Here is a 144,179-nt window from a genome sequence, read left to right as displayed (position 1 = left end):
GTGTCACCACCACCAGCAGTGTGTAAGGACTCATTTATCCACTTCTTCACCAGTGCTTATTATTTTCTGTTCTTTTTTTTTTTTTTTCTTTGCAGGGTGTGGAGGATAATAGCTATCCTGATGGGAGTGACAGGGCTCTCATTTGATTTGTGTCTGTCAATGATTTCATGTACATAATATATTATTTCTCTCAAGAAATAACATAAAACCTTATTTCTTTAAGTTTTGTGACAGGGTTTCATTATAGAGCCTACGACCCTTCTTTATAGTACTGGGCTCCCAGCACTGGGCCAATAACCAGTTATTGCTTTCTTCTTCTTTTTTTTTTAATTAGAAAGAAAATTATTTTACTTGTCAATCCCAGGTCCCTCTCCCTCCCCATCTCCCCTGCTGCCCCCCCCCCAACTAATGCCCTACCCATCCCATACCCTTTCTGCTCCCCAGGAAGGGTGAGGCCTCCCATAGGGGGTTTTCAAAGTCTGTTATATCCTTTGGGATATGGCCTAGGCCAACCCCCTTGTGTATAGACTCAGGGAGTATCCCTCCATGTGAGATGGGCTCCTAAAGTCCATTCCTATGGTAGCAATAAGTACTGATCCACTACAAGAGGCCCCATAGATTTCCAAGTTCTCCTATTGCTTTCTTCTTGAGATGCAGTTTTTTTCTTTGTAAAAGTTCAGGCTGCACTCACATGCCTGGGCAGAAGTGATCCTCTCACCTCAGCCTCTACAGTTGCTGAGATAAAAGGCACATGTTGGCACCGTGCCTGGTTTAAAAATGATAAGTATATACTGATATTCAAAAATAATTCCTATTTATATGACACAGATTGGTGCATTTTTCAGCTTTATTAAAGTGTAATTGATAAATGAAATTGGATGTATTTGGGATCTACAAGGTGATGATTTCATCTCTCTCTCTCTCTCTCTCTCTTTTACACACACACACACACACACACACACACACACACACACACACACACACACTCACACAAGTTCATTAGCACAGCCACCATCTCATACAGTTGCTTTTCTTGTGAGAATGCTTAGGAATGCTCCTTGGCAAGTTTCAAGTCTGTCACACAGTGTCATAACTGTAGATGTGGTCTCATGCCTCATGTCTTCAGAACTTACCTGTAAGTGAAAGTCTGTACCCTGACCCTCAGCTCTCCAGCCCCTGATCCTGACACCTGGCAGCCACCCTATGAACTGTAGCAACACTGACTTGAATTCCACTTTGTGGAGAAGGGAGAGTTATAAAGAGTAGAGCCATGTGCTTTTAATGTTGCTGCATTAAAAATATCCCATGTGTAATAAGAAAATAAAATATAATATATAGGCAAGATATTATGCAGTTTGCTTTTATATTAAATATCTCAATAAGGTAATGACAAGGTCTGGTACTAAAATGCCCATGTGGTTAAGCAATTTTTGAAAGGAGAAAATATCTATACGAGTAATGTTTTCAATTTTAAATTAGGTGGTTCTGTTTGATGAGGTTTGGGAGTTCATTTTATAATCTGAATAACGATTCTGTTTTATATTATGCCTTCCATGATTTGGTGTCTTTTTGTGTTAGTGATGGCATTTTTAATGCACAATTAATAATGAGGAACTCATATTTATCTGTTTTTTATTGCCTGTTTTTTTTTTTAGCATCATCTCTGAAGAATCATCACCAATTTTCTTCTAGCCCTTTGCTCTATATACCACAAACATTGCTTTTGAAAATTCTTTTGAAGGAATTCTGCCTTAAAATCCACCTTCCTCTTACTTCACCATGTGTAACACCCTTTCTCTCAGGGGGATTAAGAAAGGTATAAAGAATGTAAGGTCTTAAAAAAAAAAAGGGATTTTGAGAGCCCATCCCATATGAAGGGATGCTGTCTTGACCTGGACACATGGGGAAGGGCCTAGGCCTGGCCCAGGATGATGTGGTAGACTTTGGGGAGCCCCTTTTGAGGGCCTTACCCTGCCTGGGGAGTGGAGGGGGGATGGCTAGGGGCAGGTGGATATTGGGGGGGAGGGGAGGGAGAGGGAGAAGGGATTGACATCTGAAGCAAGCTTGTTCCTAATTTGAACTAATAAAATAAAATAAAAAGAAAAAAAGAAAGGTATAAAGAGGAAAGAGAGTGAGGGACACACTTATTTAGAAGACAACCTTAATCACATAGAATGTGAAGAGAGAGAGGATAGGATTCCAGAAGTCTGAGACACATGGGGGTCCTTCAGCAGTCAGGACAAGCAGGAAGCATAACAATCTGTCTCTCAGTTTCCAGCCCCCAAACAGAAAGAGTTCTTCCATATCAGAATCTTCTCAAAGTGTATAGGCAGGAACTCTTAGAAGTGCAAATTTCTATCTAGATAATGCCACATACTGCTGTTACTTTAAGAGTTGAGAAGATTCTCAAGAAAAGCCTCCCCCTCTTGCCAATTTCTCACACTCCCCCCTTTATTTTTTTGAATTATCAGCATCAATAGCAGCTATGTGCCCAAAACACTGTCCATAGTGTTGTGGTTAGTTAAACAATTAGGGGTTTATAAACGCACAAGTCTCCCCTGGAAGAGCAAATCATGCTGGATGGTTCTAAAAGAATGTATTTAAATAGCATGCATGCTTTTCTCTTTCCTGGTAACTCATTTCATACCAAGAGCTCTGAACTGCTTCTGTTGGCTTTAGTCATGTGTGTCTTTCTCTACCCAGTGTATGCCACACTAGAAGTTGCTTGCTGGGGCTTTTAGTCTGTAGTAGTCTCATCTGATAAGTACATCTCCAGTACTATCCCTGTGATGATACCTGAGTATAAACTTCATCTAGGGCTACAGAGAGTTGTGAACATCTAGATTTCTACACCATTAACAAGGTGAATGACAGCATTCTGTAACAGATGACCCTTTGTGAAGGAACTGCAGTTTACTTAGTAAATCTCCCACTTGTCCACATAACAGGCTTGAAGGAATTGTTGACTAGATTTACTGAGCACAACAAATGGTGGCATTAATTTTGTCTAATTTTGTCAGGAAACATTAATTTTCCAGAATTTTATTTGATTGTTGTTCTTCAGAAATAATCCTCTTTGTTTGAAGATCCTAAGGCATACAGATAACCCAGATTTCTTGACATTTTATGAACATTGTGAAGTCACCATTTCCTAGGGAGCTAGAAAATGCTTTGATGTTTAAAAAATTACACATACTTATTTATTGTGTATATGTGTGGGTGCATATGTCCTATGACATATGTGTGGAGGTCAGAACTCTATTTGAGGGAGTGGGGTCTCTACTTCCACCACGTGAGTTCCTGGAATTGAAGTCAGGTTACTAGGCTTGGTGGCAACCACCTTCATCCACTGAGCTACCTAGCTGGCCCTAGGAAATACTTTTCACTTTCAGCATCCCCCACCCCCAACATTTAACTTAATGCTTCCAAAGATACATTTCACAAATGTACAGCCCAGCCACTCCTGGTCTTTCTCTGCCTCATCTCTTATCCTGTAGCTCTTTATTGTCAGCTTCATGAACCTGTGAGTGAAACTGAAAGAGGGAGACACCAACATAAGCACCCATGCTCAGCTCCCATCTTAGCTGGCACCAGGGGGAGAATGCCTTCAGTTTGCACAGGGGTTTGTGGGCACCAGCAGTGCCTGTTTGCCATGTAAATCCTGGTGGTGACAGAGCCTGATGGTATTCAGACAGGGAGCAGGAAACTGCTGTCATGGGGGAAGGTTTTGGCACAGTGTCTTACATACACTCCAGTCAATCATGGTAAAGTGCCTAATAACAGATGTGGTAATTAAGCCTGAAGAACAGTCTCTATTTTTCCATTTAATTTCAGAGAATAACAAAGTGCCTTATTAGACCTCTAGTTGTACTCCTTTTTGAACTAGTTGTACAATGTTTGGGCAAGAATTTTCTCCCAAAGCCCCTCAAGAAGTCAAGGATGCTGTCGGGGGAAGTCGGAGACCTGGGCTAGGATGCTTTTGCTCTTTCTGGGTTTGCATTGCACTCTGATGCCAAGCCTTGTGTAGGTTCCCAGGTATGGCTGGATTCTTTTAAGAACCTTGGATATAAATGGACAATTCAATTTTTATTTGCCTTATTCTATTAGGTTCAGATTTCACTGCTCATAGCAAGACATTAACATTAGCATTCACTCTTAGAAAGGTTTCAGATAACCTGAAACCATAGCAAATTACCATATTTTAATATGATGAATTACCTTGGAAAAATTAATTACATTTGAAAGGTCTGACTTTGATTGTGGCAGTATCAAAAGGCAAGTATCTTCATTAGGGTTGTTTTGCTGTCTTTTAGAATGATAAACATGACGCTAGTCTGTCTTGTCATTAAAGGAAATTAATTTAGGAATGTAATTATTTGGGACAGGTAGAAAGAGTGTGTGTACTTAATAGTAAGAGTGTTTGGCTGCAAACATTTTCTTGAGCAAGACCTTCTAGAGTCACTGAGAGGCGGTTCTGTGACCTTTCGACTCTTGGGGAAGGCAGTGCTCTTTCTGGCCATTTCTGACTTGTTTCTACTCCCTGGGAGAGGGTAAATTTGGAAGCAATATGTATACCATGAGGATGAGGATGGTTTTATACTTACTTGTAGCCCAGCGTAGCCATGTACCCATTCTGTTGAGTTATTGACTGATTATCCTGTTTCTAAAGGCAAATTTTGCATTTTTAAGATATCTCCAGGATAAATTCTGGCTGGCTAGATTCTGCACTTTCTTTTTTTTCTACTTTATTTCTGTCGAATAGATGACTCAGAGTAGGATTAAGATTTAATTTTAATTTTTTCTCCAAGTTTTTAATTTAAATTAGAAACAAGATTGTTTTACATGTTAATCTCAGTTCTCTCTCCCTCCCCTCCTCCTCTGCCCCCCCCCATTAACACCCTATTTATCCCATACCCTTTCTACTCCCCAGGGAGGGTGAGGCCTTCCATAGGAGGTCTTCAGAGTCTGTCATATCCTTTGGGATAGGGCCTAAGCCCTCCCCCATGTGTCTAGGCTCAGGGAGTTTCCCTCTATGTGGAATGAGCTCCCAAAGTCTAAGGCCTCATAGATTTCTGAGGCCTCTTCACTGAAACCCATGTTCCTGGGGTCTGCATCAGTCCCATGCTGGTTTCCCAGCTATCAGTCTGGGGACCAAGAGCAGCCCTTGTTCAGGTCAGCTGTTTCTGTAAGTTTCACGAGCCTGGTCTGGATCCCTTTGCTCATCACTTGTTCTTCTCTGCAACTGGATTCCTGTTCAGTTCAGTGTTTAGCTGTGGGTGTCTGCTTCTACTTCCATCAGCTGCTGGATGAGGGGTATAGGATGGCATATAAGTTAGTCATCAATCTCATTATCAGGGGAGAGAATATAAGGTAGCCTCTCCTCTGTTGCTTAGATTGTTAGTTGGTGTCATCCTTGTAGATCTCCAGACATTTCCCTAGTGCCTGATTTCTCTTTAAACCTATAATGGCTCCCTCTATTATGGTATCTCTTGTCTTGCTCTCTTCTATTCTTCCCCCAACTCAACCTTCAAGAAGCTAGTTTCCAAAACACCAAATAATCCAATTAAAAGGTGGGAGTATATAGGGAAGGAAGGGAGGGAGAAGGGAACTGGGATTGTCATGTTATTCAATCTTGTTTGTAATTCAAATTAAAAAGTCAAAAAAAGTGGGGGTACAGAACTAAATAGAGAATTCTCACTAGAGAAATCTAAAATGGCTGAAAGACACATAAGAAAGTGCTCAACATCCTTCGCCATCAGGGAAATGAAAATCAAAACAACTCTGAGATACCGTCTTACTCCTGTCAGAATGGCTAAAACCCAAAACACCAATAGCAGCTTATGCTGGAGAGGATGTGGAGAAAGGGGAACACTCCTCCACTGCTGGTGGGAGTGCCAACTCGTACAGCCACTTTGGAAATCAGTATGGTGGTTCCTCAGGAAAATGGGAATCAGTCTAGCACAAGATCTAGTAATTCCACTGTAAGGCATATACCCAAAAGAAACACATTCATACAACAAGGACATCTGTTCAACGATGATCACCGAAGCATTATTTGCAATAGCCAGAATCTAGAAGCAACCTAGATGTCCCTCAACTGAAGAATGAATGGAAAAAATGTGGTACATTTACACAATGGTGTACTACTCAGTGGAAAGAAAAAACAATAGAATTTTGAAATTCGCAGGCAAATGGATGGAACTAGAAGAAACCATTCTGAGCGAGGTAACCCAATCACAAAAAGACAACATGGTATGTAATCACTCATATATGGATTTTAGACATAGAACATGGGATTGCCAGCCTACAATCCACACTGCCAGAGAAGCTAGTAAACAAGGAGGACCCTAAGAGAGACATACATGGTCCTCTGGAGAAGGGGAAAGGGACAAGATCCCCTGAGCAAATTGGGAACATGAGGGGAGGGGGGAGGGAGCAAGGAGAAGGAGAAGGGGAGAAGAGGAGGGGTGAGGAGGACATGAGGGAGCAGGGAGGTTGAGTTGGGGGAAGAATATAGGAGAGCAAGATAAAAGATACCATAATTTTAATTTTTATGTGAATAAAGCATCCAACAACATAAAAGAATTATTCATGTGATTTTATGTTTTCACACATGTATGTGCTCATATATATAAAACAATCATAACATTTTAATAGCACTTCATACTTGCTCTTCCATCTGAAACCTAAGTTTTGTAATTCCTATTTCACTAACTTTATTTGTTTAGACAACATTGTTTTCATTGATGTCCAACTTATTTCTTGTTAAAAATAAAAACAGTCATGGATGCAAAAACATGTTTCCATATTCAGTTTTAAGAAATAATTCTACTCACAGAGATTGAATCTAACAGTGATATCTCTTAGGTACCCTTATGGAAATGCAAAGGTCAGGCAGAAATACTGTCCTCAGTTTTATTGGGTGGTTGTGAAAGCCAAACTTTCCTTTAAATCAGTTTCAGAATGGTATCCTTATGATCTGCCCATGAACAGCAAGATCTGCATTTATGAGGTTATATTATAGCTGAAGGATGAGCTCTTCAGGATTTCAGCTTTCCGCCTGCTTAGTACACCGGCATGTGTTTGGAAATTGTAGGTCACATTTTCAGGGGAGGAGTCCCAGAAAATCGACTGTGTTCTAGACATTTTCCAGCACTACTTTTTTCCTTTAATGAAATTTGAGAAAGTAAACAAAACCAAAACCATACCTGTCTTCTGGGAGGAGTTTTACCCAACACCCCATGTGGTAGTAGGGTACTTCTACTCAAACCCTTTCTTTTCTATAGTTCTTAGTGAGCTTAGAAGATCCAAGGCTTCTTTACTCTTATTGCTAGTCATCCCTCTGTTAATCTCTCCTCTGCTAGGGATTTCCATTTAGTATCTAGTAAAAGACGAAGGAGTATTCTGATTCCTGCACTGAACACATTATTACCTAGATATGGAATACAAAAAAATAAATGATTGCAGTGCGAACACAAAGTTGACAGCAGATTATGTGATGGTTTGAGTTTCATATAACTAAGAAGGTGTTCATGTCAACCTGAGAGAATCTCAGACATGGACCATAGACTTTGCCAAGTTAGCAGGGAAGGAAGACTGGATTCCAAGGAGGCTTTTCAGCCTCCACAGATTTTCTGTTGAGAGAGGCTTTATGTATGGTTTTAATGCATGGTTTTCAAATGATTATGGAATTTAAAGTATTGAACAAATGATGGTCATTTAGTTTATTGGGATGCTTCTTTATAACTTGGGAAGGAACACAGTCACTGTGGGGTGTAGTTTAAGCTACCTGTAGTTTCCAATGTGTGTGAAAGAGTGAGGCTCTGCTATGAGATATTTTTTAAAATTAAATAAATGTGAGAGAGTTTATGATGAAGGCCAAAAGAGAAACAATAGTTGCAGGGTACAGGGACAGAGGAGATTAAGGAAAATGTCAATGGCTGCAAAGCCAGCAATCTGACAAACTCAGAGCTCACAGCTTTAGTTCAGATACCTTTAGCTTACTTAGCTCAAATTTCCTTAGCTATCATTCAAAGTCTACCTAAAAGCAAAAGTGGGTTGTTTTCCCCATGAAAACTGTAATTACTTTGTTATTAACCTAACAGGTTTTTCATAATGAATGTTATATTTGTACATTTATGTCTTGTGCATAATGGAAAACTTTGTCTTATTTGAATACCGTAAAAGTGTTTATATGTTCTTAGGGCCCCATCAAAATATTCTTTTATTTTAGCCACAACGTGACTTTCTTTGGTCTTTGAAGACCAAAGCTTAATTACTTCTCAAAATTAAGACTTACTAGGTTATTGAAAAAAACTGTTTTCTGCCAAGCTTGGCAACCTGAGTTCAATTCCCAGAACCTGCATGATGGAAGGAAAGAATTAATTCCCACAAGGTGTCCTCTGTCTCCTTATCCATGCCATGGCATAACTACAATTCTTTTCTTTCGATTAAATCATATTTATGTTTTTTGTTATTGTTGCATGTACAATATAATAAACACATAAATGTAATTTTAAAAATTAAGACAAGATATACGACTTTCATAAGGTTATGCGTTTGATTCTTAGCAATATAAAATGACATGTCTACTATGCATACATATGTATATGCAGCATCATAAAGCATACATATAAAATTTTCCTTTTCTGTCTATATTTTGTTACTCCATAATCAAATCTTTTCTTTTTATAAAACAACTCCAAACCACTTGATAGAGAAAGGAAACAGGCAGAGTCATCCCCAGCCGCCATAGACTAACAACCTGCTAATTTTTGAAGGGTCCCAGGAAGGTTTTTCCAGACATTGCTTTTTGGGTGAAATTGACTTAAGTGGGGTTCTAAGCCAGCTCAGTCAAGCTGGTGCCAGGAATTATGCTTCTCAGCAAAATATGTGAATTTCATTTTATAAAAAGGCCCTTGTCATAAGGTTTTATTTTTCCTTTTTCTAGTTAAATCATTGGTTCTCAACCCGTGAGCCATGACTCCTCTGAGGGTGGTTGAGTCATTGGGAAAACACAGATATTTACATTACAATTCATAGCAGTAGCAAAACTAAAGTTGTGAAGTAGCAACAAAAATAATTTTATGGTTGGGGGTCACCACAACACAAGGAACTGTATTAAAGTGTGATAACATTAGGAAGGTTGAGAACCACTGAGTTAGATGAATAGGAAGTTTGAAGTCTTGAACAAATGACAGTATTGTCATTTATGGGGACTTCTCTATGAGAAGGAAGTGAACATACTTAGTATGGTGAGGTCATACTTTTGGCTACCAGTAGTTTCCAATATGTGCAGTTGAGTGGACATTCACACACAGAGGCTGCCATCTGGTCCTACTGCTTACCTTTTACGTTTTGTTACTTCCTAGATGCCCCTGTTTCCCCACTGCCAGCTCATCGATACTTACTTATGTGATACCAAATATATGCCTTTGATTACTTCATTTCACCCACAAGATTTGGGACCATAGTCATGATCACAAATGCAGCTACATCTGAACAGGTCCATCTGTTGAGAATAAGGGATACAAAAAGAAGAGGAGTTGGGGCTCTTAAATGATTTTACAGAATGATTGGATAGGAATTAAATCCTTGTAAGTGCCTACAGATTCTCTTCAAAAACTAACTTTTCTCTAATTTAAATATGTATATATTTCTCAGGAAAAATCTTCATCGTTAAAATATAAGTATAATCACTAGCACTATAATCATTTTGTTTCAACTACAGGACTCCCACTGGGGTTGTTAATTTAACAATCAAATAGGGATAACGTTGACCTTTTATTTCTTCCTTTTTGTGTGTGTGTGTAGCTTTAAAGCCTGTCTTGGAAATAGCTCTTGTAGATCAGGCTGGTCTTGAACTCACAGAAATCCACCTGCCTCTGCCTCCCGAGTGCTGGGACTAAAGGCGTGAGCCACCACTGCCTGGACATTTCTTCCTTTTTTGTATTGGGGGCATTTTTGGTCCAGAACAACTTCCTTGCATATTCCAAGTGGCATTTTTTTGTTCTGTTCATTCATTTGGCTGATCAGTGGTTAAGTCATATGGTTGACACGTGCCAAGAAAATGCAGAGATTGGTTGTGTACAGTTCTGACACTAAGAGTTTGCCAGTTAGTGGAGTGATGAGCACATGAGTGGTGAGAAAGGGATGTGGGAGCAGAGCAGCCAGGGACTCTGACAAGCTGATATTTGATCCTTGAAGAATGACTGAAAATTAAACTGAAGCAATAGTTAGGAGCACTCCAAGCAGAAGGAATGGTTTGAGTGAAGACGGGAGAGTAAGGACCTCTACCATGTGGGGAAATTCAAGTGTCTACCAATTGCTCAAGTGACAGATATGGCATCTTGAATACCAAATGCCAGTTTGGAGTTAACTTTACAGGCATGCTCTTCACAGTGTTTATGCAGGGGATGTGATGCTCTGTATATTTCTGGAGTTTGGGAAGCAATATGGATGATGGTGTGGCTTAAGCTGGAAAATTAGTCAAAGTTAGTGTTTCTAGACAGTGTTGTGAAAACTTTGGTATCAGTAAAGGCTCAGTAAGAGCAATTAGGACCCCAGAGAGCTGCATGTCTCCCCCTCACCATGTAAGGACACACACAGAAGGCACCGTCTATGAGCTAGGAAGCAGGCCCTCACTGTACACTGGATTTGTTGACACTTTGATCATAGATTTTCCAGCTCCAAGAACTCGTAAGTAACCAACCAGCCTGCTTGCCTCCCTGCCTCCCTTTCTCCCACTCTTCCTTCCCTCCTTTGTTCCTCCCTCCCTCCCTCCCTCCCTCCCTTTCTTTCCTCCCTCCCTCCAGTTATCAAGGATACTGCTGGGAATGGAAATGGTCTCATCACTTTGAGGAGAGTTGGAAGCAACAGTTCCCCTTTCACAAGTTCCTTCTAGTGATATGAGTAACTCTTCTGCCAGGCCTGTGTTTTATCTTCTACTTTGGTCTTAAGTGGCAAAGAGATAATTCTTTTTGAGCTTGTCAACTCAGAAATAAAAAGGAACATTCATAAGTTGCCTTGTTAAAGATGATTTCAGTGTTAAATTTTTATAAACATCCTAGGGCCTATTATTTCTATATCCATACTCTTTTAAGGGTAGCATTAGCCACACATAACACAATAATCATATCTTTATGATCTTTGTATGTAGCAATTTGTATTGCTAGTTAAAACAAACTGACAGGATCTTGAATTTTGGCTCAGACTCAACTCAAGGAGGAAATATTTAGAAAACAGCTTTGTGGCCTGTGCTTACACTGAACTTCTCTAGACCACAGCATTGCTTCCTGAGGATCAGACTACTGGACCAGCTCTCTTGGTAAAGTCTATGCTCACACAAATGCCCATGAATCTGGGCTGGGCAGATGGCTCAGTGGTTAAGAGCACTTGCTGTTCCTTCAGAGGACCCTTGTTGGGTGCTCAGCACCCCTATAGTGGCTCACCACCTTCTGTAACTCTAGTTCTGTGGGTACCACAACACATAGTATCCATACATACTTACCCATATATACATACATATATAACAAAAATAAATAATGACAAATATTTAAAAGAATGGCAAAGGAAAAATATAACTTTCATAAATTTGATTGCTGTCCAAGATATGTAGCAGGCTGGTGTTTCCGAAAAGAAAACAGAGGGAGCTAGTGGCTTGCCAGGGATGAGCTTGATATTGAGCTGGGCTAGAATGTGGCCTATTACTCTATCCTCCCTCATCTGCCAAACCAGATTCCATATTGTACCACAAATACACAACAGGACAAACTGGGAGTCATAGGGTAATCAGAAGTGAGAATTACAGATAATGTAAATGAAGGAAGTATCCTTGAAAAATGGCTCTTAATTTTCCTGTCAATATGATATTGTTCTCTGACTATCATGCAGGGTCAGACAGGGTCACTTCTTGAATGAAAGGTCTGTCTGGACAACACAGGAAATGGTGTTGATGATTCAGTTTGTGGTACTTTATCTCCCAAGACAAAGCCTTATTTTAAGCGCCATCAAGCTGGGGGTTTGGACTGTGGCTTTTTATATTTGCACGTATATGTATTTGGTGAGGAAGCCGTGGAAAGTAGGCTGCCCAGTGTTTTCTTCTGGAGTCCTAACCAGACACAGCTTTGGCCAATGACCTTCTTCCACCCACTACCCTTCCTCAGCATCTATCCACATTTTGTCTGAAGTCTTCAAAGATTTTGAACATGTGGTTTTTAAAAACCACCAGAGAAAATTACTGACACTCTCTTTTGGTAATGCTTGAAGCAAGAGATGCCTGTGGTCACTCTATATCCTGGACTGGGTTAGTGGCTCAGCACTGTGTCCTTGGGGCAGAATGGCAGTTGAGTCACCAATGTCATTGGTTACTTGAGACACCTGCACAGCATAAATGTGGGAATACTTCGTGTACTTTCTAATTCTCATTCTTAGTTTAGGCTGGTAAGTGGCTTAGTCACTTGGAGAGTCTGACATTTAACAAATTTGTGTTACAGGAAGCATTTTGATGCTTTAGCAACACAAACAGGCTGTTGTTTTAGGATGACTATTTCTCATAATGGGTAGATGACAAAACCGGAAGGCTCTGGGTTGCAGTGTATTTTACACACAAGCTAGCATTGTGATTTTGGTGGATTGTGTTCACTTGGGGCCTCAGTTATTTCATCCAGATATTAATGGGGTCCCATTAAGTCTTTCTACTCTCTACTACTTTGCAGAACCCAGTATGTATGGCATGCTTTAAAACTTTTTGGGAGCCAAATAGATATGAAAAGCCTAAATGATAAGCACTCTTAGAGGGTATGTGTGTGTGTGTGTGTGTGTGTGTGTGTGTGTGTGTGTGTGTGTGTGAGAGAAGAGAGGAAGAAGAGAGAGAGAGAGAGAGAGAGAGAGAGAGAGAGAGAACATTCTTATGTGTTCACATATTCCCATTTGCTTATGCTGAAGGCTTCCCTTGAGTCCCCCACCAAGCCTTAATAACAAGAATCTCAGTACTTAGAGGATAACTTGTGACCAGGAGGGATCTGACTGCAAATCTGTCACTCAATGGGTCTCTGGAGTGAATTCTGCTGATCTGGCTGGCTAAGTGGGTATCCCTTCCTTCCCTCGTGGTTCCATATGTGTTCCCTCTTGAAACTGGATACTCATTTGAAGAGGGTAAACCTTTCTTCAGTTGGGATCTCTTACTAGAAACGCCAAACAAGCTCTCAATACAACTTATTGATCCAGATATAGGAGAGCAGGTAACACACAGTGCCCTTGGTCATGCTGTTGATGGAGGCAGAATGACTGATATCACCCTAGAAGGATGTTCATTGTGCCGGGTCTATTGTTTCAAGTCCACTCCCTAAGTGGGAAGCTTCTCTCTTCACAGTGGGCTGCATTTGGGGTGTGGCGGGGCCAGAAGGTGTATACTTAGCCTTCTCATCACTATCTGTTGCTTTCTTAGCATGTGCAAACACATAAGATGTAGGTGACACTCAAGTATTCTGCTTAACACAAAAGATTCTTATGTCTATTCTTCCTAAAGACACTGACTTTTTCCACCATTCCTTTTTGCCTTTTGAGACAGTTCCATTGAATCTAGTCTAGTCTGGCCTCATGCTGTGTACATAGGATTAATTTGAACTCCTTGACATACTGTCTCCACCCCCTAGTGCTGGGGTTAAAATGCAGGGCATGCTACATGGAGTTGGTACTGACACTACAAGCTAAACCACATTCCCCAATGCCCGTATCATTCTGCTGTGATTAAGTGTTTCATGTTTAAATTGTGTCAGAGAATCAATCAAACTTGAAACATTTTAGCTTCTCCAATCTACACTTTTTAGGTGATTGATAAAAATAGCTTTTTTTCAATGTAGGTTAAGTTCTATGTTTGTGTTAATTATTTTTTAAATATCCTTTCACTCTCGTATCATTGAGGTTTCATGTTTGGTGTTTTCCTCTAGAAAAACTTAAAGCAACATCTTTGGTGCCTTCTCTGAGAATTAGATTTCACATTTCCTCTCCCACTCTCTTCTCTACCCAGTGTTCCAAACAACCTTGCTTTCCTCTAAGCAATATTAAACAGGGTACATAAAAATTGGTCATATTCTGATTATTTGGTTCTCCTCACTGTTGAGATTTTAGAGTTCCTTATGAGTTTTGGAGAGCAAACACTTTTCAGGTGGAAAGTTTGCTGACATTGTCACTGTTCTATGACACCCGGTTGGTTATTCACTACCTTTCAGTTTGCTGAGACTTCATTGGTCTATTTTAATTTTTTCTTTCCTGTAACCTTTAGGGGCTTGTCCAAAAAACAAAACAAAACAAAAAGGCACTTGTTGATTCCAATGTTCTGAATGAAACATTTCCCTAGTGTTTTCTTCTAGTTGCTTTGCAGTTTTGGTCTTATATCTTTTTTTCCCCCAGGCCTTCGCTCTAACTCATTTTTGTTGTTTTCTGTTAACTGGTGAGACACGGGGTCTGGTTCCCTTTTCTGCACACAAGTATGCCACTTTCCCAACTCCTTTATTAGCAAAACAACCTTTTCTCCAGGTCAGGTCTTAGCATTTTATTGAAATCAGTTAGTTGTAGGTGTTTCTAGACTCTCTGCTCTATTCCATTGGTCTACCCATTTCAGTATGGTATTAAATATGAGCTTGCAACATATGGCCTTTGTTATTTTGAAGTGTATATGTATTAAGCTATATACCTAATTTGTTCACAGATTTTACTATAAAGAGATGCTAAGTTTAACAAAATGTTACTTCTACATCTTTTAAGATGACCACACATTTTTAATCCATTCAGCAGATGTATAGTTCTGTGATGAAGTACATCTTGTCTGAGTTGCATGATGAAACAGCCTGGACTCTCTGGGCACAGTTAAATCTTTGCCAGATGCATCTCTTTAGGAACCTCTTATTTATCCTAGGCCAGGAAATTTGTTATCACATGACTATCCACACTCATCTCTAGTGACCCTCTGATTTCTGTGGTGTCAGCTATAATTATTCTTAAAAAAGAAAAAAAAAACCTCTTTGCTTTTTAGATGTCTTTTTCTTGGTCAAGCTTTTTAGAGGCATTTTCCACTGAACTCTAGATCTTTTTAAAGAACCAGACCTTTGTTTTATTTATTTTTCTGTTGTTTTTAATATCTCATTACTTTCAGGTCTGATTTTTATCATTTCCTCTTCCACCATTTCCCCCTTTCCTAGTTTTGTTCTTTCTTAATGATTATCATTAATATTGTTATTTTTATGTCCCAATCGCAGTTCCCCTCCCTCCTCTCCTCCCAGTTCCTTCCCATACCCTGTCTATTCCTCCTTTCTTTTCAGAAAAGGGCAAGCCTCCCATGGATGTCAACCAAACATGGCATATCAAGTTGCAGTAAGACTAGGCACCTTCCCTCAAGGATGAACCAGGCAACCAAGTAGGAGAAAAGAGGTCTCCTGTTGTTAGGAGACCCACAAGAACTGTAACATACATGCAGACTCCTTGTGGTTGGTTCAGTCTACGTGAGCCCCCTATGAGCCCAGTTAGTTGATTCTGTGGATTTTCTTATGGTTTCCTCAACTCCTCTGGCTCCTCTCATCCTTCTTCCCCATTTTCTGTAGTATTCTCTGAGTTTTCTCACATGTTTGGCTGTGGGTCTCTGCATCTCTTTCCATCAGCTGCTGAATGAAGCCTCTCTGATGACAATTGGGAGGAGAGCAGAATATCATTAGGTGTTATCACGTTGACATTTTTGTTGTTGTTGGCCAGTTGTATTTGGTTCTGTTCTAGATCTTTGACTATCTACCCTTTGGGTCCTGATACTTCAGGCAGTGTCATGGATGGCCTTTCTCTGGTAGTATGGATCTCAGTCTGGACCAATCATTGGTTGACCACTCACACAGTTTCTGTAGCACGTCTTACAGGCCTTTTCCTAGTTTCTTAAGGTATAATGATAACTTGTTTATCTGCAATCTTTCTTTTTGTTTTTGTTTTTTTCAAGACATGGTTTCACTATGTAGCTCTGGCTGTCCTGGAACTCACTATGTAGACCAGTCTGGCCTTTAACTTACAGAGATCTGCCTGCCTCTATCTCTCAAGTGCCAGGATTAAAGCTGTATGCTCCTATGAACTGCTACTTTTTTGATGTTGGTATGAGTTTCCTTTTTAGTTTTTCTGTGTCTCATATATTTTAGTATGTCATGTTCCTGTTGTATTTATTTCTTAAAACTCTAATTTCCATACACATTTCTTCCTCGATCCATTGATTCTTCAAGAATGGGTTGAATACTTTTAAATAGTTTTACTTCTAATTATTATTATTATTTTTGCCAGAGAAGTACTGGAATCAAGCTTAAGGCTTCATGCATGTCCGGCAAGCACTTTACCATTGAGCTATATCTCTAGTCAATGATCTCAGATTTTAGAAATTTTTGAAACTTGTTTTGTGGTCTAGCCTTTGTTCTATGAAGAGAATGTTCTATGTACTGCTGCTGCTGAGAAGAACACATGTTCTGCAATGCTGGTGGATGCGGTATGGATATGGATAAAGTTCATTTGGTTTAGGATACAATGTAACTCTACAATTATTTTTCTTTGTGTGTGGATGATTTATTCATTGCTAAGTGGGGTGTTAAAAATCCTCTGCTATTCAAAGTTTTATATATGCTCAATCAAGGAATATTAATACAACTACTACTAATAATAGTAGATGATTACTTCAAACTCAGGAAAATAAAGGCAGCATTATTTTATAGATCAAAAATAAGAACTTGGAATCCTTTATTCAGTATTCTATAAATAATCCATAGTACAGAAAATATGATGGACTCTCCAAGGTATTGTAAGCTGGCTTTTTTTTTTTGTATCAACACATATTAAATGGTTACTGTTAAATGGTTGGGTAATCTGGGACAGTGCTTTGTGTGAAAAAACAGCAGATGTGCCTCAAAACACAGTAATTGGTGAGGTCATTCCTGTGGGCACAAAAATAACAGATCATAATTAGAAGATGATGGGCCTTTGCTAGGAGTTAGAATGTTGGGAAAACTTTCTAGAACCACTCGGGTTAGTTTTTCTGTTCACTACTGCTTCTAAAGTTGTTGACAACATGGTAGGCATTATTGGTAAGTAATTTGGACACAAGACAAAGCAATTTTAGTATAGAAATACTTTAAAAAATCATCATATTAGTTAACTCTTACAATATATCATTACCTCAAACTCAATAGCTTGAAATAACAAACATTAGTGACCTCTGAGCTTCTAAAGGCCAGGAATTTAGAGGCAGTTGAGCTGGTAGTTTTGGTTCAGGGTCTCATGATGTTATAGTCAGTGTGTAGGCAGGGGCTAGAGTCATGTGAGGGCCCAATGGGGGTTCCACATCCTGGGTGAATATGCAAATTGCTATTTGCAGGAGGCCTCCATTCTCTTGTGGGGTAGCCACCAGAGAAGACTGCTTGAACATGCATTTAAGCCAATGGAAGGTCTTTATGAGCTGAGTGGTGACTATACTGGGTATTCAGGATCCCAGCAAAGCACTGAACCTTTCTCAAAGTGAGTTTTTAAAGCACAAAATCCATGTTTTGGGTTGACATACTTCATTTTACAAGAACAGTCAGCCAGCAATAGAACTGCAAAAGCCATAAAGCAATGTTAGTATGTACAGTTAGAAACTTTCTCAGGACTGTGGACTCTGATGTATTAGGTCTTTGTTTTCATTTTGGCAGGTGGTACTGGGTACATGCTGAGTTTTATGGCCTGAATGGTACTTCCATCATGGAGTCGGTTATGCTAAGGTCTGGGGGTTTGTTACACATTCCTTACCATGTCAGTGTTTCTCCTGCCTGATTGAGTGTCCTAAAGATGAGACTGCTGATTTCCTAAAGGAACTGAGATCTAGGAAGCAAGATGAAAGGGCAGTGTCTTTATGCCATACATTTCAAAGGTTTAGCTGTTCTTTTCAATCACCTGTTGATGGTACAAATCTACTCATGAGTGTGTGTGTGTGTGTGTGTGTGTGTGTGTGTGTGTGTGTGTGTGTGTGTTTGTGTGTGTATGTGTGTTGTGGGGGTTATTCAAAGCAATAAGGAACACCATGGAGGCAAGGCAAGTATAATAACAAGTTATGATTACAGTTAGCAGAGCACAGTTGAAAGAAAAAAGAATCACATTTACAAAGCAATAAAAGAGATTTTTCTTTTTTTTTTAAGTATATAAAAGTAATGACTCTAGTTGAGAAGAATGGGTAGGAATGTCACTGAGGTATATTAGATTATGAGAAGTTTGAGAAAATAAGTTTGATGTTGTTTACTGGATTCTAGAATGAGAGATAATATTTGAAATTGCCTTTTCTAATAAAGAAGAGATGTATTCTGTGAATCCTGGAAAATACAGCCAGGATTCAGAATGGTTTAAACTTCAAAATACCTCTCTGTAATATTTACTATAATTTAATTATTTCCCCTGGCCATGTGATGGGGAATGTACTGTGTATGTTTATCTTATTGACTGTTAAATAAAATACTGTTTGGCCAATGAGACAGCAAGTAGACGGGACTGAGTCAAAGAGGATTCTGGGAAATGTAGTAGAGAAGTGCTGATCCAGGCAGGAAGTGACAAAGCAAGGAGAATCATATTTAAGTGAAGGAGAAACAGGAAGGGTCCTCTTTTCCCCTCCGCTCCTGCTCCAGTGGCATGATGTGATCCACCAACCGGGAGGGATGCCAACAAGGCGTCCGATAAGATAAGTCTTATAAAATATATAGGTTTATGATAGTTAAGACTGAGCTAACAGATGAGAATCCTAGTCATTGGCCAAGCAGCTTTGAACCTAATACAAGTTTCTGTGTATTCCTTTGGGCCTAACTCGGGCAGGAGGCTGGCATAAAGCTCACACATGGCAGTGGGGCTTGGCGGCCTTTGTCGGAAAGATTTATCGTAACAGCCATGCTTTCTTTCTTTCACTATTTTCTCACTTTCTTTCCTGGAGGCTTACCCTAAGAGGGTCATTTCACTTCACACTGACTTGTAGTAACATCCATCCATTCCTCACCTCCAGAGGTGAGGAATGCTCCCTTGGTTAGGTCTACCAGTACTCTATTTACTCCCCTAACACCTCCATATTTGACTGCTCCTGCTCAAAGACTTCAAGTGAGTTATCCAAAACAGAATGACAGGAACTTACTGACCTGGTTAATAGCTCAAGATCGTTCCCCACTCAGTACTGCCCCCTTTCCAGCTCTCTACAAATCCCTCACAAAACCTTCTCCTTTCTACCCCAAGGATTGGCTCACACCTTTCTCTTTGCCCTGTGACCCCTCCTGGGCTTTTCATTTATCCAAAAGCTCCTTTTATCAAGTGTGATGCTGAGGACTGGTCATAGGTGTTGCAGTCATCTCTGCTCTGTCTTAATTATCTGGCTTCCATGGGAGACATTTAATCTCAGTACTCTCCTTATAGATGTAACAGACCCACTCCAGAGCCAGTGAGACTGTGTGTGAGGTACCACCCAAGGATGGCTAATTTCTTTTCCTTCTAAAGCCAATGTTCAGTTTGACCTCTCTCATGAACCTTCACAGCTTACATTGATTTCCATTCCCTTTTTAAGTCCTGGGAAGCCAGTTCGAACTTGATTTGTTTGGCAAATAGCCGTATATTTCTTATCACTTTCCTCTTTAATGAATCTGAGGTCCCAAGGGCAGAGACCTTGACTTCCTTAACAGGTCACAAAAGTTGCCATACTTTGCTGAATATGGGCCTGAAATGATTATTCTTTATGAATTTCTCCCACTTATTGTGACTGAGGAACACTGTAGAAGGCTTCCTAAGGTTGATGATTGGTGGGCCACTGGGATCTTCTCCAAAATGTTCCTCAATTGTGGGGTTGGCTGGTTAAGTAGATGGAAATGTAGCCCGCAGTTCCCCTAACAGCCTATTTCTGTCCTAACCATAGCATGCATCGGGCTGTGTTGCTCAATTTGTGGCATTTTCTGTGTGGGTTGTGAGCTGCATCATAACCTATGTCATCAACACCTTGGATTGTTTTGCTCAAAATCCCTAAGAAATACTGAAACCACTGTTAAATACTTTTGTACTAATACGTAGGGGCTCAAGGGTACTTGTTAATTATGTTTATAAAATAGGGTTTGATAATGATGGTTTCCTTTTACTAATGTTAGTTGCTATAAACATTTAGCTGCCTTTCTCACCAGCATTCTAGGTATACCTCGTGACTACTGTAGAGCTCCCTAATCTTATTTAGAATATCTGTATTATGTCACAGGACTGGATTTCAGCAAGCTAATACAAATAGTAACCCCTTCCCCACCAAAAAAGAAAACAAAAATATTACATAGAAAATATAGAACTTAAAAGAGTGATTATGCTTGGGCAACAGAATATACTGTTAGCAAAACTAGCTTTGTGCTATAGTTTAGATCTTAAATGTTCCCCAAGGGCCAATGTCTTAAAGGCTTATTCTTAAATGGAACACCATGAAGAAGCAGCAGAGCCTTTGAGAGATGAGACCTTGTTATTGGGCGGGGGGGGGGGTCCTTGAGACAGATGTGGGACCCTGACATCTCTCCCTTTCATGCCATGCTGTGAGCTGGGTAACCTCGTCATATCCTCCAGCCATGAGGTACTCTTCTGCCAAAGGCCTAAGAGGCTAATAATCAGTTATTAACTGAAGCCTTGAAAACTGTGAGCCAAAGCCATCCTTACCTTTGCTTGTTGATCAACCTTGATGGTGAAAATAGAACCCAGGACAGTGACTTCCATATTCTTTTTTGCCTGGCCAGTTGTGTTTCCATGGAGGTCCTCATCTGTGCTTGTTCTCAGGACAACCAGCAGACATTACTGGTTTAGTATCAACACACTGAGGCTGGTCCATGGATACTCGGTCCACTGTCGTGGGCCATCTCCAGCTGAGTCATGTAAGAACTAACCGCAGATAATTGGTAAAGAAAATGATTGAAAGACCAAGAGAAATGAGTGGCTCATTGAAGGGGATGGGGGGGGCAACTGATGGTGGGAAAATGGACATAATCAAGATTAGTTTAGGATGAGAAAATTGGTGCGAGAGCACCCAAGTTATCTCTATGTGCAAACTTAATGATTCTAGGATGATGATAGATTTTAGAGCCATAAGGGTTATCTAGAATCATTTATTCCTCTGTTGTTACAAACATAAATTAGTAAGTCAACACCCCATTATTTGTTTCTCCTTGATGCACTGACAAAGAAATAGCCTATTATTAGAAACCACACTCCTTCAGTGTATGGTTTTTATTCGCCCTGATTATTTATGATGGCTTCTGTGTTTGAGCAAGCAAAGCTCCAAGGCAGCAAGAGTTAATTCTGCAGACGGTTTCTTCACCCTAATAGCAGCGTTTTAGCAAGGCTAATCAGCTGTACTGATTTTCTGTTTTGATTTTTCCAGAATAATTAAGTGAATGATCTGAGATGCAATCAAGTTTGGCACTAGGGGGTTCATGCAAATGACTTATTTTTTCTCTACATTTAAAATTTTGTTAAATTGAATCGTAAAGAAAGTTATTTGAAAATGAAGACAAAGTGGGTGAGGTAACTTAACACCCAATTTAGAGTTTTAAATATATTCAAAATATCTATTCTGATGAATTAACTCGACACTTTGTTACCCTTATCAATGAAAATAATGCTTTTTATAAAATGTGTTTTTTCAATTTTGAAAGAAAAAATAGTGGAAAGTTTTAATATAACATGATGGCCAAAATTGGAAAAATAAGGAGAGAATATATTGAACTTTTTCCTCCTTCAAACTAGGCAGAAAGGGAAGAGGTGCTCACAGCCATTCCCAAATCCATAGAATAAAATGAATATAATATAGAAAATATATGAAATGCTCTATTATCATTTTATTCAGAGTGCAGATTGGTACTTTCAGTAAATAAGTCAGAATAAAGGGACAACCCAGGTTTCTGACTATAGTGAAATCTCATGTTTCTATGGTAATCTATAGTTTATTAGCATGTTTATGAGATCTCTTCTCTCCTCACTGCACACAAAACATTTGAATGATTTTCCCAAGCAGTTTTAACCAGCTAGGTGCGTTTGTACAATTACTGCATCTTGATCCAACAATTGTTCTGCCTTTAGATCTTTTATTCTAAGACATATTATCCTGGAAGTCAGTGGTGTTCTAATGTTAATTAGGAAAATGCTTTGGGATGAGGAGACCATGTTTTTACATTCACAAATACACAGATACAAACAAACCTTTCTAAAAATGATACTTTAATTTTATATATTTTTGTTTAAATAAACTCACATGTAATGCTTTTTGCGATACCATTCTTAAATATTTATTTTGTTTTTAATTCTTTTAGATAATTTTTTAATTCAGCCACATGATATGTGTGTGTGTGTGCCCATGTCTGCATACAAACCTCTTAATGTATTGATATTTTACCTTGCACAAATGCCACCTGCAGCCTGCCTTTCATAATCTGGATGCTGAATTTTAAAAGCAAGGAGCAACTGAGACAACAGCTTGATTGGTTGAAGTAGTTACTGTTTAGACATGAAGACTCTAGTTAACCATCCTAGCATCCAGACCTGACTGCTGCCGAGGACCATGTCTGGGTCCATGGTACTACAGTGGTTGGAGTCTGTGTTGAAGTCCAAAGCCATGTTGCCTACAAAGGTCACAAGAAGTCCAAGGTTGGGGTTACAACCTGTGGTGGTGTCTGGGGGCCATGCTGCTGCCATAGCCTTCCTGATCTGAGTGGCCAATGCTCCTACCCAGAGGCCAAGATGTCATCTGGCCCAAGCTGCTGCCAAGGGTCATGTTTGGGTCCATGGTCTAGCTGCAGCTGGAGTCTATATAGATATCTGTGGCCTGTGTCACCTCACGGGGGCATAGGAATAATGTCTGATGAAATCAGAAGGCCGTGCTGAGCCACTCCTGCCTTTCATTGGCCCTAAGAAAACTGGCTATACCTCTTGCTGGACAATGTAGCAAGACAGTTGGCCCAGACCCTCACTCAGGAGAGATGACCCCACCCTTCATCATGGTGTGGGAGAACTGACCCTGATGGCATGGGCATAGAGGAGCTGGCTTTGTCCTCTCATCTGAAGTAGGTGAACCCAGTGTTCAGTAATGACAAGCTCAGCTAACACCCAGGCCCGCTGCCAGACCTTGGGTTGACCCACCCTAACAGCTGCCCCATCTAGGACCTGCTGGAGCAGGGACTGGTCCTGTGGAACAATACTCACAGGATCACCATGACTTTGGGTGACCGTGGGATATCCCAGAGAAGTTTCTGTGAGGATCCAGTGATGATGGTGTACCAGAAACCAGAGGCCTTGAACTAGACCAGTGACTTACTGCAATGATCATTTGCTAGAAAAGCTGATTGGACAAAAGGGTTTACTATGTGACATACCACTCTCAATGCCACCAGACAAATGAAGAGGTGTTGGAGAGGCGGGATGGATGGAGAAGCAACAAAGCTTTTTTGGTTTGTTTTGTTCTTGTTTGCTTGCTTTGTTTTGTTTTTTGTTTGATTGTTTTTTAATTTTCTTTTGTGGGGTCATTGGAGGAGTAAGGGGATATAGGGGGACTGGGAGATGAGTGGAATTAGGGGTCATGATGTGAAATTCCTAAAGAATCAATAAAGAAATTATGTTAAAACAAAACAAAAACAATCCTAGCATCAAGGTAAAACTCTGAGATGGTGCTTGCTTGTAATCCCACCTTCAGGAGGCAGAGACAGGTGAATGGCTAGGATTCACTGACCAGCCAGCCAGCCTAGCCGAATCCTAGTAAGAGACCCTATCTATAAAAACAACGCAGAAGTCTGCTAAGGAAAGACACTTGAGATTGACCTATAGACACACACACACACACACACACACACACACACACACACACACACACACTCCTACCCACAAACAAGTAAACAACAACAAAATAACTTAAACAAAGAGACCAAAGCAAGGAGGCGGTGACTACAGTCTGTCTTGTTGCCCAGCCTCTCCCAGGGAATATTTGCCTCAGGTGCAAAAGACAGAAACTGGACAATTCAGGACACATGTTACACACTGAAAGAGAACACACAGAGGCTTGCTTTTTCTTGGCAGTTCGCTTAGCACACAGCAATCTCTAACTTTACAGACTAAACAGTTCTAATTGGTAAATAGATGGTTTGATTTGAGATGGTGGCTCTGGAGATAAACGTCTCAATTTGGGGTAATTGTTTATGAGTCATTGGCAGATTACTGTTAACCAGCCTTCATTTTGTCTTTGAGGGGAAAAAATGAAATTGAGTGTGCATGTTTTACACTTCATTGAAGGGAAATGCTTATAGTGACAAAGAGAGACTATGGAGCAGAGGAAGATTCTTTCTGCTTATTTGTTACAACCAACTAGGTTTTCTTCTTCTGGTGGGTGAGGGAAACACTGACTCACATAGTACGTGTCTTCAGCTGTAAAATGGGGACTGCCAGAGTTCCTGTATCCTGGGAAAGTTGCTGTGAAGATGCAGTCATTGGCATACAGGCCCCAGTGCTATGTATAGCCTACAGTAGCTGAGAGGAAATGGTCAGTTGCTGTCATGCTCAGCATGAGTTATTTTTCCATTCTCCATAGAAGAGCTTCTTACATTATATGACAACCAGCTGCAAGGTCCACAGCTTCATAATGGTAGACTGTGAGAAGTATCATTAGTTTGTACTGGCTCATAAATCATAGTTCAGCTACCTAATTAGGCTTCAAATATTGGAATTATTTAGTGACTACCCTTTTAAAACATTTCACAGCCTCTCTTGATGGCTTACACCATGTTTAACTATCCTGCAAATTCATGGTGTTTTCCTTCATCCTTAAATACTTCCCTCTTGATTTCTCTCTTGTGGAGTCAGAGATGGGTAACTTGTCAGAACAGGATGTTCTTAAAGCGTTTGACTTTGTGGCCCATTTTGATCTTGAAGAATTTAATGTTTCCTCATTCCATCTGTCCTCCTGAATCTGAAGGCTCTATTTTAGCTTATCTTTTAGGGTTTTCTTCTATGCTTATTACTGTTGTTATTTATTTATTTAAAGTAATATTATCAACCATGATGACTCAAGTCAGCAATTTTAGCTATTTGGGAGGCTAAGGCTGGAAGGTTGTAGGTTCAAAGCCTGCCTTGGCTTCAGAGACATGTCAAGGCCAGTCTAGGCAATTTATCAAGAGATTTTTTCAGATTTTTTAAAAGTTAAAACATGCTTGGGAGTGTAGCTTGAGGGCAGAGCACTTACCTTGCATGTATGAAATGCTGGCTACAACCCCAGAATCATAAAACAAACTAAAGATAATCAACAGCAACAAAATTATGTAGTCTTTTCAAGCCACCAAGTTATTGGTGAGTACATTTGGTTCCCCATATGAAAACTTTTTGTGGTGAGAAAAGTTAGCATAACTTCTCAAGATGCCAGCTCTCATCCAGAAAACAACTGCTTCGATCAGACAATCTGGCCCATTGTTACTAGTTTTTCACAGGCAAGACAATGCTTATTTTTCTTGTAATCTGTAACATTTTCTATGACATGTTGATGACATTGTGAGCGCCTAGGAAGCCTTTTGAATTGAGTACTAGCAAGTGAAGGAGTGCATGTAACTTCTTATTGCATATCGTTACAGCGCTGAAACACTCATGCCTGGGATAGTCTCTGCACAGAGCGAGAGGTTGATAAATGCTCATTGGTGGCTTTGCTTGAATACCTAGCAGAGCCTCAGTCTTAAGATATCCCAGCTGAAACCAGTGGTAGACTGACCGGTTCCCCTAGGAGGGCCAAGTCTCAAGTCTTTCTCCTTGATTATTTCTACATACAGTTTCCAAAGACATGTTGATCCCATCTGCTAAACAGTTTCCAGAGTCACTCATGTCCCCAGTAATCAATGTTGCTTTCTAGTTCACTCCTGGTGGTCTGTCTGCCCTCTCCTTGCCAGATGTGGATAAAGTCACTCTTTCTGCACACTTTAGTAGTGTATAAAGTGAGGACATGACCTCTCTGAGGTATAGTAGAGGGGAAGGTTTTTGTTGTAGAAACGAGGGAGAATACAACCAGAGACATCTGGAAGAGTTCAGAGCAGGGAGAGAAAGCAGTAGACTAAACACGGCCAGTAGGCTGGACCACGCCATGAGAGAGGGGTGGGGCAAAGGAGAGCGGAAGATCAGAGAGTGTATGTAGACAAAGGAGACCTAGACTGAGGGCCAAGAGAAAGTCGAAAGGGAAGACCAAGAAAGAACATGGCCAAAATGACAGGGTTATGTGGGAATGAAAAGCTGGGGGAAATGAAGCCTATGAGCTGGAGACGTTTAGGTGGGGATGAGTTGAGAAGAGCCAGGATGCCAGCATGGACTCTGAAACAGGTATTTGTGATCTGAGAGAGCCTGGAGGTCAGATTGAATTTTGGTATGCTAATATGTAGCTCCTTGTGCTCGGACAAAGCCTCATACTTTACAATGGCTTACAAAACCACTGGAATATGCCCACACCTCTCTCGCTCCACCTGTTGTCTTTCTCCTTCATGAATTAATTGAGTTCCCTAAATGCACCCAGCCCTCCCTCACCTCTTCACCAGTTTCTTGGAACTTCTATCTTTTTCTGCCTCCCGCCAGCACCTCTGTTTTCCAGGCCTCCAAATACATTGCTATCATATGCTTGGACTTCATTTTCTTCAACACCCTGTCTAAACAGATTTACACTTTTCCCAGGTATCTGGATTTTTAGAAACTGCTGTAAGATAGTAGATTTGGTTTTTATTCAAAAGGTAGAAAAACTGAATCACTATGTGAAGAAACTTGTGCCATGTCACCAAGCATCTTCATGGGCAGGAAAGGGTACGAGTTGTGAAATTTTGGATACCCACATTTTTGTTGTGCCTAGGATTGAGTGGCACTCCTTGCACGTGGAATGAATTGCTTTATTAATCTCAGCCTGAGGCTGAGGTGCCTTTCTCTAGATGCAAACCTTTCTCCACACTCAAAGGAGCCTCTGTTTCATCATGCATTCTTGGGACAAAGGAGGCCAGATTCCTCTGTAAGTCAGCTTCTTCCAGAAGGAAATAAGCCTTGCAAGAGAAGCTGTGTTGCTCTGGTGGGCTTCTGTAACGTCAGCTGGCATGGATCAGAAGGGCTTTTGTCACAGTGGCAATTAGTGATGATCTACACATTTTAGTCACTTGCAAAATGGCTGGCACCCTGCACAACATGAGGAACGCCTCTCTCTCCCGGCATGAGAAATTTGGTGACCCAGCTATTTCAATAGGTGACTTGTGTGTGCTTCAGCCCTAGTGACAACTGGTGCCGAGTCCCCTGCTCTTCTGGAATTGATTCTGTTTGGTGGTTTTAATGAAGCGCCTTCATTGTTTTTCTTCCTGCAGATTGCTCTTCAGAGAAAATGGCCATTTCTTCAAACTCATGCCTGGGCCTCATCTGCTCATTGTTATGTTATTGGATGAGGACAGCATCCTCTCTGAATCTGGAAGACCCCAATGTATGCAGCCACTGGGAAAGGTAACTGTTCCGAAAGCAGTCAGAGTCATCTATTCTGTTATCACCACAGGCCTGATGCATAGACTGGAAATTTGAGAAAACACTTTGAAATCACTTTCCTGTGAAAAATCAATTTAATAAATTGAGTCATGTTTCTGCCCTTGGAATGAATATATATATATATATATATATATATATATATTGTGTGTGTGTGTGTGTGAACATCTGGTTCTACCGCAGCCACAGTTGTAAGATGGAGGGAAACACTAGTACCTTAACTAGAGTTTGTAAGCACTTATGCAAATGTGGTGCTTGGAGGAGCTTCACCCATGCTTGAGAATGTTGAGTGAGCAGTGGGGAGCAGCATGGGGTGATGTGCTACACTAACACACTGAACCTTATGGGATTAAAATTGTTGTGCCATGGGTAGCCTGGTGGTCTGAGCCAGGCCTGGTCCAGTCCTGGTGTGGCACAGTATTGCTACCCTAGCTCCTCAGGAGGCTGAAGAAGGAAGATCACAAGTTCAAGCATGGTCTACCATCACTACAGAATCAGTTAAAGTCAGAGTTGGTAATTTAACAAGACCTTGTTGAAAAATGGGAGTGCAGTTACTGTCGGGCAGGACTGCAACTCATAGAGCATTTGCCTTGGGTTAAATCCCAACCATTAAAACAACTGAGGCCTGATTTTTGGATGAACAGAGAAGACTGAATGGAGGCATGGAGCTTTTACCCCAGAGGGGCTCTGGGAGATGTGAGTGGATAGCAGTTGGAGGGGCCAGTTCTTCTACAGATGGAAGACAGCTTGAAGTTGGTGGGGCATTGGAGAAGGTAGACTCAGGTAGATTTGTGAAGACAGAAGATGGAGTAACCAGGTGGGCAATTCACAGTAGGAAATATGCAAAACACACAAAATAAGAGGCCCCCCTCAGGGATCCCCTAGTTCCTGCTGAAGCAGAAAATGCCAGGCCAAGCATGCCCTGGGCTGGTGTAGTGTTGGCAGTTGCAGGCTTCACTGCTCTGAGGAGCTGCCTGGGGCCTCAGGGATGGTCTCAATCATTACCCCAAAGTAGCAGTTCATCAAAAGGTTTAACCAAACAGACAGTGTTCAGTTCTTAGACATGGATGTGCATTTCTATTGGCTGAAGCACAAGCACACCAATGCTTGGTGGTGTTTCCGTGTCACCCTCAGCACCATGATTAACAGAGGTCACAGTGTTAGGGACATACAGGTGTCTTCCACCTCAAATTACATTTTAGAACCAGAGCTTGCTGCCATCTCTGTTGGTAGCATAAAATCTGGGTAACAAAACACGATTACTTTATCAATTAATGAAGTTACAGATCATGAAACTGTATGCTGTAGAGAAAATAGGTAATATAAGGTTGCATGAATTTATGGTAGTAACAGTGTTATATAGAATGAAAGAAAGCAACAGGCACTTACTAATTACCTTTATCATCTTAATAGCACCTTCCTTTAGAACTGGAAGGTACCTACTGGCAGTTAAACATCTTAGTGGTTGGTAGCTTTAGACATGAGGAACAGTTAAACTTGTGAAGTGCTGAGAGGTACAAATCAAAGGATCTTGAATTTTTCTTGGCTGTGATGTGAAGGTGGTCCACCAGAACTTAGAGCCTGCAATGTGTATCATTGCCCATGTGGATAAACAGCAGAAGGGAGTTGAGTGAAGAGCACATGTGTTCATATGGTTCAACAGCATGGGCTTAGGAATCAGGCAGAAACACGTGCCTGGGAGTGCCTGGGAATTTAGCATTGGGATGTTTAACATGATGCGATATGAAGCTGCTGATGAGATGACCAAAGGGAATGTGGGATCTTCCAGCCAGAACCTTTTGGAAGACCAGATTCGACTTGATTTCTTCCCCACATTTAAGCAACAGTGTTAACACGCCATTGCCTTGTCTTGTTGACTGGGGATAATTCCCACTGTATGAGACCATGCATGTGGCATCTACTCAGTAGACAATTATCAGAAAGTCGACACACCTTATGGTAGTGATTGAGATAGCCAAATATGGATATGGGCTTGCACAGTGAGAGATACAGGCCACTGTCACCTCTATGCCTAGTAGAATCTGGAGTCACCATGAAATAATCATTAAGAGGGAAGGAGACAATGGGAACACCTGGGGACATGGGTTTTCTACATGCTACTACAAAGAAGGAACAACAGTCACAACCTCCTTGTAGATAAATGTTTTCTTTTAAGCTGATGATTACTAGAAAATGTATTTTTAAAAAAGTGCGTTGATAATAATAAAAAAGGTTAGGTCAATTAAAACGACCAAATGAAGGGCCTTTGGGATGGCTTAGTGGCTAAAGGCACCTGTGCCAAGCCTGAGTCCCAGGGCCAATCCGCAGAATCCATATGGTGGAAGGAGAAAACCAATCCCTACAGTCTGTCCTCCAAACTCCATATTATCATGTGCATGTGCATGTGCATGTGCGTGCGTGCGCGCGCGCACACACACACACACACACACACACACACACACACACACACACACATACTCACACACACTCACTCACACACATTCATACACACTCATTCTGCATACACATATACTTGTAAAAATTGTGAAGGCACAGGTAGTACACATACTTTCAAAAAAATGAAATGAGAACACTAGTTCCAAGGACATGTTCTTGGGAGCAGGGTTTGAGTGGGTCTCAAGGTAGACAGACTGTTTTGCAATGAAAACCACCTGTACCCTGAGATTTAGAGCCAGGAAATGGAGCCTGATTTCCTATGTCTTTGTGGAAGATGTGCTCTCAGGTTCCACCAGCCCTACAGGGTCAAAATCTGCATCTTAACAAGATCCCCTGGTGTCTGTGTAGACTTTCACCCTGGAGAAAAGCACAAACACAAATCCTTCGTGAGGCCCTGCTAGCTGCATCCTCATTGATCTCTGAACATTTACTTTCAGGCAGCGCCATGCCTTGTTTTGCTACGGTGACTATGGTTTTAGGGCGTTGCACGTAAAACAAAGGAGAGAAAATTAAATTCTGCAAACTGTGCAAAGGGAGCCTGTGAGTGAAGGAATCCTGCATAGCATCCCCCTGGAAATCAAGTAACTCTGAAACCCTCGTCTCCCTCCCACCCTTGTGCTTCAGTTCTAGCTTTTTCATCTTGGTTCTTATCAAGATGGCATGAAGGAGGAGCAATGGCTCCTTTCCCAAAGCCCCAATTAGTAATACAGAAGTGGTAGTAATTGAATCAGCAGTCCTGAAGCGAGCTGAGAGAAGAAATGAGGATTATTACCATATCTGATTAAAGTAACAAGATAATTCAGGCAGATAAAATGTAATTAACCACTTTGGAATGTGCCCAAGTGATGATGGCTTGCCCCCTCCTGTTCTGTGACCTTAAGTTAATTCCTGCTGGGGTTTCTTCCTTGTGATGCCTAATAGGTTAAAATCATGATGATATGTTTCTGTGTGTTTGAGGAGGTTAAACAAACAAGCCACAGAAAGCAGAGGGATGGGTTCCTTCAGCAAAGGGGCTTCTGCTCACCACTTGGGTTTGAAGCCTGGATTGCTCTGAGGTGGCATCTGGGAAGGGACAATGGGAGAGGGGCAGGGTTTGTCAATGCCTGATGTCAGTTGTTAGGGCTGACTCCTGACTGTCTCACCAGTGTCCGGAGCTCCTGTTCCCTGTCATGGGAAGTAGACCTGATGGAAGTGTACTGGACAATGCAGACTCGGCCTTCCTCACCTTTCAGGCCTTTTCAGAGCAGCTCCTGGTCAGTGGGGTGGTCTGGACTGCTAGCAGAGGAGATGGCATGGTTCAAACAGTAGCCAGACATTGACCAAGGCACAGTGATGAAGGGGGTGTTGGGAGACGTTGGCCACTTTGCAGACATTCTACTTCCTGATGTCAACACACAGCTTCCAGCCCGTGTGCTCATTGAGAAGTGGCAGCCTAATTGTCCAATGACAGATACTAAGCAAATCAAGTGTAGTCATTGACAAAGTCTATTTGTGACCATGGGAAAAAGCTTACAATGTGAGTTCAGGTTTCAAATGTGTATGCATTGTATGATTATAATGTAAGAAAATCCATAATCCTCAAACTAACCCCCAAAGACCACAGAGGGCAGCAACATGCTTTCCATGGGTACATGCTGTCCACGGGTATGCTTGTTACAGAAGTCGCTCATTCTCATTTTAAAAGTTTGTTTTCCAAATTTCATAGTGTGCTCTAGAATTCCTTTAAAACTGGGAGAGGAAGGGGTAGAGAGACAGCCCAGTCAGTAGAGGGCTTGCTGCACATGCCTGAGCTAGACATGAGTCCATGCCAGCACCCATGTAAAAAGCACAGCATGGTGGTCATACTTGTGTCCACATATAAACACAGCTTTTACCTCAAAGGGAGTAAAAGTTCATTTTGAGTGATCATGGCCCAGGAACACACATTTAGGTTCCCAAATTTCATCGTTCCAAGGTGGAAGCAGTTTCATGAAGTTTTTACTGCAAAATAAGTCACAAATCATGACATTTAAAAATGCATATACCTAGATACTACATTGCAGTATGCTAAAATGAAATATATATACATATGTATATCAGACATTACAATTATCTCATGTATCTGCCATTGACATGCAGGTATAAAACAATCACTGAGACCAGTTTCAGACCTGTTTGTGAGGTGGCATTACACAGCCTTTCCAACCAGCTCTCCCCTATGTCTAACCTGAATTCTTTGTGTAGAACTTTGTTAGAATTTAGGACTTCTTCCTCCTGTCCATTTTCCTGTTGATGGTTCTTGTTAATGAATTCAGACTATGGATTACCCTGCAAGTAAGTCATTGATGCTGTCCCGTTTTGTTTTTGTGTAGATTTAATGGAGACTTAAAGCAAGTGAGGCAAACCTTCCAAAAAAGAAAATTCTCCTGTAGACATACTTTATACACCAGAGTATGCAAAAGATTTCAAATGAATAAGTATAGAATTGAGTGTCCAGTGATCTTTATATTCCCTTCCTAGCACATAGGATCCCATGTTTCCATACTCCCAAGAAGGCATTAGTGGAGTGTAAAGGAGAAGAGAGTGTTTAGAAGGTAGCAAGCTGCTGGCACGACTGTTTCAGGCTGACTGCCTGTTTATATATTTAGAACTGAATGTAAAGGACTCATGGTAGTCTTCGTTTCTATGTCCTGTACAGTCTACTGCTGCCTGGGAAGCTGGGCCAGCATGTGAAAGCCAAGTGCTCCAATTGTTCTGATTTTTTTCAAAAATAATCAGTGAGATGTAGTCGGTTCTGAATACCGGGATTGTATCTCTGCTTATTAACCTTGTTGTTTGTCTGCCGACTTACGGTGAGAACTTTTTATGAAAGGCCTTTGTTGTGCATGGAATCCTGGGATGAGAGCAGTGAATTAAGTACAGAAAGACACAGTGATATGTTTTGAAGTTTGGGAACTTTATCCTAGCGTGGACAGGAAAAGGATTTCCATTGCAATGTGTAATATGGACACATTGTCTTTTTCTCTATTGCTAATATTTGTCTTTGGGTTGTGCTGGTTCGATCAAAACCCTATGTAAACATGAATATTCTCTGTTAAAAGCCAGTGTGAGAGCTGGCCAAGTAGGTTCAAGGCATGAATTCAATCTTTAGTACTGCCAAAGGAAAAATCCGTGTGGGGCTGTAAACAATGATAGTTTAGCCTCTGTTTGTTTGCTTTGGTTTTTGGCTTTTTAAAAAAAATGTGGGGATCATATCATTAATATAAAAGTAGAGGAATGCTGATTCCTGGTTTTTTCTTTTCTTTTCAGCTACTCAGTGACCATACAGGAGTCGTACCCACATCCCTTTGATCAGATTTACTACACGAGCTGTACTGACATCCTGAACTGGTTTAAATGCACAAGGCACAGGTAATGGAAGCTTGGATTTGTGTATGAGCTTGACCGTGTGGAAATGGAATCAGATACAAACATAGATACCACCTACTTGAGAAAGTGTGCCCATGCTTCCAGAGAGCAGTTGTTGAGGGCTTTAATTCCAAGCCTAGGGGACAGCGAAAGGCTGACATAGTCCAAGACCTTTGTGGACTTACAGATTAAATACAGGTGATACTGACCTTCCTGTGATTAGAAAAACCTCATCCAGCTTCTTTATAGAGGATGACTGTGGAAGACACTCCCATTTGTTCTTTTTATTCATTTTTTGAAAATTTTATACAGCATTTTTTCATATTTTCCCATCCCGTTTCCCCTCAGATTTCACCTGCCCAACTTCATGTTATTTCTCTGTCTTAAAAAACAAATCAGTCAAAAAAAAAGAAGGAAAAAAGAGATCCACTAAGAAATTATGGAGTCCCACAGACATGCAGAAGACCTGCACAGGTTCAAGCCAGAAGAATTCCCAGCAAAGGGGAGGGGATGGGCACAACATCCCACCCCAAAGAAGAAGCTGTTTGCAAATAGCTGCTGAGAGAGGGGAAATCAGTTGTCTTAAATGGGTTGACAATGGGTGTGTCAGCTCTCCTCCAGGGCAGGTCCATGCTCTGGAAAAGTCTGCTAGCACAGATTGGAGACATTTTTCCCTTGAAACATTTTTCCCAAGAAACACATGCCTCACTGTCTGTTTCTAGTTGGGCATTTGACTCAGTTTATGTTGAAATTTAATCTTTAAATAAGATAGGCTATCTATGATCCATGAGAACACAGAGCCCAAAACATTAGTACTTGTAATAAAGGAAGCTCTGATACCTTAATTCTCTTAAGTCTTTATAGTATCATCAATTATGGATTGAGTGTGGTACCTGTCATTTTATGATCTATTATTTGCTTAATATGTTTCTTTATTAAACAAATTTTACCAGCTCTACTTCCACTGGAAGTATAAGTTCTAGTGAGAGAAATGTAAAGAAAGTCTTTATACTATTTTGCTTGGTGCAATTCATTCCTTGGTTCCTAAAGTAGTGCCTGCAATATTCTAAATGATTAAGAAATGCTTGTGTTTTTTGAATCAGTGAATGAATGGTGCTTCAGTGAAATCAGATGGTAAAATTATTTTTTTCTTTTATAGCAGGATGACACTACATTGAATTTTAAAAGAAAGTCTGTGAATACTTCCTTTGGAATATAAGTGAATGGTGCCTAGATATCTATGTATTAAATTAGTTGATACTTTGCACATTATTTCCATGTAGTCAAAGTATGAAAATCACAACACTTCTGATGCCTTAAATAAAGTTCAGAATGGCTGGAGTGGAGAATCCTGTTTAGCACTGTAATAACTTGATCAAACCTATATTCTGTGTTCCTTCTTGTTTTGACACATTTTGCTTTTTGTACCTTTATTATGGATGGTAGCTATTTTTATTAAAGTAATTCCTTGTTAGTTTGTCAACAAGAGAGAATGGCACTATCTTTTTCCTTCATACAGAATCAGTTACCGGACAGCCTACCGCCACGGGGAGAAAACCATGTATAGGCGCAAATCGCAGTGTTGCCCTGGATTTTATGAAAGCCGGGACATGTGTGTCCGTAAGTAAGGTGTCCATGCTGTTCTTGTATGTTCAGTGCTGCCTCAGGTAGTGACAACTGAGCTGGGGACCTTGGAAATGGCGCAGTTGGAATGCTCCCCTTTGCTCCTGGCTGTTGGGCTCTTGGCATATGTCCTGCAAAAAGCATTAACTTTGTCCCCAGGTCCTGTCAAAACTCTCCAGATGAGTATTACTTGAGGAGAAAACAGCTGTACAGAAGATGATGCAAGGCCAGATGTGGCCTTGTCAAATTGTAATTCCAGATGGAAATTGGTTAGGAGTGACTGGGCTGAGGTTACAGAAGAGAGCAGGCTTTCCTACTGCAGCTAGCTTCTGAGGGGCCAGTGTGCCTTTTTTATGGTCACAGAAAGATGAATGGATGGGTCCAGGGCACAAAGCACAAGTGCATTTTCGCTGGCATCTTCCTTCCCTGCAGTATATCTCTCACTTGGTTCAAGGCATCTTGGGAGATGCTTTGAGCTTCTAACATATTCAGAAGGCTCTAGCTCTCATGGGATGCTGTTACAGTGGAGGTTTTGTCTTATTATTTTGCTTAAGTCACTTAAAAGAGAAATCATGAAAAATTATTTGATTCAAGTATTGTGGCTCAACACACAGCTGTATGGCAACCCCCACTTCTGAGCTGAGGCACTGATACTGGGGAGGCTAGAAACCAGGTTCTACTACAATCTAGAAGCAATGGAGATGCCTGATGGGTCTGAATTGACAGTACTATCCCCACCAACCACTCAGCTGCGTGGCCTCAGATTCATTATCTCTACCTCTAGGAGGCTCCTCCTTGCCTCAGAGGTTGGGGTTGCGGAGTTAAATCCGTGCCTGCCAATCTTCATGCAGACATCAGCAGCTCTCCAACTTTGGTTCAGGACTACCACTATATCTACTGACAGATGCTTGTAGAAAACAAAAGTACAATATGGAATTAACACAAAGGAAACAAAAGTACATAGTGGCTTGTGCAGCCAGTAAATGTCCTCTGAGACCAACGGTACATTGTTGTACTGTAGATATTTCTCAATTAAACTCTTGTGAATATGTACATGGTCTCTATTTGTCTCTGTTATGAACTGTGCCACAAGCTGTCCTTTTGCTTAAATAATTATTCACTTCCTAAGTCAGTTAAATCTAAATTCCTAGAAATAGAATTGCTAGGCCAGAGGTGTGCACATCTGGAGGGTTTCCAGTGTATAGACACTCTCAGGAAGTGAGAATGTCTGTGAGCCTATGCTCCGTGACAAGTTTTGTCCTTAATTTGCATGCCTTTGACTAATGAGCATGGTGGATAAGAAAAGTTACATGTTTGTAATCAAACAGAATAATCAGCAACTGATGACATCGGCCTGAACTGATGAGAAGCTGTCAGAAGAAATAAAGAATGCAGTGTTGTTGTGGAGGCCTCACTGACTGGGCTGGCCATCCTCCAGGGATGTGGGTGATAGGATTTTGATGCCCTTTGCTAGGGTTCAGCCTAACAAGCACAATTGCCAACCCATAGTGAGAGAGCACTTCTGTCCTCAGATCATAGTACTCATGAATGCGGCCACAATACTATTATTCTGCACATGGCTTGGGGTTGCTTAGGCCTTGTCTGGCCCTAACTTCCCTCCTGGAATACATGCACGGAGGAAATGAGGTCCAATAGGCCAGCTAGTGTGGGAAGTATGGACCCAAAAGGAGCAGTTAGAGAGTGCAACTCAGTGTTCCATGACTGAAACTGCAAATCTACCAGTTCATCTTGCCTGGAATTATGTTGGTAAAATATCAACGCTTTTCTCCCACTAGACTCATATAATGTGTTCCCCAGGCTATGGGAATGACACCTTTAGCAATTGCTTCTAAAATTCTTTTTCTAGGTCTTCTTGGCTTACCTGCTGTCCCTATAGGCAGAAAAAGATTTTTTTCCTTTTAGATATGTTAACATATTTAATCAGCTCACTGTCTGCTCTCATCAGCCTGGGAGCTATTTAGCTTTTTTAGGGCAGTTTGCATTTATCAGCTGTGATGTCTTACTTCATTGCTGAATGCCCTGAGAAGAGTTGACTTCTCTCTTGGTTGTGATGGGGGATGCCTTTCAGGAACCTGTCTGCATCTAAAACCCTGGGATAGCTAGGTATCACTGTGGAGAGATCAGGGAGACAGAGGATAGTGTTCTTGGTACTGCTTTTGTGATCTCTTCCCAACAGGTTTTGCTGCCAAGCAGGCAGCTTAGTCATCATGTTCAACTGTTTCCAGAAAGGAGCAAAATAGGGATAGGTCCTTAGTTCAAGTTAATCATTGAGTACAAGCTTTCCTGGAAGTCAGAAAAGGATGTTTTCTTCTGCATTTGCAATCAAGTTTCTTTCAGGTAGTTGAAAAATCTCCTCCTGGAGAAATGGTCTCATGTATCCCAGGCTGGTCTTGATCTTGCCATGAAGCCTAGGATGTCCACAGTTTCTGCAGGTCTCTTCAGCCCCGTATTGGCTCCTTTGCTCATCCCTCCTCCCTCTCCACAACTGAATTCCAGTAGTGTGGTTCAGTGCTTAGCTGTGGGTGTCTGTTTCTGCTTTGGAATAGCAACAGGATGAAGGCTCTCCTTCCTCTCCCTGCCCCGGGGATCCCACTTTGGTCAGGGGTTCTTGTTCCCATCCCCTTCATCCAGGGACTATGCAATCTTCCCTTGGGGTCCTTCTAAGTAGTTTTTAATGTCTTCAAAACAACAACAGATTAGTAGCTATCTCCACCAAGGGTTTATTCTATGGCAGGCATATATATCATCACACTAATTCCCCCAAACTCACTGTGAGACAGATATGATCATATATATGCATTTTGTAGATGAGGAAATTGATCTGGCGGTTATGGGTGGTGAGGAATGATGCTGTATATATTCTGAATGTGGAATGAGATACTTCATCCAAGCAGAAGAAAGTGGCAGAACAGCTGATGGAGGAGAGTTACCAGCTCCTAGCATACTGTATTTCCCAAAAGTGGCTCAGTGGCATTATGATTACATGACCTTGGAGATATCAAAGGAGCTCATAGACCCATTTTGCTTTTGAAAACAAAATTGCTTCATTCAATTCACAAATTTGATTCTGTTTTTGTGTTCACCTCTCTTTAAGGTGACTAAAATAGGCAAATATTTTCCTTTTGAAGTTGGCCTTTGAAAAGGTTTCTGAAAACAAAGAACTCCTATAGAAATTGTTTAGACAGCAAATGTCTGTATAAGTCAGGCATCTGCTTCAGGATACAGAGGTGTGACAGGGTTGGGGGTGGACTTTTCAGCTACCGAGGGAGCCTTGGATGCTGCTCTTCCCATTTAATACTTTGAGGGTCTTGAGGATAAAAACAGAGTTCAGAAGGCCCAGAAACCATTAAATTTCATATTCAAAGCAGGGGAGGTCTGGAGCTCAGGCTTTGTGGGGATTCTCACCAAAGGTCTCTCAAGATGTGCTCCTCCTTCCATGTTTAACACCAATGGAGGCAGCAGAGGATTCTGAAATACACTTTTTATTCTGCGCTAAAGGGATCCCTGGAGAACACCATGCTCTTCTTGCATTTGGAGCACAGTGGGGAGATGGTGGTGAATGAGGGCAGAGCCTCTGGGGAGGTGGTAAAATGCAGACCCTCAGCTCAGTGGTCTGCGCTGGGCACAGACCTATGTGTTTCTACTGGATTCAAGGCTGTGAAGTCCACAGAGCACACTTTGAGCCTCTAAGCTTCACTGGGAGACAGATGAATGTTATTGGGCAGGAAGAGGAGGGGAGACTCTAAGTAGAAGCCTTTTCTGAGAGTCTGGTTGGAAGAAAGGGAGAGATAGGAAACATTTTCACAAAGAAAGTGTCACTAGGACGTGAAGATATTTGTGACACTGAGATATTATTGTGTTCATAAGTCATGATGAACTTTAAGTTCATCCATTCTTGGATTGGGTTTGCCTGATCTGTAGTTATTTTTGATATGGAAAAATCTTCATCTTGGTGAAGAAATGCCCAGGGGATGAAAATAGTTTTAATGTGTGTATGTAGAAATGTGTGTGAGTGAGAGAGAGAGAGAGAGAGAGAGAGTGTGTGTGTGTGTGTGTGTGTGTGTGTGTGTGTGTGTGTGTGTCTGTTTGCAAATGTGTATATCTATCTATCTATCTATCTATCTATCTATCTATCTATCTATATGTAAATACATGTTTTTTAAAGTCACATAATTGATCTCTTTAAAAATGCTATTGATTAAAGTGTCAGGTTCTTGTACCTAACTACATGCTCACTCAAACATATGCCAATATATTTTTACTAACACACCAATATTCATGTTGGAATTACTGTTGTATCCTGTAGTTCTTTATTGTGGGTTGGTTAATACACTGTTTTTATGCACTGGTGTTAATGAATAGGTGAGCTTTATAGTTATGAACCCCAAAGTTCATCCATGTTGCAGCACATGTCAGGATTCCATTATTCTCCATAAGGTCACATGTTTATTTGTCATTGTTTGCTGAAGTTTTTAAACTCCAGAGAGCATGGTCCATGTTGCTACCTTGATGGAGCATGCCGAGTCCATTGTCTTTACTGTGGTCTATCTCAGATGCCTTAGAATGTAATACATTACTTCCTATTATGCTTCAAATTATATAGCTTGGTTATCTCAGTTCTTTGAATTTTGTAATTTCTTCTTTAGAGACAGAATTTTTTTTATCTAATGACCATGATAAATGACTCACTCATGGATTCTTCTCATTTATTTCTTGTTTTCTGTGGCCACACATGCCTTGTGAATGTTAAAATGATGTTAGTTTTGTTTTGAAAAATCAACTTTTGAGTTGTTCTGTTAGAGATTGAAGAAACAGCAAACCACTGTTGATGTCCTTCAGGACTTCGTCTATGTTAAAGGTAGCAGTGTGGTACAGACTGGAGAAAGGACAAACAGACCATTAGGTCCTCCCTTCTCAATGGGACCATCTCATTTACTAGAAATAAAAGACCCAAACTATTTCACAGACAATAATTTGTTGTGTCTTTAAATTTTTTTCTGAAATTATATTTCTGTCTTTCTGAAATACTAGAGAGAAAAGAAGCAGTCATTCATATGTTGCCATTTTTAGTGTAGAACACTATAGATATTTTGCCTGTTATTCTAAATCCAAAACAAATTTATAGATTTATGCCATGTAAACAATTTTTTGTGAATAGTTTTACTCATTTGAATTATATCATGTATATATTTCCTATAAGTAAATCAAATCTAGTAATTAGTAACCAATTTACATAACTAATAGGTTAATCATTTTATGTCTGGATAATGTTATATTGATATGTACCAGTGTTAGCTGCTAGAATAATAAGCATCATTTCATAAATCTTTCTGCAGATGTGAGTGATTCTTAACACAAATTATATTGAGTAGAATTTCTAGGACAAAGAGCATATGAGTCTATTTTGTGTTATTATGAAATACCCAAGTCAGGCTGCTTTATAAAGAAAAGAGGATTATTTAGCTCATGGTTCTGCAGACTCAATAGTATGGCATTGTTTCTGTCTTGGTAAGTAGTCTTTTGGCTGTGTTGCACAATGTGGACCAGATGTCAGAGATACTAAGCATTTATAACAATAGGGATTACACACACACACACACACACACACACACACACACACACCACACTACATCTAGGAGAACTAACCCAGGGTCCCATGAGAAATAATCTTCCTTGAGGCACACTCTGACCGTCACAAGGTCCTCCTATTAAGCCCTATATATAGCTTAAAGATCTACATCATCACCATCCAGAACAGACATCTTTAGAATCAAGCTTCCATCATGAAGCCTTTTTGGGGGAAATATACGAAGATCATAATCCAAAGGACAGCAAAAGGTATGCATATTGCATGATTTGGGATTTTTGGTACCCAAAGGTGGCCAAACCAATAGGCAACAAAACAATTTCTACCTTTCCATTTCCCATCTACCATCTCTGGAGCGGTCTTAATTTTCATATACCACAAGGAATCCTGAAGCTCAGGAAAGAATCCTGAGCTTCACATACCAATCTGGTTCTCAAAGAGCCAATGGAAGAGACATGGGAAGAAAATCACATGGCAATGCAGCTACCATCTAAGGTCATGCTGGAAGTGATCACGAACCATTTCTTCTTACATACTCATGATCAGATCTTTGTAATATGCGTTCATCAAGCTGCAAGGACATCTGGGGGGGGATAATGGGTTTTGAAAGACAAAGGCAACAATGAGCTTACCCACACATTAAATACTAATGTGTTTTCATATACACTGTCAAATTGTTGTCTGGATGAGTTCTATGGTTTACTTGCCTCCTCACCCCAAAAATTCATGAGGGTGCCCACCTTCCCATAACACTAAGTATTATTGGCTTTCTTTTTCTTTTTCATTCTGTTGGGCAAAAAAATTAGGACCTTTCTTTATTTTGCATTTCCAAATTACCAGTGATGCTGATCTCTTAAAAATTGTTTTTACTATCTATTTGTTTTCTGACTTAAAGGACGAGAGCAGAGTGGGATATAAAGAGACTTTGTCTTTCAGAGAACCACAGAAAGAGAAATTAGTACAATTGGGGATGGTGCAAAAGGAAGGAGGACTAGGATGGTTTGGGGACTGGAGAAAGTGACAGCTTGAGACTAAGAATTGACAAGCACAAGCCCAGAGCTGAAGCCAGCAGAAGTACTACTGGGGCCCTCCAAAGTCCTTTAATCACATTAGCTTAACATATGCACATTTTCTCTGCACTTCAGCCTTCTACAGGGCCTCTCTTCCCAAAAGGACTGTTTGCTGTTCCTCTAGCGATGGGTACTCAGGGCAGTCTCCTGTCTCCTCCCCATGCTCTCTCCCCTGGGGGAAGGGATGATCTATGATCCCATGGCAGTGAGGGGGAGGGGAGCTCTTGGTCCAGCAGAAACACAATGTGTAACTCATGCGAAGGAATCCAGAGCTGTGATCCCCAGAGTACTGTAGCTCTTTCAGGAACATTTTGGAGTAAAGAAACCTTTGGAGCTATACTAAGGACCTAGCCATTATCTACATTATAGTTCTATGAAAATGTGTTGTTGCTACACACAACTGATCTCCAAACACTTCTTTGGGATCTGGCATTTTGTAAGCTGGTGGCTGTGTATGGATTTGGTACACGGGACTTGGAGAAGCTCACGAGTGGGTTGTTGGCAGCGACCCACAGTGGGAGGGAAATGGTAATACCAGGCATACATCCTTTAGATGTTGTCTTGGCTTTATTTTGGCTGATGACAGAAAGCAGATCATTGTAATCCCAGCAGCCTGGAGCAGCAGGCTCACAAGGAAATGCCCAGGACTCTCTTCCCAGTTCACTTACCATTCTCTGTGTTCCAATGCCTTGCATTCCCCTGCTGCAAAGGAAGGGACCCTTTCAGGATGGTTTCCTCTTGGGGAAACTTAAAGGCAGCTATCCTATCCTGGAAGTCCAATGTTAACTTGAGTTAAAGCTCTACTGGGGAGCTCTCAGGCTTGCAGGGAATTCAGAAGGGAAAGGCCTGAGGTCTGGCTTCTCCCCCACTTTAGCTTGCAGGCCAACTCTGGAGGATCAGTTCCCATGGATGTGCCCTCTTGTCTTTGGCACTTGTTAAGAGAACCTGGGAACCGTAAATAAAAAGCCCCAACTCCCACACACTGATCTCTATATGATTTCCTGTTCTTAGCAGAGACGAGTGTGACAATTGATTACCAGAGCAGTGAATAAACATTCACAGCTGATTTTAACTTGGCCAACTTTATGTAAAACTGAACCGGCTGTGAGCAAACAGGGAGCTAGAGCTGTTGCTGGTGTTTGTATGAGAAAATTACTCTCAAGATGAGAGAACTCTGCTCTAGTTTAAATGCCATGCTTTAAAAAAAAAGAAAACAAAAAATAAATCAAAACATGTATTTTAAATTGTCCAGTATTTTCTACATGTATGTTTTTTTTTATGATGAACCAGTTTTCTTTACAGAACCTAAGTAAAAAAAAATATGTTTAGAGACTGCTAAGGTAAAAGACAGTTCATACTTTGAGTGGGAAAATAAAACCATATTTCATGTGAAGTAAAAATAAAATAGGCAATGGACTTTAAACTGAAATACCAGGGCAAGGGCTACAAAAGTCTGTAGCTTACTTAGTCAGGACTCATTTCCTTCCAACAGACAGATGTACTGTACTTTGTAAGGCCATATGAATCTATTTTTCATGTGACACACAATTCTCTCTCTGACACCCCAGCCTCTTTTCTTGTCTTTGGAGATTATGTTATATTAGACTGAAATTAACAAAAATGCTCCTCCTTGGGAGAATAGGTACATCTTTTGGAAGCAGCTGTCCAGAACATGTTATTTAGAAAGAGTCTGAGGCTAAGTCTGGGGTGAGAGGAAGCATTGGTAGTCAGTGGGTGATCCAGGGTGGCAGTGGGTGGCCTGTGTGCTCCATATTTTCTGTTCCTGAAATTGTCCGGCATCCTAAGGTTTTTTTTGTTTTGTTTTGTTTTGTTTGTTTGTTTGTTTGTTTGTTTTTATCTCTTGGAGTGATGTCCTAAAGACATCAGTTGTCCCAATTAATCATCATGGTCCCCAAATCACCCGTTACAGGTCCCAGTTAGACCCATCTCTGCTGCTTAACTGATGGTCATGTCATGTACTATACCAGCTCTTGTCTCCAGGACAAACTGGCTGTGTCTAAGAAAGCCAGAATATTTGCCAGCCTAACTCAGGAGAAAACTGTCTGTAATTTTGTCAAGTGGATGAAGATATCTGCATTCTGTCTCAGTGTCAACCTAAAGAGGATTGCACTGGGAGAGAGACAGCAAGCATGAGTATGTTTGTTGACCAACTGGGTAAGGTTGGAGAAAAAGCTGGCTGAGATACTGTTTACCTTCCACCCCTTTGGCAACAGTGAATGACACCTATCACCTTTTACCCAGGTTTTCTGTGACGCAAGTCTTTTTTTTTTTTTTTTTTTTTTGCTGACGAGTTTTGAAACCAGATTTTTTAGACCATGAGTTGCTGATGAGACCTCTCATTTAGGACTGTGAAGTCTCTGTGTTTGGCAGAGAGCTGTGTATGGGAGAGAAGAGCTTTCCTGGCTGGTAGGCAAGAGCTGAGGGAAAGTGGGAAGGCCTCTCTTTGAAGATCAAGGCAGCCAGAGCTTCCTACTCTGAGTTTGTCTGAGTCCCACAGGCTTGTTTAATTGGCACTTACGATCTTGTCAAACATTTCCAAAAAATCTGTTGTCTGTTAGACTCTTGAACACACCCTTTTGAGTGGAGATAAAAGTGAGACAATCCCGTTAGACTGGCCAGAGACAACAATGAGATAGTATGTCTCTCAGTGTAACTACCCAATCGTGCCCCTCTTGCACAGGCGGTGGATTTTTTCATGTTTCCATAGGGACCCTGTTCTCCGTTGCTATGGAGTCCTACTTGTTTCAGAGGCACCTACCAGAAAATGCAAGGAGAAGCCTTTTGTCCATACGCTGCACCAGCAGAAATTCCAATTTTCCCACACACCCTCTGGAACCTACTCTTGGGTTTTCTAGTTGGGGATGTTGGGCTCTGCTAGGAGTGAAGATCTAATAAATAATGCAGTGAGCCTTTGTTGTCTTCCTAGTTGTCGGTGCTTCCCTGTTATTTAGAATGTTATAAATAGAAACTATGAATTTAATCTTTAAGAATTCCACCATGAATTTAAGAAAGACTCAATGCAATTCTGATGGAAATCTTGCCTGCCGCTCTTTCTGCCAAAGCAGGCCAGGTTTTAGAACCCCAGGGAGACAAGGCTAACAGAAACAATGGAAATTTGCCTCACCTCCAGAAAGTGAGTTTCTGAAATTACAATCTTTTTGGGATAGTTAGAATGTTCACAGGCTTAATAATTTATGCAGTGTCCTTGTAGGTACAGATAATCACTAATGTAAAAGCCTGGAACTGTGAAGCAATTTTAGCTGGACTACTGTTCAAGTCTTTTTAGGAAAAAGTAATTTAAAATAATAGAAATAAAAACCACATTTTTATCTAAGTGAACAACATTGACATGACCAGGTGACAGGCTTGCATTCCCCTCTCCCTCCCCAGTCTAGCATAGTGACTGCCAGCGTTTTCTACAGATAATCCAGTGATAAACCTAAGGCATCCATCTGAGCCACACGCTGCACAAATGGTTTTATTTTCTTCAGCTGTAGCATTAAGAGTATCTGAAGTTCTAGACTTGCTCTGTTTTCAAGATAAATGAGTCTACAAAAGGCTGGAGAGAACTTAGTGCACCCAGAGAATTTTTACTCAATAAAAGAAACTTCTCTACCAGGTCCCGGAGGACCGCTTATCCTGAGATGGGTCTCCCTAACCTGGTGGGCTACAGGACAATTGAATGAGGATGACAGAGGTCCAGTAGATGCTTATCCTTCAAAACAGCCACTGAGTTTGTTTGGTATACTTGTGTGGAACCATGGGCATAAAAGAGGGAAGGCACCAGAGATGAAACCGTCCCAAGGGAGACTGACTTCCCAAAATTGTGTCTTGGGTACCATCCATAGTTGCATGGCCCTAATGTGAATGATGGGACTCCTGTGGAGTCCATTGTTACAATATGAAGGTATTTTGGGAAATGCCATTGGCTCAATACCCTTTCTCTCCCACCATTTGGTGTAACTTTTATTAAATGTGTTCTTTGATAGTTTCACACATGTATATAGATTATTCTGATCTCTGTCACCCTGCCTTATCTGCCTTTGCCCTTTTTCAGGTTCTCCCCCTTCCTCAAACCCCATTTCTACATTCATGCCTTTTGTTTTGTGACCTGTTCTGTTTGACAAGAACCATTTGTGATTTCGTGCTATCCACTGGAGCCTTGTGGGTTCATCAGTAGGTATACAACTAAGGACAGCAGCTGTTTCTCCCCTAGAACTCATCAGGATCCAATAGTTTGGTAGGCAGTGGTAGATTTCCATGAACCCTTCCCCGGTCCATGATTGACTGTTGACAAGCTCAGTTTGGGACCATGTCAGTTTAGCCAAACATCCACAGTAAAATCTCTCCTAGACCACTAGTCCTCCTTGGTCATGGGTTTTTAACTAGCTTTACACTACCAGATATGAATTCCCTCTTGGGGAGTGGGCTGAAAACCCAATCAGAGGGCAGCTTATTAGTCCTACAGCTGTCATGCCATGATTGTACCAGTGTGTACATTTTTTCTGGTGGGTTAGTAGATGATTTCTTAGGGAATACTTTTGCTTATTAAATGCTCTGGGAATGCTTGGAGTAAAAGTCATGTCTCAAATTTATTTTCCAGGGACCTCCCTCCCCCATCAAACAATAAGAAAGGGAAGGTTTTAGCTGACTTCACAAGTATAGCAGATATATTCATCCTACAGTATGGAGGAGGGGGTCTATTATACTGGCTTCACTGGTGGAAACAGTGTCGTCTAGGTTTTTCTTTCAAATTTTTAACCGTTATCACTGGAGGTAAGTTATGGTCAATCATTATTTACCAAGAAGATGTCAACACACATGCATATAAAATGTAAAAATCTGAACAGCCATATAAATGTCAGATCTGTCAGGGTTAAATCTAAAATTAAGGGGAAAGTATCAGTTAAGTTTAAAAATGTGACTTTCAAAGAACCTAAAATTCCCTTTAATTGCTCTTTTTGGACCTTTCCTAATGTTCTGTAAAATTATCTGAGTAACAAGTCAAGATGGTCTAACATATATTCAAGTTTTAGACTTTTTCATATTATTTTTATATTTGGTGTGTGTGTGTGTGTGTGTGTGTGTGTGTGTGTGTGTTGGGGTTGCCCCAGTGGGCATGTGACTCCTATGTGGAGGTCAGAGGACAACTTTTGGAAGTTGGTTCTTTCCTTCCTACATGGGTTCTGGTATCAAACTTAGGTCTCCAGGTTTGTATAGCAAGCACCTTTATTTCCCTACTGGCTGGTCCCTGTTTTATTTTTTTTTAAATATAGGGTCTTGATGTGTTTCCTAGTCTGGCTTTGAACTCACACTCTCAGTAAACCTCCTCCTTCAGCCTCTTGAGTTGTTGGGATTGCAAGGGTAGACCACCATACTTAGCTTGTGATATACAATCAAGTCTGGTTAAGTCCATACTTGGTCTCTGATTATAACACATTTTAGTACCAGCTTGGAAAAACCAGGGGATTAGTAACACTGGCTTGATGTTCCTAAGTGACAAAGGATACTGAAGACTACTGCAGCTGCCGAGTTCCCTGAATACTACTGACTTGTATTCCTCTAGTATATCTGGGCCCCATCTATCTGGTCTCCAAAGGCATTTTAGTTGGTGTTCTATGAACTTACTTTTTGGGGGGGGGGCATTCTAGTAGCCAAAGCCCTACAACTTGCTTGCTTTCTCCCTTTTGAATCAATTAAGTTGCCCAATCCATATATTTTTCTTAAGGTGTCCATACTGTGAAGCAAAGGATCCAGACAAGGAAAGAAACTAGGTGTCACTATTGGTCCTTGACTCCTGGGAATGAGGAATTGACTTGTCCTTAAGCAGGTATAGATGTAAAGGCAGAGTCAAAAGAGTGCATGGGTCTCGGAGTCCAAAGGGAAGTGTCCGCAGATCACCACCAAGGTGGGAAGAGGGCAAGGGCATAGAGCGGAAGAGTGTAAACCTAATTATGGCCCCACTGCCCTCTTAGCTTTCCTCAGGACTGGCTTTAATTATAAATATATGATTTTGATATAGAGGCTAGAAGCAAGTCTCAGTCAGGTAAATGAGGGCAAATGCCATGTGTTGAAAAACAGTTCTAAAATGACCCCATGGTCCCATGGTAAGGGATCAGGCCAGGAGAGACACCTTTCTAAGAACAAGAGAGGCTGGCATGCCCTTCCTGTGGCATCGTCACACTTTTCTCAGAGACATAGACGAGACCAGGCCAGCAGAGACTAATCCATCTCGAGTGAACAGTAGCTTCCTTCTGGATCCTTCTCTAAATTGTCAGTGAATAAATTTTAAATCCTGTTCAGAGTGAGTCAGCACGGGGTTGTGCATCAGACATGCCAGAGGCTGAGTTGTTAGGCATTTCAATGTAGGAAGCTAGAGTTTATTCTGGCGCCTTTGTCATCCTGAATCAGTGGCTCATTAGGATCATATTACTGGAGTTTCTTAAATCTGATTGAACCTAAAGAGACCAATGTAAGAGCTGGAGCCAAAATCCATAATGCCTGTGTAAGTTCAGAATTAGACGAAAACTCCACTTTCAAGGAATGAATAGGATTATGTGCTCCCCGGATGGCATTTCTATTCCTTATATGGGCTCCATTGCAACTGTCTATTTCCACACAGATTTTTGGTTTTGTTTTTCCAATTTATTTGCTCCACTGAGGAGAAGCTCAGGAAAGCATCACATTATGAATTTTTAAATGGATTGACACTTCTGCAAATACATTTCTTGAGAGGAGTCAAAGCCAATACCTTCAAAAGTGTTTACAGAGTCCACAGACTCCTACTGAAATTATAGGCTTGTGAAGGTAGCTCAGTGTCACAGCACTTGCCTAGCATGTGTAAGGTCCCGAGTTCAATCCTTGCCATCACAGAAAAAGAAAACTTAAAGAATCTCGTTAAGAATGTACAGTATTTTAATGGCAGTTCAGATGTTTTATTCCTCCCCAACCCCTTGGTATATAAATTTATTTGATCTTTAGAAGGTTACATTCATATTGTATTTTTTTAAGAACAGCTCAGTTTACATAAAATGAACTGCACATATTTTAAGCATACATATTGGTAAGAATTAACATATGCATAAAGACCCATTTCAATTAAAAAAAATATGCACAAAGCCGTGAAACCCTCACCCCATTCATGATAGTGAGCCTACTCATAACTTCCTCCATTCACTCTTTCCCTTTCCATTCTTCCTCAGGCAAACATTACTCTGATTCTGTGGCTCTAGGTTATGGTGCATTTTTTAGAGAACTGTGTTCTCTGGTGTCCCATCTCATGAAGCATAATGAATCTGAGATTCATTCATGTTGTTGTATACATCATTAGTTCATATCTATTTATTTCTGAGTTGTATTTTTAAATGTATAGTCCACAATTTATTTACACTTTTACATATTTATGGACATGATATGTCTCATCTTACCATTATAAAAAAAATGGCTGCCTGGAAAATAGATGTGAGTGTTTGTACGGTTTTCACTTCTTTTAGGTAGTATCTGGAATGGAATGGAAGATTGTTTGACATTTGGACACAGGTGTTCAAATCTTCTTTCTTTGTGACAGTGCAAAACTGGAAACATCACTATGTCCATTAGCATTTTCAGACAGTTCTGTCATATTTTGATGCACACATTATCATTATTAAATGACCTTCCTTACCTCTGAAATAGTCTTTCCTCTGAAATCATCATAGTATAATTACTGCAAGTTTTTGATTGCTGTTAGTATCTTGACTAGTTTTTGATGCAAGCTATAGTTATTTGGGAAGAAGAAACTAAATCAAGAAAATGTCTTCATTAGATTGCTTATAGGCAAATCTGTAGGGCATTTTCTTGATTAATAACTGGTGTGGCAGAGCCAAGCCCACAATGAATTGTGCCACCAATGGCAAATGGTCCTTACTTGTACAAGAAAGTAGAATGGGGAAGCCATGGAGAGCAAGCTAATACTCAGCACCCCTCCATGTATTCTACCTCAATTCCTGTTTCTAGGTTCCTGCTTTGATGCCACTCACTGATGGGGTGTGGCCTGAGAATTGTAAGCTGAAATACAACCATTCCTCCCCAAGTTGCTTGTGGTCATGGTATTTTATCATAGCAGTAGAAACATAACTAAGAAAGCTAGTGTGTCTTTTAAAACTGTTATATATTTAATGCATCTTATTATTACATTTCACATGTAACTTTTATAAACATAATAGTTTCTTGCTGTTTTAAAACCTTCAGCCTGTGAAGTGAGATGTTTAGGCCATTTCACTTAATTTAGTTACTGACATTATTAGGCTTGCTTTCTGTGTTCTCTTCCACATCTTCTTTTTTATTGGATGCTCTCCACTATTCTATCCTTTTTTTTTGGTTTATTAACTACAGCAGTTTTGCTGTTTTGTTTGTTTAAGGCTAACAAAATTTTTAATGTTTAACTATTCTTACACTCTGAATTAAAGTTATGCTTCAGAGAGAGGGCAGGGCAATGCCCCATGGCATTGTTTTTAATTTTCCTCACATCATTTGATCATCCTGCATAGGCTTGTGTGATCCATTTGCTTCAAACTCTAGTAGAAACTCCAAGCTCTTGTGTATCTAACAGAAATGGGCCTTCATTCTGCTAATGTAGATACTTTATAACACTCACCTGGAAGATCTCTCAAAGGGCCAATGCACTAGTTTGGAATCACGTTGAGAAGAGAACAGATACAGAACAGAAACCCAAACAAGTAGGGTTTATAAGTGTCTTGCAGGTGGCTGATGGCATTCATTCATCTGCAGGAAGAATTCAGAGTAAAGAGTTCCATGGTCCACTTGTTTCTTTTCCTAGCGTTGTCAATGGCATACTGAAAATTCTGCTGTTTGTCTCTCAGGGTATCAGGGAGGAAGGGAAGATAGACTGCCCACTGGGTCTGTTTGTGTTGTTGCCCACATGGACACATCATTCTAGAAAGAAAGCCAAAAAATGCAGTTGATTGCTGGTTACTCTAGTTTCCCTGGCATGAATGGGACTCTGCTAATAAAACAGAAGGGAGGATTCATTTTCAATGTCTGCCAAACATACTGTTAGTAACAACTGTATCTGCCTTTAAGAGACACGAATCCCCTTTAAGAATGGAAAGAGAGGAATTTTGCATATGAAGGTTTTCCCATTACATTTACTGCATCCAGAGTTCTACTTGCCTTGTGTGCTCTTGCTCACCATGATGGCTATCCATTCAGGGTCACTATGTGTAAAGTCTTTTGGTGACTATGGAGGAAGTGTTCCTGAATCCTAGAAATAAGTTTTGTGGCTGTGGGGTGGGGTACTAGGAGGATGGAGTAGAAAACAGCTACTTCAGGCTGCTTTCACATGTAACTGTTCTAAAAGTGTCCACTTCATTAGCTCAGATGGTTTCCCTGTCATGAGATCTTCCTTGATAGCATGCCAATTGGAATGAATAATATCTTCCTTCAATTCTACAGTATTTTTTATGATAGCCTTTGGAGATGTAATTCACATACTATGTAAGTTACAGCTAAATTATGACAGTCTAGTTTTCATATAATCAGAGTTGTGCAAAATCACAGGGCCAAACTTTAAATATTTTCTTCATCTCAAAAAATATTCACTGTCCTACATTTACATCACCCATTAATATATTTTTGTATGGAGTGTCCTCTTTGGACATTTCATATGAATAAATGGTCCAATGTCCCCTCACAGTCTCCTACTCATAACTTTGTTGCTCCTTCCTCTCCAGACTGAGTTCCTAGTTTGACAGATCCATTCTGTTTGTAGGATTGCAAACATTAGAGTGTCCTGCTCTTCTGTGTTTCTTTATAGAAAGAAAAGGGACATGGAGATGGTTAGTTATTAAGCAGTTATTTTTAAGACATACATTTTCTTAGTTTAAATGAATTGATTGCATCATCGCCTTTAGAACAATGGGTGCATTGTCCATACAGACATATTTGGGTTATGTAGGCATCTTTAGTCTGCCAACTCTTTCTTTCACCTTTTCTCTATCCCTAAGAGTCAATAGGAAATGTATGTGGCAGAAGAGAAAACACTTGATTACAGCTAATGTCCCTCAGCATTTACAAGCGAAAGGAATGAGGCCCATGACATTAGTAATGGGATTTAAATGGATTTAAGAACTGAGGCTGAAACAGGAGCCTAATTAGCAGATTCCAGGGTCATCATGTCAGTCTTCACCTGTCCACCACCAGACAGGCTGTCCACAGCTCTCACTTCAAAGACTCGGCCTGTTTGTCTCATCTGTATTTCTTGTCCCTCCATTCTGGAGGGAAAAGTTGCCTTGGCTATGCCTTGTAGCTTAATGTACTTCCAGCTGGATACAGATTGTGGGTAAAGGTTCAGCTTTATCTGGCCTCAGAGAAAGGCTACTAAAAATATAGAAAAATATAGTACATGCATTTAATTATTTCCATTTGAAAGGATGAGGGAAAAAATCGCATTGGATATAAAGTTTGTGCTAGGGTTCTCTCTCTCTCTCTCTCTCTCTCTCTCTCTCTCTCTCTCTCTCTCTCTCTGTGTGTGTGTGTGTGTGTGTGTGTACATGTGAATCTAGAGACTACAGGACAATTTTAGGTGTCATTCCTCAGAAGCCATCCACCTTGTTTTTTGAGGCATGGTCTTTATTGGCCTGAAACACACTGATTCAGCTAGACTGGCCAGCAAGCCCTAGGGATCTGCCTTTTCCTATCTCCTCATTGCCAGGATTACAAGTGAGTGCCACCACATCCTCTCCTCCTCCTCCTCTTCCTTCTCCTCCTCCTCTTCCATCTTCACTTCGTCATCATTGGTCATTGTCTTTGTTGTATCATCATTGTCTTCATCATCTAACTTGGATTCTGTAGGTTGAACTCAGGTCCTCATGCTTACAAACACTTTACTCACTGAGCTATCCTACCAGCTCCTTGTTATCATAGTTTCAACTGCCCCTTGAAAAGTAAGAAGGAAGAGTGTGGATAAGTAACAAAAAGACTTCCTGTTCCTATGGGTAAGACCTTATGATGACTCTTTTCTGCCTATGCTTGGGACTCAAGTTGTTGATACTTGCTAAGCTGAAAGCTCTCCTCTTTCTTCCCAGCTAGTCCTCTTTGGCAGGATATGAATGACTAATTCCCATCTTTAACTTACTTGGTTTCCCATGTGGGGCTAGTCCTGTGCACTTAGCACCTAGAGTGGTGACGTCAAAGCTGTCTGGGGAAACTGAGGACAGGTTAGGATTCAGTTGATCACCCAGAGTCAGTTGCTGTCACTGCATCCCAAGCCAGCACATTTAGTATCTCTGTAGGCTGTGGCATCCCAGGTCACAGAGTGCTTTGTAGCAGCCCCACTGCTTCCCTTTGTCCTTGACCATCTGTGGGCATGTGTGCAGAGCTATTACTAGATTCAAAGAGTCAGGGATGAGGGGAAAGAACACAGAGAAGAGATGGAATTTGGATGACAATAGTCAAATGCTGTGTGAGGCTTCTATACCTGGAATTGGAGTTGTGTGTTTTTTGTGGATGCTAGACCATTGTTTTCATCACTTGGATCATTATTTGGGAGGCAATACTCAAAGGTGATTTCATTATATTGAGTTTTAATTAAGATTCACCACCCCTACCTAACTACTCTGAATTAGCTTTCAGATGAATTTGTTTTTATGTCAGTAACTCATCCACATTTGTTTCAGACTTTGGTGTAATGTTAGCTCAAGAAATTTCTTTAAATAATCCAGATTTTAAAATTGCCACCACAGGATCCCTTTTTCTTCATTTGTAACAAAGAATCCCCATTTCACCTCAAAGGTAAATTGCATCTAATTTCTAAAATGCACCAATATATGAAAACATGATTTTAAATAGCTTTAGTACCCTGAAGGAGGAAAAATTGCTAAGCAACCATGTGCTTCAAACCTAAATGCCATCAGTCCATGAGGCAGGTAAGACAATGCCTTCTGGTGGTGGCATGCTTATGATAGGTACCAGTGCTCTGAGAAGGTGAGAGTCCTCTGGACATGCTACCCTGTGACACAGCCTGTGCAGTATAGAGTTCGAGCTGCACTGTCACCCCACCTTCCATTGAGTATGGCAAGTTGTTGGCTTCATGCCTAAATTTAAACAGATAACAGGAGAGAGCTATGTGGCCTTTAAAATGAACAACATCTGCGAGGTCATACACGTGCATAGAAACAGAAGGAGATTGAATTCTGGGGTCAGCACACATTGACTTAACATGACAGTATATGTGACATATTATAGGGATAGTGTATTCATAAGCTAGGGTGATTGCTGCTCTTAATTACAATTAAAGGTGTAATATTCTGAGTCAAATATTACAAGGTTACCAAGTGCTTCCTTGGAATTCTCATATCAGGAAACTGTATTGTAGGCAGAATCTCATGCTCAACAGGCCTGGCTTTCCAGCCACTGAGTTGCTACCATGTAAAAACTTACTCTGGTGGTAGCAAGTCCTTCTGTGGTCCTCTGTCTACAGGTTTGAACTTCACTTGGACTTTTCCTTGCTAATTCTCAGAGTGAGAGGCTGACATATCAGCTTGGTTCAAGGTCTGTCTATATCTGTCCTGTTGCCCCAATCCTGCAACAAACAAAACTCATTTCCATTGGATTTTGTTTTGATCACTGGTGTTTCCTTTCTCTTCATTCCAAATCCCTGTGCCTCTTCATGTCGAAGGTCAAGAGTTTCTGAGTGACCATCCTTGTGAATCTTATATATTCATAACGGTCATCTATTACAGATTTATAATTACATATACATATACTATAGATACATTATACCAATAATGGTGAATAAAGTGCATAAAAGAGTATTTAATGACATGCTTTTCATTATTTTGTGTTGAAAAGCAATTTAAAAATTACTATGGTTCTATTTTTATGAAGAAACAAAAACCATAGTACAAAAAATAAAAAATAAACGCTGAAAACAACCACAAAAATGCTACTAGTGTGTGCTACTGGAGGTGAGGCTTACTTATTTACTAGCTTTTTATGAACTTGGGCAATTAATGTATTTCATTTTATTAATAAGCAGAGATCAATAAAACACATCTAAGTCAGGCTATTTTACTCCAGTCTTAAGTGAAATGCTGGAACTCCAAGCTCTTTCAGTTAGCTTTCACAATAACTTACATATTTAGATATTTTAGAAAGCATGTAACGTGTGTGTGAGGTTTGTGGTCCAGCACGATGTATTTTTGGCTCTGCTGTGTATGAACATGAATGTATTCTCAAAAAAAGGTGGCCATTGTTCCTGGAGATTATATCATGTACAGGAAATGACCTCTTGGTCTATGCTGTCACTATGGAATCCTCATAGCCTGCTTTGTGGTTTGTTTCTCCATATGTACTCTTCTCAGCACAAAGGGGATGTATTTGGGACCCACTGAAACCATTTTAAAGTGTGGATTAGACTATTGTCTTTGACACTGCTTCCCTAATTTAGTGTGAAGTGGAATTAAACAGTAGAAATGGAGGAATTTACTTGGAAATATTGAAATAAGAGGGGAATTGTTTGGTTATACAGTAGATTCTAAAAGGGCTGAAGGAGAGGATTAAAGACAATTAGGAAGCATGCATGTTGTTTTTAAGTGATATATGAGCCTAGGGAGTTCAACAGCTGTGTTGTTGTTGTTTTTTTTTCTCGTGCCAACTTTCTTGGTTTGATTGATTTTTTTTCTCTCTGACAGCGCACTGTGCTGATAAATGTGTCCATGGTCGCTGCATTGCTCCAAACACCTGTCAGTGTGAGCCTGGCTGGGGTGGGACCAACTGCTCCAGTGGTAAGTTCCCATCTGCTATTGTCTGTCTCTGGGTGTTGTTGTAAGGGCCCCTTGTCTGTGGGTGACTCTAAGCCAAAGTTTCTGTCTCCAACCCAAGCAGAGGGTGGTGTGGATGGCACATCTAACTCATTCATACTGTTCCTCCTAGCTCTATGCACGTATCAGGGAGAGCACTGCTGTTAAATGAATAGAGAAAAAAGTTCTTGGAAAGGAGAGTTGGGCAATTCAATACCCACACCTCTGCCAGAATCAGAGTAAGAACCAGAGTTTAGTATCTTCACTGAAGGAAGGCCATTGTGGTAACATGGTTAGGGGGTCTTAACTTCTGCTTTTAAGTTGATTTAAGTAAGCTACTTTCTTGTGTCACATGTTGAATTTAATTCAGAAGTAGAATGGTGTGATGCTTACATGTCTTTTTGCCTCTGAACTCGGAGATGAAAAGGATGAGTACATGCTCAATAACTTCAGGGAGATAAATCTGCAATAAAAATTCATGAACATTTTGATGCTTGTTTAACAAAACTACAACTGTATGACTCTCTTCATTATGAGAGAGTTACAATTCTAAAATGATGTTTTCTAGATTCTAACAAGGCTGCACTCAAGACCCCCATTTTCAGGACCCTGAAGCTGGAATGATGACTGTCATAGAACCCAGTTACTTCATGCATTTTGCAGCTCAAATTTCAGTGTTCTGGCAACTTGTTGCTGCATGCAAAATTGTGACTTTTTCTTTATGACCTTAAAAGCATGAGAGGAAATGGAAATATAATACTATATTTTAATGAATAAATCATCAAGCTCATACAAGGGAAAACGTTGTTTTCCAAAATTAAGCCATCCCAAAGAGTGTCTACTGATACCAATTGCATTTTTTGGGACTAGTCTGAGAGAATTTTAAATCGCTCAGATAAGCTGGCTTCTAAGGCTTCTATTTGCTTTCTTTGGAATTGGGAAGATTCTTTCTTATTTTGCTAAGAACACCTTTAGATTTAGGATTTCTTAACTGCCCCTGAAGCTGCATCTCCCTGGGGGAATCCTTTGTGCACAGAACATTCAGTGTCAAGCGCCTACTTATTGTGACTGTGAGGTGTGTGAGAGAGAGCATATATGAATGTGTGTGTGTGTACATATGTCAATATGTGTAAGTCTCTGCCAGTTATTCACCTTTATTCCAGTAGGTAACTGTGTTTGAGAGTTTTGTTTCACTTCTGTTGGAGAGCAGGGTTGGGGGGTGGGCATTTTGTTCACATGCTATCAAGGCAGAATGTTTGGGATGTGGGATTTGGCTTGTGTCCATTTTCCTGACTGACTGACCACAAATACAGCAATGCTTTCATTAACTTCTCTAACTTTAAAACCAATTGTACCTAGGCATTTGAAGAAAAATATTATTGTAAAGTGGGAAAGAGGGAAATGGATGTATTCTTTATTTGAAATTGGGTTTCTTACTTATTTTGGAGCAAGAGGCTGTGGAATAATTTCAGCTGCAGTCATACATTGTCTCCTAAAAATTTGAGACTACCTCAAGTTAAAGCCTCAGACTAGAGGGCATTTGTGAACAAAACAAAAGCCTACAAGGACTTTAGACCCTTTAAAGCTGATTCGAACCTTTGAGAAAGTAAAGGGTTGCTCCCTGTGTTAGAGTTTTCTGACTTCTATGAAGACTCCAATATTCTGAGATTATATGTTCTAACCACAATGGAATATGATAATTTAGCAACTTTTAATTTATTCTCTACAATTCATGTTTGGGCTTTGTAACAAATAAAAGTATAAATAAGCATGAATAGATTTCTGAAGTCTTTAAAGATGTTCCAACAATGACATTCCTGACACATTTTAAACACACACCATAAAGAGGCAAGACCATGTGCTGCTCTGCTGGAAGGCAGCAGTTTGGTTCCCAGAACCCATCTCAAAACTACCAATAACTACAGCTCTAGGGGATCTGATGTCCTCTTGTGGCCTCTATGGACACCTGCACTCAAATGCACAACCTCCCCTCCCCCCCACACACACACACACACACACACACACACACACACACACACACACACACACACACACACTCGTGCTGATGTGAGAAGAGCATGCTGACTCTGAAGTCTATGTTTGACAAAACACTGGGACATAGACTGGGTCCTGGATAGCCCCACAATCCTCTATTCTTAACTCTTTAAATACCCGCTGAGTTCGGCAGGACTGAGAAACTGACATTAGCACTTTGGTCTCAAGTAAATCCAAGATGTCACTCTCCTTGTTTTCCATGTGTCTTAAGAAAAATAAAAAAAGATAGTGGTGTGTGACAGTGATGCATTTTTGTCCTCTTTCTGCTCTAGATTCTCTTAGGGTCACATTGCACTTTGTTGTCGAATCTCCCCACTCTCTTCTGTCTGTGTGGATTTTTGGTCTTTCCTTGTTTGTGTAGAAGAGGATAGCAAGACTCCCATAGGATATCCAGTCCCTATCCTATGTCCCTGGAGTTTTGTCACATATCACTCTAGTACACTCAAACCTGTGCATTGAGCAGTGTCTTATCACCATTCTGTTGCAAAAGGGAAGTTGTCGGCTGCTGGCTGTTACCAGTCAGTGTCCCTCAGGCTCTCAATGCCAGGAAAGCTGCTCATGCTATAAGAGCTTATTGTTGCTGAAGCCCCCATGACTCTGAAGGAGCTGCAGGTGCTAGAGAAGTCACTGAGGGGGTCAGCTGAGCTAACACCCTGGGGCCAAGAGCTAAAACCACCTTCCCTTCTGCGGTGTCTCTCCAGTGCCCTCTACTGCAAATGCTTAATATTCAACCACGGGGCAGAGGAGAAGTAGTTAAAAGACTCATGTAGCGATATATTTGCCTGCCATGCCTTGAGACTCACACATGTTTTTTGTGGAATAGACAGTGAGGGATTCATTTTAAATAAGATGCATTGGTAGCTCCTTGGTTTATTTGGTTACTGTATTCACTGTTCTTCACACTTGAATTCCTCTATAGCAACACAATGGTTCTGTCCTCCCTCCTAATTTGACAGACCCCCATTTTACAAACAAGAATGTCTCCACTTCTTCTCCAAAAAAGGAGAGTCTTGTGTGCATTGCTACTTCCTCTGTACCTTTCCAAAGTTAGTCACAGCTCTGCCGAGTGTCCCCTAAATACTACAGTTAACTTGGAGCACTTTGTATCTAAAATAATGGATAGCTTGAAAATAGACATGTAGACAGGGATATGGCAAACAGAAAAATACCGAAAGCTGCTACACGTCTTTTCTTGGCAATTGGCCACATAGCCCCAGCCACGGTGTCCTCCTCTCCTTTCTTTGTTTCCATCTCTCTCAACCACAACCTCAGCTGCTTGTGGTTCCTTACCTGGATAAACAGCTCAAGGCTTCATGGCTGACAGGGTTGTGTTCCCTTTTGTCCTCTACTCCTCATTTGGTTGCTGTCATTTTCTATTACTCTTTACTACTAGGCATGGGTGCTTGAGAAATGCTCTACCCATTCAAAGAAACTACCCACAGACTCTATGTCTAACAAAAATCCAGTTTCCCCTTTGATGGTTAGGATCAGGTGACAATAAATTAGTAACTATCACACACAGCTATCTTTTTTTCTTCCCAAAAGACATAGGAAACTAAGAGATTGACATATTCAAATGTGAGGTTTTCAATTTTTTGCTTGAGATTTAATGGGGCTGCTTTCCATGTCAGCAGAAGGTGAGCTTCATCTCTGAGACGTAGTTGGTGTGTGTCCAGCTCCCAATACAGGCAAGTCAGAGGACTGTACAAATTTGGTTTCCTCTGAATGAAACCATGATTTATTTGACTAGATTCTGACATACCACTTCTTTTGAGACTTGATTAAAATAATTTTTTTGAAAAAACCCATACATATTTCTTTTTTATTGGCATCCAAATGTGAACCCCTTGCCTATATACCTGAATGATACTAATCCATTTTACCTGTCTTCACCTTCCCTATCCTCTTTCATTCCTCCATTAATCTCTCCATCCTAGGATCAATCCTTTGTTCCACTCTCCCTCCCACTGGGTGGTAACTTCTGGAGGGAGGGTCCAGGTGTTATTAATATGTTAATCTCCATTATACTTGGCATGTGGCTGAAACTGTGAGATGGAATGAATTGTGTGATTCTGAGAAGTTCATTCATGTCTTCATTCTGAATGATTACAGTGAGCAGAACATTGTACTGGGTGCTGGAGATAAAGGAAAGTGATGCTTTATGATTACTGATCTCACAGACATCATAGCTTGGGAGAACAATAAAATAATAGACCAAAGATGATTGGGGTTGGATAAGATAGGAAGATTCTGAAAGGACAAGGGCAGGAAGGATTAAAAGCATTGCCAATAGAGAGCAGATTGTCATAGGACATGAGAAGATGACTGGATATAAACTAATCTTCTAGAAACTTTCCCAGGAAGCAATAGAGAAGGTGCAAATGAACGAAGAAGTAATTTTAATTTCAAGAAGAGGCTTTGTTGACTTTCTCAAAGACTTGGAGGTTGGGGACTCGTTGAGAAAGGAAATCAAGTAGTTGGGGGAAGATAACTCCAGATGGCAGTTAGGACTGAGATGGGATCCCATCTCTGTGTGTGTGTGTGTGTGTGTGTGTGTGTGTGTGTGTGTGTGTGTGTGTGTGTGTGTGTGTGTGCCCCTGTGACCACATGTGCCAGCAGAGGGCACTGTCTCATCTGTGGCTGGAGTTACAGGTAGCTGTGAGCCACCTGTCATGGGTGCTGAGAACTCAACTTAAGACCTTGCCAAGGGTCCTGCTTTTAATTACCCAACTCTCTCTCCAAGCCCAGAGTATTCTATGCAGTTCCCGAAGCCTTTCTTTGTATTGTCAACCCTTTAGCTTTACTACTAGGAATAACCACACTTTTGTTTTCTGAACCTATGGAATCCTCTTTATAAGTTTTAAACAACTATTGAGAAATTTGTTTCTCCTTTGGCCACAAGGTACAAATGAAAGTCCCAGATGAGCCAGCAGTCAGCAAATAGATACAAAAGCTCACCCCTCAAGCTCTTTAATTTCAAGATTAGGGCCAAACAGAGGCAAAACTAGAAATTAATTTTGGTCCTGAAAACCCACAAAGGGGTTTTGTTTAGTCACTGATGGCATTTCTGGTACTTGTAAATAGCAAAAATGTGCCTCAGAGGCAAGGCTGGCACCAACATTTCCAGGTGCAATTCGAGGAACACTAAGGACCTTTTGAATTAGGTAGGTGTGCTGTGCAGCAGGGAGCAGTAAGATGCTGCCTCAGGGTATTTGAATGGAGGAATCTGTCTGAAAGATATTACAAGGCAGAATTTGTAAAGTACACAAAGCTGACATGTTCCCCAGCAAAGTATGTGGTATAGATCTATTACCCAGACACAATGGTGGGTCCGTGTTGTCTGAGGAGAGGAGGCCCTGGGAGCCCAGTCCCCATAGCCAGTAGTTAACATGTCCATTAGCACAGTCAGAACCACTTTAACAATCAGTTTGATGGAGCAGCCAGAGCATGAGATCATTGGGTTCACTGAAGTGAGGGGGCAGGTGCCAATGAGAGGTGGGAAGAGAAGAATGGTCCATCAGAACCACCTGCAGGCGGCTCACTGATGGACCATCTGAGTCACACACAGAAACTGCTGATTTTGTCTTTCTAAAGGAGCCACTACCTGAACTGAGAATCCCCACCAAGCTCTCCCAGGCCCATCCTAGGTCTTATCCTTTCTTTGTTTCTGGGTGTTGCTTCCTTACACTTAATCTAAGAATAAGGTTACCTACTCCATAGTCATGTGAGGATTAAGCAATGAAAAGTGCACCATCTTCAGCACTGTGCCCAGCATCGTCATACAGGCAGGTCAAGGATGGGTGTGATGCTTTCAAGACAGTCATCACTTTCATAGATGCTGTGCCTGGCATCATAAAGGCAAGCCAGGGATTCGAGTGATGCTTTCTTGACAGTCATCACTTTCATTCTTTCTTGGTCTTAGGACCATCAACAGGTGGATCAGCCTCTCTGACAGCTCATCTTGCTCTGTAGGCCATGCCTTCCTTTAGCAGCAGTATTCTCCTGTTGATATGGCTTGCCAGGACATCCCCAATACAAAAGCCCCAGAGCAGTGTTTTTTTTTTAACTTACTGTTTTGTTTGTTTGCATTATTTCCAACCTCTGATAAAGGTCAACTGTATGAGATATGTGCACATCTGGTTTGTTCATTTGGGACACAGGACTATTACAGATGCTCATATTGCTTGTGCTAGCTGAGCTCATATGCAATGGCTACAAGATAAGGCTGGGCTGTCATGCTGTTTAACTCAGCTCCACATGATTTATTAATTAAAAAAAAACTGTGCAATATCTATTTACCAGCAATTCTTGTTGGCTTAGCTACAAAAACTTGATGTTTGTTCTCTGTTTTTATTGCTGTCACCCCCTTTCAAGGCATCATCCTCTCTTCATGGGTAACTGTAGTTGTGTCCTTGCTGACCTCAGGCCTATTAAGAATCAATTCTCTTTCTTGAGACCTCATCGACCTTGTGAAAACACACTTAAGAGCAGGCTGATATCATCCTTAAGCTCCATGCTTTTCAGTATAATTCAAATAAACTCTGTGATCCACCAAGCCTGCATTGTCTGCCCTATTCCCCAATTTCTCATCCATGGTCTCAACACTGCTCAGTATTTGCCTTCCAGTTCTGGAACATCCTGGTTTCATGTCTGCTTTTACATTTTCTGTTTGCATACTCAAAGCATGTCTCGTATTGCTATCACATTTCCTTTTCAACCTTTAAAAAAATGGTGATCCCTGAGAATGTCTGTATTGTTTACTTGTTGGTTGTTGTTTGGTCTGTCTCTCCCTCTATGATGTAAGCCTCATTAAAAAATTACAGGCTTAGAAAAACCCCAAAATACAGGTATTTGCCTGTTTAACTCTCTGTTGTCTAGTTTAATTCTGGACATGCTGTAATGTTCAATAAATATTTGTAGATGGAGGGAATAAAGACATAAGTGTGCCAGAGCAATAATGGATAAATCCAATTATTGGAATTGACACTCTGTGTCTTTCAAGGCGCTTTCAACTTGGTAGAAGAACTGAAGGTCATGAACAGACAAGGCATCTTCAGGAGTCTAGAAAAAACTCATTCTGCTGCCTTAGGGGGTACAGACTTCCGTGGCTTCAAGATTCCTTGTTGGTTGTGTGCAGTGTAGACTGTTCCTCAGAGACAACAGGGGATTCCTCCTGTAAACTGAAAGCTGAAATAAAACTGTAGAAGTCAGATGAGGTATATCAGATATATGGATCTGGGAGTGCTCCCTTCACCAGAGAGAGAGATGACTACACCTTGATGAACTGTAAGCACCCTCTGGTGTAAGCACCAGAGGGTGCTTACAGTTCATCCCCATTCCTAATATGGGGATGTGACTTCTGAATGATGGGTCTATGACTAAGAAAACTGGCTAAGTCAGACTTTGTGTGAATGAAGAATGTCTACTAATTTCCCTTCCTAAATTTTTGCCATTTCTTCCTCAAAGGGAATATTCTGTAAGGTGATAGAATTTAGCTGTTAATTTGTATTCAATTGGAGTATAAATAGCAAGAAATTAGGCAAAGACATTCAGACTAAAAATTATTCCAAAGCACATAGCAATGAATAGAATTTCATTAACCTCTTTGGACTCTCCTCTTATCAAATAAATAGCAGAGAATAGCTTAGTCCATTTAAAAAATAGTCAGATAGGGATAAGTATTAATTCACCACAGATCTTTGTAATTTCCTTCTTTTAAACCTATAAGAAGCATAATATGTTAGTGTTATGTGTTGTATGCAGTAATGTGTTAACTGCCTGCTCTGCTTTGGGTGAAGTGATGATATATACCACATGGTTCTATGGGTTCTATTGTTGCCTCCTGCTATTATCTAGGCCACTTCTGATTCAGGCAGATCCAAATATATTCACATATGTATTGTAAGTTGACTGAAATCATATGTGTTCTTGGTTATTTTACAACACAGTGGATTTTTCTGACTGAAACCAGTATCTTGCTTGTGATTGTGTCAAATAATTCTTGTTTAAATACTCAATGTCTAAAAGCAAACTTTAAAAATAATCACATTTTTCTTTTCTGTTAGAAAAAATCTTTTGATTTGTGGAAAACCTAGTTGATTTCAGAGTCTGAACATTTGTGACTATGCCTAGAACAAATTAAGGACACTTGAGGTACATAAAACTAATGGAAGTAGGACATAACAAATTGAGAATATTTATCTTACTTACAAAGACTAGTCCAGTGGGCTGTGTAACAGATATTATAGGAATATAGTTCTTGGCTGATGAGCAAATCATTTTAGCTTAGGATCCTGTAAAAACTGGATGGTTTCACCATTCATTACTGATGCATAAAACTAATGAAGGCAACATCAAAGAAAGTTATATTTTAATGTACTAACAATTTCTCTAGTAGTCAAAAACTGAGTTTTCTTGAGAAAACAGTATTAAAACTTTCAAGTCATTCAGTCAGTAAGGACAGTGTGGGCCTAGTTTCTTACTGTCGAATTTCAGACCAATCATTTAAGGCCTCTACCGCTTAGCCTCATATCTAAAACAACGATGGTATTTGCACAATGGTGAGCCTACATATTTAATCCTTCAATCTCTTCTCAAGGTCCACCTCCTCCATGTAACCCTTTCTTTCCTTCCTTTCTCTCTTTGACCAAGGAGGCCATGAAAAGAAGTGCAGATGGAAGCAGGCCTGTGCTCTTTATCATCAAGCATATGTATTCTTATGTGATAAATCTCATTGTGGTCTAGCCTCTTCTAATATATGATGAATTTTAGCTATAGGCTTTGTCTTAGTCAAGAGTAAGTAGCATGGGCTCAATAACAAGAACTTGGTAGCTAAAATGATGCCTAACAGCATATATATATATATATATATATATATATATATATATAATGAGTTTATAGCACAAGCTCCCATGTAATAACTTCCATGGTTATTACCTTTTGACATCAAGGAATGTGTATAATCCCCTCCAATCTTTACATCCCCTCACTTTATATCCTTGAGCTTTGCTTGCACTGTGGATATAGTCATCAAGATGTTCTCACATAGACACCAACATTTGTATTTATATGCATTAAGGTATGAGCATTTCACACCCTTTCTTTCTGGTTTGTGATGTGAGATAACCCTACAAATGAACTTATAAAATCACAGTCTAACCTTTAACAAACATCTTTAAGAAGAATAAAGATTCTTTCTCAGCCAGTGAGTAGAATTAGTCTGAGATGCAGTGGGTGACTGTTCATGCTGATGCATTCTGTCAGCCCTTGCAGAGTCCTTTTGCAGTGTGAAGGGCACAGGGTTTAACACTTTCAGGGGACCTGGAAAATGCCCTTCTATTGTTCTTTCTCATGGATGGAGACTCTTTACAAAGTTGATTTATTTTCAAAGCCGCTTGATGTTTTGAATGAGGGTCTTTTCTTCTCCACTAACAAAGAGAATGATGCACCAGTCATGTTAGCCTGGAGCACAAGGAAGGAAATCACAGGACGATGAAAGCCTGGGACGGAGGAGGCATAAGAAGAAAGGGTGTGTGTTTCTGCAAGAGCTCTGATTTTCTATCATTTGAGACAGAGGGAAACTATTTTGGTCTGTTCTGAAAAATATTCCACAATGATAGTTCCTTGAAAGTGACTTATTTGTACTTTACCTCCACGTTAGATGTGCGTGTGGGTGGATGGGGGGCTTGGTGAATTTTCTTCCCTTTTAACTTCTCTTTTGGCCACACATTTTCTCATGTTTAAATGCATCCTCAGCCAATCCTCATGCAAAACCATTCAAGACATGGTGCTACTGTCTATGCTTTAATAGACACTTGACATTTCCATTTTAAGGGTTCTTAGAGCCTCCTTGCTTTTAGCAGTAATCCTGATGTGGCTGCTTAAATAGAACAAGATGACATCTTTCAGTGTGGTGAGCTGGAGCACTAAGTGCCAATATGTTGTTACACACACACACACACACACACACACACACACACACACGCGCACATATGCGTGCTCACCGTTAAGTGTGTGATAGAAACTTGTCTCCAAGGCAGTTGATCTCATGCAATCCCACAATTACACTTAGATCCCAGAGGCATTAAAATAAGATTAAAAGAAAATAATCCTGGTCCAGGGCTGAGGAGATAGTACAGTTGTTAAAATGTTTACCTTGCCAGTATGCAGAATTGAGTTCAGTCCCCAAAATCTGCATAAAAGGAGCCAAGCATTAAGGGGTATGCTTGGAATTCCATGATTGGGGATATGGAGACGGCTAGACCCAAGTTCACTAGTATCCAGCTAGCCCACTTAATAAGTTCTAGGTCAATAAGAAACCCTGACTCCAAAGAAAAATGTACAGGACACCTGAGATGACAACTACAGTTGACCCTGGCCTCCACACACATGTGCACAATCACACTCACAAATTAAAGTTGTTTCAGTTCATTTAGGGTTGCTGGATGTAACACAAGCTCACAGATCTGGATGCTACTGCCAGGGTACAATTCTGAACCAACTCCCCAAGGGAAGGCCCTTATAGACCAAGATGTGTTTCAAAGTCTCTTCTGCAGTCTTAGTTGGTGAACTGGAGTCAGAGATAAAGAGGTTAAATCAAGTCAGTGAACTTGTCTGGTACCTGTCAATTTGATGAGTTTGTCTAGGTTTTATTTGTGCTGATTTGTTTCTTTGTGCTGGGATGGAGATGACAGTGGAATTTGCCTCTTTCTCTTCTTGTATTTATGGAACCCCTATAGGAATCTACACTGGTGAACATACAATCACCAAGTAAGAAGTATCTAAATTTAGGGATTTTTGTTTGTTTTGGTGTGTGGTGTTTATTTTTCATTATCTTTGTCATTTTCACTCATGTATATAATGAGTTTCAGTCACTTCTTCCCTATTGGTCTGTCTCATTCTGGCCTCACATTGAAAGTCCTCTTCTCAGCAAGTCCCCTTTCTTTCATGTCTTCTTTTTGCACATGACCCACCTAGTGTAATTAGAATTGCTTGTTGGTGTGTGTGTGTGTGTGTGTGTGTGTGTGAAGTCACTGGAGAGAGAGCAACTTATTAGCGGCTGCGCCACTGAAGAAAATGCATCCCTTGCCCAACCATTAACTGCCCATAGTCTGTCTATGAGGATATGTTTACAACACAGGTGCTACATAGGCAGAAACAGCTATAGTGAGTTCATCATGGTGTAACAAGTATGTCATGTCCAGAAAAATGTCTTTTTTTGTTGCATATCTCCCCTTTCTCTGACCATTACATTCTTCCACCCCCTCTTCTGTGATGTTCTCTGAACCTTCATGAAGGTGAAAAGATGTCCCATGTAAGGACAGCTGTCCCATTAGTCATGGGCATCTGCATTCATTTCTGCTCACTTCAGTAAGACACTTCCCTGACGAAGGTGGAGGACAGAATTAACCTATGGATATAAACACATGTTTAGAAGGAAGTTTGACATAATGACCATTTAGCAAAATGATACTAGTAAGTCCCTTGCCTATGACTTTTGAACACCCCAGTCATGGGCTCTTGATTAGGTTTACAGTACCAGGTATGAGTTTCCTCTTGTGGAGTGGTAAACCCAGTTTTTAATTAGCAGTTATAAATAAGATATAAGGCAGTACTTGGTTTCCTTATAGGTCTGAACGCATTTCAGGCTTGCTTTTCGAGTTACTGGGTACTTTATGTTTGAAGTTTACATTATGAGAGTCAAATTGGCCTTTGGGGTGTGCATGATTCCTGTAAACCAATACAAACCAGGGCAGGGGGCATGCTATTCTAGCTTCATAGACAGCAGGGGATGCTGTCCTAGGGCACTCACATTCCCAGAGTCAGGTATTCCAATGTGTGGAACCACATAGCTGCTACTAGAATCTGGGCTGTGTCACACATAACAGAAAGTACTTCTTGTGTCATTAATATGTTCTGCTGTCTTCATTCTGTGAAAAGAAAACTAGATAAAACAAAATCTGAAGACTTGCCCAAGATCCTGTAGCTATAAGTAGATGTGAGCCCCAGGCATACTGATATAAAGTGGTTATAACCACTCCATGTGCCAGTCAGTGATTGAAGACTTCTGTAATAAGATGAACTTGATGGTAAACATCACCTAAGGACAAAATGATTTTGTCCTACCCTCCCTGTCCCCAGTAGAAGAAATCCTGAGATTGGACAATGCTTATTGTATTATTATTTCTGCAGAGAGCCTCTCAGTTTGGGATTTCCATTTGTCCCTAATGGTATTCTTTCATTGTCTTTTATCTACATGAAGACAAGAGATGCAGTATAGCATCTCCGTTTGCTAAAAGACTTTTTTAAATACATGTGAGACTGTGTACCTGGTGGGTAGTTCTTATAAAAACCAATCGATGAACCTGCTGCTGTAGGTCTGAAGTCTGAGAACTGTCATTCTAGGCAAAACCAAGTGTTACTTCTCAGGTAAAGAGCTGTGAGATCTTTGTCCTGAGATACTGGTTTCACAGTAGGTGCCCTCTGCTTGTGTGGGATGGTGTGAAGGGAGACCTCAGCTTTCAAAGCATTGGGTTGAGTTGAGCCCTTGCTTGCAGTTCAGTGCCAATGACTTTGGGCAAATTTCTGTCTGAGTCCATGTTACAGATGGAAACACTGGGATAATTCTACCTATTAATTGAGTTATTGCAAGGTTTAAATAGAATGCCTTCATAATGCCCCTAGTAATTTAGCCTGGCACCTGTTAAGAACTTAGAAATCCCCTTCCTCCCTAACACCGTCTCCATGTCTTGTGCATGAAGACTGGGTTGACAGCTCAAGGAGAATAAAGCTTGGGGAAGAATAAAGCACGTAATTTTTTATAATGGTTTAAGAGCTGTCTCATCTTGGAAGCTCTTTATATTCACAACCATTTTCATTCATTTCCCAACTAGTTTTTGAGTGTGGTCCATGTTAGCCATTATGCAGACCTAGTTTCCAGGTTTGTGTGTTCCTAAATATGAACACCAAAAGTGTTTTCCTTTTGTTTAAAAATACTCACTAATTAGTATCAGTTAGTAGGTGTACAAAATAATGGCTTTCCTTATGACATTTTCATGCACATATAATTGTACTTTGCTCTTGTTTTGTGTCCTCAATATCTTCTTCCATTTCTTCCCATAGTTCACTTCCTTCCTCCCTGATAACAGTGGCTTCTTTATTTTCATAGCACACATGTCAATACTCTTTCACAGTGAGTTTTCTAATTTCTTATTTGTGTAAAATGACTATCATCTTATAGGTTATACTCAAATGGTGTTTTATTTCCTTTGATAAATGTTCTACATTCTCACTGTTTAGGCAGTCACCTAGCATCACTGCTCCTAAACACCAGCTGTTGATTAACCCCCAAGAATTTCTTAGTGGCTATCAGTGATCTGCCTTACTGCAATGGATCATATTAAATAAAACATAATTGCAGAGTATTCTGTGTACCTGAAAAACACCATTTTAACTTCACAGGCAACATGGCCTCATGAAAGGTGCTTGTAGCTTATGTACAGAAATTCCTGGTTGGGTCTGAAAACTGATGTTGCATACTATTAGGATGTTTTTAGACATTTTATTTGAGGGCACTAATCCTTGGTGTGCTAAATGCAAAAAGGGTACTAAGCTTACTGTGATGGTAAAGTGTACAACAAATAAAATGATCCTTAAATTATGGCATATTGTTGCTTGCTTTTCTCTTACTGCCAAGATTATGTGTGTTAGAAAATGTAGGCTACTTAGCTAAATCGGAATGAAAAAAAAACACGAAACATCTCAGGCCATAAGAGTGCCCACTGGTGACTGGTTACTGTGGAGTCCACAGTGTTCTCTGGTTCTTCTGCTCTCCCCTGGCCCTCCATCTCCCAGATATTAAATTCAGCCACTGCTTCCACTGATACTTTGCATTTTAAACTTAAATTAATGGCAGTTTCATCTAGTTCACTGCTAAAATTGAATCACATGATTTATACTGTTTTTAATTTACTTTTTATAATTATGATATTGCCAAGATTCTAGTTCATTAACTATTCTCTATATCATTTTTAATTGTGCACAGTGTTCTGAAGTATAATTATAGCCTTATTTTTAACCAGTCTCCTGTTCCTGAATAATTAGATTATTTTCAATTTTTTTTATTATTGAGAGTGCTGAGATAAACATCATTATAATTTGGGAAGAGTAAAATGTAATGATTTAGGGCACAGGTTCTGGAGATAAGCACTCTGTGCTCAATGCCTCATCGCCTGTAACCTTGAATGAGCCAACTTGGTCATCTATGAAACAGGAACAGGAGTGGTACTTATTCTTTGGAGGCTCTAAGCTAATCCATCTCGAGTCTATAAAGACTGTGGACACACTTAGGTATATTTTTGTTTAGACCTTCCCAAAATGCTGTGATCAAACACAGTTCTTGAACTGAAGATAACTGGTCAAATTCTGTATCAATGTAAGGGACAGCTTTGTTTCTTTTTAGGCAACATCAACTTAATCTAGATGGCGTAGGACTCAGAGAAGAAAGCTGGCTTTTGTGTTATAAACTGCCTGACTGACTGGGACACATACAAGAGTAGATTTGCTGACAGAAACAGTATAGCAAAAATTAGAAAGGAAATCAAACCCTGTTTAAGCTGCTGTGCCCTGTTCATCCTATTCCTCTGCCTTCAGACTGCAGTATGTAGGCTCTGCCCTCATCCACAGCTCATGTTGACACATTGCTCACACTGTGGGATCTGTGTATCAGTGGCTTTGTAGGAAAATACAGCCCAAAGTGGGGAAGCTATCGCTTCAAAGCATGCCACAGTGCTTAGACATAGCCAGGAAATTAACCATGTCGGCATGGTAACATTTCTTTGAAAGCCTGCAACTCTTTCCCTCTGGTGATATTATCAATTTCTATTATAAACTCATTTCTATCATAAGGGACTATCTTAAGGGCTCCTCTACTTTTTTTCTGTTTTTGGTCAAATCCAGAGAAATTAGAACTGGTTTCTTTCTGTCTGCTATTCTGGAGAAATGTTCAGTGGATTGTGGGAAGGCTCACAGAGAGATGGGATGGGTCCTGTTTCCTCAGCATCTCTTTTTCACTTTGCCACCATTGTGCTTTTATAAAATACACTCTGTGATGCACGTGGGCTTATCCCTACTCTTCTCACAGTGTCACAGTGGGGAAGGCCCTACAATAATTTATCATAGGTTTTTAAATGTTTTTAAATGCAACCTTTGTGTCTTTATCAACATAATATTATAAGCTAAAATTGCCTTTTGTGTCTGCCAGCTTGTTTTCCTTTGAGCATGAGAGGGGGCAGGTATTTAGTTTCTCAGGTATCTGAGGATCCCACAATGTATTAAGCTATGGAAACTTTATAGAGGGTTTAGCAAAGAAAAAAATACAAAGTTCTGAAGAATTGCTATGAGTATCTGAGATACAGCATGTAGTTCACTAAAGAACTGGGTCAAGAGGTGAGGAGATAACTCAGCCAGGAAAGTGCTTGCTGTGCTAGTGTGAGGACCTGAGTTTGGATCCCCAGTCCCATGTAAGAAGTCAGATATTGTAGCAAATGTCTGTATTCCCAAGGCTGGGGTCACATGGAGAGAGGATCTGGGGACTCACTGGTCAGTCTGTCTAGTCAATCCCTGAGCTCCGGGTTCAGTGAAAGATCCTGTCTCAGAAACTTAGGTAGCACAATAGAGAGTGACTCCAATGTACAAACATGTGTGCCTTACTCCACAGAACCAAGAACAAGGTGACCTTCATGAGCCAGGAGTAAGATCACTTGTGACAGGATAGGGATCAACTAGACTGACTGTCCTGGGATTAAGGCAGAGGAAATGGATTAGAAAAAGGGGTGGTGGATTTGTCTTGGGTAGAATGATGACTTCTCTCTCTACCGATGATTGATGAGACAAGGAACGAGTTACACAGAACCACATATCTTACTTTGGATGACTTTAAAGACAGGGTACTCTTGTCTCCACCTAAGATAGCTAAGAAGGGAAAGCATGTGTGTACAGTTTTAAAACAGTATGGTTTTCTTTTAAGACTGAAAGTTGCAATTTTAAAAATGCATGGTCCTAAACTACAGGCAGCAGAAGAAAGAACTGATATGAATAATAATTAGGTTTGGATCTCATTTTAGAGTTACCACCTAATCTTATTTTGAGAAAGAAGATTGTGAGCTCGTAGGTAATTGCTTCCCTCATCTGCTTTAAGTTCAATAATTCTCGCTCATTGTTTTTAATTCTGTTAAAGAGTGTTTATTAAAATACTAATGAGACCAAAACCGTGCTGATTAAAAATGGAATTATTCGCTTAAACCTTTTGCTATTATGAAATCCACGGTAGGTTATACCATTAGAAGATGGAGCCCACACTTCTGGCGAGTTGCTTGCCATGCGTTTAGGGTTATTGTTTTCTTCCCAGTATTACTTCAGGTCTGGTGAACTTACAGTTTTTATACACAAACGCAGTTTACCCTAAGAGTTCTCTCTGGGGTGCATACTCCTGGTGATGGTTGTGGTAGCTAATAAACAAGTGAACACGAATGTGTACCAAGCAAGGTGTGTTTGTGTCCCTCATGGGTTTCAGGATGGTTGGGGTTGGGATTGTTTCCTTCCACTGACAGCCCACTCCCCGCCTCCGACTTCTGTCTAACAGCCATTCTTCTAATTATTCAGAGCCTCAATTTGAAGACATATTTCAATTTCTATTTTTCCCTTTTGTTTTCTATGGTTTCCTGTGCCTACTACCTTTTTGTCTGTTTTCAGTCTTAGGTTGGATGTGCTTTTTAAATAGGCCGCTATTTTTATTCTGTTTTTTGTGTGTGAGGTTCATGGGCTTACACATTGACATACATTTTGATTGGTATCTTGCAAACCCAGGCTGCTAAAAGGCAAGGTTTTATCTATCTATCTATCTATCTATCTATCTATCTATCTATCTATCTATCTATCTATTATGTATACAGTGGTCTGCCTGCACACCTGAAGAGGGCACCAGATCTCATTACAGATAGTTGTGAGCCACCATGTGGTTGCTGGGAATTGAACTCAAGGACCTCCTGAAAGAGCAGCCAGTGTTCTTAACCTCTGAGCCATCTCTCCAACCCCCTGCTAGTCAGATCAACCCAGTCCCTGGTACCCTCCTCCTTTCGTTGTCACTGCCTGGGTTCAGGCGCCTCCTAATGATCTGAGCAGTTAGTCTTCTTCCTGCTCTGTCTCTTTGCTGTCTTTTTCTCACACCAAGGATGACTCCATGTTTCCCTGCTTAAAATCCTCCAGCTGAGGTTCCTTGTACAAAAGACGTGGTGCGTGCAAGTTTTACCAAGCATACAAACCTTTGTAGGAACTGCTCATTCCCAGCTTCCCTCCCAGCCTCCTTTCCAGTCTGTTCCCTTCGCAGCTTTCACTAGCCCATTCACTACTGTGGCCACATCAAACTCCATATTTGAGGGTTAGGGAACAGGAAGAGCGAAGCCCTGGAGCTGGAAAACAATATGGTGATGCTTAAGCAGTGGAGTGATGCCATGAAGGGTGCCTGGTTGGTGCCAGGTACCCTGAGCAGCCCCTGGTGCAATGCAGCTGTTAGTGCTGGATCTGGGAAGCTCAGCTTAGGAATGGCGATCAGGAAGGAGATGTAGCATAGTAGGCAGAGTAGTAGAAGCTCCGAGTTCAGTCTCCAGCATGGCATAAATCTGGTGTCATGGCTCACACCTGAAGTCTCAGCACTCAGGAGATAGAATCAGAAGTTCAGGGACATCGTTTTACTACATAGCTGGTTTGAGACCACCCTGGGATACAACGAACCTTATCTAAAAAATAAAAAAGGCTGATATCATTCTGAAGGCTTGCCTTTCTCACAAAGGAGAGCATAGTGAAGAACTGCAAGACCCACCCTCACACTCTGATGCCTCCTCTTTTTCTCATCCTAGCTTGTGACGGTGATCACTGGGGGCCTCACTGCAGTAGCCGGTGTCAGTGCAAAAACAGAGCTTTGTGCAACCCCATCACTGGGGCTTGCCACTGTGCTGCAGGCTACCGGGGGTGGCGCTGCGAGGACCGTTGTGAACAGGGCACCTACGGTAATGACTGTCACCAAAGATGTCAGTGCCAGAATGGAGCAACATGCGACCACATCACTGGGGAATGCCGATGTTCACCGGGATACACTGGAGCCTTGTAAGTTGATGAGCCATGGAGCAGAACCACAGATACGGTGTGCCTCGGTTTCTATTGCTCCCTCAATAGCTACTGCTGGGTCCAGGGTCCAGGCACCACTGTGATGGCCACTAGGGCCTGCTGCTGCTTGACTTTCAAATGCTGGAGCTCAGCCAAGATATAAGGACTAGCCTCCAGACTCACTGGATGGTGTATGAATGAGTATATTTTGGGATTACCATGGCAGGTGTGAGTTTCTATTGCAAATCTCCCACAATTCCATTCACCGTCTAGGAATAGTTGATAGTCAGGTGGTTCTGCTCTTGTGGCAATTAATTGGATCTATCCAGGTGGATCCAGAGCCTGTGAAAGAGATTGAAATGTTTGCGCACAATGAAAGACAAGAATATGAAAGATCATTTGAGTCATGTGGTGCTCATGGTTGCACGTGTTTCTTTATGAAATAAAAGTACACATATCACATCTATTAGGATGCAATTTGTCACATCTATTAGAATGCATTGCACACAAAGAGTTTAATTTTTTTTTTGAGGACACTGAAATAAGTCTTCATCTCCATGACTTTGTTTTGAGAATGACATTCTTTGGTTTGTTTCTGTTAACAGAGTAAAAGGCAGAATTTGAGAGAGAGAGAGAGAGAGAGAGAGAGAGAGAGAGAGAGAGAGAGAGAGAGAGAGAGAGAGAGATCTGTTCCTTTACTTGGAAAATTACACACATAAATCACAGAACTAATAGTTGGAGAAATGTAGCTGATTAGGTGAATATGTCCTGCTGACAGTGCTGATGTCTGTAGAATTAAAGAAAAAAAAAAAAAGCACACTAGCCTAGAAAGCCCTGATTTTCAGAATAGATGTTTGTTCCCAACTGTTTAATTGTTAATATCACTTTTATGTGTTTTCATCAAGGCCAACATTAAATAGGGCTGTGGGAAACTTAAGAGGCATTTTATCAGAGCAGAAATGAGGGTACCTCAGTGGGGAGGTCAGAGGACAGTAGGGTTAAAGGAACAGGGGCTTGCCATTCAGGAGACGAGAATGCTGAAAACTGTGACTAGCACACAGAAGGAGTATGTGAACATACAGATCTTCTTTCATGTTAGAACAAACTTCCAGAGAAAAGTAGATTTCACTGCAGCACAAGAGCTTAGAAAGACTTCCCTGGACTGCTTCTGACACCAGCGTGTGGTCACTTTTCTTCCTGGAGCTCTCGAATAGGAGAGATTTTCCCCAAACCAGAGTCAGGTGGATGACTTGGTAGGAGTTCATGCTGTGCCTAAGGATCTGAGTTTGGGTCCCGAGTGCTCACATAAAAATCCAGGTGTGGTCTTTGGTGCCTGTAACTCCAGTGCTGGGAATCAGGAAGGGAAAAGACAGGGGATCCCTGGGGCTTGCTGGGCACCAGCTGAGCTACAGTCTGTTAGCTCTGAGTTCAGTGAATGACCCTGTGTAAGGGAGTAAGTAGAGACTGATAGAGGACATCCTGCACCCTCCTCTGGCCTCTGTATACATACATATGGGCAAGCACACCTGCACACAGATACATACACAGAGATCACACTCTCACACACACATACATGCAGAGGTCATGCGCGCGCGCGCGCGCGCGCGCACACACACACACACACACACACACACACACACACACACACACACACACAAAGAGCACACTGATGCACACATATACATACACATGAGAGAGAGAAATGGATGCAGGTCTCAAACCAAAAGAAGGACTGAAAGAAGGACCTAATGTCTCATGAAGATACTTCCATCCAATGTGCTTAATGTCTAAAAGCCAATTAAATTAATAATTATCGAGTGAGGAAAGACTGTATATTTTAGGCTTCTGGGTGATGTTGTGTCTGGGAATCTGAGGATCATGCACTTGGATAAATAAGTGTCTTATATTTCACTTAAATCCCTCAGTTGTGAAGATCTTTGTCCCCCTGGCAAACATGGCCCACAGTGTGAGCAGAGATGTCCCTGCCAAAATGGAGGTGTGTGCCATCATGTCACCGGAGAGTGCTCTTGTCCTTCTGGCTGGATGGTAAGTGTCCCTTCAACTCCCAATAATCACACATTCCAGGACACACAAGAGAATATCGTAAGAAGACTTTAGCACAAAAGATATTAACAATGGTGGCTATGATTCCTGCACTCAAATACACAGTCATTTAAAAACAAATCCTTCAGATCACAGAAGCCAGAGGTAACTTTGTCCTGCATTTTTCCATAAAGTATATTAAAAAGTCTCATGGAAATAATAATGACCATGGGTCTGCATGTTCCCCAAAGAGAAAAAGAAGCAGATTATCTGATCTCACACATAACATCAGCAACTGATAAATGCTGAAACTATTTAATAACTGCCTACACAATTGTATTCATGATGGTGTGTTGTGAATATATGTTTCTCTTATTGGTTGATAAATAAAGCTGTTCTGGCCAATGGACAGGCAGGATTTAGCCAGGCAGGAAATCAAAGCAGGAATAGAGAAAGATAGGAGGCAGAGTCAAGGAGACACCATGTAGCTACCAGGAAGGTAGGATGCCTGGATATTTCTCCGGTAAGGTAAGGGCATGTGGAGACACATTAATAGTTATGGGTTAATAACTAAGAGAGATCTGGCCAGTGAAAAGCCTGACCCATTGGCCAAACAGTTTATAATTAGAATAAGCCTCTGTGTGTTTATTTGGGACTAAACAGAGGCTGGACCTGGATGGACAGAAAATTCCTTCAACGAATCCATGTCATTGCTACTGTCTATGATAACATCCTTCTTAACAGGATAATGTCACATGAAAGTATTAGGTTGTTATAAAAATCTGAAGAAACATGGAAGTAAATCAAGCAGACCAGAAATTGTAGAACTTTACTGAGAATGTGAGAAAAAATCAGACTTACAAAGCTTCTATTACGTTGACTATAATGCTTTTATTTATGTGGTAATTCTGTATGCTTACTGCTATGTGGGATACAGTATAAAGCTTTACTAATTATGCATTCAATGTGACACAACTACCCTGTTAGTTACTCCAACCTTGGTAGCCTGCAGTCATAATGCCACTAACTATCTGATCTCCACTTAAGCTATACTTTCTACAACTAGATGTGGGGGTAGAATTGATCTGGAATTATTCTTTATTTTAGGCAAGGAGCATAGGCATGGGCCTTATGACATAAGGGAGAGGTTTTTCTTTTTTTTTCTTTTTTCCAAGACCACTTTGACAAGTGTGCAACAAATTGATCAGACCCATGGTGAAGTGACAGAAACTGGCCAGACAAAGTCTGATTCCTGAAGCAAAGTCTGGGAGCTAGATAAGGAATGGAGTTAGGGGTTGCAGCCTTTTGTTGAGGGCCTGGAGGAGGAATGAAGCTGTGTAAAGATCACTGGGGTGGTTCTAGTAAGCCCAGCAAGGCAAACATTAGGAAACCAAACCCGCCATATGCCTCAGCCCTTTGGATCCGAGTGCAAGCCAATGTTTCTTAGAAGCCTGAGTAAAAGTGTGATTATCTTTGACTCCTTCTTGTCTCTCAGCTCCTGCCTCTTCTGCCAACACTGGCCCTTGGTGACTTCATGGCAAGGGAAGAGTCTTATTGTAGAGCAGTGTCCAGGGAACCCCAAGTTCTGAGTGAAGGACTGTGGACGTTTCACTTTGAGGTTGCCTCATCTTGAGGTTGAAATGTTCCCTTGTCATCACCTGGAGGTCATGATGTGGGAAGGTGGTGGTCACAGCCTGGGACTATGAGTCCAGGAGGCAGACAGATGGATCCACTCTGTCAGTACCCTGGAACCTGCCCTCAACCACTTCCTCTAGGCCACAACAGATGTTTCTTAATAGAAGCTCCCAGACACTTTTTCCTCTGAGGGTAGCTGAACTCCCTACTTAAATTTCTCCTTTGCAACAACTTATTTATATCGTTATTTTAGATGTTTCCAAAGGTGAACTGGCATTCCTGTTACACTCACATATACACACACACAAACCCCTGTAGAGGAACCTGTAGCCACACCTGCTTAGGGGCTGGCTACAGGTCAGCCGACCTGAGTTTGAGTTGGCTGAGTTTCGCTTTCAGTTTGGACCCCCCTTTTCGGCTTGTGTACAGACTGAGGCCATGCCGGCTGGCTAGGTCGCTCTGTAAGTAAGGCTTTTCCCTATTAAATACCCTTATATTTCTACTTGGCTCCGTATTGGTAATTTCCCACTATACACCCCTCAGCCAATAGCAACATTGTCATCTTTCCATTGTTTGCTTACAGTAGGCTTTATCCATAGTCAACATTTCAGCAGCATGCTTGGAAATTATGAGGGACCATGATGGGTCATTAGAATCAAACCCTGAGAAAATGAGCATTTGCAGCAGATCCCACCACCCACTGAACCTAGGTCAGCTGTTAGCTGGCCCTCGGTCCATCATTCCTTCAGTAATGTTATAATATTCCACTAAGTGCACTAAGATTTCCTAGCACCGAGTGATTAGAGTTATTTTTGTATCTGCTCTCCTCATCACCCATGAACAGGACAGGCAAAGGCAGCTTATCATTGAATCTCATTGCTTAACAAAATGCCTGGCATGTGGACCATTCTCTATTAAGCACTAATCTCAATTGTCTCTCAAAGGTTTTTATGGTTCCAAGAGCCTGTGGGAGAATCTTTCCTGTTGGTGAATAGCTTGAAACCACCAGAGGAGACTTAATTAGCTCACCAACTGCCTTTGAGGGTAGCCAGTAGTTAGAGAAAATGTATTTCTTATGCTATCCAGAATAAACATTTAGAAAACCATCTGGTGTTCTAGCTAGGCTCCAATTTCAGAATACTCACAGTCTGTCTCTTTGGAGAGAGAGGACAATGAAAAACATTAGGGAAATCCCATTATGTGGGGTATGCTGTTTGTACTAAATACGGCTCCAATAAATATTCTAATGATTATAACCCCAATAAATCAGAGACCATAAGCCCAAGTTACATAGCTATATGAAGTAGAAAACAGTGGGGTATTTCACTGACATATTGAGATCTTAAGACCATGTCTTCACTTTCACATACCCAGGATTGGAATATACGTAACTACACTTGCTAAGGACAGTTCCTAGGGTGAGGAGAAATGTCCTAGCAACTTACTTGGGTTCTCCTAGGGAAATAAGTTTGCCTCAGAATGTTTATTTAACCTGCTTGAAAATATGTCTTTTCTTCTGAAACAAAGATAAATTCCTGTGGAAATCTTTCTTAGGTCATTTATTGTTAATTCAGCACACAAAGTTTCAACTTCTGCATTGTTATGTCTTTCTGTTATTTATTTATTAATTTTTTATTTATTTTACATACCAACCTCAGTTTCCTCTCCCTCCTCTGTTATATGTTAAGAATAGAAGCTAGAGATCGTGCCCAGCACCTGGGAAACCATTTGGTATTCTGTGTGCATGGGTTGCTACTTATGTAGCAAATGTTCAGTGAGCTTTCTTTATTTCCAGTGGGAGGAAGGCTCAGGGAAGAACACGTAGGAGTACTCATAGATTCCTTAGGTTGCCATAATAATTTTATATAACTTTATCTTAGGGTTCAGTTTTTACTATGAAAATTTCCTAAGATCACTATTCTGCTGTCTTTAAATGTATCTTGAGATTTGGGCTTATCAAGTCAATAATTCAGTCTGAAATTCTTCATATTTTAATGATGAGCATTTTGTGTTCTAAAATGACCTTAATCTAACTTTCTCACAGCTCTGTCACCCAAATCTCTCCCTCCCTTTCTGTTGTCCCTGTTTTCTTCCTCTGCCTTTCATGGTTCTGGCTGGTGGCCCATCTAATTTTCTAAGTCTCTTTGAATTCAGGGCACAGTGTGTGGTCAGCCCTGCCCTGAGGGTCGATTTGGAAAGAACTGTTCTCAAGAATGCCAGTGCCACAACGGAGGAACGTGTGATGCTGCCACAGGCCAATGTCACTGCAGCCCAGGATACACAGGGGAACGGTAAGGACACACTTGTGTTTCTCTTACTATACATAATGAATTAGGAGGACAGTTTGGAGAGTCCAGGGAGCATGCTCAGTATTCTGCATCTATAACTACTATATAATATTCCAGAGGCATCTAGAAAGTCTAGAGGTGTTCCAAAAACTCTATCCTCATTGAATGTATAGAAGCAGAATCACACAGAACACCAACACTGAATTGGAGGAAATGAGAGAAAACACTAGAAAAAGGACAATAGAACATGAACAATTCAGAACCCGTGATGAATGTGCCATTCTGAAATGTTGAATAGTTAGGACAGCCACTTTACAATTTCAGTACCTTTAGATAGATTTGAGGTATTACAGAATAATGAGGAAAGGGATGAGGCAGTGACAGATTGGTTTTCAAATGTGACATGTACTTAGAAACTTATGTGAAGTACAATTTCCTTCTCATTACCCAGAATATCTTAAGAATGCTTTTCATTTCCAAAATTCTGCTCTAATTTTATCACTTTTGATTAGATACTATGAGCTTCTCCATCTCTACAGGCAGTATCTGTATTTTTTTATTAAATGCATATTCTAAGTATTTTGTACATTAAAATAATCTCTTTGAGCTTCTAACTGGGTATTTTCTAGATAAAGAAAAACTTGCTTTTACATTTTTACTTATTTACTCCTCACCTTACCAATTTTAAAATTAAATATTGTAAGCAAATACTGGGATTGTTGAGTTTTTCTGTGATAGTATCCACCACTAAAGATGAGTTGGTTGGTTTAAAAATATTTCTGATGATTGCTCATTTTCTTACTGGAGCAATTTAAAGCTCTGAATTGATTCTCATGAATAGGAAGTCAGTGTGGAAGTCCAGGTGTATTCTGCTTTATGGGAGATGGCTTCAAATAATTTTCTGTCTACAATTTCTGGTCACTACAATAGCTCCTTCCCAGTCCTTCCTTTTGTTAAGGTCTTTTGTTCGAAGTGTCCACTAAATTTAATTAAAAACAATTTTGTTGTTTACTTAGTGTTTTGATGTAGGGATTATAGATATGGCAATTATTTGCTCTACAATATAGAACTGGGCGAGTTCATGTGACTTTGTGATCCATAGCCTAGTTCTAAGCTATGCTTTGGATAGATGAAGTCATTAGATGACTGATTGACAGGGTCAGGGAAAGAGAAGAGGCATAAAACCAAACAGGATTCTAAGTGATTATTTCTGTAATGTTTTAAGCTCTAGAGACATCTCAGTGCAAAATTGCACTTACAGATTTAAGTTTAAAAGCAACACAAAAACATCACACCTACCAGGTCAGCAAGCTTGTGCTCAGCTGCCTTGGAACACAGGGGTAAAGAATAATAGCTAATTTTCAAGTCAACTTTTGAAACTCAAAGGCAAGGGAATAAAAATGAAGTGGGGTGGGGGCGATTGCTTTTCTACCCATGCATTCGTGATCAGTGGTGACCAGTAGTTACTGTTTTCTGTCACTATCCTGTTTCAAGTTATTAACATACACAATCCACAGGATGAGAGAAAGCACTTTTTTCCTCTATGAAAGAACACAGTGAGTGGCTGTGAGGCAGTTTGTGGCAGGAGGTGAGGAGGAGACCCAAGGGTGGGGAACATAAGTGTCCTTTCACTTGTCTTGAGACGTCAGTGTGCCCAGAACACTGTGATTAGGAGGGCTGCTCCACAGTGGTTGCCACCACAGGCAGCTGCCAGCAAATATACCCAGGATGTGGGGACGCCAGTCACCCCACCACAGGGAAACAACTGGTGTACCCTGCAGGCTTGCAGAACTACACAAAGGATGATAAATAAGAGGTTTTGAGGTTTGTGGGAAGACCCAAAGGGTACTGTGGTTAGAAGATTCAGTACAGTTAAGTTGGCAAGAAATGAAGAGAAGACAATGCTGGGATCCTCACAGACCTCTGCTTGAAGATGCCTTAACAGGTGATAATGGTGTGTTGCAGAATTACTTAGTGGCCCTTTGATGATAGGGAATGGGCCCATGCCTACAAACAATACTCGGTGAGTGTTTATGACTCAGTAATGGAGTCTGTTATGGTGAACCCCAAGACATCCCTGCCAGACCTGTGTTCTATACAACTCTGAAAGTGAAGAAAGACAAGGATAATGGCACAAAGTTGGGAACTGCAGCTCGGCACTGGATGAATGCAGCACTGGTCTTCTAGGAAGGGGCATTCTCCTGTTTCCATGACTGTGGAAAAATTGTCTCCTCAGTGCCTTTGACTTTCCCCCAGGACAGCAGCTCCAGATGTTACAAGGCAGGCTGCTGACTGCTGATGAAGAGTGGGAGTCTTTCACACCCAATCACAATTTGACTCAGCTATCCTGGTCACTATGGGAGCTGACATGCTCCAAAGGACAAGGAGCCACCACCCCCGATTATTTCCTCTTTCTTAAATTTACAGTCTGTTGCAAAGTAGTGATCAGAGTGACATCATTGTAAGGATGGGCCCCATTAGTTAGTGTTTTTTCAGTTTATGTCTACTTAATGAATGTCCTTTCTCCTAACTCCAGAACACTATTAGAAATTTTGTTCTTCTTTTATTTTTAATAGAAATCCACAATTTCTACATTTCTTCTCTGGCCAATGTTTATTTCTCTACCATCTTTCTTAAGAAAGTGTATTACCGATTCCTGAGATAGACTTTCTTATTTCTTGTGGGATCATAAAAGCAACTCTAAGGATATGAAAGGGAAATACACCACTCCATGATGTTTATTTAAGATAGAAAATGTTCTGTATTCATACATTGAATTATCACAATGTACCTTATACATCTCTACACACTTAAAACAGTGATTTAAAAAAAAAGTGGGAAAAGTCTCTACTAGAAAGCCGTTTGGGTTTGGAGGTAGAAATGCACAGCTATTACTGAAGGGAAGATGCGGCACTGACAGAAGAACCAGTTCCCACAGTGATGGCCTGGACAGCAAATCCAAGTGTATTTGTCTGAGTTGACACTAGAAACGACTAGATGTTTAATTAGAGGCTAGAAAGGTGAATACAGGCTGAGACCAGCCATTATACATTTTGCTTTCCAAGAGAAAGAAAACACTGTGCAACTACACAATGAACCCTCCTCACACGCTAATTCCATGTGATGGGGCAACATAACTTTCCCAGACATACGACTTCCAGCAGCCTTTATATACTTCTTAAATAAGTCACATTAAAATCATGCAGATAACTCAAGGTCCAACATTTTCCTAATTAATATTTATGTATTTACTGTATGTGTTGGTGGTGGGGTGGTGCATGGAACCTGTGTCGGGGTCAGACAGCAACTCTCGGAACACTCAGTTATGTGGCTTCCGGGATCCAACTGAGGCCATTAGGTGTCTTTATCCCTGAGTCACCCCACTAACCCAGAATTTACCATTTTATTTTGTTTACCAATTTCTAGATGAGGGTGAGGAAGTGTTTTTTAACCTATTTTGTTCATTGGCATTGAGTTGCAAGGACATCCTGTCAGACATATTGAGAAGCTCTCTTGTCAGCCTTTAGCAAAAGCTTAGATTAGCTGTATCACTGTACCTTACAGAGTCTTTCTTTAAAGTGCTCACTTTCAAGGAACAAATCAGATGACTTGGTTTGTTAAAGCATCTTGAAGGTTAAAAATATTGAGGACCTTTATAAAAATACTCTGGTGTTATGATAAATCTTTCCGCCAAAAGCCCCCGAGCCCCACGGCCACGTGTGTGCTTTATGCCAGCAGCCCACCCAAGTTAGGGCCCCAATTAATGCACAGAGAGACTTATATTAGGTTCAAAGCTGATTGGCCAATGACTAGGATTCTCATCTGTTAGCCCAGTCTTAATTATCATAAATCTATATATTTTATAAGACTTATCTTATAGAGGATGCCTTTCGCTGGCGCCCTCTCTTGCCGGTGGCTCACATCCCGCCACTGGTGGAGGCGAAGGGGAAAAGGGACACTTCCTGTTTCTCCTTTCTTAAATATGAGTCTCCTTGCTATGTCACTTCCTACCTGGAACACCACTTCTCTACTACATTTCCCAGAATCCTCTTTGACTCCTAGTCCTGCCTAACTTGCTGCCTCATTGGCCAAACAGTATTTTATTTATCATCAGGTAAGACAAACACACAGAAGCACTTCCCCCATCACTCTGGTCTAAAAATAGATATATACATTATGTAACTCTAAAGTCCACATTTAAATTTATTTGAAGTCATTTTCACTCAACTGCTCCAGAAGTTCTTTTGCGGTTAAGCAATTAGTGATGGCCTGATGGATGTCAAAGTGCACTTGGAGAGATCTAGAAGCAGTGAAACCTTCTACTAGGAGGCCCTTTCTCTTTTCTCCTTCATATTTAATGCATGCTAGAGCCAGGGTCAACCAGCAAAATGTCAGAAGACTCCCGAGGTTTTCCCTCTATACTTAGACTCCCAATATTGACACTCACCACACCCTGTCATTAAAATTACGCCAAGCCTGGTAGAAAGGCTGTTTCTTTTGGAAATGCTTCTCTGTCGTTGCTCTTGAGCATGTCTTACTGCTTGCATTGTTCAAATCTGGAAAATGCAATACTGACCTACACATTTTTTTTTTCTGAGTCTGGCATCACTGGAAAGTCACATGGGAAGTGGCTGCTGAGGCAGTGCCTCCTACTGTGATGAGCACTCCACTAGGTGTGACTTCATCCCTGTCTTCTTGGCTGGATGCTCAACATCACCTCGCCTCACCAAAGAGAGATTTGGCTAGCCTCAATAACCACTCATGCTTTCCACAGAGCTGTGATGACTCCTTCCATTCCCCCATCATCAGCATCAGCTTCCCTTCCATGCCATTTCTTTTTGTTAAAAAGAAAATATGGTGAAAATTAAATTTGGGTTGTCTTTTTTTCCCCCTGCCATTTGGCTATCCTTCCCAACAGAGGGCAATATCACACTTGCCAAAAAAAGTTGTTAGAAAACTCCAAGCCTTCTTATAAACTACAAACTGGGGTGGAGGACACCAGATGTCCGAAGCTCCTAATACCTCGAGTCTTTCTATTTAGTTCTCCCTTGTACATGTTTACGGCTGTTAATCTAGAGTGATCCATCTTATTACTTTTCTGCCTATAATGGAACAAACATGAAATACTATGGGTTCAAAAAGCATTTCAACTTGTACATGGTTAGGGCCTTTTGAACGGACTGTTGGCCTCTTGTTTGAATAGGTGTCAGGACGAATGTCCTGTTGGGACCTATGGAGTTCGCTGTGCGGAGACCTGCAGGTGTGTTAACGGAGGGAAGTGTTATCACGTGAGTGGGGCATGCCTATGCGAAGCAGGCTTCGCAGGTGAACTTTGTGAGGCTCGCCTATGTCCCGAGGGGCTATACGGCATCAAATGTGACAAGCGGTGCCCCTGCCACCTGGACAACACTCATAGGTGAGTGCCAGCTACCCTGGAAAAATATATTCTATTAAAGTTGTAACTTTAGTGTCCAGGGGTTGACAAGAATGGCCTCTCATTGACAGAAATCATCAAGTTGAAGGGCATTTTTTTTCCACTTAGTGACTGAAAGCCCCTGCTCAATGGGCTAAGATTATTGGTTATTGATGGGTTTTAAGTTATTTTATCTATTGATGGGGACTGGCAAAAATGACTTTACTGAAATGTACAGAACTTTTTCCCTAACAGAAGGATTGTGTGACACTCCCTTAGAAGCAAAGATACCATGGAGAGACAGGGTTAAGCAAAGTTCAGGATGTGAAAACATCATGCTCACTGCAGCATCTTTTACTTGAGAACACAGCTGTGGGAGAAAAGGAAGGCTACAGAGAGGAAGTAGGTAGGGTTTGTGAAAGTGCTTCACATGTGGAATAGCTTTCAGAACTGATTGTGCTGAAAAAAAAAAAAAAAAACCTCACAGGGGTCTTTCAGCTCAAAAATCTCTCCAAAATTTTAGGAACAGGAAACCACAATCCTGCCCACCCTACTGGGCCTTGTCTGTCCCTGAAAAATATCTCCCCCCTTATTCCTTTCTTTCCCCCTTCTCCATGGACCAGATACATATAACTTAGAATCCCCAGATGTTTGCAGATGTCTGGAAAAGATAAATTGGACAAAAATGTAGTGTAGTACATGACAGTTCAGACGTTAGTAGAAAGATTTTTATTTGCATTCAGTGCAGATGGTCCTTCATTTATACTTAGCCATATCAAATCCCAAACTCATAAGCATTATGGGGAATCAGAGATGTGTAGTTAGCTTATTTTTTAAGCCATTATTCCAAACAGAAGAAAAATGAACTTTTTATTGTAGTGTGTGTGTGTGTGTGTGTGTGTGTGTGTGTGTGTATGTGTGTAGGAAGTGTACTCTCCAAGTGATTCAAGCAACTTTATTATGGTCAACTTTGAGTTCCCTTCATTGGAACATATTGCTATCTCTTACATGAAATACTGGATAAATATGCAGGTAATAAATGATCTGCAAAGGTTTATTTTCAACTTTCTGATATGTAAGGGAATGGCACAGTTAAACCCAAATCATGAGTTTGGCTTCCTCTACAGTAAGGCAAGCTTCATGTAGCACCATCACCAGTGGGTTGCTTTCTTGTGTGTGGACACAACTGAAACCCAATAAAGCAGAAAATCACTTAAGAGTAGACCCCTGTTCTGAGAGGAACTGGAGAAGCATGGAGACTTGGTTTTGGTAGAACTGGGTTTCTAGATGCAGGTGGAGGGTGGTTTTATTTTTTCCTTGATCAAAGGACTGTGGTGCATAGCAATGTGTGCTCAAAAATAGGGGGTGAGGGATGACTCAACAGTTAAGATCACTTGCTGTTCTTCCAAAGGACTTGGGTTCAATTCCCAGCACCTATATGGTGGCTAATACCCATCTGTAATTCAAGTCCAGAGGATCCAAAGCCCTCTTCTAGCCTATATAGGTACCAGGCAAGCATGTGGTATGGGATGTTCCTGCAGGCAAAACACTTATCATAATAGGAAAACACTGTGCAAAAATGGATGAACCTTAAACTTGCTGCTAAAGTGAACAGGGAGGGCAGACTCAAAAGATATATATATATATATATATATATATATATATATATATATATATATATATATATCATGAGCCCCAGGCTAACTGGGCTAAAGAGTTGGACTTGTCTAAAAAAATGAAGAGATGCCAAGTGGTGGTGGTGTAGCCTTTAATCTCAGCACAAGGGAGGCAGAGACAGGTGGATCTGTCAATTCAAAGCCTGCTTGGTCCACAGAGCAAGTTCCAGGACAGCCTATAAGAAACCGTCTGTTTCAACAAAGGGAGGAGGGAGAAAAATGGTGAATTTTAGTGTATGTAAATATCTTAGTAAATGGGCTAAGGAGGTGGGAGTGAAACCTCTTGCATAGTTTACTCTTTTGTTTATATGTAGGAGAGAATTCAACATTGGATTTTTAAATTGAATGTTCCTTTTTGTCATGTCTGTAGAGATCACAAACTGAACTCAACCTTAATTCTTCATAGGCCTTTTGGAGGTATCCACTAGATAAGAGGTCAACACTATTTAGTCCCCAGCCATACAGCTATTTTGCAAAAATAATTTTTCTTCAAAATTGGTACTGAGAAAACAAAATGTACTTGAGTTACTATTCTAGGTTGTCATGGAAGTTCCCAGAGACTTGCAAATGATGGGAGTGACTTTGGTGCCACATAAGCAATACTGGGTAAGGAAGCACCCCAGAATTTGCAAGTAAAATAACCTAAATAGCATGAACCAGGTTAGGAAAAGTGAATTCTTAGGGGAAACAAGATGGGGATGTCTCAATTCCCAAGTGACTGTGTCATGATCTAAAACACATGTAAGGCCATTTTGACACATTAGTTTCCACACTTGTTCTCATAAACTGGACTTCTCCAGTCAAATAAACTTGCTTTGCCAAAAAAAAAAAATAGGACTGTGGTGCACTTGACATAGGCCCCTTTGGAGTAAATATATATACTCCAATAAAGAAGTAGATGAGATTGTTTGACAATTACATAGATCAAAACAATACTGAAGTGATGTCTATCAACTATTCTGAAGATTTAGAAACAATTTAAATGCCCTTACTCATGAAAACTATTTTAAAAGATTAGCTTTTACAAATTCCTATTAAAGCTGCTTAAATGTGGATTACATGAGTCTATCACACTGGCTACACAGCTGGAGTCATTTATTAATTCTTATATCTTGAACATCCCTGTAAAATGCAGGGCGCATTAGAGATAAAAAGGGCTTAGAATCATTGCTTTAATTGAAATCGTAATTTGTTCTCTTATCATCTAATAAAGCAAGTAGAAATTTGCTATTATATATAATTCATGCAATAAATTTACCCAAGCCTTTCTGTGTACTTAATATATATAATATATATATATATATATATATATATATATATATATATATATTGCAATGTAAATTACTAGTTTACATTGCATTTAGCTTCTGTGCATGTAAACATTGACATATGAAAGCCACACATTTGAGAAGGGGTTAGTATAGGCTAGCATTAGTTACATCACAACAAATAAACACATGATGACTTTATACTGCGTGAGTTAGGCTCAGCCTCAGTCTGGGGGTCCCTTTTGCTCTTTTTGTAGGTCCACATGACAGATCCATTGGAAACTGGCTGGTCCTGGAAATTCTCACTCCATGTCTGGCATTTGGCTGGATGATAAGAGTGACTAGACACATGGAGTACACTGGAAGGGTAGCCTGGGCTCATTTTAGCTAACTGGCTTCTAAAGGCAACAGCAAGCAAGGCAGGCTCTCACATCTAAATAAATTTAAGCATTTGGCTATGATGTATTGCCCAATATTTGTTTATGAAATGAAGAACCCTCACAAGCAGACCTATATTCAATAGGCTCTCTTTTATTTTATCTTATTTTATTTTATTTTGAGGCAAGGTCTCCTTGTATATCCCTGGTTGACTTGGAACTTGCTATGTAGACTAGACTGTCCTTGAACTTGGCCTCCACTTCTTTAGGGGAGGCATCACCCCAAAACTGTATCCATTTTATTTTGTAATCCATTATTTAGTTGAAGTTAATTTAAATATATTTACAAGTAATATCAATACTTTAAATATTAATGAACCCAAAGACATTTTTACTGACCTAGACTTTCAGGTGGAAAATTAACGCTCATAGTGGAAATGATAGAGCAAGAATATAAAACGAGTTTAGTTAGATGGCACACATCATATGTATACTAGTCCTTGATAATAAGGACATCCAGTAGCTGTTTGAAATCAGTATGAGCCTTACTCTGCAAATGTCACCTGTTCTAATTTGCTTTCCTGTTGTGATAAATACCATGACTAAAAGCAATTTGGGGAGGAAGAGATTTGTTTTAGCTTCCACTTCCAGGTAAAAGTCTGTCACTGAGGAATGTCAAGTTAGAAATCCAAACAGGAAACTGGAGCAGAAGTGATGAAGAAAGGGTGCTTACCAGCTCCATCTCTTCATGCTTACCTAACTCTCTTATATAGTTTATACCTATTTGCCTAAGAGTTGTGCCACCCACAGTGGGCTCGTCCCTCTCATCAGTCATCAATCAAGAAAATCCTTCACAGACATAGCCATAGGCCAGTCTGATTCAGTCAACACTTCCAAGTGGTATTCCCTCTTTCCAGGTGACTCTAGGTTGTATCAAGCTCAATCAAAACCAACCAGGAGACCACCCAATAGTCATTGCATTTCAGTGAAGACCTCATATAAGGAAATGAATAAAAGGAAGCTTGATGACTTATTATGTTTTAGTAAATATGTCTTTTGGGGGGGGTCAAACCCAGGACTGCACACATGCTAGGCAAGTACTTTATTACTAGTACAGTCCCAGCTCTTTTCATTTTTTTTTTTTTTTTAATCTTGAGACAGAGTCTCATTAAGTGCCCAGGTGACCTTGAATTTACAGTATGGACCAAACAGTTCTTGAACCTGCAATCCTCCTGCTTTAGCCTCCTAGTGGCTGGGATCACAGGCCCATGCCACTATTGTGTACAACTGGATTCCTGTTACAAGTTAGCTATTAAACTGAAGAACTACTTTTTTAACATAGAAGTAATTATATGCATGTATAAAATGACAAATATTTTCATATGTGCCTAATTATATTTTCATGTGTAAAGTAATTTGTTCTTTAGATAGAAAACAGATAGGAGGTATAATACCTTTCCACCTCCAATCTTCCACATGTAGGTCTCATTGCCCATTAACTACCTGAGTGAGAGCCCACTGAGTACCTCCAAGCCACTCTGATGTCTTAAACTTAATTACAAATTGGAGACCGCTAATCCTGGTGTCAGTCATTCTGAGAATCGTACATTGTGTTACCACTCATGAGGGCCCTTGAATATCATTTTCTCTGTCTGCCCCTCAGTTCACATTCATATAGTAATATCTATTTTGCTCAACATTAGTGGCTATATTATGAATAATATTTCTGATTTTTTTACTGTAAGCTATTTTCTACCAAAGATTGCCCTTTCCTTTGCAGCAGGTTAAGATAAAGTAAAGCATTTTGTTTCCTTTTGCTTTTCTCAAATATAAGGTTTTACTTGTCTAAATTTGTCTTGTTTTCACCATCTTGCTGACTTTGTATCACAGTGTTAAATCCTAAATTTTAGCAATTCCTTTTCTTATTGAGTCTCTCGAGAAGGCTGCTAGCAAACTTTCTTTTCTTTCAGTTTCAAAACTGATATTACATATTTCTCTGGGGTTGGAGGCAATTCCCTTTAATTTAAGACTAACGCTTTTGAAACAAAATTTCAGGGAAGCCCTGCTTTTGGACTCAGGTACCTATGTCATGCCTCCGAGATGTGAGAGAGAAGCAAGGATTAGATGAAAACCAGATTTGGAATGGGCTATGTCTTTATTATCATTCACTCTGCAGTCTTTGCTGTGAGCCTACTGTCTGCTGGGGACGGGCAGTAAAAGTGACTTAACTCCTGGCCTCACAGATCTTGTGGTGTGGCTGTGTTGGGGAAGAAAGATGTCGAGGTAAAGTAAGTTGACACTGCAGACTGAGAGGTGAGTGGAGGAAGGGTAGGATGCAGGGAAGGGGAACTAGAGAGGCCTAGTTAAGTCTTGGTGGTTGGAGAAGGCTTCTAGGAAGAGAAGCTGTTTCAGCTGAAACTGAGGGCAAGGAGGAGAGAGACAGGTGAAGAGTAGGGGAAGTGCCCTGTAAGACATTGGAGTAGCCGCCCATGGAAGCTCTTGGAGAATTCTGGATGCTTTTGCCAGCTGAAAGAAATGGAGTGTGGTGAGCATAGTGATAAAGTGAGAACAGAGTGCGGTTGGAGCAGACACAGAAATGGCAGTGGCCAATGCCGAGGCTGTTTTAGGGTGACTATGTCTGGCTTCACAAGGACAAGGTAGCTAAGCTTATTGTCCTAGGATAAGTTTTATTCTCTCCCTTTCCACTCTTAAGAGCTTCTGGTTTAGGTAGAAAATAGTATAATCATGTCAGCATATTAAACAGTATGAGTTTTATCCCAGTGTTGCTTAGTGGGGAATCTTTGACAAGCTTTAATGAGGAGCTATGGCATGATTGATACTTTAGGTGACAAGGCAGGTGTAGATACAGGGAGGAAGGCTTTTTAGTTCAGTTGGCGAGTTACAGAATAATATAGAGGAGATATGAAGAGAGTCAAGATATAGTTTTGAGTTGGAATGGGTAAGTCCTAGTAGCAATTAGAGATGGGAGATGAGGCTGAAGGAGAGATTGAGAACAATTCTCTGCCCTCATCCGAGAAGTTTCTTCTTGCAGTAGATGGGAAGTAACACAGAGTGTTACACACATACCACTGGACAGTGTGCAGAGTGAGAGACTTTGGAGCACTTGGTCCTAAATGGGATGTTTCATCAAATTCCTACCTCAAGGCTCAAGGAGCTGTTTGGAACAGGAGAAGGGAAAGAGTGTAAGAGACAGAGGTGATGGGTGACTTCCAGGAAACTGTGTCTTCCAGACACAACAAGACTGGTACACATATGAACTCACAGAGACTGTGACAGCACACACAAGATCTGGTTCAAACCAGACAGGGTCCCAGCACTGAGAGAGAAGTGTGGACATGGAGTGTTGTTATCCTTAACCAAGAAAATATCTGCAATTGATACCTACTGGCAAAGGAAAAATACAATCAGTTTCACTGGGTCTGCTAACCACATTCTGGGGCAGGCCCCATGCTCAGTAGTAACTGACTAACAAAAAAATGAACTCAATTGTATTTTTGTAAATGTTTTGTCTCATTTTGTTTTGTTTGGGCATTGTTTTTGTCATGATGGTCTTTTGCCTGTTTATTTTGATTTCTATTTGTGTGTGTGTTTCTTTTTTTGTTGTTTTAAAAAGAGGAAAAAACCCACAGGGTTAGGTGGGTAGGGAGGTGAGGAGGATTTGAGAGGAATTGGAAGAGGGGAAAACATGATCAAAGTGTATTATATGAAAAAATTAATAAAATTTAAAAATATAAATAAATAACAAAAATAATTTTGTAAAAGAAGAAAAGAGAACAAGTCTTAGCTGTGCCCAGTAGTCCATGCTTGTAATCCTAGCAAAGGCAGAAAATCTTGATTATAAAGTCAGCTTGGGCTATGTGGCAAGGTTCCTGTATCAATCAGCAATCAAGGGAACAAATATAGACAAACACAGCAATCCTCAGGCAGATGGATGGTGGGTACCACATACAGAAATATAGAAGACTAGGGTAGATACTGGCTGTAAAAGAAGGAAAGAAGGGCTCAGTCTTAGGTGCCACAAATATGCCAGCTATTTGCCCAAGGATGGTATCAGGGGAATATATCTATTCGTACATATGCAGATCTAACTGTGCCTAAGACTCAAATCCCTGTCTTCTGCATCCAAACCTTCTCTATGCAGGACATATCAATCATATACAGGTATTTAGTTTTTTCTTCATGTTTTCAGAGGATGGTTGTGATGAATATCTAGGTTTTTCCTGTGGATAGTTAATTGTAGTAGGAGTCTGAAAGCATATTAAAAAAACAAACAAATAAAAAAACCCAGCTACAACAAATAACCCAAAACGAAAAGCTTCAGAAAATGAAGATCAAACTATCCAGCCTCTCAGCTTTTTCTGAAGGAGAGAAGAAAGGAAGAAAGAGAAATACGGACAGAACATAAGTTTATGGGATGTGGGGCTGAGAGATGGCTTGGAAGTTGAGTGTACTTGTTCTTGGAGTGGCTCACAACTGCCTTGGCTCACAACCACCTGTAACTCCAGTTCTAGGGTATCCGAAGCATTCTACTGACCTCTGTGGGCAGAAGGCATGCATATGGTGCTCATATATACATGCAGGCAAAACACTCATCTACTTAAAAAAAAATAAGGTTACGGGGTGTAGCTGAACCTCACTCAGTAGGGGATTTCAGGTAGGAGGCTTTGTACCTTCCCTAAGGTCTCTCAGGTAGATAGAGAACTAGAATTACATTCTGGCTTCACCCCTACAATTCCCCTCTCCCCATAGAGTACAAATTCTGCAACTAGCTTCTTTAGAATTAGCAAGCATCTAGACGGAATTTAGATTTTTTTGTTTTTCCTATTTAAGTAGAAGGTTTGGGCTTCACAGGAGGAGGGTTATCTCTACACAGTTTTTTTTTTTTTAAGATTTCTTTTATTTATTATATATACAATGTTATGCCAGCCTGTATGCCTACAGGCTGGAAGAGGGCACTGGATCTCATTAGAGATGGTTGTGAGCCACCATGTGATTGCTGGGAATTGAACTCAGGACCTCTAGAAGAGCAGTCAATGCTCTTAACCTCTGAGCCATCTCTCCAGCCCCCCACAGTTTTTTTTTTTTTTATTGTCAGCAGACTTTGATTGTTAAGGTTTTCCTGTGTCAAGAAGCACACATGTTTTAAGCCAGCATGCCACAGAGTGCCTTATTGTGTCCACCTATTTGCATGAACATCAGCACAGCTGATGTGTCCATTTGCTGTGGGGCAACAGCTGGCTGACTGGCCTGTCAATGTGGCTACTGTTCCAGGTGACAGCTGCTGCTGTACCACCAGGTAGATGGATTGAAAGAACAGGCTTGTTGGCAAAGTCCCTGCTTTTGGAATTCCTTGGATATCACACAGTTGACTTGGCATTGCATGGAGCTTGTCAGTCTGTCTTGTAGTCTGCCTTCTTATTGAGTTATTCTTTCAATTTAAAACAAAAAAAATTAGACAAAAGGGTATGGTTGTTGTAGTCACTTGACTAGGGTATGGTTATTGTAATCACTTGACTAGGGTGTGTCAGCCATTATTTAAATACACCACCACAGGAATTAAATTTAAATTATGTTCATGGAATTACCTGCACATTTAGTGGTTATTGATAAAGCAACATTTGCACATAGCTGAAGTGTCAGGTTTACCCCAGAATGACTTGTTCCTTTCATCTGTTTCTCTCAGCTGTCATCCCATGTCTGGAGAGTGTGGCTGCAAGCCAGGCTGGTCTGGACTCTACTGTAATGAAACATGCTCTCCTGGATTCTATGGGGAAGCATGCCAACAGATCTGCAGCTGCCAAAATGGGGCTGACTGTGACAGTGTGACAGGAAGGTGTGCCTGTGCCCCTGGATTCAAAGTGAGTAACTTGGGCTCTGGTGGCAGGAGAGGGATACACAGTGTGGAACAGATCAACAGCACAATTTATGTGAGCCACCATGAAGCACAGCAAACGTGATTAAACCATTCATATCATTCATGAGAGAACAGCTATCTGACAAAGTAACTCTAACTTTCCATTGATAATGGAGAACACTAATAAAATTATTAAGGTACCATTAATGTTTAATATTAGAACTCACCAGGAAGTCTGACCCATTATAATTATTACTTATGTAGTTGTTTTATTGTTATGTATAGGCAACAAAGAAATAGTTTTTCCATATGGTTATTATTAGTCATTTTTTTCCTCTGTGTAATAGCCCAGGCTTCTGGAACTGGCTTTGTAAACCAGGTTGGCCTAGAACTCTCAGGGATCTGCCTGCCTCTACCTTCCAGGTGCTGGGATTAAAGGCATGTACCACCACTACCTGGGCTTGTTATTATTTTCAACAGTTTCTGTTTTAATTCCACAAAATTTAAAAACACAGCATGCATCAGTTAATATTTACAGTATATTTGCACTCTACAGTCAGTTGCACAAAGTTTTGAAGTCCCTTCGAGAGTGTAGATTCTGCAAATGTACCTGTCTGTACAAGAGAGCAGAACTGTGCGTCAGGTCCCTAGGACCTTCTTAGCTATTGAAAAGGGGACGTGGTGGCTGTGCTTTTTTCCTACCATTGTAAAGATAGAATTGCCAAATGTTGACAGTTATCCCAGGGCACATAATGTAGAAAGAGTGGGTGGTGAAGTCTTAGGGCCCAGAGGACTTTCTCAGAGTTTTCTGATCAGTCACAATCTTTTGGCTGATCCCCCAAATTAACCTCCTCTTAAGAGTCTTTTGTGTTTCTGAAAAGAGATGTCTCTCAGTCAGCTTTGGTAGCTCAGTTCTGTGTTCAATGCTGACTGCTAGAAAATTGAATCACACCACTGGCTGAGTATTGCTTTGATTCAACCATTAACAACATTACATAGTATACAGGGAGGTCCATGGAGCTCTTAGAAATGATGTACAGCTTGTGCTTATATTTTTGTTGATAATAATTTTACAGTTGTTATAATTTGTTTTTATATACCTACTTGCATAACCAAGGGAGAAAGGTTTGTTTTGTTGTTCTGTTATGAAGACAAATCTAAAGAAGTCAGCAGGCTTATGGCATGTCCTATTTAATAATTTTAGCACAACCATGGACTAGCCAGTGTTGCACTTGAGTATGTTCAATTTATATAAGGAATAGGATCATAGCAACTTTCAAAAGTGTAGAGTGTTAAAATTAGAGAGAAAGTACAATTAGCATTGCCATGTATATTTTTGTTTGTGCTGGCATGGTGTCAGTCGGAAAAAAAATAGCTGCGTTTTGCTGTTTGTGCTCATCTAGGGAATTGACTGCTCTACTCCATGTCCTCTGGGAAGCTATGGGATAAACTGTTCCTCTCACTGTGGCTGTAAAAATGATGCAGTCTGTTCTCCTGTGGATGGGTCTTGCATCTGTAAGGCAGGTAAGAGTATGTATGTCTGAATTTTTATTAGCCCCTCGTCCTGTCACCTCCTAGAGTCACTGGAAGGACACATGGATGAGGGCTCTAGCTTTAAACCCAATAAAATCAGTGTGACCTCATCATCTCTCATTCTTCCTGAGTCCAGGAAAGAAACTCATATTTGGTCATATCTGAAGTTTCTGCCAGCTTTCGAAGTCTGAGTCCATGATTTTGGGAAGGGTAAACAAGCAGACGTGTCTATGCCCCAAAATGGCCTTGACTTGAGGCATGACAAGAAATGTAGCCAGCACAGATTTTATGTGTGGCCCAGAGTGTGTCCTCCATAGATGCAGCCAGGATCTTGGAAACACATTCTTCATGGTTAATGGTTATTGCTTCAAAGATGGGGTTATTTTTCCAAGAACAAACCTTCTACTTCCTCCCATAGAAATAAACAAAGCTTATCTTTCTACCCGAGCATCGCAGCACATTGAAGGTGACCTCACTCCACATCTCTTCCCAGTAGCCCAGGGGTGCTTCTCAGCCTTGGCACCCCTGACCGATCACACGGCACAGTTGGCTGCTCAGTTCCTCGGGGGTTCCTTTTCATTTCTGGTGGATGCCTTTTGTGGCAGAGCCAAGTCTGTCTGCCACTGCTGTGACTGGGGCTGGGCAGCACTGTTATGCATCTCCAAGATGTCTCTAAAGAGAGATGTGGCTTGGAAGGGCTCAGCAAAGCTCCCAGTCGCCTTTGTTCCTCACATGCTCTTTTGTTCTTGTCATGCAGGCTGGCACGGGGTAGACTGTTCCATCCGCTGCCCCAGTGGCACTTGGGGCTTTGGCTGTAACCTAACATGTCAATGCCTCAATGGGGGTGCCTGCAACACCCTGGATGGGACCTGCACCTGTGCACCTGGATGGCGAGGAAAGAAATGTGAACTTCCCTGCCAGGTATGTGCGCTCCGGGTGGCCATGCCTGGAAGACTATGCAAGAGGGTTGGCTTCTTTGTTTGTTTGTTTTTTCTTGCTGAAGGTGAAGGAGTGTGACCCAGTCTTTGCTAACTATTACAAGAGTGAAAGTGGGCAGAGGCTCGGAAAGGGATAGAGTGGAGATCAGTTAGACAGGCTTTATCCCTTTATCCCTAGGCTGCTTTCCCAGTCCCCCACTAGAGCATTTTCCATTTCTTACACACTCATCCCTTGGGTGCAGCCAGGCAGCAGCATTGGTCAAACACCCAGTGTGTGCCTGTCAACTCTCCACATATTTTGTTTCCATTATCATGGAAATCTGCAGGCTTTGGGGTGGGAAGTGACAGGGGTCTGAAAAGGGGGCGGTGGCTGGTGTCACAGAAATGTGCATTGAAGTGCTGAAAGAAGGTTTGGAAACAGCCTCTGTTGATGTAAATATTTCTGGAGGCAGAGAAGTCTCCTCAGCACTCACTCCGTTCCCCTGACCTAATTTGGAGACATACATCATGGAAAATCCTCCTCTGTAGATGCTGCAGACTAGCTGAGGGTTAAATGGGAAGGGAATTCTATAGTGACCTGTTGAGCACTTGCTTCCCAAGGCACTTTTCCTGTTTGCATCGTGCTTTCTTCTTGACCCATCAAGCATTCCATAAGCAGTGGCAGGTTCTCTACCCCCAGGACATTATCAAATAACAGTGTGATCCCCTGAATTGGGCCACTCCAGAGACAGGGCTTCCATGGGGCCTCTTTTCTCCTCTGGGCATCCTTCCTGTTAAGTACAACCCATTTCCCACTGGACAAAGGATTGGTGCCCTGCATTATTCTGTGCTCCCCAAGGCCCTAGGAGCTAAGCTATCTTTGCTGTCTTCAGACCAATGGGCAGATTAACAAAGCTCCACTGGGCTATTATGTTAGGTGGTCTTTTACCTCCTCCTTGTAGACAAAGTGGAAACCCCAGTGCAGGCTGTCCATTGCTTTGTATTAGATGTATTAATAAAGCAGACTAAGCTGATTTACTTCTGTTATAGCAGAGCTATATGCTGTGCAATCCTTCCAAACATTACTGGGGCCTAAGAAGTGGGCTAGTTGGTTTCTTTGCTTAATAAACTCTAGACAAACAATTATGTCATCTAACACCCGCTGCCTGATAGTGCTGTTTCTACGTCCACACCTTCAGTCACTGGGCTCTTTTCATCAGTGTTTGAGCAACACAGAAAGGATTGTAGTACCCTATACCATTTCCTAGGATCTAGGGTCAAAAATAAGTTTTCCCTACAAATAAAAACATTTCCATTCTTCTTCATGAAGAATTGATCATGCCCATTCACCAAGAGTCTCCTCTTTATTGGACCACTCAACAGTAGCATGTACATATAGGAGCAGATGAGGAGGCTGCCATTGTAATGTTTATGTACAGTCTTGAATCACAATGTTGCGCACAGTTCAGACATTTTCTTGGAAAGGAAGATACTTTTTAGAGAAAGTAACAATAGATTTTCAGTTTAATTTTCTATGTCATGTATTCCACTGACAAAAGCTTATGGAAATGAGCTTAATTTAATTGTTTATATAATTATATATGGAATACAATGTCCATAATATAATTGTGTATATATAACATATACTGTACATGATATAATTATGTATATATAATTATATACACAATTAAGTTCATTTCATATGTATACATACCTAACATCTATATACCCATATCTATGTATCTATATATTCATCATCTATTCATCTCTCCATCTGTCTATCTACTGTGTATCTTTTTTGTGTGGACAAAAATTCTCTTCTTCTAAGGAAGAGAATTATAGGAAACACTGAACTATATTATAAAAATAATTAAAGAAAAATGAACATATTTTTATGAGTATGGTAATAAGAAAAGGCTCTTTTAGTCAATTGGCATGCTAATATTGTTGTCTGTATAGATCTATATACATGCTGGCATAATTGGTTCCACTATGCACATCTTCCAACTATTGTATCAAATGTAAGTTAGAGTTGAGGTGATTTTAAAATGCTACCTGTCAAGCTTACGTTTTGCATCATGGGAGAGGTCATATGATGCATGTTCCTAGGAAGCATTTCAGGACCCTTGTTGTTTGTTGTCGTGGAAATACTTAGATTTGTCATCATTGGCTGTGATGTTCTCTTCCTTGCAGGATGGCACATATGGGCTAAACTGTGCTGAGCGCTGTGACTGCAGCCATGCAGACGGCTGCCACCCCACCACAGGCCACTGCCGCTGCCTTCCTGGATGGTCAGGTACAAGCTTTGGGCCAATGTTTGAAAGAAATAACCAATGCTTTAGTATCTAGTGGTGTTGCTTGTTCCTTCAAAGAAACACACACACACAGGTCATTTGTTTTTTCAGAAAAAATAAAATAAAATGCAGTAAAGTTCCCAGCCAGTGAACACATTTTTGTCCTTGAAATGTTTTGTGGTAGGTGTGATTAATCCGTCTCCAAGGTTAGTCAGTTTCATTTATCTTAATGCAAGATCCCATTGATAGAATATAGGCCAGCAAGATTTCTGTGGTATATTTTGAATATTGAGAAATAGAAAAAATTGAAATAATTCCCAAGACTATAATTAGAATCATCATAGAGATAAAACTATTAACTACTGCTAATATGGTTCATATACAAATACTAAATCTCTTTCCCAGAAATAAGAGTTTAAAAACCTTAAAAGTTTGAGTCATGGCAAATTCATTATTGAGCACAAAATTTCTAGCCATGGGGTAGAAACTCCTCCTTATTTATGTGGCTTCATGAGTTCAGCCAGGAAGTTTATCAGGTGAGTTGTGGTCCCGGAAGAAGAAAAATGTCTTTACTCATGATGTACAGGTTTGCTTGGGCATTTAGTGCTGTCTTCAAAGTCTATAAATCATGAGCAAGACCATCACTCTTCTTACAGGACCACTTTACATCTCCACCAGCAGCATCTGAGCTCTTCTTTATCTCCATCATACATCTGTCTTTCTGGTGACATCTGTCTCTGTGGCTGTGAAGTGGTACCTCTTTGAGGTTTTGCTTTGTGGTCCTCCGGTGGCTGATGATGCTGAGGACCCCTCTTCTGTGCATTTACTGGCCACCTGTGAATCTTCTTGGTAGAAATATCTATTTAAATCCTTCATTAATTTTTAACTGGGTTGTTTTTCTTTATATCATTGCACTGTAAGACCACATCTTATAAATTTTCTTTACCAGACATGATTTGCAAGCATTCCTTCCTATGTTCTGTTTTTCCCCCTGCTATTCTCATAGCACTTCTTTGCAGCAGAAGTTTTTATTTTGATAAAGTCTCTACCTTGTCTAATTTTAAAATGTTGTTCTCTTGTGCTTTTTGTATCAATTTTGAGAAATCATTGCTTAATACAAGATTGCAGAGATTTATTCCTATGTTGCCTTCTAAAGTTTTTAAAACTTTTATACTTAGGCTTTTGATTCACTTTGAGTTAAACAGGAATGGATTGTCACTTATTAGTGTCTGTCTTAGAGTCGAGTCACCTTGTTGTATAGGCCAAGTTGGTTCGATGACTTCATTTATCTCAATGGGAGTGACCCATGAATGGATTCAAGGCCCATATCCCTGTAGTTCCCTCTTGACTTGTGAACTTGGCTGAATAGCACAAAAGTTCATCTTTCTATGTCTCCTGTCACCTCTCAATCACTGTTGTTGATTCTGGATCATGTCAGACATTAAATCACATCTGTGATTTCATCAGGGTTCCAGAGTTTTGCAAATGGATGGGCTGCTACTAAATTCTCAGTGACCTCAGTGAGGTAAAGAGCATTTTTACTCTGGTAAATTCAGATTGATATGAACAGAGAGGCCACATTATATAACTTGGGCCCTACTCTACCAATCCTACTTTTGTCTTATAAATCCATAGAGAGTTGGGGGTGTCCCTGGACATACCAGTCACAGCTCAAGTGTCATCCTACTCTGATAATTTAGAACCAGCCTGTGAAAATGACACCCTAGGACACATGAGAAAAGCAAGAGATGACTTGGCTTAAAGCCAGTCAGAAAATGTGTTCCTGGCATTCCACAGTCTGGGTCATGGGGTAAGACAAATTATCCCATCTGAACTTAGACCTACCAGGCTCCTGCGGGAACATACTGGCTTTGCCACACAATGTGATCTTGTAATCCCCTGCCCATCTGTGACCAGCCTGCTTCCTGCCTCATGGCTCTTGGTTTCTCATTCTCTCTCTCTCTCTCTCTCTCTCTCTCTCTCCTCTCTCTCTCTCTCTCTCTCTCTCTGTTTCTCTCCTCTGTCTCTTTGCTTAGTAGACCATACTTATGTCTCTATTGCTCTCAGACCAGCCCAGGGCCCCAAATGCTTCATTTCTCCAGGTCTTCCATGGGTCTGTTCCTTCATACTCTTAGAACACATCTGAGACAAGCAAACATATGGGGGGTGGGGGAAGACAGTTCCAGAAAATTTAAAAAGAGATCACAGTTGAAATGAGAGCTGGATTACTCTTTTTCTAAACAGAAAGAACAGATTCTGGGTAGTATTTATACAGGGTGTCATTTCATTGTCAGCCATGAACAGGCTCATACTTTTTTTTCACTGATAAATTTGTTTTGATTAAGTTCCTTGTTAAGGCTTTTCACAACAGGAAGAAGGCTTTGTCAAAGAGCCTGAGGAGCCACCTTTCAGCCAAACATTACCATAAGCATGAGAATCAGGCCCCTTTCTCTCTGTTGCTGAAACTTCCCTAGGTGACATGTTAGGGATCACTTGCTGGAGAGGGTACGATCTGATATTATAATAGGGGCATGTCCTCAGTGAACTGCAACCCTGGGCCTAGGCTTTTCCCCTGGCCACAGTAACAAAAATGACAGAAAGTGTTCAGCCAATGAGGACATGAGCAGAGGTGACAGTGAGAGGAGGCCATCAGCATACTTAGACTGAGCAGCCATCATCTCATCTTTGAAGGAAGTCTGATTTCTTAACCTGGAATCATCACCACTCAAAACTTCACAGTGTTTTCTAGATTTGTATCTTCCCAAAGGAGCTGAGGTTTCTAAAATAAGGCTATAGTCCATGGTCCTTGGCCAGGGCATACAAGGAGGGCATTGTCAGTGAAGCTAAGTGGCATGACTTCATTCAAGTTACATATGCATGTGTATACACATAATAACAATTAAATAAAAAGAGGCTGTGAATTTGAGAGGAAGCAAGCAGGGATGGACATAAAGAGGGTTTAGGGAGGGAAGGGAGGGAGATAAATGATATAATTGTCTATAATTTCAAAAATAATTTAAATTGAAGAAAATAGGTCTACAAATGTTAGCATGTTTTACCTAGGTAGAAATGTAACAGTGTGGCCAAATGGTGGTGACACATGCTTGTAATCCCTGGACTCTGGAGGCAGAGGCAGGTGGATCTCTGAATTCTAGGCTAGCCTGGTCTACAGCGTGAGTTCCAATATAGCCAGAAGTGTTACACAGAGGAAACCCTGCCTTGACAAAACAAAAACAGAAAACAGATTATTGTGAAAATCAATCAAAGCTCGAAGTGCATTCAGTATTCCAACTTTACTTTCTGAAGATAATGTACCATTTTCTCAAAGAAAGGACATGCACATTTACCATATGCATATATTTAAAGCCTTGGTTTATTGACATTTTCTGCCAATAGACTGTTTTATCTGAAAGAAATAGAAAACTGGGGGAAATAAATGTCATTGTACCTGGAATACATATTTTAATTCTTTAGGATCTCTGGGGCCCATGTTACTCTGTCACACCATCAAGGATATCTAGGCTGTGTCTTGGGCTTTGTACACAGGAGGACACACTACACGCATTCATATGTGCTCACACAGCATATATGGTGTATGCGCAAACACACCCCACACAGTTATGAACTGAAACTGGCTTTTCAGAAATGATTGAGAAATTCCAGATGAAATATAATTGGTTTTACACAGAAAGATATGTCGTGTATATGCAGTTGTCCAGAGTAGGAGTGGAGTGATGGGCTCTGTAAAGTATTTCCTCAAAACGGTAGAAACCAGTTGCTGTTTCTCCCTCTCTGCTCTGGCCTCCATCAGTGAGAAACACCTATTCACTGAAATTACAGCTAATCACCGTTTCATTCCAGCGGTCTGATAATGTGTGCGCTTTGTGGCCTGGTTACCAGCTCTGGCCAAGATCACTGTCACCTAGGAACTCTTCCCATTTGCATGCTCCCAGTCACCATCTACCCTTGCTGAATTGGAATTGGGAGAATGGAAGGGGTGGGGTGAAGATGAGGAAACCCTCATCAGTCCATGAAGCATTTTTTTGGACAAATTTTGCAAAGATTTGGAAATTTCTCAGCATGCTCTACTTAGCATGAGGGTGAGCTGCAAGTTTGTCAAGGGCACTTGTCTAGTATACTACCTGCATATCATTATTTGATGCTCCTTTTTGTCATTAAAAAAATAAATAAACAAAAAGTTATCCTAGGAGCCCAGATGGTGGCACTCTCCAGTCTGTTTAATGGAATCTGGTACATCTTATCATCCTAATTACTGATGATAATCAGGCCCAGGGACCATTTCTTAACAAAATCTTCATGCCAGTAACCAAAGAAAAGAGAATGCCCAAAGATATCTTTATACTAGAACAAGAAAATTAACTGTCTTAGTTAGGGCTTCTGTGAAGAGACACCATGACCTCACAGACAGCTCTTGAAAAAGGAAAACATTTCATGGAGGTGGTTTACAGTTCACAGGCTTAATCCATTATCATCATGGCAGGAAGTATGGCAGTGTGCAGGCAGACATAATGCTGGAGAAGGAGCTGAGAGTCCTACATCTTGATCACAGGCAACAGAAAGAGAGAGAGAGAGAGACTAGGTTTGTCTTGAGCATCTGAAACCTCAAAGCCCACCCCCAGTGACACACATCCTCCAACAAAGCCATGCCTCATAATAGTGCTACTCCCTATGGGGGTCTTTTTCTTTCAAACCACCACAAATACTTAACTAGTGGAAATGGGGTTAGGATATCACATCAGCCCTTGAGCCCCTTAGGAAAATAAGTGGTACGAACAAGACATGGTTTAAGAAGGAGACGGGAACAACAGAATGGAATCAGAGTTAGGGTACTCACCTGAGCCCAGACAGGAATGGGAACATGGAAGGAGAGTCCCATGGCCTCTTGATGACAAGAGGCCAGCTTCTCCATAGCCCCCAGGAAGCATAACATGGCAGCCTTTCTGTCCCAAACCCCCACTCTGACCAGTGGCACAGAGGAAAACTACCTTCAGGGACTCATTTATCCTAACATAGCAGCTCTCTGATACCTTAGCACCTCAGTGATGCCTAAATGGTTACCATGAGGGCCTTGGAAGGGTGGCATCCCAGAGCCACCTAAGTGGGAATCCAATTTCAAGTCAATAACTACGTGAAAGTGTTTAATCAACATGAAAGTGTCCAGATTACCACAATGTACACGACCCACTTCTGGGACCTTCTGGGACAGGGCATTGTGTGTGTGTGTGTGTGTGTGTGTGTGTGTGTGTGTGTGTGTGTGTGTGAGTGTGTGTGTATTTGTGCGCAGGTATTTGTCTGTCTGTCCCTTCTTTTATGGACAGAAGGCTGAGTCTATGAAGTGAGAATGGCTACAGAAAAGTCTCCTGCTTTCCCCTCTGCCCTGTGGCCTGCTGTTGGCTTTCACCCAGGGCTGTACTCAGGCAGGCAGTACTTGCAGCTTGTTGGTCTTGCAGCTACAGATATGAACCTCCCTAGTTTCTATGGCCAAGAGAGACTTTTTTTTTTTTTTTTTGTCAACAACCAAAAAAAGTTGTGATTTAAGAACCAGAAGTTGATTGTCTCCATGGTTTCTGCTGGCATTGTGGTTGGGTACTGGGAGTGAGTGAAGAGATAACAGTGCCAACTCCTCTGTTATGTCAGGGCAGTTAAAGTACGAGCAGAGGGGGCACACTGGTGAATAATTTGCCTTTACTATCTGTACCATCGATTTGAGGATGATGTTAGAGATAAGGAAACCAGCAAATTTATGACTAGACACCATGGTTCTTCTCCTACAATCACCTACCCCAATTATCATTAACCAATATCTTTTTTACTCTAACATGTATTTAACAGATTACTGCCCAAGGTCAAGACATTGAATCAAAATCATTTTCTTTATTTTCCAACATCCCAGATATTGCAATATCGGCATGCTAAGTATAAATGAAATGAGGTTTTGGAGCTACATCTTTGAGAGGGGAAATAATGACATCCCAGATGATTTATTTTCTACATTCATGCAATCAAAATGCCCACTGAATGGCAGTTTCACATTGAGGCCCCTGGCTTAATGCATCAGGCATTAAATGCACGAACATTTCTTTAGTGCTGCTTAGCTGAAGTTTATCACGGTCATTCAGCCATTGCCTAGCAACTTGAGAAGGCTATCAATGGGCTCTTTGTCCCCAGTCCTGGCAAAAACAGTCTCTCGCAGATCTCCTTATCAGCATTGGAAAATTTATCGGGAAGAAGTGCTTCCATTGAGCAAAACTGCCTGCAAAGAGAAACCCGTCCTCTTATCATTTGAAGTTTTGATCTGTTCCTTGCTGGATATCACAAAGACATTGTCTCAGAAATTATTTCATTATTGTTCTATTTCTCCTTAGTTGGGGGTGGCAGTTCTCAGCCCCCACACATGTGGCCCTGTGTGTTGGCTTCTTCTGCTATAGCTTCTAACTCTCTGGACTCTCTCATTCAGGACAAGTATTCTTCCACTACTCACTGTCTTCTCTGCAAACACCCCCACAGACACACTGGAGCATCACATCTCTTGACACACTGAAGTGTCTCCTCTTTTTGTCTAGGCACATTGGCACTCAGGGTCAACTGGTGTCATTACACTCAATGTGTGTCAGTTGCCAGCCAGGCTCTATTGCTCTCCCAGCTGACAGAATATGTTGTTTGGGGTAGGATAATGGACAGAGGAACTTTTCACCTTATGTTCTCCACTGGTCTCTAGAATTCTTCTTCCCCTTGATTGTCTCAACTTGTCATCTGACTTTGTGTCTTCAAGATTCATCTCTTCACACCTCCATCCACTATCCTATAAAGCATGAATTCATCTATGCTACCCCTCACTGAGGCTCTGCTAAGATGACATGGTGTGCAGGGAGGGTCTCCTCCTCCACAGCATGGTGCTCTTAGCTCTTAGTCCATGGCTGTCCACATGCTTCACTTGGTACTTCTAGTTTCTAAGTCCCAGGTGTTCCTAACTCTGGTAATTCCTGGGGGACTTCTGCATGCTTCTTGGGACTCTGAGTCTTGTAGCACTGCTCCCTCAGCCTAGAACTATTTTCTCTCCTTCATTGGTCACTGGGCAGAGCTGGGGGTATGTCCTGGGGCTTTATCACCTGGAGCTTTGGAGAATGTCTTTCTTGGAGAATGTCTTATCAACAAGCTTGCACTGGTTAGACTCCTAGAAGGTATATTGACTTTATTTTTCATATTTGGCAGAAGAGAAAACAGAGATAAGTTTTGTTGGATTCTTTCAGAGCAGGAAAATATGGGATCCATAGAATAATGAGATGAGAGGGAATTAAAGCAAGCTACCACTCTTTCAACACCTCCTCATCCTGGAGCATGCCTCCCTGCAGGGCTGCCCTCATTCAGCTCACATCCCCAACCTGATACCAGGATGTGACTCAAAGAAACACTTAGCTACAGACACCCACAACTAATCACCCAACTGAACTGGAACCCAGATGCCGAGAAGGAGAACTGATGAGCCAAGGGTCCAGACCAGGCTGGTGAAACCCACAGAAACAGCTGAACTGAACATCAGGGAACTCTTGCTCCCCAGACTGATAGCTGGAATACCAGCATGGGACTGATCCAGACCCCAGGAACATGGGTTTCTGTGAGGAAACCTCAGAAATCTATGGACCTCCTGTTGTAGTTCAGTACTTATCCCTAGCATAGGTGTGGACTTTGGGAGCCCATTCCATATAGAGGAATACTCCCTGGGGTGGGCCTAGGCCCTATCCCAAAGGATATGATAGACTCTGATGACCCCTTCTGGAAGGCCTCACCCTCCCTGGGGAGCAGAAAGGATATGTGATAGGTAGGGTTTTAGTTGGGGGGGGTAGTAGGGGAGGACAGGAGGGAGAAGGGAACTGGGATTGTCATGTAAAACAATCCTGTTTGAATTCTAATTCAAATAAAAAAATCTGAAGAAAAAAGGAAACACTTAGCTAGGACATAATTGTGATCCTCATGGCCTGAAATTTTACAGTTAGGTATTTATTTTTTAGACTCTCATGTGTGCCTCTTCGCAATATTAATAATCCCTAGAGAAAGATCCCAGGATGTTAGATTTGTCATGCCATTCCCTGAATGTATGATGAATGAAGATATGGCAAGAGACACAGAGGGTCTGAGGAGAGGCAGAACTGCGGGATATAGGATGCCACAGAGGGGAGATAGCATCCTCCTTTTCTATGGACTTGTCTCATCTCTGATACTTGTCCTGAAATAGATTAGACATTAATATATGCAAAATGATAACTCCTTTACTGTATACAATAAGAGAGCTTGATTTTCAAAGAAAGAATAGGAAATGGAATGTTTATAATTTACATTCAAAGGAAAGATGCCTTCATGATACTAAAACTAAAGAAACCTAAGTTATTTAAAAAGCAAGTTTTGTTCTGCTAGAATATGTTTATATCACCAGAGGCAGGCAGTCTCTGGAACAAAATGATGGGTAAATCATGTGAAACATAGAGTTTGTTTGTTTGTTTGTTTGTTTGTTTTCTTTTTCAATGAATTATCTGGCTTCCATGGTACTTTTTACTTACTGGAAAATCACCTTGATCATGACAGATGGGTCTGGGGGCCAGCTGGACAAATCTCTCTCCAGGGAAGAGAAATCAAATACCAAGCATAGGATCACTTAATTTAGATAGCTAACCTGGCCTTCAGTCATTTTTCATAACTAGCTTTGTGTGCTTATCCACTAATCATGATAACCTATAATATCCAAAGCCAATGTAATAGCTATTCTTGGTTGTCAACTTTACTACATCTGGAATCAATTTAAATTCCAAACGGCTGGGTACACCTGTGAGGGATTTTTTTTTTTTTTTAGTTAAATAATTTGAAGTGACAAGACCCATCTTTAGTCTGGGCCCCACATTCTGGTAGCTGTCTATATAAAGGAAATGGAAGAAAGAAGGGCTATCTCTTTGTTTGCTCTCACTCTCACCAGCAAGTTCATTTCTTCACTGGTATTAGAGCCCATTTCTTTGAGAGTCAGGTGTATACTGAGATATTCACCTTTGTGGACTGAACAACTGAATGTGTTGGTATATAGTCATTGTTAGACTAGCTGGACTACAGCCTGTAAGCCACTCTAACAAACCCCATATATGTGCATACATATATGTATTTATACACACACACACACACACACACACACACACACACACACACACACACGGATTCATTCTATTAGTTATATTCCCCTAGAGAACCATGACTAATACAGCCAGTATATGGTTTTGACCTGAAGAGTATTCCATTCCATTATGGCTGAATTTAAGTGTAATGTGATTTGGCCAATAGCTGATAAATTAAGTCACCTTAAATGACCAAGTCTCATGTTTCAAGCCCCACTCCACATTAAAAAAATGTATTAAGAAATCAGAACTAATTTTCAGGATGATTATAAGGTTAGCTGAGTAATTATTCCAGCTCGGCTTCCTCAGGCTTCTTGTTGAGATTAACCTGAATGGATCTGGGTCAAAATGCCCAGGGATATCTGCATCTATGAAGCAGGTGGTCCCTTACCACCTTGGCTGTCAAACAGGAGCCTTGGCTTACCGTGAGGATGGAAAACCTGAAATCCAATTGGGAGGGAAGCCCCAGGCCCTGTTACCCTTGATAGCGCTCTCTTTAGACACAAAGCAAAGCTTACATTTACAGAGTGCCCCCAAGTTCACTGCTGCTCTGAATGCCTTAGCTTCTGTGTGGTATAGGTATTGCCTTAAAGAAAATCACTGGAGACTCTGGCGGGTGCTCCATACTCAGAGAGTATCGGATTTGCAGGTGTGTCGCAGCTTTCCAAACGGCCTTGCGAGGTCAGATGTGTGTGAACCAGAGGAAAGAACAGCAGGCCCACGTTTTACTTTCTTTTTCTGTGGGGAATGTTTAGCCCTCCCACCAGTTTTATATACAGAACTGGTTTCCCCGGGTATAAAAGTCTATTGGACACAGTGGGGCTGTGCCTCATTGGCCATCCTTGGCCAAGCTAAGGACTTTCTAGAGGATAGACATGGGGACGGGCAAAAGTAGAGATTTATTATCTTACAGAAATGGTTTTATACCAGCTGGTGACATACTTATGCTCATCTACAATTCCTTCCATGTAAGGTTCAGGGCACAGTAACTTTTCTCCAACAAGCAGGCAAAATATGGGGTGGTCTACCCAGCATCATCCAGGCAGAGTCGCTGTGAACTTTCTGGAATACCAGATTGAGCATGTCCTCACTGTGTTCTTACTTATTCAGAGGCCAGCAGTCACCAGTGCAGCCCTAGTTGGAGCTCTTTCCTTTGCAGGTGAAGGGCTCTGAGAGGTCCAGTGTAACAAAGAGATCCCTGTTGTATTTCAAAGACATTTGTACATTTTTACAAAACCCCCCTTCGCCTCCAGTAATGCCTGCCTTTATTTTCATTCTTGCAGAGTCAGCTTCCTGTAGGCATTCATTTATTGGGTCATGACTGATTTAAGGTTTATTTCCCAAATAAAAATTAAATAGTACCACACAGTTTCATAACAGTGACTTAGACAAGAGCATATCCACGCTATTGGCTGGAATAGTCTGCCTCTATCTGTCCAATGTGAAATGAAAATTTTAAAGAGGAAGTTGGTGACATGTATGAGCACATCAGCGTATCTGGCACAATAGATCATTGAAATACTTTAGGATTGTGTTTTCTTGTTTTCTCCCCAATAGGGCTTCCTTCATGTAAAAGAATTTAATCATTTTGTGCTCTGCCTGATCATGGTGCACTTTGTTCATGCACCATGGGGGGGGGGTAAACAGGAAATCAATAGTCTTTTTTTTTTTTGATAAACTCTGATTTCAATAGACAGAGACCTTGGGCTTCCTGTTGCTCCCTTGTGTTAAAGAAGAAAAATCAATGTAATGAAAGTGTTCTCTCCTTGACAGCATAGAAGGGAATTCTGGGTATTCGTTAATGTTAGGATGATTCTGTGGATTGATGTATACAGGTGGTGAGAAGTAAATTTTAAGCCTGGTATCATCTCTCTTCAGTGTTGTCTGCAACACTTGCTTTTGCACCATCCTTGAGCCTCATGATTGTATTAGCAACCTCAGAAGCCCACACTGCATCCCCCTCAGCCCTGACCCGTGTGTGTTGTTCCAGGTGTGCACTGTGACAGTGTGTGTGCTGAGGGACGCTGGGGTCCTAACTGCTCACTGCCCTGCTACTGTAAAAATGGGGCTTCTTGTTCTCCTGATGATGGCATCTGTGAATGTGCACCCGGATTCCGAGGCACCTCATGTCAAAGAAGTAAGTGTCTCCTAGGTGATGGTTGGTCTCTGTCCCCCTCTTCCTGGGAATTCTGTGTAGAACAATCTAGGCTCTGCCCTTAGTTTCTATTGATGTTTTGTGGCAGTCAAGGGCAGAGCAGTACTTGAAGAACTATCCTCAAATGACACTTCCCCAAGAACTTTATTCTTTTCAACCAACTTACCAGATGGGGCATTAACCCTTTCTTCTCATTGATGATTTCATTACCTCACCGGCACCATCATCAGGACGTGATTCTCATTTCTTCCCTAGAGTGTGCAAATGGTGTTCTAGAAATCCACTGACCTGTAAATATTTTATTTAGCAATTTGGCATCAGCCTCACCTCAATTACCAGAAGTTAACATCAGCCAAACCTCCAGGCAATCACACATCTCACTAGTAAGCTGAAAGTCAGTGCTGTGGGCAAAACACAACTGAAAGTTAAAAATGGGGACTGTTGACAATGTGCCTTAGAAGCCTTGAACTAAGAAATGATCTGTGAGACTTTACTAAATCTTTTGGTAAACATAATAAATAAGAAAAGTTATTACATACACTGTTGCAATATCTCAGATCAATTTCCTTTTCCATTAAGAGTTCAATGCAATCATTTCTATATTTAAATCCAAATAAAATATTGGAAATGTCAAAATATATAGTTTTGTTTATTTGCTCTCTCTAGTCACAACCATCAACCTGTACTTTTTTTGAAGGAGAAGGATCTTCGAATTTTGAGCGTTCACCATTTTTTTTTTCCAATCATGGTTCTTGAAGAATAAAGGACCAATAAATTAAGTAATACTTAATTGAGACACTGATATTTAGAATTTTATTTTCCCCATTTCCTTATTTGTTCAACAAAAGTCTTTGAGCCTCTGCTCTAGGCCTGGCCTTGAGTCAACCACAGGAGGACAGTGAAATCTGAGACATTCCCTCATGCCAGGGAAATCCAGAGTTTAGTGGCTTCTTTCCTTGTTAAAAGTTGTCCTTGTTTAGTGCCTGAAAAATTCTCACTATCATTTTTTTTTAAGTCTTCTTATTCCTCCACTTTAACTAGACCTGAGTGGAACAGGAGATAAACCCAACTCAAAAAGGTAACTATGAGTTTCCATTCTATTTGCAGTCTGCTCCCCAGGTTTTTACGGGCATCGCTGTAGCCAGACATGTCCACAGTGTGTGCACAGCAGCGGCCCCTGCCACCACATCACAGGCCTGTGTGACTGCTTGCCTGGCTTCACTGGAGCACTGTGCAATGAAGGTAAGCACCCAAGCACTCTGGGGAGCCTTGGGGAGGATCACACTTCCTGAAGTCTGCTCTCAGACTTCCCCAAGGCCACATGTCCCACCATCAGCTCAAGGTAGTTCTGAAAGTGACACAAGCATTGGAAACACCACATTGTCACATTGTTCCCTTGTCTGTGTCTTACGGTTTCATCGGAACCATCCTCTCCTGAAAAGTCAACGTGAGGAATGATTTTGACTCACTGGGGGAGAAACCACATCAGATTTCTTCAGACACCCACAGTGACTTTTTGAGGTGTCAGAATAAGACCTTTGGTTTCCTGTGTTTGTAAAAACTAGCCCACCTGGGATTTGGGTATGTGCTGTCTTAAGTGGAGGCAGGTAGGCATCAGGCAGCCAGGTGTGACCCTGGAATTTTTTTCCCATTCCCAGGGTTCTGTGAGATGGTTCCAACTCTAACAGACTGAACTTCCATTTATTCACAGTGTGTCCCAGTGGCAGATTTGGGAAAAATTGTGCAGGCGTTTGCACCTGCACCAACAATGGCACCTGCAACCCAATCGACAGGTCTTGTCAGTGCTACCCAGGCTGGATTGGCAGTGACTGCTCTCAGCGTAAGTCTTGTTGGAGAACAACCAATTGGTTTCCTATGTCTTAGGATTGAACGATGAGAGTTTATATGATTAAGAGAGACTATATGACCATGACCATCTATCAAAAGTATTATAGCTTTAAAATTAAGAACTCTGTACAATGACCTATCAACATCTACCAATAAATTGATGTGACTCTTTGGGAAAAACCCAAATTCATAATTTTTTTTTCTTATTCACTGCTCAGTGACTCTCTATCCATTGATTTTTTTTTTTTTTTTGCTACAAGGCTCCCTATAGCCAAGGCTGACATCAAATGCACTATGTAGTCTAAACTGACCTTGATCTTTTGCTTTTTTTATTTTTATTTTTGCCTCCACATCCTGAATGCTGGGATTACAGGTGTGCACAGCCATATTTGGTTTTGGGAAGTGCTAGGAACTGAACCCAGGGCTTCAGGGATGCTAGGCAAGCACTCTACCAACTGAACTACATCTCTCTCCCTAGTGTCCATCAACCTAAAACAAAGGTAGATGCATTCAGAGATCAGACTTTTTGCTGTGCATTCATCAGAAGATATAATTAAGGATTCACGAAGAAGTAGAATCAAGATGATATGGATCTTAGCTTTCTGAGCTCCTGGGCAGACTATCTACCTTACAGCCCCTCACATCTTGTCCTCTACCTTGGTTTCCCAGGTGTCTTTCATTCAACTCTTCAGATGGGTATAGTATGACCCTGAGAGGAATTATGTTGATGACTTTAGACTATTCCTGACGTGAAAAGAGGACAGTGACCATAAGCCAGACTTTGAAAGGCTCAGTTAGTGCATGTTCACAAAGTATTCACCTTTGGACCAAGGATAGCACATGTCTGCCCTGCTGCTCTTCATTGCAGCTTATATGAGCCATGGTTAGTTCATATCGAATCCAACATGGTGCACATAAGATATCTGCGGGCCATTGAATTCAGACTATAGGGTTATCAATCTGTAAATATTAATTGGTCAAGAATATATTTTTGTCTGAAAGATAGTTTTGTTTTTAGTCATTCAGGTTGTTATCCATTTCCAAGATAAGAAGAAAGCCTTTGGTGAAAGGAATGCTTCTTGTTATAGATAATTTCATAGTATGTGCCTTAATCTTTTGGTGGGGGGTGGAACTTCAAAAGTAATTGCCGTCTATACAAACCTGTTCATGGCAAGGCTCTGACTGATTCAGACTGGCACAGGAGCAGGTTGTGGAACAGATACTCAAAATGAACGGCAGGGCTTAGGAACGAAAACAAAGATGAGATGTCATTGCTGGAACATGATTGGTATAATTTGCTCCTTTAACACGTATTCTTTATTTTGGAAGTTGGTCACTTCCTCATTTGGAGGAAGAATGTGCTGGAAGGAACAAAAATGGGGACAGCACTGTGAATGGAGACAATAGCATGGCCTGTCCCCATAATCACTCCAGAAGAAACTGATTTATTTGGCAAGCCTGGCTTCTCCTGGGGACCATTGGTTTCATTGATTCCCTATGGGCCATCTTAATATTTCTTCTTGGCTGATTATCAGCTAGTTTCAAAAGAGGAAAGTCCTTCACCATGCAGAGACTTTGAAAACTAATGGAGTGCATTTAAAGGGGCAAGTGTCCTTGGCAAAATGACTATCAGAAGCCTTGTCTCTGTATTTACCTTTGGGAATGGAAAACTTGAATGATCTTTATTTCCAGTCTCTGATCGTAACTGAAACGGGGAGTAAAGCCTGTTGCAAGTTGCCAACTTAGAAACATATGCTCTGGGCAGAAGACAGTTCATGAAAGTTTATTAACTATCATTAGAAGGAACCTGTGTGGGGCTCTCGAGATTACTCTGTGGTTTATAGCTCTCAGTGATGAATTGTGAGGACCAGGGTTTGGATCCCAGCACCCTCAAAACAAGCTGGGGGGATGTCCCATTGACACTTGTAACTCCACTCTCAGTGTCCTCTTCTGATATCCATGTACACACAGATGTGCATGCCTAAAGACATATTACACACATGCTCACACAGACACATAAACCCAGCTAAAGTAAGTAAATATAAAATACAAGAAATGATATTAAGGGGATTGGGTGAAAGAGAACAAAGCCGGGTTTTTCTTTTTTTTAGAAATGGGTAGAGAGTGCTATATGCCGCATAGAGGGGTTGGACATTTTAGTTGTCTTCACCTGAGCTTTACTGTGGCCTTTAGAATGAAGGTATGCTTCTGTGCCAATTATCAAGTATCACTGGGAATCTGTGTGACCTTGGACAAGATCTCTTTACCAACAACTGAACCAAAGTTCCTCATCTGTAAAGCAAGCCTTCTTAGAAAACCCATTGGCACACTCCTATGGATCATGATTGTCTGCTATTATTTTTCTCTTGTTCTTGGGTAAAAATGGAACATATGTTTATGGAAAATACTTTTCATTAAAACTACTTCAGGTTCATTAATTTTCTGTATTGTTCCATATTCTCAGTTAGATAATAAGATAGAAATTATAAGTAGCCACCCTTTAAGTATTTTCTTGAAACTGTAGTATAAATAAAACTGTTTGGGGGAGAGAGGAATGGAATTATTTTGCCCGTACTTGATATGGCATTCTAACAGCTCTTCTACTGAAAGTGGCCACTAATGATTTAGTTGTGTTATCTTCTGCATCTTCCAATCAAAATTTCCTATGAAAAGCTGATTCTTCTAGCTGGTAACTTTGGTGCACAAAGTGAGATTCTAATAGCAACTTTGGAGCCTATAGACCAGGACAGAATTGGAAGAATGAAGCCCAAGCCCATGATCTAGGATCCCTAAGGAAAATCAGAGCCCTAAGCCCATGACCTAGGAGTCATAAGACCAACCCCTCCCAATCTGATCCTTACTCAGTGTACCCTCTTAGGGAGACTGGGTTTTAGGAGAAACCCTCATCATTCTTATCCCCCATTGCATCTTACTTTCTCACAGCTCTTCCCACCATTGCTTTTTAATTGACTGGTAGTTTTGCTACCTTGCAAAACAGAAGTGTTCAGACTCCCATTTTTGTCCTTTGCTCTTCCTTGGACCTAGACAATGCTAGGTATACAGTCAGTATCAAGTGTGATGTGTCTAACCATTGAATCTTTTTTCTCCATTTTTTATTTTAATTAGAAACAAGATTGTTTTACATGTCAATTCCAGTTCCCTCTCCCTCCCCTCCTCCCCTGCCCCCCACTAACACCCTACCCATCCCATACCATTTCTGCTCCCCAGGGATGATGAAGTCTTCTATGGAGGGGATCTTTAGAGTCTGTCATAGTCTTTGGGATAAGGCCTAGGCCCACCCCCGTGTGTCTAGGCTCAGGGAGTATCCCTTTATGTGGAATGGGCTCCCAAAGTCTATTCGTATGCTAGGGATAAATACTGATCTACTACATGAGGCCCCATAGATTTCTGAGGTCTCCTTACTAACATCCACATTCATGAGGTCTGGATCAGTCCCATGTTGGTTTCCCAGCTATTAGTCTGGAGACCAAGAGCTCCCCCTTGTTCAAGTCAGCTGTTTCTGTGGGTTTCACCAGCCTGGTCTTGACCCCTTTGCTCATCACTCCTCCTTCTCTGCAACTGGATTCCATTTTAGTTCAGTGTTTAGCTGTGGGTGTCTGCTTCTACTTCCATCAGCTGCTGGATGAAGGCTATAGGATGTCATATAAGTCAGTCATCAATCTCATTATCAAGGGAGGGCATTTAAAGGTAGCCTCTCCTCTGTTGCTTAGATTGTTAGTTGGTGACATCTTTGCAGATCTCCACACATTTCCCTAGTGCCTGATTTCTCTTTAAATCTATAATGGCTCCCTCTATTATGGTATCTCTTTTTCTTGCTCTCTTCCATTCTTCTCCCAACTCAGCCATTGAATCTTTAAAGTAATCCTTGCTCCCTCAAGTCCTTCAGCAATGTTGGTAGTTATTTCAACCAGCAGTATCTTGTGGATTTAGCACAGAATTCAGCCTATCAACTAAATTGTGAGTATATTGTCCATATTAGTGGTATTAACCTAGTGCATGGAAGGAGACTGGGAGATAGAGGATGGAGTATTCATTTTGGTGCTGACCTGGAGACTCCAACTCATCTCTCCACACTTGCTGTTGTTTTCAGCCTGTCCGCCTGCCCACTGGGGTCCGAACTGCATCCACACTTGCAACTGCCACAATGGAGCCTTTTGCAGTGCCTATGATGGGGAATGTAAATGCACTCCTGGCTGGACGGGGCTCTACTGTACTCAGAGTAAGTAAGGAGCCTTGTGAAGGTCACCAAGGGAGGCCACACCCATAAATGAAATATCCTTCCTGTTTGTGTGTATCATGTTAGGTCAGTGAGGGCTCCTCCCAAGTGTATGTCACCTACTCAGTGACCACTAAATAGCTCCCTTTCTCTGAGCATCTCAGAACCCCACATACCAGCGAGCCCTCAGCTAGCTTATATGATGACACTGAGGTGAAGTAAGGGTGTGTGTAATTCATTTCTAATGTGTAACTGATTTCTCTTTCTTTTTTACCAGACTATATTTCTGTGCATAAATGCCTTTATTTCCTCTGACTGTACAAATGTGAGAATAAATGATAGGAAATAGGAAGTATGTGGAGACCCACGCCTTGCAGCTTAAGTTATTGTGTGCCCACAGAGAAAATGAGGTATACCTACAGGAACCAACCAATTCCAAATGCTTGACCTGCCTCCCATGGTTTTGATTCAGTGTGGCTGGGCCAGGACCTGTGAATCTGCATTTGTGTGCATTGGTGATAATGTCAGCCCAGGATCATGTTTTTAAAAAACATTCCTCTAGTTCTTACTCCTAGACCGTATCTCCTACTTTAGTTTTCCGCGTGTGGTTTTTAGTGTCATAAGATGCAATGTGCAAATATCCCCCAGAAGAACACATTGTGAAGAAATGCCCTACAGCTTTTAGCTTAGTGAAGTGACAAGCCAGGAGGGCATTTATTATGGCTAGTATCAATAATAACATGACTTTAAAGGATAGCTATGTTGAAGGAAGAAGATGAATTAGAAAGTAGGTAATTCCTATTAAATACTAATTTGTAAATATAATAGAGAATAGCTGGAGAAGACTTCTAGAAGTTTCTAGGAGGAGAGACAGTTATTGACCCAAGATTTGAAAGATAGAATTGGCAAGGGCAAATTTGAAAGCTTTTCTCTAAAGATTGTATATGTATAAAGATGTTTTAAGTCCTTAGGAAAAAACATTGAGATCATTTGTAGTTCTAAAAATAGGATGCCTTTGAACAGAGGACACTGTTAAGTGGACAAAGCATGACATAGTGGTGCCTGCAAGGGTCTGGTCTTACCACAGCCCTGCCTGCCATTTACCTGCTGTGTGGCTTGGGATCCTCAAGGGATAGTTCTCATCTGTAGCTTAGGAAAGCCCACCTCTGTATTTTTAGGCTACTAACAATCAAATGACAGAATGAATAAAAAAGATCCAGTGCAGAGAGGGTGTCAAACAGATAGAGGATGGGAGGGGGGATGTCATTATGAGCTGGCATCTGAGACCTGTGTCTCATTCCCACTCCTGAAAATGTTAAGCTCTCCTTAAATGGCAGAATAAAAGGCATGCACAGTCTTTGGAAACAACTGAGGAATCTGCCTGTACTGACGCTTTCATTGTGCCTAAAGCAGCCTTGCAGAGCAGCTGCTGGTGCATGTAAGCCAAGAGAGAGACAGAGACAGAGAGAGAGAGAGAGAGAGAGAGAGAGAGAGAGAGAGAGAGAGAGAGAGAGAGTGTTCTGCCCCAGGCTCCTGGTGGTAGAAGTCTTAGAAGCTGTGTAGAAGTGCAAAGACCTAAAGGACTTTCCAAAGCATGTGAAACACAGCTGTTTTTTTTTTTTTTTCTGAAGCACTCTACCACATATATTTGATAATGGTGATAATACAATTTAATTTAATAACAGACACAGTGGACAGGATTGGTAGAAGAATTTGAGTCATTTTGTATTATAGGTAAAAGCATACAGACAACCTAAATACAAAGTACTCACTTAGGTCTAGGAAATACAAATCCAGGGTTCTAGAAACTGAATGAAGAATGAAAGAGAATACGGTACCCTTCACAGGCTCCAAGGAGCTTTGTAGGAAGACACCAGTGACAGTTCCACTGGGGAACTCTCCTATCTCATGCTTGTGGATTACAACAATCTCCTTGCAGGAGCCCAGACCTGAGACTCCTAAGCAGCCCTGTGCCAGCTGAGATGCATGGGAATGCCTTTATTCTTCAACAGTATTCGAAGTCCTTCAGGTTCAACCACACATAGGCGAAGGCAGGAGGCTTGATTCTCACAGGCAGCCTTCTGATTGCCACTGTCCCCCCTCCTCACACAGGATGCCCTCTGGGGTTTTATGGCAAGGACTGTGCACTGATATGCCAGTGTCAAAATGGAGCTGACTGTGACCACATCTCAGGGCAGTGTACCTGCCGCACAGGATTCATGGGACGGCACTGTGAGCAGAGTGAGTACACTACATGGCATCCCTGGTCCCCTGGATCACCTTTCTCAAGTGGCCAGAGTTGCAAAGGCAGTGTGACTGCAGGTCTTTTGAGCTGTTTAGGTGATGGTTACCAGTTCAGCTGATTTCCCTTTTCAGGACCTCCCTGCTAGAAACCTTGTTGGCTGTCTTTCCTCTGAATTCTGAGTGACTGCACCCAGTACTCTGGGTGGAAGGGGAGAGCACCCAGTACTCTGGGTGGAAGGGGAGAGACTGTAAGTGTGAAGGCAAGTTCAACTTTTCCATTATGTCTTTCCCTCCCTTTCTTATTTTTGGAACATGGTGGCTCAGAGGTTTAACAGTGATGGCCAGTCTCCCTTCATGGCAGTGGTAAACCCAGACTACATCGGAGGACAGAACACTAGTTAGGGACAAGCGCTGGGGCCTGGGGCCAGCCCTAGGAACTTGTGTGGGAATGAGTCAAGACAAATGTTGCCACCCTTCTGACAATGACTTTTACTCTTTCCACTAACAACACACTGCCTTTGCATTTTTTTTTTAATTTTAGTCTCACTTAGGGAGAATACACTGTAGGAATCATCCATCTTTCTTGTTTCAATTTCTACCCTCCACCCCCCCCCAATGAACTATGCCTGCGCTCACAAAGTTACAAGACCATTAGCCTTAAATGGAGTATGTAAGAAGAGCATATCATTCTTATCCTCTGTGATTTTGCTCAGTACTGAAGAGGAAGCAGTAAAGGCCAAAGCTTTGTGTGGCACATGCTCTGATGCCAGAAGCCCTGAGGCAGGGCCAAATGAGAGCTCACCACTGACCAATGTGTGCATTCTGGGGAAGGTGGCTCCAAAGATGACTCACTTGGTCTAGAAATGGTATGGCATGGACAGGTGGGTGGAATTGGCATTCCTCCTCTCCATTGCAACTTTTCAGCCCCAGTGCTGCTCAGAGGTCTATCAGCCTTAAGTCTCAATGCATGGTATGTCTGTGCAGAATGCCCCTCCTGCAAATACATCAAGAGCTGCCCAGAGCCAGTTCAAGACAAAGACAGCACAATGGCAGCCTGGCATCACTGATCACCTGGAACAGAAACGGAGCACAGCAAGTCTCATGTGTAGCAATCCCTGTGTGTATAATTGCTATCTGTGTCTGCTAGACCTAGACCTAGAAAGCAGTACCGACTCCAAACGGACTTGCATGCAAATGTCAGGCAACCAGTTAAGGTCTTATTAAGAAAATCCTCTTCAGTTCTCCCACGATTTCTCTGAAGATGGAATTAAAGTGATTAAAATGTCGGTGTTTTTGAAGCTTCCTCCCAATGCTCCTTAAAAACAGAGGCGTCCTGGTTGCCAGACCTGGTTGCGATGGCACATCGCCCCCTGCCGTCCACTTTGCAAACAGCATTTGCTTTGAAGAATACCAGATTTAAATTCCATCCCCCTATATTATAGCATTGTGTGTGTGTGTGTGTGTGTGTGTGTGTGTGTGTGTGTGTGTGTGTGTGTGTGTGTGTGTGTGTGTGTTTTCGAGACAGGTTAGCCCAGGCTGGTCTCGAACTCACAGAGATCCACCTGTCTCTGGCTCCCGAGTGCTGGGATTAAAGGCGTGCACCACCAACGCCCGGCAAATTATAGCATATCTTAAGAATCATACTGCATTAGTCTCTGAGACTATGCTGGGTCATTGTATGTCTAGTGAAAGTCTTACCTAGAATAACCCAAACTGCTCCTAACTCCAGCTAATCCAAGCTAATCCAAGTGGGAACATGTCTTCAAGAGGGATTCCAGATAACTAGTTTGCACTGCTCAGTCCAGTTCCCACTGACCCACGGATCTGACTGTAGGAGTCCCATCAACTTATTTTTCATGTTTCCATGAAACCCTCACAGACCCTCTCTACACATGCATTGGAACACGGGCACAGAGGAGGTTAATGTGTTAGGAGCTGAGCCATGTTGACTGGCTCAGTCCTGAGCAGCAGGATTATGAGCCCTACCATGGCTCGAGGACCACTGTCGAGCTTCCCACACCTCAGGCGGCACAGTTCTGTCTAAGCAGGAACCAATGGATAGGACTCACCACTTGATACACAGAGAGCACTGGAGAAGACAGCCTCGGTTTGGGCCCTCAATACTTGGGGATTACAGTGGCTTCATTTCCTCTCCAGAATGCCCCGCGGGAACATACGGCTATGGCTGTCGCCAGATTTGTGACTGTCTGAACAACTCCACCTGTGACCACATCACCGGCACCTGTTACTGCAGCCCAGGGTGGAAAGGGGCACGATGTGATCAAGGTAAGTACTAGTAAATGACGAGGACTGACTCAGTGTGCCGCCACCTAGTACACTCAGTATTAAGTACTTTCACGTGTGTTATCTTGGGTACGCCTCATTGAAACTCATACGGCCTAGCTGATTACATTGCTGGGTGGATGTTTTATTTTTTTTTCTGTCTTTAATTGGTAAGAAAACTGGCTCAAAGTTACAGAAGATAGACAGTGTCCCCAGGGTCACCTAGCTGGTGCTTAGAATGTCTCAACTTTGATACCGTGCTTTTCTTACTCTAAAATTCCTGAACTTTCTGATTCTTCTTTTCTTTTTTTTAGATTTATTTAGGCATAACCAAAATATAAAACCGCACACATTTAACTCCAGTTTTCTGAAATCTGTATATATCCCTGAAGTAACTACCACAATTGAGATAATGCCTACCAGCCTGTGTTCTCATGCCCTTCTCTGCTGCTCCTAGTTTTCAGGTCATCACCGATCTTTCTGCCACTATTTACACTTTTTCCACAATTCCATGTTGAAAGAATCGCACCATGCTCTTTTAATACCTGGTTTTGTTTAGCCATCATAAATATTTGGAGGTTAAAAATGTGTTTTAGAGCAAATCAATAGTCCCGTTGTCTTGTTGCAGTCTAGTAGTCCATTGAATAGATACACCACAACTTGTGGACATCTAGATGGTTTTTGGCTATCACTAAGGCTGCTGTGAACAGTGAGCACCAGTCTTGAATAGCACATGCTTTCATTTCTCTTGGGTTAAATACTCAAGAAGGAGTGACTGAATTGGAAAGCAAGATTTTACTTAGCTTTTAAAGAAATGTGTGCCTATGTTGTTGTAACTGGGGTATGTGTCATAATCATCTGTAATTATTTGTCAAATCTATTTTTCATGGAGGCACTTGGGGGTTTCTGGTTCTCTGGGGCAGAGGGCCTTCTGAGGGTGTTCCACTGGTGGTTACGAGCATGACTTCCACCAGGAAGTTTGAGTTTAATAAGTCAAGGTCCAGGTGTCATTACCAGGTGTTTTCTGCTATTAGAAATAGTTTTTCAGAGGACAGTATCTCTAGCAGTAAGAGGCTCATGGGGCCAGGTTTATATCAAAACTGTGCTGGTTTAGAAGGCAATCCACTCTTAAAAATACTAAGGATAAGTGAAAGATTGAGTTAGGTGGGCATTTGGGGATTTATTCCTTTGTAAGATCAGTACTAGATAGTATATAAAGCAAAATAAAAATTAGATAAATCATTATCCAAGCTTAATTGCCAATCTGTGTTTAGTCTGAAATATACGAGTAGCTCTAAACCCCACTCCAGAATCTCAAGGTTCATATCCTGTCTCCTGGGGGCCAAGAGTCGGGAATAGAGATACCAACAACATCTGAAAATGAAGAATGTCTTTTTTTTCCCTTGCTCTGTTTCCAAATTAGTGTTTCATGGAGTGAAAACACCCAGGTATTAGGCCAGTGAGACTGTTTATGTTTTGTTTTGTTTTAAATTGAGGTCAAATCTTTACATGGCCCATAGTCATCCACACTTGGCCTGTTTCCACCCTCTCCTAGCTGGTGTCATCATCGTGGGCAATCTGAACAGCTTAAGTCGGACCAGCACCGCCCTGCCCGCTGATTCCTATCAGATCGGCGCCATTGCTGGCATCATCATCCTTGTCCTTGTTGTGCTCTTCCTGCTAGCGCTGTTCATTATCTACAGACACAAGCAGAAGAGGAAGGAGTCAAGCATGCCAGCAGTGACCTACACCCCTGCCATGAGGGTCATCAATGCAGATTACACCATTGCAGGTAGGGCCGCAGTGCAGGGAGGCATGTCCTTCCTTGCCAATCTAGGCTTCATCTGCTTCTTGGGGATATGATGTTTGGCTGTGTGTCCATTGTGTCTGGCAGTTTTCCATAAGGTGACCACGAATTCGGAAGAGGTACATGTGCCTAGAGCTGTGTTCTACAACTCAGCAGTAGCAAAATAATCACTTTCATTTTTCCAGAGCCTTTTGAAAAAGTTTTGTGTGTGTGTGTGTGTGTGTGTGTGTGTGTATGTGTGTGTGTGTGTGTGTGTGTGTGTGTGTGTGTGTGTTGTTTATGTGTATTCAGGTGCCCGTGGAAGCCAGAAGAAGTAGTCAGATCCACAGGGGAGCTGGAGTTACAGATGGTTGTGAGCTGCCCAACATGGGTGCTTGGAATCTTGAAATTGAACCTGGGTCCTCTGGAAGAGCAGCAAGCACTCCTAACCACTAAGCCACCTTTCCATCCCATTTGTGAGGATTTTTAAATTGGATCAATGAATGGTTGTGTTATATTTAGGCAATTTCATTTGTGGATAGAATCTGCTGAACAGACAATCCCAAATTCTCTCATATATGAGTGGGGAAAAGAAAAAGAGAGACAGTGTAGTCTCTGGTGTGTGTGCTTCAGCCAGTATCCTCCATCACTGTGCCTGCACTCACAGAAATTGTAGACAGCCAAGTCATACAGGAGGCAAGTTACGGTGCATGCAGTCCATTATAAAACACTTTTGAATCCATTCAACCTTCAAAGGAAGAAAAAAATCTTAAACTAAGGAAACTGAAATCTTACTCAGTCTTGAGCAATTACTGAAGGACCCTGGCTATATGCTTATAAATATTATGATTCTAGGAGAATATGCAAAATAGGCAATTTACATAAGAGTATATTTTCAGTGCAGAATTATTATGTCAAGAAATCAAGTGCTTTTAAAGAAGCAGATGGGTATAGCTGCTGTAGTTTCAAGTGATGCTATCTCTGTTCTTACAAGCCCCAAAGCTAAGAGCAGTCTTCCACGGATGCATTCACAATTTCCAAAGAGGCAGTAGCTGGTACCTGCTCTTCTGGGGGTTTTGAGGAGTAGGCTGGGTAGGAGAGGAAAACATCTGTGCTGTCATCTTGATTTAACTGTTTCCTCTCTTCTTGCAGAAACCCTGCCTCACAGCAATGGTGGAAATGCCAACAGCCACTACTTCACTAATCCCAGTTACCACACACTTAGCCAGTGTGCCACATCCCCTCATGTCAATAACAGGGACAGGATGACCATTGCCAAGGTGAGGAAAAAAAAACCCTCAAAAATCTGAAAGTGGAGAGGGGTAAGAGACAAGCAGCACACATCCACTTCGGCTGCAGCTCACCACTGCTGCTTAGCTATTTTGTGCATCTTGCACACTCCATTCCTCTTAAACTATCTCCTGGGTGTGTCTAAGCATCTTCAGGGACCTCACCAGGGGCTAAGTAATAATGGCTTCCAGTCTCTCCCACTGCTGCTGCCTGCATTAAGGTCTCCCTATCAACAGTCCTCACTGCATTGCTAATTTTACATGAGCTGAAAACCATGTTTCACGATGATGCTAATAAAAACTTGAATTCCTATTGTGAAATCACCAAGTTTATCTTTTCTGACCACCTGTATTTCTGTGTCCTCCCCAGGATTCTCTGAGTTCCAAACTCACTTTTCCTCTGTCCCCAGTCTCCATCATCTGGCTCACCACTGTCCAGCTCTCTATTAGGGAAGGAAGGAACAGAGCAAAAGAGGGGGATCAAAGTTAATTTAATCCGCTGTCGCTATTGACACTGCTGGTTTTTCACAGTGGCATCTGAGACTTAGATAGTGATATGCATTGCCCAGATACCATGTTCATCATCCCCACCCCATCTGGTACAGGTTCCATGCTCATGTCTATCAGCATGGTCAAGACATGGGGGACCCACAGCATCTTTGATAGTACCTAGACCCACAATTCTTTCCTTCAATTTAAAACTCTTTATTTATAACCCAAATGAAGTCTAATTGATAAAAGGTGACAGTGTGAAATGAAGCCCGTCATGTCATGGGGACTGAGGGGTGTTCACTCTGCATGCCAGGAATGGGTCCCTTCACCTCTTTCTCACCTCCCCTCACTTGAGGGGAGAGCCTAGCCATCAATCCTGGAATTGCTTTTCCCTGGTTTGGTCTCCTCTTAAATCTTGTTTTTCTTTTCATAGTCGAAAAACAATCAACTCTTTGTGAATCTTAAAAATGTGAATCCTGGGAAGAGAAGTGCCTTGGTGGACTGCACCGGGACATTGCCAGCCGACTGGAAGCAAGGTGGATACCTCAATGAACTTGGTGAGGCCCACAAGTGCATGCACATTCTGGACAGTCTAAGCACTCATTCTGCTGTGCGAGCACCATAGCCATCCTTCAGAAACACGCACCCAATCCAAATAATGTGTAACACCTCTATAGGGCTTACTAACTAACCTTAACATCTTATTTGTTCAATGAACACAATGAACACACCTTGCTCCAGAATTGACAGCCAGGCATCTCTGTCCACTAGTCTCTTCATCCACATTAACTCAGTTCTCACCAGAACTCTGATAGGAAGTCCTCAGCTCCATGTGACAGTTAAACAAATGAGGCCTGAAAAGCTGCAGTGATTTCCATAAGGCCCAGCAGCATGTTGTTAAGAACCTGTTAGAACTGGTCTTTGAACCCTGTCAGCCTTTGCCATGATGTGATATCCTCTTTGTTCTCTCTTACTATTGAATGCCACATTCAACATCTCTCCCTTGTTTCATGTGTGGAAACAGCCATGAGATTAGTGGTACTCAAGCTTTGTGCAATCAGGATGGATTATATTCTTAAATATTATTGAATACCCCAAAGGGCCCCTGCTGATGTAGACTATGTCTACTTGATAGTTGCCATATTGCAAATTGAAAATTAAAAAACTTAAAAAATAGTTATAATTTTAGCTAATTTGCAATACGAACATCATTTCACAACACTAAGAGCATATTATAAAACTACATTCTCCTCCCCCTGCCCCCACCCCTGCAGATTAGTGAGAAGAATGACTCTGCTTTACAGCTTTATTTCCTGTCTGGCTTAAGAGCAAATAGTCAAATTCTCACATCTGCTTTTCAGTCAGTCAGTCAATTGTGGAGCTCATACTGTACGGCTTCAGGGAAATCCCACTGTACACTGAAAGAGTGTTAAAATGGCGGGCACATAAATACCATTCTACTAGGAAATCATTTTAGTTTTGAGGACCTGATCCGGAATTGTGGGTGCCAGCTTCCTGGATACACCACCCAGCACAAGGTACAGTTTGCTCATTAGCCTAAGGAAAATAGTGATCCAGTAACGAACATGGGTTCTCTGCTTTGTGTCGGACTCATTCTGTTGCTGTGATTAAAAACCTTTAGCCAGAAGCAGTTTAGAGGAGGAAAGGGTTTATTTCATCTTACACTTCTAGGACACAATCCATTATAGAAGTCAGGGCAGAAGCTATGGAAGAGTGTTTCCCTACTCTCATGCTCCCTCCATTCCACTCTCTTCCTTCCCCTCTTTTCTCTCCCTCCCCCATACATCACCACCCTCTGCTTTGAACTAAGTCCTTAACATTGCTTTGAAAGATTAAAACAAAAATTTCCTGCAATGGTTACAGAAGGACTAACACTGATGGTGTTAGGACAACTTAAGTGTTACAGTAATTGAAGCTCCATTCATTTCTATGGTCTTCAAAGTCCGCAAGGCGTGCTCACACATGTGTGTGCGTGCATGTGTGTGTCTGTGCGTGTGTGTGTGTGTGTGTGTGTGTGTTAGATTTCACTTAATAGTGAGAATAACTACATAAGGCTGGAGTGAATGTTTTTGAGAAGACAAAACTGACACTTGCCCTAAAGTTAGGCACCTAGGGAGTAATGGGAGCCAAGTGCTTTGGCTCCTGTATGCTGAATTTTTCTCTTTTTCTTGATGGCTACATACAATCTTTATTTCCTGTTTAGCACTAGATCTGCAATGTAGCATTTATACAAGGTGGCATAAAATGGACTAGAGGGGACTTCTTGTCTTCTCAGGAATGTGGGTGCTACGGGTTGGTGATTACAGTCTGATGCTCTACCGAAGGTGCTTACAGCTTCATCGGTTTCAGTGTTTGCATGTTTTCACTGCCAACAGATTTCATTTCATTTTTTCCCAGTGTGAGCAGGGCAACTTATTACAAACCATGAAGTTCAGATATTTGAAAACAAGTCTAGGTAGACTCATCTACAAATGCTCCCTCCCCAAAAAACCCTGGAAAAGTTGACAGTTTCAAATAAAAATTAATAAAAATGGTCAAGTTCTAGAATTTACTGATAAACTGTTAAGTCAACACACTTACAGTGGAGATTATGCTAAAACTGAATACTAGTTACTGAGAAAACCACGTGAAAACCATAAGACCCTTGAAGGAGCTGTTAAGAGAGTGAACTGTCAGGTCTAGTCTTGACAACATCCTTCGTCTTAATCAGACTTGATTCAGGTTTGCTGTACCTCTTTGCTTGTCCATTTGTTCCTACATAAGTTCATCAGCCTTTCCCAAGTCATGCAAACAAGCAGGTGAATGATGAGATGAGTGTGTCCATGCATACTGCACCCTTGGGTCCATCCCCTGGCATGATTGATGTGGTTAAAGATCTGTTGGAGCAGAGCCATGGTGGCTCACTTTGGACCAATCATCTGCTGCGATTTGAGATGTGGGACATGTTTCCTTTTACATTCAGTCCTCATGAGCTGGTTTTTCCTTCTTCATCACAGGTGCTTTCGGACTTGACAGAAGTTATATGGGAAAGTCCTTAAAAGGTATGGTGTAAACTTGAAGAAGTATCTCAGAGACTAAAATAAATTTTTAAAACAAGTAAATGTGGAATTACCATGATGACCTAGACTTTTCAATGTGACAAGTCACTGTACTAAGACACCAACATATTTGATGGACATAGAGAGAATGACTATAGGTGTGTCAGTTTTAGGGAGGACAAATGTTCCAGTTTTCTGAGAGAATACTCATATTTTCTTGAAATGAAACAGGGGAAGGAGAACCATGGACTGGGAAACACCTGGAAATAGAAAGGGATCGGTGATTAACACCGGCCTTTCACAGTGACTTTGAGAAATAAGCTATCCAGTACCAAGGTGTTACAAAGAGTTTCCACAACACAAATGCCCCTTTTTCTATGATACTAGAAATACCCTGTGTTCCTGGGGCTAGCAACTCCTGGTTTATTGATTTAAAGACTTTAATTAGTAAATTTTCTTATAGTATCAGGACAGAATCAATTGTATTTGAATGTGATCATCAAAATGAAATCAGACCCATGGCATTTTTCTTGGCAGTCCCCTTAGAGGGGAGCTAAAATTACTTTATAGATGGGCAATTTTATAGCAAATTGTCTTTAAAATAAGTAGAAAGTACACATTGTTTTCAGCAAATGCCTTTAGAGAAACCTCCCCATAAAGAAAGAGAATAATCTGCCCAAGGAAATTATCACCAAGAAATGATGTTGCCTGTGAACTGTACTTATTCCTTCCCTTTTATTTCTTTTCTGAGATCTGGGAAAGAACTCTGAATATAATTCCAGTAACTGCTCCCTAAGCAGCTCTGAAAACCCATATGCCACGATTAAAGACCCACCTGCACTCTTGCCTAAAAGCTCCGAGTGTGGCTACGTAGAGATGAAGTCACCGGCACGGAGAGACTCCCCATATGCAGAGATCAATAACTCCACTTCAGCCAACAGGAATGTCTATGAAGTTGGTGAGTTCTCTACACATATAAAGAACCTTGGCCCTAAACTGTGTCTGAACAGTTCTAAGTAAGCCAGTGTTTTGTATGCAATGTGTTTTACAAAGATTGTATTAATTGATGTGAAATAATTTTTTCAGGAAAACAACATTTAGCAAATTAAAAATAATCTCCCTTATTTTGCACATGGCCATAATCTTTTGTTTTATAACTATGGCAAATATTTTAGCACACATGTGGAGGAGCATATGTATCCTATTAGTTAATATAGCAGGTAAGTCAAAACAAATGGCTCAAGTAGACCAAACAGGTGGCCCCATTTCCCGGCTGTATCCATGATATTAACATAATGCTTTTAGCAGAATTGGAACATTCTTATTTTAAACTTACTTAATATGTCAGATGTGTTCTCATATCAATCTGTTATGAGTTAGGGGTAATTAAATATAAAACTATACTTATTTTGAATGCCTTTTGTGAATGCCATTTGGGAAAAGATAAAACATACTGTAGCCAATGTTGATTAGATAGTAGATCTATATTTTAGTCTCTCTGCCCACATATACAGTATAAAAACTACTTGTTAATAGAGAAACTATAGTGAACATATATATTTATTTATAGTCAGTAATAGTATCCCCTATCTGTTGTTTAAGCCCAGCATATTAAGATGAGAACTTAGCTCAGTGTTTAAGGCCAAACTTGTAAATATGTTGTGTATTTCCATAAATTGAGGCAACCTCTAAGAACACTTTCACCTGTAGGGTCAGGGGCTTGGACTAGGTTATTCCCAAGGTGTTTTGAGACAACGTTTCATATTCATGCTTTCTGTACATCTTCTTGATTTCTTAATCCTTTTCTCTGAATACTATTTCTGGGTGCTAGTTGGTTGAACAACGTTAGAGTTCTCTTTCCTGTGAGATTATAAAAGATACTGTCTTTACAATCTATTTCCCTAGATTTTTATAAAGCACTTCTTTTGTGTTTTATATTGGAAAGAAATAGCATCATCTTTTAAAAAAATTTCCCCGCTGATACATATTTGTTGTTGGTTGCTGGTTCTTACAGAACCTACAGTGAGTGTTGTCCAAGGAGTATTCAGCAATAATGGTCATCTCTCCCAAGATCCATATGACCTTCCAAAGAACAGTCACATCCCTTGCCATTATGACCTGCTGCCAGTAAGGGACAGCTCATCCTCTCCCAAGAGAGAAGATGGTGGTGGTGGCGGCAGCAGCAGCAGCAGCAGCAGCAATAGCAGCAGCAGCAGCAGCAGCAACAGCAGCAGCAGCAGCAGTGAATGACCTCAGAGGACTACTGGGTGAGCGCTGGAACTCTTTCCATGCCCGCTGTTCAGGTCTTTCCATGCCCATCTTCCAGTTTTTGCTGCACATGAAGTGAACTAATCCTATAAGCAGCTGTTGAACACGGACCAGAAAGCCCAAGCTGAGGCTGACACCCATCGCACGTGGTGTGTTGTAAACAGATGGTTTGGAAGGAGGGAGCTTCACGATTTCTCATTGCTGTTAGGAACTGCAAAACCAGTGACTTGTTTTAAGATGTTGGCTGATGCGGTGAACTTGGTAGAACCTTTCAGAGACACAGGCTTGAGGGGACACTGTAATTAGCCCCTGGAAAATTAAAGTCTATTTGTTAACATCACAGAGACACCCCTAGCTAGGATTGTTCAGGTTACCACACATTTACTTAATGAAAATGGAAATTACTAAACATGTAGGAGACAAAGAATATATTCCTGAGTCCTTCTTGCATATTTTTCCATTTGGACTCGGGATCGTAGGGACTGTATGATCATTGGAGGAAGCAGTCTGTCATGGGATAGAATTGCATAAACTTCGAATAAACTCTAGCAATGGGAGAAAATCTAAATATGAAACCTTGTTTTTAGAATGAAAGATGTACAATTAAAATTATTTTAGATATAGTGTAAGTATTGCAGAAATCAATACATAAATGTCGTATTTGTTTGACCTTTGACCCATGTTAGATTCACGATATCATTCTAATCACTGTCTCCATCATGCATATTTACCACTTCAGATTCATAACTTATCAGTTATTCATAAATACAAAGATGCAGTCCTTTTATTTTTATTGAGTGAGTGTGTGATGAGTGGCAAAGAGTGTACATTTAAGTGTAAGATGCTTGGGTATGATAAACCTTTAGTAATACATGCTGTATTATAGACTTAGAGGAACATTCTCCTTAATTTTTCCCTAGAAGTGACTGAAATATTTTTGTGCATATTTGGGAAAAGGGCACTTTCCTTATTAATTGTTGATTTAGAGAAACTATGCTTAAGCTGGCCTTTTGCATTGATAATGGGTGATAATTGCACCCACCACCCCTTTTAGTTGGTATGTTCATTAAGTTGTATATTCTATGTTTTGTAGTGTTTGGATTGTTAATGCAAGAATATGATATGTCCATTGTTTGCTGCGTCATTGCCATTCATCTTTTGCTTGATAAAAATGCATTGTTTTTCTTTGGGAGGGAAGAAATGAAAATACACAATTGAACCTATTAAACTGTTTGTTACAAAAATATTATAGTAGTGATAGGTGATCACTGGAATAGAACTTTCTAGAGTCCACAATGGAGCTCTTCTGTTGATGTTAGTTCCCCAAGTCTTGGTTAAACTCAGGAAGGAGGAGCAGTGGTACTACAGGTGATTTACTAAAGATTTCCATCATGGTTATCAATAACTGACCATCTAAACTGGGATACTTTTAGTAGTAAATGAGGGCGTTACTAATAATCATTCTGCATTGGGTTTAAATGTGGACTGTTCCCAGAAGATTAGAACAGAGGCTTGCCCAGTGCATACTATCACAGACACATCTTTACCCATGGCTCTGACCTCATGAGAAAGCCAAGGTGATACAAGAAGGCATTGCTATAACGAGCATTCAGAGGAGTGGAAAGACTGTGAGGGAATGTAACATCACAAGAGAAAGCAGCAGTCATTGATGTTTTAAAGATATGAAATCCTACATGATAATCTGCTAGAGTCCATTTATAATTATCTACCCTACACCCATCTACTATGGTAGCCATAAAGTATTGTCTACTCAGCCTTTGCAGTGGAATATCTACTCAGTTTGCATTTTACACCTGTGCCCATCATGATGGGTTAATTTGGTCAGGTGAGTAATTTTTCAAATGTACTTAGGGCAATTGCTCTTTTATTATCTGGAACAGACTTCAGAAACAATTAATTTTTTCCCAGAGTGAAGCACTGGCTGATCCATAGGAAGCAAACATCAAACAGACAGATGGGTTAACAGTCACAGTAGTCCTTCCTGGTTAAAAAAAAGAAGATTGAGTACTTGTCCTTTTTCTCCTTTAATATTATCATTTACTGTATTTGTACAGCATTGCATCTGAACTTGCCCAAATGATAATGCTTTCATTAGGAGAATATAGTATTTGTGGTTAACTCTATGATAAGGAAATTTTTATAATTATTCAATGTTAGACCCAAGTCCCTTCTGGTAGAGTGCTAGTAGCAGACAGAATGAAATGTGTTTAGCATTGTTTGTTGGGTGTTGATCAAATACAGAAAAACTGACCTTAGAAGCTTATAACAGAGAAGCATAGAGTGTCACAGACAAATCTAATAGCATAATAACTGCTGACCATGAGAAATGCAGACTACTTTATGGAAATACGATTATTTGGACCTCAGTGGACCATAACAGTGGTCAGTCTTAGGGAACTTTGCAACCAAATATAAGTTGAAGTCAAGCAAAAGCATCGCATAATACCATCGATAATTCACATTGATATTAGAAGTCTACAGTTCAAGTAAGACAAAAGTCATAAAAATTAATTTGGGGCTATGGTTTCCATCTCTGGGTAACATGTCCTTATTATTCCAGAGAAACACTTAAGGGCTATTTTGATTTTGGAGTACTAATGCCTTGGACATATCCAGAGGCTTGTTGTGGAGTGGTTGTTAATGAAGCATGGGATGACACACAGCAAGTTGCCCCATCGAGTCCTGTTCATTATTTTTGTCTCAGCTTTGTTTTGATATGACCAAATTGCAATGTATCTATATATATTTTAGAAGAAAAAATTCAAACTGCAGTATGGTTTACTTGGTATTAGCAAACAAAATTTAATCCTTTGAGTGTTAAACTATTTCTCGTTTCCAAAGATGATAAACCTTCCTCAGCATTAGTTTCATTGTCATTTATACTGCCAAGTAGCTTTATAGATGAATACAATAAACTTTCTGATAAAAACAACTCTAAAGCAGTATTTCTTTCTTCATGTGACTCTGTTGACCAAGGAGAGAAAGTTTATGATACTACTAGAAAATTAACACTTTGTCATGCATGGCTCCAGAGTACTTTATCTGTACATTAAAAAACAGTAGCACTTTGTTACATTTAATTGCTAATGTGTATGCTTTTCCTTTAGATCAGTGGTTCTCAACCTTTCTAATGCTGTGACCCTTTGATACAGTTCCTCATGTTGTGATGACTCCCAAACCATAAAACTGTTTTCCTTGATAGTTCAAAACTGTAATTTTGCTACGTTACGAATTGTAATGTAAATAATCTTTGGAGACAGAGGTTTGCCAAAGGGGTCTTGACCCACAGGTTGAGAACTGCTGCTTTAGATTGTTATGTTTGTTTGTTTTCAAGGCCAGATCTTATGTAGGTCAGGGTGGCTGAGGATGACCTGAACTTCTGACATTCCTGTCTCTACCTCCTGAGGGCACCACCATGTCCAGTTTATATGATGCTGGAGATCAAAACTCTGGGTTTTGTGTATGATAGGCAAGACTCTACCAACAAGACTGTGTTCCCAGCCCAAGATTACTTGTTTTTGAAAGACAGGAGCCTCATTTTTATTCACATGTGAACTTGCTTACACTTTCAGAGGGTGAGTTCCATGACCACCCTCTGAAGCGTGGCAGCAGGTAGGCAGGCATGGTTCTGAGAGCTTACACCCTGATCTGCAGGCAGCAGGTAGAGAGAGACTAGGCCTACTGGGATTTTGAAACCTCAAAGCCTGCCCCTAGTGACACATCTATTAAAACAGGGCCATGCCTCCTCCAAGAAGGCCACACTTCTTAATCCTTCCCAGAGAGGTCCACTAACTGGGGACCAAGCATCCTAACATAGGAGCTCTACAACATTATTACCATTAGTCCTCTTCCGTTCATATATAGTATATTGAATTTCAACCCCTCCAAAGATCCTCTGATTCTTGGCATAGTGCAACAAGAGCCCTTAGAAGACAGACACCGGCTAGTGGCTAGTCATGAAAAGGCTAGTCTTTTTTACCATATCACTGGAAGAAGATTTTCAATTTGAAAATCCAAGTGGGAAACATGAGTGTGACATTTCAGTTTCTGTGAGCTGGTGAGGGAGGGGGGATTATGGTGAGAATACCCAGTAAGAGCCAGCTGACTTGGGAGAGAAAGTAAGGGAGGGAATGTCCACTGTCACATTCACTGCAGTGATAGAAGCTAGCAGTGCTGGGTTCTCTTAAAGAAGGAAGGATACTTTTCAAGTTGGGTTGAGAACATCTATCTCTACTTGGATATGCCAAGGACCAGAGAGATCTACAGAGGTGCTGAAATACATTAGCTATATGAATAGACAGAGGAAGACTGGTGGGAATGTTGTAGCATAGTTAGAATGGAAAAAAATGAAAGTATACTATTAAATGAGCCTCTATTATGGAAATGGAGGTAATGTGGAAAATAGGATTGAAGCTCTTAGGGAATATAATCATAGGAGCTGAGAGAGTTTTCTGGAACTAAAAACGACTTATTACTTTAAAAATTTATCAGTGGAATGTAAAAATATGTTAATTGAGAAGACTGAATTCATATTTTTAAAGATGAGATGAATTAAAGAGTAAGTCTCTCTCGTGTGTGTGTTGTATGTGTATCTGTGTGCATGCATGAAGAGGTAGGAAGAGGGTGTCAGGAGTCTTCCTCTATTGCTTTCCACATTAGTTTTCAAGTTAGAGTCTCTCGGTGGGCCTGAAGTTCAGTATTTTGGCTAAGCTTGTTAACCAGCATACTTTAGGGATCCTTGTGTCTCTGCCATCAATAGTGACATGCACAGCCATGCCTGACTATTGTTCACGGCTACAGAGGATTTGAGCCATGTCCTGATGCTTATACAGCAAGTTCTCTCTCACCAACTGAGCCATCTCCCCAGCCCAAGAGTAAAATCTTAAATATGGAACTCATAGGTGCAAAGAAAGACTGGTCCAAGGGTCCTAGAATGTAAGAAGTTGCTGGTCCAGAGGAAAGAGGGGGACGTGCTGTGAAGTAATAACAACAGAAAGAGGCATGCCTCCCATGGGCTTGCACAAAATAAAATTTAAAACATAGATTAAAAAGAATAACAGGAGAAAACTTTGAAAATGTGACCCAGGTGTTCAGATCTTCCTTTTCAATGTTGCCTGTCCTGTCAGATAAGTCCATAAAAGTATATGGAGGAAGTCCCATCCTGGAGAAATCTCTTAGTGATTAAAAAAAAAAAACTTTAAACCACACAAGAAGACTTAACAAATTGTTTACAAAGGAAGGAAAATCTGAGCAAATAGAAACAGGGTGAGATGGAAGAGGAATGGGGAGGAGGCCACAGTAGGCAAAGACAGTAACGACTAAACAAATTGAGTTGTGAAACTGCCTGCTGTTCTCCTGCTGCAACATCAGTAGCATCTCCTTCCAGATCAAGAAGGTCACCTGTCAGCAGGGTGTTTAAAATCCCCATTAAATTTTTGTTCCAATGTTTGACCCAAACTAGTATATACCAAGAAGAAGCAATGGACAATGAAGCATAGAAGATGCTGTACTGTGGACCGGCATAGGGAGGAAGCAGGAAATACAGAAGCACCTGTTTATCATTAACTTGCTATTAAGGAACCAGCAAAAATAAAACTCTGAGGTCAAAATGAGTCAAAACCTGCATAGCTCTTGGCATGCGACATGCTACAGTTCACCCAGTGTTAATGATTTAGAATCCACTCCCGATTATCATGTGGTAGAAAAATATGAAAATGGAACACAAAGTGGCCATGCAGCCATAACATATTTAACAATTTAGCATTGTATTCCCAGAATTACAGAACAAGTGCCCTTTAGACACCTTCAAACTGGACTCAAAATCCATTAACCTGTTATAACCTCCATTTAACTTACCCCAAAGCAGAGACTATGTTGCTAACCTAACAACGAACCTCTCTGTTTTCCAAATTTCTAGCTGGCTGTCAGGCTGCTTTTCCTTTTGTGCATGGTTGGGGGTGTATCTATTTGTATGGGTGGGCATACATGTGTACATGTGTGTATGCATGCAAGTGGAGACCCAAGGCTGATGTTAGATGTCTTCCTTGATTGCTCTCCACCTTTCTTTTCTTTTCTCGTCTATTACTTTTTTTTTTTTTTACAATATCATTGAATCTGGGGCTCATCAATTCAGGTAGACCCAATGGATGGGCCAGTTTCTGCCTCCCTTAGTGCCAGAGTTACAGACAGGTACTACCTCACTCAGCTTTTACATGGGGGGGTGTTAGGGAACCAAGCTTAGATTCTCATACCAGCTGAGACAACTTAGCTCCCAGGCTAGTTTTTCTTTAGCTACTTAGTGGTCATTAGTTAAACTGGAGAACAGACATGGACACAATCCTCCCTAAATGTCTTAAGCCATTGCTTCCAATGTGCTCAGTAGAGACCCATAGATGCATAATAAAACTAAGGCAAGGATATGGTGAACTATCAACTAAAGCCAAAGTGTATTGACATAGTAGTTTAGAAGCTCAACACTGGCTTGTGTTCTACTGGATATGAGGCACCTCAGAGGATCATGAAGAAAAAGGGTTGCACTTGACATCTTACTCCAATGCTTCAAGTCCATAGTGTAGAATAAATGGCTGATAAACCTGACTTGAAGCTTGGGGGTGTAGGCCTAGTATAGCAGGGCCCTGGGTTCAAATTCCAAACACACACACACACACACACACACACACACACACACACACACACACAGCCTTGATAGTAATAGTGTAATCAGTACATCAACATGTAAATGAAAAAAAAAACACAGCCCAGGATTAAATGGATTTACTTCCTATGTTTTGTGTGTTTTTGCCTACATGTATGTCTATGTGACATACATGTGAATGTATGTCACATACATTCACATGTATACATTCACATGTATGTCTATGTGACATACATGTGAATGCAGCACCCACAGAGTCCAGAAGAGGTCATTGGAGACCCCTAGGACTGGAGTTAGACAGTTATGAGCCACCATGTGGGTGCTAGGAAATGAACTCGGATGTTCTGAAAGAGCAGTCAGTGCTCTTAACTGTTGAGCCATCTCTGCAGTCTTGAGTCCCCTATTTTTTTTACAAAGCCGTGTGCACACACAAGTGTGTGTGTGTGTGTGTGTGTGTGTGTGTGTGTGTGTGTGTGTACATATGTATACATTTGTGGTGTATGTGTTCACATAGATATGTGCATGTGGGTATGCATGTATTCATTTGCAACTGTTTGTAGAGAGCAAAGGTTGGCATCAGGTATCTTCCCCAATTGCTCTCCACCTTATATTTTGAGAACTAGCTGTGTCACTGAACTCAGAACTTACCAGTTCAGATGTGCTGTGCTGGCTGGCCAGTGAACTCCAGGGATCCTTTTTTCTCTGCACCTCAGTGCTGGGATCATGGTTGTGCACCACTGCGCTCAGCTTTCTATATTTTTAGTTTCTGAATGTGAGTTTTAGAGATTCAAACACTGGTCCTCATGCTTGCACAGCAAACATTTTACCAACTGAGCCATCTCCCCAGCTCTGACAAACCTTTTTTCCCCAAACATGGTCCCGAGAAAACTAGATTTTCACATATAGGAGGATTAAACTAGATCTCTATATCCCAGCATACACACACACACACACACACACACACACACACACACACACACACACACTCAAAATAGAACAAAGACCTTAATGTAGGACCTGAACTTTTAAAAACAGCCTGTAGGCTGAATTTTTATGTTCCGCCAGCAGTTCCCAAATAAACACACAGAGTGTTGACATAAATTATAAATGCTCAGTAGATAGCTCAGGCTTGTTACTAGCTAACTCGTACATTTTAAATTAACCCATATTCCTTTATTTACACTCTGCGTTCATCTCCTGCTCCCGATGTGTTTTTATTAGATTCCTGAGTGTGCGAACCTGTGTGTCTCTGCATTTCTATGTTTTTCTTGCACTTTTTCTTTGGGTCCTTTTCTTATTTTGCTGTTTTATTATATTCTGATTTCTTTGTTAATTGGTTTATCTTATTTTATTGTTTTTCCTCAGATACCTATTTGTCTTTTAAGGAGAGATAGAAAGGGGATGGATCCAGATTGGAGGGGAGGTGGGGAGGAATTAGGAGGAGTAAGGGGAGGGGAAAACATATTCAGAATATATTGTGTGAAAGGAAAAAAACTATTTTTAATGAAAGAAAAGAATGGAAAAAAGAAAATGATCCTGGAAGGAGCATCCTACCCTTAGTGGGACACCTGACTGGTCTGTGAGCTGTGCACCTGGCACATATAAAATGGGCTTCATTAAACCTTGATTAGATGAGCACATATTAAAACAGTATTCATTTCATTACATTGATGATTTTAAGGCAAAGTAAGTACTAAATAACAAATAGTAAAAAGCTAAGTGCCATTAAACAAAACTGAACAATGAAGCATGATGCATAACCTGTTAAAACATTATGTGTTTATAGTTTTGGTTGTGGGCTTAGCCTTTGACAGCTAAGCCAGGAGGAGTGATGAGCAAAGAGATCAAGACCATGCTGGAGAAACAAACAGAAACAGCTGACCTGAGCAAGTGGGAGCTCACGGATCCCAGTCTGACAACTGGGGAACCAGGCCCCCTACATGTAGATGTCAGTTGGGGGGGGGCGGGCTTGGGCAGTCTATGGGGCCTCTGCCAGTAGAACCAGTATTTATCCCTAGTGCACAGATTTTGGGAGCCCATTACCCATAGAGGGATACTCTCTTAGCCTAGATAAATGGGGAGCGCCTAGGCCCTGCCCCAAATGATGTGACAGACTTTGATGATCCCTTATGGGAGGCCTCACCCTCCCTGGGGAGTGGATAGGGGGTAGGATGGGGATTATTGGTGGGCATGGAAAGATAGAAGGGAGAGGGAACTGGGTTTGGTATGTAAAATAAGATTGTTTCTCATTTAAAGAATTTTTTTTTAAAAATCATGTACTTAATATAGGACAGATTCACTTAGTGTCTGTTTTGTTGTTGCTGCTGTTGCTGCTGCTACTGTTGGTAGTGATTGGGTAGCAGTAAATAAGGAGCTCTTGCTCTCATCCAAAGGCATATGTGATTATCCAAGGGGATGACCTCAAGGAAAGCTTTTGCTTGCTTGTGTGCATATTAAATTCTCCACTGACAAAAACCAGGTCTGCTGTTTTTCTGCTCCAAACTTTATGCTGTTGGGAATCCATTCAGAAGCTGAAGGAGAACAAGGCCAAGGGAAACCTCAGATGAATATAAAAAGGACAGCTGCTTCTTAGAGAAGCAAAGCATGATGGGTCTTTATCCTGTGTCACAGCCAGCTGGAGACTCAACCCTCATGCTGTGTCAGCTGTGCCAGGATACTCTGGTAATATTTCTTATTGGCATTTAAAAGATTTTAGTGTGTGCTTGAGAATTTCACACACTGGGATTTGATCATACTCACCCTTTCTCCCCCAACTCTTCCCAGATCCATCCTGGTTCTCATTCATCTAACTCTATCTCCACCAACAACCCTCAAGGTCAATTTGGGCTGCCTAAATATTCTTAGATGCATGGTCCCTCCACTGTAATATGGTTGACATGCTAGGAACCATACTTTTAGAGAACACTGAGGCTCAATAATTGCCAAAAGGTCCATGTTTAGAAGTGGCATTTTTGTGCCCAGCTCCCTCTCCATGCAGGGTTTTGGTCTGGCTTAGGCTTGCACAGATCTTGTGAGTGCTGGCATACCCACTCTGAGTTCTTATGTGCAGTTCTTATTGCCCTGTTGTGTTCAGAAGATATTGTAGTCATTTCCCTCTTGCTCTTACACTCTTTCTTTCCCCTCTTCTGTGTTCAGAATCCTGTCACGCCATGCAGAAGTGGAGGATAATGCTGAAACACACATTGCTCTCTTTATTTATTAGCATAGGTGGCCCACATAGGATGTGATGATGTTAACTTGATTTCTACCTGGTCTAGAGTATCCTTATCTTTTCTTGATCCCTTCTTTCTTCTCATCACACCACAAGCAAGCCACAGCTCCTGTTCAGGCAATGATGCTTTATGATGCAGATATTTTGTTAGTGTAGTTAAGGAATTCTCATCTCAATTTAATGGTTAGTTATTGTGGTGGTTTGAATAGGAATGGCACCCTTAAGCTCATATATTTGAATGCTTGATCATTAGGCAATGGCTTTGCTTGATAGGGATTAGGAGGTGTGGCCTTGTTGGAGTAGGTGTGGCCTTTTTGTAGGAAGGGCATCACTGTGGGTGGGCTTTGGGGTTGCAGATGCTTAATCCAGCCCCAGCATCTCTCTTCTTCCTATTGTCTGACAGTACAGATGTAGAACTCTTAGCTACCTTTCCAGCACCATGTCTGCCTGCATGCTGTCAAGCTTCCTACTGTGACAATAATAGACTAAACCTCTGAACCTGTAAGTAAGCCCCAACTAAATGTTTTCCATTTTAAGAGATGCCATGGTCATGGTTTCTGTTGGTAGTGATAGAACATTGATGAAGGCAGTCATAACAATTATCTAGGTCTGGTATTTATTATCTTAACTATGTTATCTTCCCCCTAAATAGCTCTCTCTCTTTGTAGTCTGTGCTGTAGAAACAGTTTTCATTGTGTCTTCCTCAAATTCTTTTATGGACTGAGAGGCAAGTGATCACTGACTTACTCTCAGGATGATAGAAACAAGAGGGAATGTGGAGCTGGCTGGCTTGTTGAAATAATTTTTTTCAGAGATACTACCTTGTGTGCTCTTAATCAAAATATTTCACCTCATGTGACAATAGCTATTCAGCCTAGAAGAGCTATTGACTTTGTTTTCCATAGAATTTCCATAGCATATAAAGTACATATTTTATAACTGCAAATGAATGAGCTACCACACTCAATCCTGGTTTAACTTCCCAGATGAACTTTCTTGGTAGCCTGCTAAGATGACTTCACATAGTGCCTTAGTGGTGTGTATATCATTCCTAGATTTCAATCACACTACAGAAGCAAGACTAGAAATGGCTCTTGTCCTTGAGAAATTTATGAAAGAGCAAGTATGTTTTAAAGCAGAGATAGTCATATGTAAGTGAAATGCCACTTTAAAATAAATTAGTAAACTTTATTGTTTAGAACATTCATAGGGTTATAGTAAATGACAAATAGAAAGTGCAGACTTCACGTACAGTCATGTCCTCTCATACACATGTTTTCCCCATCTGTTGGCATTCCTTCCCAGTGACACGTGTTACTATCCATCAGTGAACAGTCTTGTTTATGGTGAGTTAGCAATAAGTCTTGAAGTTGGGTAGCATTAGTCCTCTAACTTTATTCTTCCTCAGTACAATGTTGGCTATTTTTACATTGTTTGTCTATTTTTGAATTTCCTAGATCTGATATTTAGGGTCTTCCATTAATTTTGGAGGATTTTCAACCATCATTTGTAGGGAGTCACCCTAGCCCCGCCCAATAGTCCTGGGGCAGGTACCAGGTGGATCCGTGGACTCGCCCAGAAAGGCGTGGTGAAGGAAAGCCGGGGTGACATAAGGGAGCTTCTTAAGGGGCTGCACGTGGGGACCCTGGCTCTCTTTTGTTCTGGCCGCGCTGGCTGGGTTCTATAACCTAGCTCTGGCCTGTGTTTCACCTTGCTGTCTTCTGAAATAAAGAGACCTTAATCCTATAATCATTGCTTTTAGCATTGTTTTTTAATCCCTGTCTTTCATTGCTCTTATTAAGTTTGTGTTACATTGTCTAGAGTGGTCCCATGGGTCCTGACCTTTCTCGTTTCCTCCTCATTTCCTTCCTCCTCTGTGATTCTCAGTTTTAGAAATGTCTATTCTTATATTCTAAAGTTCAGAAATAGCTGTCCTCAATAGCACTCACCCACCAGAAGGAGTCTTTTCTTCTGTGATGGAGTTTTGGTCTCTATCACTTCTTTTTGATCTTTCATACTTCCAACTGTTTTTGGATGTTATCTGCTTCTTTTAATAAAACCCTTAGAATAGTTGTGGTCTGTGGTCTAGGAATTCTTATATCAGACTGTAGTACAGACTCATATTCCATCAATTCAATATTTTGAATTGCTTTTTAGTTTGCCTTGTAATTTTTTATTGAAAGGTAGAGATGGGTGAGGCTTATTATAAATAAGCCTTAATCATGCAACAGTAAATTTGAGGGAGGGGAGGCACCCTGCAGTCCTATGATTACTCTCCCTCTTTTAGGAGCCAAATGCCCTGGGCTGTGCATGTTGCATTACAGAGCCTTCCCTCTACTTTGATGGGGCAAGGTAAGTCATGCAGCAGATGCTGGAAACGAGTATTTCCTTTCTGTTTGTGGAAGGCTGGAGGGTGCTAGACTTCTCAAAATACATATTTATTCTTACCAAAACTATATTATATAATTCCTTGTCCAATAAATACTGTTTTTATTATTCTTAAATATGAAGAATTAGGAGACAACTCAAAAAGTCTATGTACTCCATGTCACTGGAAATTTACAGTGATTAATATTTCACCCCCTTGGTATGACTATATATGGATTTTGAAAGCTTCATTCATTCTTGTCACCTCATGTAAGAGTTTTCATAAATACGATGCTGGGTGGAGCACTGTGTATTAAAATACACATGGCATCACCAGTTTAGTGTTTCTTCTGAAAACTGAATTCTTGTCCTTGGGTGTGATGGTAAAGAAAGGAGGAACAACTGCTAATGTGTTTTATCTTTCCTCAGAACCTGCTGGTCCTGGAACTCATCAAAAGTTTCAAAATGCTGAAATTCAACTTAAGCAGCCTAAGAATAAGTTTCCTGAGATCAATTCACAGAATCATTAAAATAACTCCATGTATTTTACTGCCCTAGTCAGGCTGCTGGCTTTGTTGGAAAACATCTAAAGCTTATACACATTGCCGAACTATAAGCTTTCTTCCCTCTGTTCTTCTCAGCCAGGCGTGTATGGAGTAATAGCTGAACCCTCTCATGTCAAGACACTACAGGGCAATAAATCACTTCCTGTTTGAAACAATGAATGATTTCATTTTATATCTGACCGAAACATCCAACAGTTCTCTAAGCTGGTAAAACAGACTCAGTAGCAACAAGGGCTGGACACCCTTTGTTAAGCTTCTTTTTCTTTGCAATTATTTCTAATACCTTGTTCAGTGGCCTCATTACTTTTTAATCCTTGCTGTCTCTGCTTCTATTATCTAAGAGTGTTTTGCACAGATCAAGCATCATGTGTGATCTGTTCTGAGTTGGTTTGCAAAGTGCTTTCCTGTGGCTTAAATTAAAAGGAGCATGGTCATTTATCACTTTTGAAAGGTAGAATTTTGTTTTTCACAATCATTTGGCACATCAACGAGAAGGGGATAGGCCTTTTAACTGGTTCTGGATTGAATGTGTACGATGGCGTGCAGTGCAGTACCATGTCCATGTGGACATAAATGGCTTCCTGTTTGTTTCCTCTTCTCATCTCTGCGAGGCAGCCAAGGTGATGTGCAGAAGGCTGAAGCCTGTGGAGAGCTGGTGTTTTCCACTGCAGAGCTTTGGGTTTGGCTAGTTCAAAGCTACACACAGAAACCAAGAATTATGAAGAAAGTTCTGAGTCACAGGAGACCTGGGAGGAAGGGAGGCTTCAAAGCTTAAGTGAAGACTCTAAGCACCTGTCATGCATTTATCCAATCAGAAGATGCACTCAGACTTCAGAACTATCCCAACAACATTTTCTGCGTGTTCTCTGGTCAGCAGAGAGTCTGTCTGTACCCATTTGAGTCAGAGAAGATGTACAGAGCTAAAAAAAAAAAAAAAAAAAAAAAAAAAAAAAACACTTGATTTAAACCTCAACCTCTTTAATTTGGGAGGAAACTTTAATTCTGCTCTACTTGCAATAGCAATTTCTGGACTGAGGTGTGCTATTTAAAAAAAAAATCTTGGGCTTGGGAGAAGGCTGTCAAATGAATCTGACAACTATGTTTGATGCCTGGAACCCACAAAAAGATGGAAGGATAGAACTAACTTGACAAAGGTGCCCCCTTACCTACACACACACACACACACACACACACACACACACACACCATGTCATGTTCATGCTGCACTCACGTGGACACATCATTCCCACACACATATGCACATACACACACACATACAAACACACATACATACACACTCACATACTCACACATACTTATGGATGCATGCGCATGCATACTCACAAAGCAATAATAAATTAAAAATAAATTTAAAAATTATAGGCAAAAAAGAAATACTTGAATCAGAAGTTTCTTAGATTTCTGCCTTTGTAATATCTCTAA

The 144,179-nt window shown here is 41.0% G+C and overlaps 1 protein-coding gene across 1 annotated transcript; it reads left to right on the top strand.

Annotated features, from left to right (window-relative positions):
• The first annotated feature begins 27,393 nt into the window (after positions 1-27,393).
• Megf10 (multiple EGF like domains 10) lies at positions 27,394-132,848 on the top strand. The gene is made up of 24 exons (XM_035440140.1): positions 27,394-27,522; positions 33,304-33,405; positions 34,922-35,022; positions 55,416-55,508; positions 73,493-73,739; positions 75,665-75,785; positions 79,572-79,708; positions 84,909-85,121; positions 94,144-94,318; positions 95,718-95,838; positions 96,605-96,768; positions 98,958-99,060; positions 110,225-110,371; positions 111,497-111,631; positions 112,101-112,229; positions 116,349-116,477; positions 118,587-118,715; positions 120,876-121,004; positions 122,557-122,793; positions 123,940-124,067; positions 125,002-125,125; positions 127,586-127,630; positions 128,379-128,585; positions 129,642-132,848. Exons 1-24 carry the CDS (start codon positions 27,407-27,409, stop codon positions 129,875-129,877), a joined length of 3,468 nt encoding a protein of 1,155 aa, XP_035296031.1. The 5' UTR covers positions 27,394-27,406; the 3' UTR covers positions 129,878-132,848.
• Positions 132,849-144,179: the final 11,331 nt, after the last annotated feature.

The sequence above is a fragment of the Cricetulus griseus genome, chromosome 2 (genome assembly GCF_003668045.3).
Source record: "Cricetulus griseus strain 17A/GY chromosome 2, alternate assembly CriGri-PICRH-1.0, whole genome shotgun sequence".
Taxonomy (NCBI): domain Eukaryota; kingdom Metazoa; phylum Chordata; class Mammalia; order Rodentia; family Cricetidae; genus Cricetulus; species Cricetulus griseus.
This window is presented reverse-complemented; position numbering and strand designations above follow the sequence as displayed.

Coding starts and splice junctions, on each gene's coding strand:
- Megf10 (XM_035440140.1), top strand. CDS start 27,407: ATGGCCATTTCTTCAAACTCATGCCTGGGCCTCATCTGCTCATTGTTA. Junction 55,509..73,492: donor TGGGACCAACTGCTCCAGTG/GTAAGTTCCCAT, acceptor TTCTCATCCTAG/CTTGTGACGGTGATCACTGG. Junction 75,786..79,571: donor CTTGTCCTTCTGGCTGGATG/GTAAGTGTCCCT, acceptor CTTTGAATTCAG/GGCACAGTGTGTGGTCAGCC.